This window comes from Vidua macroura, chromosome 6 (genome assembly GCF_024509145.1).
Source record: "Vidua macroura isolate BioBank_ID:100142 chromosome 6, ASM2450914v1, whole genome shotgun sequence".
Classification (NCBI taxonomy): Eukaryota; Metazoa; Chordata; class Aves; order Passeriformes; family Viduidae; genus Vidua; species Vidua macroura.
The window spans coordinates 25,376,776-25,493,217 of record NC_071576.1 but is presented as its reverse complement, the minus strand read 5'-3'; the positions used below and the strand labels follow the sequence as shown (position 1 = coordinate 25,493,217).

General features: G+C 39.7%; 2 protein-coding genes across 6 annotated transcripts; both read right to left on the bottom strand.

Moving 5' to 3' along the window:
- Positions 1–16,328: 16,328 nt before the first annotated feature.
- CFL2 (cofilin 2) lies at positions 16,329–22,032 on the bottom strand. 2 transcript variants are annotated; one of them, XM_053980923.1, is made up of 4 exons: positions 21,901–22,032; positions 20,149–20,456; positions 19,976–20,052; positions 16,329–19,884 (listed from the first exon to the last, which is right to left on the bottom strand). In XM_053980923.1, the coding sequence occupies exons 1-4, from the start codon at positions 21,901–21,903 to the stop codon at positions 19,772–19,774; spliced, it is 501 nt and encodes a 166-aa protein (XP_053836898.1). In that variant the 5' UTR covers positions 21,904–22,032; the 3' UTR covers positions 16,329–19,771. The 2 variants fall into 2 exon arrangements, with proteins under 2 accessions (XP_053836898.1, XP_053836899.1); XM_053980924.1 differs by lacking the exon at positions 21,901–22,032 and adding an exon at positions 21,605–21,624.
- A 12,454-nt stretch (positions 22,033–34,486) lies between these two features.
- Positions 34,487–98,825, bottom strand: BAZ1A (bromodomain adjacent to zinc finger domain 1A). Of its 4 annotated transcripts, XM_053979780.1 has the most exons (28): positions 98,562–98,825; positions 97,740–97,889; positions 90,567–90,845; positions 77,915–78,058; positions 71,297–71,398; positions 69,318–69,405; positions 67,679–67,813; positions 67,090–67,192; positions 64,906–65,072; positions 64,016–64,111; positions 61,448–61,586; positions 60,868–61,014; positions 58,359–58,454; positions 58,006–58,230; positions 57,180–57,345; positions 56,799–56,912; positions 56,062–56,186; positions 53,855–54,463; positions 51,111–51,274; positions 50,779–50,933; positions 48,126–48,274; positions 43,358–43,438; positions 40,649–40,896; positions 40,315–40,538; positions 38,574–39,043; positions 37,401–37,543; positions 35,256–35,343; positions 34,487–34,742 (listed from the first exon to the last, which is right to left on the bottom strand). In XM_053979780.1, exons 2-28 carry the CDS (start codon positions 97,850–97,852, stop codon positions 34,552–34,554), a joined length of 4,761 nt encoding a protein of 1,586 aa, XP_053835755.1. In that variant the 5' UTR covers positions 97,853–97,889; positions 98,562–98,825; the 3' UTR covers positions 34,487–34,551. The 4 variants fall into 4 exon arrangements, with proteins under 4 accessions (XP_053835755.1, XP_053835756.1, XP_053835757.1 ...); XM_053979781.1 differs by lacking the exon at positions 43,358–43,438 and having other exon boundaries at positions 97,740–98,825; XM_053979782.1 differs by lacking the exon at positions 58,359–58,454 and having other exon boundaries at positions 97,740–98,825.
- Between the last annotated feature and the right edge of the window lie 17,617 nt (positions 98,826–116,442).

Genomic DNA, 116,442 nt, shown 5'->3' with positions numbered 1-116,442 from the left:
TTTAAGAGAAAGCCAAAATTTCCTGCCTCACCTTTGTTCCATACTAAGGGTTTTACTTGTACCAAGTACAGCACAAAATTCTTCAATTTTTGATTGTAACAAAATTCATTATTATAACAGAAAAAGAAAAACCATTTTGGTGACATGACAGCTGAAAACAGGGAGATTGTTTTCCCATGTCAGATACCAGGTTTTTAATTTTAGAACTGCCTGGTTTAATCGATGCACTGTGGAGGGCAATAAGAATGCTTTGGGTATCAGCCTCACAGCAGTCTTAACTCTGTCAGTCAGTAACTGCAGTGGTAAGAGCATCATGGGAGACTTCTACAAAGCAGTGTTATTGCTCTTTTTGTGTCATATGTTGAGATGAGTCTGAGGTAAAAATACCAGAAGACCTTTTACAGTACTGCTTGTCACAGCTAGGGAATAGTAAAATTGGCAAGAACTCCTCAGTGTAAATAAGGCCTTGTTGATGAAAGTGCGACCAAGAAGGATAAAAAGCAGATTTGCTATGACTGACCTCATACACGTCATTCCTCAAAGGCCAGCTCTGCCCCAGCAGGGCAGCACGAGGCAGGGAAGACAAAGCAGCTCTTGTCATGTCTTGTCACTGGTACAATAGTGGGTATCAGGAAGGACTGCACAGTGCTGCTTATGTTGTCAGAACAGACTGAATAACACTTTCTGCCTAATTCAGTATATATCAGTATTGTTGGGGACTACTCCTCTTTTGTTCCCTGTTATCTTATTGACTTTTATCCTTTTTTTGTTGTTGTTGTTGTTTGTTTTTATTTTTTATTATTTTCCCCTATTTTTTAATAGTTACCATTTTTCCTTCCTGTTATCTTATTCTCCTTCCAATCTGTCACTTCCTTTCTCTTTGTTGGACTACCCCATTCCTTTGGTCTTGACTGAGGGCAGCTGTCTGTTCTCTCCAGCTTATTGCAAAATTGCTACTTTCCCCTCACTCCCAAACCTTTAGGTCCTCTATGTAATCAGCTCATTCCATTTTTGTCTCTTCTTAATCTCGGTCTTAGATTCAGTCTTCTGTTCTCCTGTTCTGTTCCTCACTGGCTTCTTGGTCACTGTTTTTTGCTGTAGTACTCTTAAAAGAGACACTCTTCTGACTTCTCCTCTGAAAACCTTAGATGTCTCCCAGTGCTTACTCTGAATGCCAGTAGCAGGGTATCACTTGCAGTGTGAGAGGATGTGATGACCATTAACATGTTCTGCTTGAGGCAACATTCACATGCCAGCCAAACATAACTGTGTGCTGTTTGTCTTCCTGCATGTATCAGGTGAGCCTTACCTGACCAGCATTCTAACAATTTTTCTGACCAAAGTGGTCTCATTTAAAAATGATCAAAGATAAGAAAAAAACCCAGACATGTTACTTCTGACATGTTTACCAGAGAAAAAGCTTTGTTTGAGGGATGCCATCAAGCAGCATTAAACCAATGAGTCATTATTTTATGGCCAGGAACAGCTCTTCAAATGTGATGATATCTGACTCAAAAGCAAAACTGCTTCCATCTCCAGGTAAATCTGTTCTGACATTCAAATTACAGCACAGGTGCATGGGAGTAGCCACCCTAAGATACATCCTATGTTTCATTTCTGGTCTCAAACTCCTGCTTGCTCAGAGGACCAGTAAAAAAAATAATTCTACCTTACATACAAATGTGTTCCTTTCTATATAGTAACTGCAGAGCCAGAGGCATTAGGACTTGAGGGGTAGTCAGAAAAGAAAAAATTGGGCCATGGAGATATTGGCTGGCCAACCAATCACCTTCTTGGCTCTCTTTTTCTGACTTAACATCTATGGAGATGCAGATGCTTTTTAATTTTAAATTGTGTTGGACAGCTAGTTGCAATAAGAGACATGGGTTAAAGTGCAGCCACAGAAAGCACTCACTGTTTAGTTTCACTGCATTTTTACTTCCAGCTGTCTGCTTTTGAGTTAACATCTCCTGAGACAGCTTAACTCAACTGATGGTGCTCACTGCAAGCAGCCAAGATGTGCAGGTTTATCATAATAGCTGCACTGAGTAACTGATTCCCACAGTGTGACCACCAGCACTTGAGCTGCAGCCCATGCTTCCAGACAGGCGAGTTCTCTTGATCTGGAGATGATGAATGTAAAACAACCAAGGCTGCAGTTTGGATTAAGCTTATTGTCATCACTGAACTCCAGCTGGCAACTAAGTACCACTCAGCTGCTCACCCACTCCCCCACTCCCCACCCCAGTGGGGTCAGGAGGAGAACCAGAACAAGGTAAAACCACAGGGTTGAGATAAGAGCAGTTTAATACTTGAAATTAAGTAAAATATAAATAGAACTCAAATTAAAAAAAAAAAAAAAAGTGATGCACAATATAATTGCTCACTACCCAGTGGCTGATGCCCAACCCATCACCAAGCAGCACTCAGTGCCCTTCCAAGTAACTCCTCCACTTTATATACTGGGCTTTCTGTGGTATGGAACATCCCTTTGGCCAGTTTGGTCAGTTGTACTGACTATACTCCCTCCCAGCTTTTTGTGTACCTCCTCACTGGCAGGGCATGAAACAGTGAAAAGTCCTTGACTTGGGGCAAGCACCACTTAGCAACACCTAAAATATCGGTGTGTAACCAACATTATTCTCATACCGGATCTGAAACACAGTATTGTACCAGCTACGAGGAAGGAAATTTACCTATCTCAGCTGAAACCAGGGCACACATCAAAGGCCATGCTCTTGCTGAGGGAGAAGTCATGTCTCTCCATGTCATGCCCCTACGCTCTCTGTTGTCCCAGTGCTCCCTCAGTGCAGCCCCAGGGGCAGAGATGAGGGAGCTGATACAATTTACCTGTTTTTGTTGCAAGATCAGTTTCACTTAGGCCAGCATAATAAGAACATAGGGAGAGTATTAAGGGTAGCACAATGCTTTTTAGCAGCAGTGCAGTTTTAGGTTGGCTCAAAACAATCAGGAAACCACTTGTGGCATTGCTAGTACATTACTTCATCCTGCACTTCAGGTACATTACAGTAAAGCACCCTACTGTGAAAATCCAGTAAGCACACCAGGAAAAAACTCCTGGCTTCTGCTGGGATGTTTTAGAGTAGTGCAGTGGCTTTCACTGATGGACAGGACATGCCAACAGGCAAACACACTGAGCCCATCTAAGCACAAATTCAGCTGGGATAGCTTGTATGACAAGGGAGGTCTGCACAAAGCATAAAGATAACAAAAGATAACTAAAGCACTTGTCCATCAGCCTCTAGTCAGCACACCTTTGTGATGTTGTCCAGGCCAGGCTGTAATCTGGAATGAAAGTTAATGAAACAACATTTGGGTTTCCATTAGCACTTTATTCAGTTGCAATAATCCCACAGTCAAGGCAAAGATAATATGATACTATGAGAGGTTATCTATTTGTATGTAGAAATCAAAACTGTAATTGTGTACTTGAGCAAAAGCAAGCCTTGTGTTGCAATGTGGGAAACTGAAATGTTTGGTATTTAAGCCCCTGACCTGTACTGCATATGGTCAGACAGAGGGATACTCATAATGTTCATGAACAAGTCCAGGATCAACTCTTCAGTGAAGAACGAAGCAGTGTTAAAGATGTTTTTGTCACAGCTGGACAATGCGTATGGGAGGGAAGGAAAGAAAGCACTGGTGCTTTGAGTTTCTTTTGTTCTTTTTCCACATTAATGCCTTTTGACTTATGGATTTGCATCTGAGTGGGTGGATTTGATGGCGAACAGGTGAACCAGCCTAAGTGAGAATTTTACATGTAGTCAAAGCCACATGGGTCTGCAAACAGAAACTGAACCAGCCTAGGAAATGTTGCCAGTCCTTGCACTTTGATGAAAGTTTCTCATTCCCAAGCTACAAAACCAAATCCAGAACATTAGTTTGGGTTTGGGAATTTCAGCTGTGTTATCCTAACTGCCATGTCCAGATCTGTCCACAATTATCACAGTAACTGTGACATGTAGGGCCAAATCCTGCTGATACATGGAATAACATGGACTCCAAAAAAATCTTCAATCAGGGTAATGCTTGACTCTATGCAAAATGCAGGAAGTTGAGTGTCCTGTTCATTGCTGCTGAATTCTCAGGTACCTCATTCTGCCTCCATGGTAGACACTGTATAAGTGCAGAAAGTAATGCATACCAGCAGTTGGAGAGAGGAGCTGTGCCTCAGGACTGGTGAAGGATCATCCAAATCAGGGGGGAAAAAAGACAATAAATTCAGGCTCTCCTCTGGAATGTGTTCCTTGCACTTTGTGCAGTAGTACTGTTACAGCTTTGGCACTGAAAGTGTAAGGACCTGCAGAATGGAGCTACAAAAGAAACAAAAGAAAACCTTAATCTCTATTTTTGAGTATTATTTCAGGAAAATTACCCACATTAACAAGACAATCAGTAATGCACCTCCTTCCACTCAGCTCTTCTGCTAGTGCAAATCAATGTTTTTCCATTAGAGTCAATGGAGCTTTGCTGATTACATGAAGTCAAAATCATTATGTACAGTTTATTGGCTCTAGCCATTTTATAATACTCTACAGTAGGAAATCTTTTACCTCTGCTTCTATTATAAGATACAAAGGACCCATGCAGTTTCAGGTCATTATATTTGTTCTAGACCTACCTTCTCAAAAAAAATATCCTTTTGCTATCTCTTGCTTGAGGGGGCAGCTATGACTAAGTGGCTGAACAAAACCTTCAGATTTACCAAACCTGCAATGCCGCTTATTTCCCAGCATTTAAGGCAACGCTATTTTTGGAATTCAAACTTTGAAATCTCCCCACTCAGAGAATCAGTGCTTAAGACAAAGGTAGGCCTATACAAAAGAGTGTAAAGTTCAATTGCAAATGCACCTAATAAAGTTCTTTGCTAAATTTTGCCTTTCACTTCTCACAAAAACTCTTTATTTGCTGTATTTCTTGTTTTAAATCTCAAATAATCACCTAGGTGTAGCACTGAAGACTGAGGAGTTACGATAATATGTCCTGGCAATGGATTCCTCCTCCAGTCTGGGCTGATTTTTCTTAGCTCTGGACTTAATGTAATCCTGTGTCCCAGGCATATAGTCACAAAATCAGCTCTGAGCCACCAACAGCTAAGAATTTTACTTAATCGTGATTACTTTATCTCAATGTGTACATTAATTTCTGTCCATAAAACACACCAGTGTTCTGTAGTGGTACAAGATTGTATCGAATCCTGAAGACAAACCAAAACTGAGTTACAGCATGTCAGTACCTGTGGGACAAGCTCGTGGGAAAGAGCACTAACATGTGCCATAGTGGTGATTCATGAGGTGACACTTCCCTCTGCAATGCCTCTGAACCAATGGCCTAAGGTACACAGCCTGACTCATTTTACATGAATCATAAAATGCTTTTTTGGCTGCTTCAGATTGTGTCTGACCTGTAAACTTCGTGATGAACTAAATCAAAATGGAAGAGCAAGTAAGGTTCAATTAGATTCAGTAAGGCTCTTTGTTAAATCTACACATCCTCAGCTTACATCCCATCCCAATGTTCTGCCAATTCTTCTAACCCCTTCCTCTTTGGGTCACCTGCTGTTTACATCTGGTTCTGAATCTAAAACGCATCAATGCTGAAATTTATTTTAAGGATGTGCAATGTCACAGCTGAGTCTGATTGATTCATATTGAGGGACAAGGAAGTCATGTAGGGCTCCACAGTGAGATAACAGCATGGTCCTTAATTGAAATTTGGCTATATGATGTTTACAGAATTTATGAATGCCATCCACAATAACATTTATATCTGTTTCATTGTTTTCATATTTCCCCTCTTTAAACATTTCTGAGACTCTTTAATAATTATTAACAAAATATTAGAAAATAGCTTAATTTTTTCTCATTTTAGCATTTTAATTTTGAATGAAGTATCAAATATTTGGGGCTTAATTTATTAACAATAAAATTGAGATATCAATCTCTTAATATTAGTTTTTAGATTTAACCAAGAAAGAGAATAAATTAACCAGGTAGCTGCCAAAGTATGTATCCCCGAGCTGAATAATGATCAGGATTTTATGACACATTATCATAAAAGATAAAGAAGGCTCAGAAGTAGCATAAAAGTACACCACTTATCGTGGTTAAATTATTCTAGACCTGTTTGATATATTTATTTGATAAAATGATTTTGTGTTCTTTACAGAGATAGATTCTAGACCTAATCTTGCTGGACTCCTGAAGGTATTTTGTATAATATTAATTAAGATGAAAATCAAGACTGAAGAAAATCAACATATGAACTGAAAAGCATATAAGAAACTGACTGAAGAGAAGTCTTCTGTCAGGAGAAAGGGAATTATTAATGGAATTTCCTAGATTCAATTTGGGAACAATCTTATTTAATCTTCTCATAAATGATCTTGGCACAAAAAATAGGAGGTAAATGAGCAAGAAAAATCTGCTAAAACAAAAAATGGAGGGTACTTCTGATACAGAAGAGGATTGGAGTGTCACGCAGGAGTACCTTCACGACCTCAACGACTGCAGTAACAGAAATAGGATGGAATTTTTAGCAAATAATGTAAAGAGATGATCTTAATGAGCCAAAAAAATTCTATAAGAGCAGAGGAGCAAAAATAATTAGATATACTAGTCATGTGATATAATCAGACTTCTGTGCAAGAAGGCAGAGGATCCTGTGATGCAGAGAAAGCAATGCAATAATATCTTCATAATCTGTAGTGGTAAATCATGGTCAAATGTGTCTGGAAAAGAATTATTCAGACTACACCAGGTACCAAGAGGTACTGCTAGAACAATGAAGGGGATGAAGAAGACTATCTTACTGGAAATATCTTGGTGTAAACATATTAAATAAGGGAATATAAGGGAAATAAAAGGGAATATAAAGGAATATATATTTATCAGAGGATAAAAAAGTGGGGGAGGGAAGGCTATTCTAAAAAAAGAACAATACAGATACAAAATAAAATGCCCAAGAATATATTTAGGCTAGTATTAAAATAAGGCTTCAAGGCATCAATGCAGGATTCTGACATATCATCCCCATCACAGTACTAGGAAAAAAATTAAGTTTCACTTGTTGTATTTGAGGGAGGGAGGAGGAAGAGGGGCAATATGGCTTGATTGCAGGCAATTAAGCAATGACTGGAGTGAAAGCTCCATTGGATGGGGTCAGGTTCTCTATTCTCTGTCAGGCAGATTTGCATAGAAAAACAACATGCAAGCTTTCACATGTGCTGCATGGAGTCCTGACCTGTACCACATCTGCAGGTGTGGGGCTCTGTGGTCAGACTTGCAGACATTGGGGGTGCTGTGGAACACCATACAGCTGGAATGTGGGTACCTTGGTGAGCCTGGGTACCTTTGGCTGTGGCAGCCCTATCCTTCAGCAATGCACAAAACCAAGCAATTCCTGTGTGAGAAGAAGTGAACCACGCAGCTTTGACCTGTTCAGTGAGTCCACCCTGGCAACATGTGGAGTGCTGAATTTACAGCAGTAACTGATTTTTATAGCAATAACTTACAGGGATGCCTATCTCACTTCCCAGATTGTGAGTGCATGGAAATATTTCTTGGCATCTCAGCATTGGAGCTTAGGCTGAGAAAAACAAGTTTACTTACCTCTGATCAAAGACAGTGATCAGGAGATGATTCCTGAAGGAATTAAATTAAACTCATGGTGATGTTAAGCCATCAAAACAAATAAAGAATTCTTCTGACAACTGAATCTGATTTTTCAAAAAAGCTCACCCGGCTTATTAAAGAGAAGTACTAAACAGACAAATAACACGAGTAAGGCATGTGTTAGATGTGGAAGTGTTCATGTTATGATCTCTAAGAGCTGAATCTGTGAAGTGCAAAGTGAGCTAGATAGGATGATATATTATCACCACAATGATACAGACATCACTGTATCTGATTTCTACATGTCTGCTCCCTAATCACTAAGAAACATAGAATATTTGTACAGTTCTGGAGGCAGAAACCAGGCAAACAAGTTCCTGACCAGTAACCAGTGTCCTTCAAGATGCAAAGTTATGCTGCAGTCAGTGTGAAGGTGTGTTAAAACACTGATTTGTGCCTTGGTAGTATCAAAGGGTAAGTCTTGCCCATAAGACCTCACAGGAGCACCAGTGAAACCCCTAACCTGCAGTGCAAAGAGAGACTGGAGTTCTCACACCTAGTTAGGGCACTAACATGTGAATTAGAACTATAACTAGTCACAAGACAGATTAATTCAGGTTTCCTCCATAATGGGTAATCATGCCTTTCTTGTATATATTGAGACCCATCACTTTTCAGTCTGGACTCTTTGTTGCCTAAAACTGCAAATCTGTGTTGCGTGCTCTGAAATATGCATACTGCTGGCAAAATGTTTGGCTTCATCTATTGTACACCCAGTGCACTTCCCTGCTGCCATTAACATTGCACCATACTGTTTTAATGATTCCAGAGAGTAAGGAACTTCTAATAAACATTTCTAACTTCTGCTGATTTTAATGGAACTACACCTAATAGTGCTTAGATCACATCAATCCTGACAAAAACCCCCTCCAACTTCATTTATTTTTACCATATACATGCACTGCTTGAATTCCAGATGCACATCAGGTGAACTATTTTGCCTATTATTTTTGGTTTTTTAACTAGTCTAAAGTAAATTCCTAATTTACTTTCCCACTTTAAACACCACTAGATACAATTCACCTGGAATGCTAACAGGAAAGTGAAGCTGAAAAAACAAAGTTTTTCTCACTAATTAAGTGAACAAAGCAAAACCCAAACTCTCTAGAAGTGCTGGCCCTTAGATATTCAAAGCTGTACATGGAGCATGCTTGCCTACACCCTTCAGAATACTATGGCATGGCAGGATTCCCAGACTCTGAAAGCTTGCAGTCAGAACTTCAGAATCTGAGGAATTCAGTTAATTCATATCACAGATTTCATGGGGGAAGGGTGGTTGGAACACTGTTAAAAGGAGTGAAGGGAGAAAGCAAGAGCTGGGGTCAGGCATGCACATGTCTGATGTAGTGTAACTCCCAATTTCACCTTAAACACCAAAATGCCTTTATGTGTCTTGTGATGCATGATTAGCAGCTGAGTGTTGATGGACTGAATTTCTCCATTGCTCCACAGGAGTCAGAGTGCTGAAGAATATACAGTTTAAAGTAGGTGCATAAGAAGAAGCTGAGATGCCAGTGATCATTGGGCTTTCCAGATTTTTGCCCCAGGTTTGCCAGCTAAGACACAAGATGATGTCAGAATCATTCATTACCTACCAGAGACCCAAATATCTGATTGTTCTGATCTTTGTTAAATACATTATGAGTATACACATCATCTGTGTGATATATGGACAGAGAATGTCCAATTCTTCCTGGAAGTGCTGGATTTACTGTACAACATATATGTAAGACAGGAGCCCGGCATCACCTGGAAATACACTGAGCAACATGCAGGAGCATGGTGGCTGTCATGAATCATAAAATCCTTTATAAAACCATAGAATCATAGAATGTGCTGAGTTGGAAGGGATTAAAATCATTGATTCCAGCTGTTAACCCAGCAATGTCAAGTCTACCACTAAACGACTAAACCACATCCCCAAGTACCAAATCTACACATCTTTCAAATACCTGCAGGGATGGTGACCCCACTACTTTCCTAGGCAGTGTGTTCAAATGCTTGACAACCCTTTTGGTGAAGAAAGTTTTCATAATATCCAATCTACACCTTCCCTGGTGCAACCTGAGGTCATTTCCTCTAGCCCTGTTAGTTGGAGAAGAGACCGACCCCCACCTGGCTACCAACTCCTCCTTCAGGCAGCTGGAGAGAGTGATAAGATCTCCCCTGAGCCTCCTTTTCCCCAGGGTGAACAACCTCAGCTCCCTCAGCAGCTCCTCATCAGACCTGTGCTCCAGACCCTTCACCAGCTCCGTGTCCCTTCTCTGGACACACTCCAGCCCCTCAATGGACACTCAGTTTAGCTCCCCTAGGGACACCCTGCATACCAGATGCTGACCAAGGCAATTCTCAGAAACATCTGAAACATTTCAGGCATCGTGCCTCCCTAAGCAAGCAAAAAAAAAAACAACTTTTCCAAAGCAAGTGAGAAGTGTAGATTCACGAATTCACTGCCTGATAGGCAGATAAAAGCACCAGAAATGAGAGGGGGCATTCAGCCCATTCTGCAGGAATCTCCCTCTTATCCCACTCGTGTCATTAGCATGCCTTCATTAGGTTGTCAAATAGCACCCTCAGATGGCTCTACTTCATATATCTCTTCATCAGATTTTTTTTTTCTTTTCTTTTTAAAATCAGGAAAAGGACATATATCCTTAATGCAATGCTGTCAATTTCTAGTGCTTCTGACTGCAGAGAAAAGCCCAAGGAGATGAATAAGCCTAATACAAGGTTCCAAAAAAGGAAGCAGATGAAAACACTTAAAAGGTATTGTATTAACATAATTTCTGATTATACAAAAGGTTACTTCAAGATTTATTGAATCTCTTTTAGCATGCAATATTGTAATATGGCCTCTAATTCTTGTAGCAGTTTTCTATGCATTTTATAATATTGAGATTTTCTTGATTTTACTAGGAACCAGTGCATTTGGCAATGAACCAGTAAGCTGTGCAATTAACTTCGAGCTTCTGTGTTGATGCACAGTTTATTTCACACTATTTCTACAGCTTCAGTTTTCAATATATCATAAATTCATGCATCTGTAGCATTTCCTCACACTATAAGTACTTAACCACTTTCATGGAAGTTAACAGCTCAAATCAGATGCTTTAATGATTGCAAAAAAAGGAGAGTTCATGCTTCTGGCACTGAGGACAGCATAAAATAACCCAATATGGCAATTTCCCATCTAAATGGTGGAGTCTGGATTTCTGAGTTAAACCCTGTGGACAGAATGGAACTGTTCAAACATCTCAAGAGATTATTTCAAACTGTTTGACACTTCAGTAAACTTTGATAGTCAGGTTTACTATTTGAATAATTTCTTCATAAGCATTCATATTTTTTTAAAATAAAACAGTAAGTAGATCAAAAGAGGTTTGGTTTGTGGGGATTTTTTTTCCTTGTTTGCTCTCTGTTTATGAGGAAGACTAAAGGACACTTCTAATATGAAGGAACAGGACCAGAGGAAAATCAGAACTAGCAGGGAGCTAAAAAGTAATGAAAGGTAGTGAAACTGAGGTAAGTGAGGTAAATAAGAGGATTAGTGGAAGCAGGTGAGCAATATCTCAGGGATAAGGCTTTGGAGGAAGGGGAAAATGCTTTGGAGGAGATAGGACACAGAGAAAATCAAAGGCAGGGAAAGGCTTGGGTTTGTCATTTTCATCTTCAGGGAAACACAGACACAGCAGGACACTTACACCTGTTCAAAGGGAACTAAATGTTACTGTCTATGAAAATGACAAATTCTAATCTGAGAATATTTTTTATTCCCTTTGCATACACCATGACTTGTAACTTCACTACCACAAAATGAATTTGAAGTCGGTGATAACAGATACTATGTTACCATAACAGCCTTTCTGTGCATTCTTTCATACCTGCCCAACAGATGGAAAATCAAGCCTAATAACATTATAGGAATTCCCCAAAAATGATTAAGGGAAGTGGTTGCTTCTATAAGCTTCACTTTAGTTTTCAGACAAAATAAAAGATATATTTCTTCAGAAGTACATTTCCACTACTTTGAAATCATCTTTTAAAAGACACAGCAGATGTTTGTGAAAAATCAAAACATTGATCACAGGTTGAAATATTCTATATTTATCTGGAGAGTTCAAAGTTTATAATAATAGAAAATTATCTTGGACTAATATCACAAAGTAGCTAGAATATTTATGTCTCTCAGATGCTGATGGAACGTTGATGAGATGGTGTATGATTATTTCAGGATTAAGCACTACAGTAATAATCTCATTCCCACTGAGTGCTCCTAAATACTCTCAGCAAACCCATTTGTCCTTCTTCCTTGACTGAATCCCATCTCTGTAGAAAGAAATAGCTCCATAAAACTGGGTCAAGCACACAGTTTACTCTTTCCTACAGAAAGTGTATATGTCATATACATAATACCTTCTTCCTTCAATAACAGTTTTATCCAGTCCATATTAAGCTGAAACATGATGCAGTGTGGGGAAAGTGAGAACATCAAAACCAAAAAACTAACAAAAAGGAAAGAACAGATCCTAATGGGTAACTTCAGGAATAAAAAGTAAAGTGCTAGCAGAGGAAAATATAAGCTTTAAAAAGTTATTAATTTTTTCTCCCAAAATATGCCCTTTTGTAATTAAAAGGTTTTTTTCTCACAGCTCAAAAAACATGTGCATGTTCACATTAATACTGTAAAATGTGACTTACAAAAATCCTATATTCTTGTCCGTTAACCACTGAATGTGATCCAAGCACTATTTTAAGAAGAAACTGAGAGGATCTGTATTTGCACACAATGTAAGATGCTGATGTGAAGAGAAATAACTCTTCTCCCATTTCCATAGTTTGCTGTTACAGCAGAAATACTGGTTATTAACACCACTGCTAGGAAAAATAAAAAAAAGAAAAGAAAAAAAAAAGAAAACCAACAACAAAAACACCACCAAGGTAAAATCTTACCCTCACTGTCTTCCATAGAAGATAGCTGTTAAATTAACATAAGATTCTGAATTACTATTAGTGTTAAATATATATTTATGCGTCATTATTACTTTGTGCACAAAATAACTGCAGATGAACACAGAGACAGCCACATGTTTCTTGAATCTGGTGTGCACAAAGCAATTACTACAAGTATCTCAACTTTGTATTTTCTCTTACCACAATTCTTTCCTGGAGTTTTCCAAGACCATGCACAACTCATTTGACAAGATCACATTTTGTACCTGCAGGTACAATAGCTACAAACAGGTACAAATAGCTGAAAACAGTTATGATGCCTGCATGTAATTGCAGTGCTGCGTTTTGGCCTTATGCTGCACAGTGGGATGAGACACATTCTTTTCTCCCTTCTGGTAATCAGGAAAAAAATGAAATTCATAGCTGAGATCCTTGACTGTATTATCCTAAGCTGTAATTGCAGCCTGTCCATTCTATTCAGAAACAGAAGGTGAAATACTTTAAATATTGATACCACAGTGACCTCAACATCTTCCAGGAGAGGAAATGCATCCAGCTATGCAAGAAAGCAAAGCAAACTGCTCTGATATGAATGCTCCAACACTTCTTCCACCTTATCACACAGATCTATACCAGGTGTTCAGTCAGGAACTCCCTGGAAGACCACCTAACTTTAAGAGAGTTGTCATTGTCCTTGCAAAACTGAGCTCAATAAAAGAAATAAATAAAATTGATTTCTATTATTACTAATTTTGATGATGGCTACTTTTAAATGCTCCTCAAGCTGTGTTGCGAGATTGCTTTGGCAGTGCTGAACACTAGGCAGTTAAAATTGTAATGGAGTTGAAGTGAGTGAATTAAAATAATGAGATCAAAGCATCTGCCAGAATTATCAAAAGGTTATATATCTAAATATAGCTTGTCCTGAAGATACTTCCAACCAGTGCACCTGTCGAACTAAATCGATAAAACTGGCTAGAATCAAAGGCAGGTGTTTTTGTCAGGACAGGTAAAAATAAAAAATTTAAAAATTGTTATCACACGCAGCTTGCAAAGTCTTTATCTGAGCAAAATTAAAACATTATTTCCTGTTTCCACAAATGTTCTGTGTTGGGCTATTCCACACAAACCTGAATGAGCTGACCTTTCATCAGAATAACCCAACAGTCAGAGATGGCACGCAGGGCCAAACATGTTCAGTGGCCACACAGGCTAATACCATGCATTTGTTTCCTATGGGTGTTCTACAAGATGCCTTTCTACTTTAGTCACACAGAATAAATATTGTTTAGGAATTCTGGTTACTTGGAAGGAGAGTTCTGGGAACTGAATTTGAAGTGCAGATGCAGAGAAATAATGCAGCACTACAAAAGGAATTTGTCAAGCAGACGACTAAAAACCCTCAGGTGACACATTGTGCATCAGTATATTCAGTGAAGAGCTAAAATTATGCCACTGCTGCTTAAAAGAATTTATGCAGGCAATGAATTCTGTGGACTGGGAAGTGTTTAATCTTTAAGTCATGCTTAAATAACAGGGCTAAGATTCAAAAATATGACCATGAATTATATTTGTCACTTGCAGTCACCTAATTAAGAACTACACTCATTCATCCTCAGTGCCCGTGTAATAGCATAATTACTGTATTTAGTGTAATCAAACCCCACACATTTTTAAAGGATTGTTCAAATGCAGCTTAGGTACATCTCTCCATATGACATGGCTAACCAAGAGCACTGTTGTAGCAAGGCTTCACTTTTGTAGGAGTAAACCACATTTCACTGATAAAGAGCTGTGTGTTCACATTTCACTGCATGAAAGCATTGAGACAGTTGAGACTGTGGAATCAGTATGTTCAGGGAGAGCAAAAGATAATATAAGCCCAGTCATTACAGCTGCATGCTCCTACTGAAATTAAAAGGAAACAAATCCTCTGCTGTAACCCTTTCTTCCCCACCAGATGTACAGGTCTCTATGAAAAACTGCTGCCTCTAAACCTCCTCTGCTTCTCTGCACCTTGTTTGCTGCAAGCACATTCCATTTTCTGTTGAAACAGCCAAAATGGATGAAAAGCTTAGCTCTCACATCAGCTTTAATGGAAGGTCACAGATGAAAGCAGTGCTGCCACTACGAGGAAGCAGACACAAATAAGGCTCTCTAAACTGTTCTCAAAATCACATCTCTTTTTCCAAGCCAATGTACACCCTGCAGCTGTGCTTACCAGAGATTAACTGATGCTTTTAACTTTCTGCATAATAGAAAAAGTTTCGAGGAGCACAATATTACAGCAGTTAGTTTTTCTAAACCAAACTCCTACAATCACAAACAAGAGAGGGGGAAAATAGATACTGAAAGGTACAAGTGGAGATTGTCTGTAAACCTTTATAGAAGACAGTAGGCAGATGGTAGGGATTTGCAGTGACACAGCTGTTTTTAAAAATAAAGAGGTGGAAGAGGAGAGGCATGATTACACATATGTTTCTAAGCCTGTACACACAAGAATAAAAATGAGGCGAGCAGTGGGAAATTGAAGTTTGTATATTATTTTATAGTCCAAATTGACATTTAGAAACTTCTAAAAATAATCAGCAGCACCTTCAAGTTTCTTTTCCAATCATTAGTTTTCTAAATAACTATGAAGCAAAGCTGACAACAGGAACATTAACCTACAATGAGTTATTAAAAAGACAATCACAGAATCTTAGGAATGTCAAAATTACTTTCAGTACCTCCAATTAGCACATTTTTTTCTCTAAGCTTTACAATGTAAAAAGACAATTCTATGAAATCACTAAATGAACAGAAATTATGTCACCTGTTTGAACTTCCTATGAAAATATTTAATTTTTACTGCTGTATTTATTTTTCAGAGGTTACTAGTAGAATGCATAGGTAAATAATGCAAGAAAGAGTAAGATGTATGGGGAATATTGCAGATTCAACAGCATGGGAGGTGAGGCAGGAAAATGTCCAAATTCAGTAGGGTCAAGCACTGGATAAGAATTTCATCAAAACAGAACATTTTTAAACTAAACAGTAATTTTTATTTAAAAACTTCAGAGACCTTTCATTCTTTTTTAATGCACATTCTTGTCTATGTTCCCCACAGTCATAGAGAAGGCTTATGTTAGAGAAACAGTAAAGGGTTTTTTAGTGCACATTGTTAAAGTCTGCCTTCTCCAGAGAATCCAATGAAGCTGTTTCTTCACAGCTTTGTTTACAAAATTAACTCTTCCAGATCAAAGAAATCTTGTATTAACAAGAGAGAAGTCACTGATACCAAAACAATATTTTGATCTTTCTTCATGGAGCCAGTTTTTTCACACTACACCAGTTCACCTCCTTCCCTGTATTAGAAATGACTCGCCAGTGTAAACATATTTTTTTACATTTGCTATATAAAAGCCATCTATTTTTCTGAACACACGAGCTGGGATCCAACAAAAGAAAAAGGTTATCTAGAACCAACCCACTAAAAATTTCTTTATATCCACCTCCAGAGCCACCAGTTCTGGCTTTTGCTATAGTTGGATGTCGAACTGAATGGGCAGCAGATGAAACCTGTTACAAAAAATCCAGGTATTCCACAGCTTCTCTTACAGTATCTGGGCTGCTCCCAGTCCAAAGACAACAAAGTGATTAGCATAGGTGCTGTCTAGCACACAAACAAACTCAACAACTGAAGACATTTAAATTAATTTTATTTATACCAGGTTTTCAAAATCAGAAATATTTCAAAGAAGTTCAATAGACAGGTGCTACATTGATGATCTTTGATCCACCATTAGTGCCGTGTTTTCACTCTACAATCATTAACTCGCCACCACAAACTAAAGGGGACTTACAGAAGTTTATAAAAAATAGGCAGACATGAAAATTTGGTTTATACTGGAATTGGCATAAGAGAGTAAAGCTTAACAAATTGTGGCAATTGCTGTATTCCATCACTTGTTCTGAGGGAATGGCAGAGAAGGAAAAGTCTTCCACTTAGCAAAACACTTTGGGTTTAATGGAGTATACTCAAAACTCCCCTTCATGATCTGATGGGGAGTGCTTTTCACACTCAAGTCCATATAAATTTAAGCTTTGCACTTCTAAAATCGCCACAAGCATAAACCTCTACACACTCTAGTCTTGGATTGATTTCCCTTTTCAGAGAAATCAAACCCGTCTATCTATACCTCTTCCAGGATTTACCAAATCAAACAAAACTGTTGGCTTTGAAATTTTTTAGAAGAAAAATGCCATTTCTGCACAAGCTACTCTCATGAAAAATTTATTTAACATTTCTTTATCAATAAAATAACTGAAGCCAAGATATCCAAAAGTCACGTCTACACAGAGATACACAGAAGATACTCAACTTGAGAGGATTCTCCTCCACTCCTCGATCACAATGAGGCCCTCACCATTTTGCATAATGACAGAAAACAACAGCTGACAAACCATTTTGGAACAGATGCCAGCTGTCTCTCATTTGTTTTATAATTCAAACAGTAACAGTTCTGTAGCACTTTATAGGTTTTTGTTTTTTTGTTTTTGTTTTTTTTAAAAGCAAGCCATCTGAATTGGACCTCATATCAGTCAGTCATTCATTTCAAGAACAAACTGAAGGCAGGCTGATCCTTTTGGATCCAAAACTTTAATTTGGTAGGAATCTTACATAAAGACAGTTTGTGCTTCAATTTCATAGCTAGTTGGACTGAGTGAATATACATCTAAGCTAGTTTAAAAAAAAAAAAAAAAAAAGGAACCTATAATATTCAACTAAGAAGCCACAGACATTTTTCCAGACTGCAGCAGAGACAAACAATAAATTTAAACACTATACTCCTTAAAAAAAGTTTACTGTCTAAAATGAAAATTCAAATGGTTTATTAAAATTTAATATTTTCCATTTTGGCTTTTTCTAAAGAAACAATTTATTCCTTGTGAAAAATCAGTTAAAAGATAATTTCATTTTACTGTACTGAACTCAAGTTAAACATAAAGCACAAGTATCTTTACACTAAACTGGGCTTTGCATACAACATGAATGATCAGAAATAGACTGTTTTGAGGAATAAAAAGTTGTGGTTTTTTTTTTTTTTTTCATCTAGACAACATGCATACCATCAGTTACTTTGCAATATTAAAAGGTACCTGAAAGGAGAGTTTTGTAGAACAAAACCAAGACTCATTAATACACTTAGTAAGTCAGTGGTCATCATGCCTTTTTACTTAAATTCTAGTAAAGTTTAGTCTACATAGAACAGCAAACACAATGGAGTGTGCAAGTCATAGGGATAGCCAGAAGCCTGAAATGAAGTCTTAAAGTTCTACAGGACAAGAAAGCCTAAACACAGTACCACTAGGTTGCTTAAACTATTGGGGGAGAAAAAAAAGAGAAAGTATTTGGATTAGTATCTGCTTCCTTGTTGAAAATGGACTGAACATAAAGAGCCTGCATTTAAAAGCTCCACAGTTCTACTCTACCACTTTTTAAAATAAGGTAATGATAAAAGAGCATTCCTTCTAGCAGCATGTACAGTTCAGCTGCCAGTGGCTGCCTAACAGCGCTCCTTTATGCATACCAGGAGAATCATGTCCAGTTTTGCCATTTGTGGATAACGATGACAAGATACAAAAGCATGTGTTTGCCATAAATAGCTCTGGCTAACGGAGGATTGCTCACACAGAGCAGATCAAATTCTCTATAAGGAGAGCATAATTTGGCTCCCAGCCAAAACACGTCCCCTATGCAAGCCTCAGTAGTGGCAAACACTTTCCAGTTCTATTTACATAGAAGCTAACAAGGAGAACAGTTCATTTAGGCTAATTCTTGTACTGAGTCGGTCTAACTATAACACTCAAGAAACAAAAATTATTTCCCCGCTTCATACTCTGCATGTAACCGTCATTACACATCATCTTACCCAGAAAAACGGCAAGCTGTAAAAACTCGTGCAAGGTTTTACTCTGGCATGTAGAACTTTAAGAACATTCAGGTACAAAACACACTGCATGGTTAATTACTTTGTATTTTTCAGTTTCTGACACAAGTGTTTCATGGAACTAATGGTCTCCAGTAGTGGTAGCTTCTTTACTTTACGGTAAACTAGGAGCAGGTCCTTTATTGAACGGCCAGAACAGAGCCACAAAGTATTGTAAAGCAGTGCCTAAATCAGTATTAAAAACTTGCATTATTCAAGATGAGATTAATGATTGTTTACCTTTACAATACTTTCCACAGAAGTTATTTGAAATATGCTTAAACACTTAAAAACTATATTTTCCAATGAAAACAAGGCAACGTTCTGTAATAAGCCACAAGTTTTATTGCAACGTGGCCAGTTTTTGATCTCAAAGAACAATGTTCCATTTAAGGCTCTTTTTAATACAGAAATTGCCACCATGACTGATGTTTTACAAAACTTTAGTGTTTGAAGACTCATATGGTAAACAGATAACTTCTACTCCTGTTCAGTAGTGTACATTCAATGGAAAACGAAAGGCATCGTAACAGCTACTTCATTTATAAAGATATGCATGTAATAGGAATGAAACTGAGGTACTACAATAATTTGATGACACAGTTACAGCAACTTAATTGGCATTCCTTGGGGGGGGGCGGGTCAAACATATTACAAAAAAGTGCTTTAAATGCATAGTGTTGTGTGCTGCCATGTCACAAAAATAGGCTTGTCAAGGCAGGTGAGGTGTATGAATGCACAAGAGCCTCATGGAACTGCAATCAAGTGCAACTGTAAGTAATACTGTAGAGAGTCTACCATCCGACCAGTGGACAATACTTTCAAGGCATTCGATTAGCTTACCCTTTGCTGTCTGCTAGACTATTTACATTAACTATCACATTCATTGAACATGTTGCAAGGAATGCCTGCAACGTCAGTTTTGGCCAAGAGTATGACGTGAAAGCATTCCTTGAATCCTACATAAAACTACCAGGATTAAACAGTCTAATGGCAATCACTGGTAGACTGCTTAACAATGACATCTCCTTCAGGGCGGTGGGGAAGGGACTTATTTTTTGAGGAGGGGAGGGGATGGGGAGACTAATACTATTCCAATTGAACGAGCTGCAGAAATGGAAGCTCCTTAGATCCAGATGGCACTTGTCTGTCTTTTTATAAGGGTTTTCCTTCAAGTGAAACTACCACGTTGCCTCCCAATTTCTCTCCAAGTGTTGAACGGTCCTTAATATCATCCAAACCATTTACTTGCCACTCATGTTTAATACCTGAAAGACAGATGGACAACAATGTACTTGTGAGAACCTCAACATCTAAATGGCATGGTGGTTAACGAGAAAAACATTTTTAGGTCCATACCTGTAAATTTCTTTTTAATGGCATCTTTAGAGCTTGCGTAGATCATCTTGCTTTTTAAAGGTGCACTTTCAGGAGCCCTTTAAAGAAAAAAGCCAACAACAAAACAGTTACGAAGTCATCCACTGGTAGCTCCAGAATATTCAATTTTAACAGCAAGCTTTGCTTTCACACACCAGAATATAAATACCAGATCTTCTTTCTTAGATTCCTTTGTCTCGTATGTGGCATCATACAAAGCGTATCGGCAATCATTCAAAGGTAGCAACTTCACAAAGGCTGTATAGGGGTCCTCCACAGTATCACCAATGTCACCAACCAGTATCTGCTTTGCCTCCTCTACAATTATTTGTTTTTTGTCATCACTTAAGCAGAAGAGAACAGCTTTCTTTCTTTTTTTAATCTCTTCTGGGGTTGAAGATTTCCTTACTTTCATGTCATTAAAAACCTTTATGACTTCATCATTCACTGTTACTCCAGAAGCCTGTAAAATGAGATCAAAGGAATGATTTAAAAAGCAAAAATTAACACTTACTAGAAAAATACGATAGCCCACAGTGCTAGATAAAGAAGTCTGCCTGCCCCCGTAAGAATAAAAATACGATACTCAACCTGAACGCACTATGAATTTAGTAATATTTGCAGGACTGGAGCAGAGGATATAAAGGTGTGAATTCAGTAGTTTCTTGTTGTAGCTCTCAGCATTTTCAGCTGCAGTTCTGGATAGCAGTTTCATACAACTAGTCATACAACTGTACCACTCAAACAGTTTTACTTTACCTTATCATGCTTTTGGCTTATTTGGGGGGAGGGGAAGAGGGAGCGATGAGGGGGTAGGATCAGAACATAGGAGAGCAGTTTGAAATTTTTGGTTGGGATAGGAGGGGGTGGGGTTTTGGTGGGTAGATTTTTGTTGGCTTTTTTTTTTCAGTAGAGCAAACACTAGAGCATCAGCTCACATCCAGCACTGTCATGACTCTCATTTTGTTGAGTGAGGTAAGGCTCTACAAGCAGCAGAAATGTTTTCTGCATTGTGTCAGCTTCAACACCGCGCCTTAAGAACTCCCGAATTTTACTTCATACTGCTGCAGGACTATTGTTTGACTGCTCTTCGTTCATATAAAAATACCGATTACAACTGTACAGCTCCCCATATAGCTCGCAAGCCACTCAAAGAGAGAGCCTAAACCAAGGAAACAAAACACCGGCAGGACAAACGGGGAGCTCCAGGCAAAATGAAAATAATTTAGCAGACCCTGCTGCGAGTGAGCAAGCGAGCTCAGCCCATCTGCAGCGCCCTTGCTCTCGCTCCAGCAATTACATCTGCCGAGGCAGGCGCTGCCAGCGCAGGCTGCCCGGGGAGGGAAGGCAGGTGCGCGGCTCGCAGGGAGCCGCCGGCTTTGTCCCCGGGGGCGCCGCCGGCCCCTCTCCCCGCTTTGTTCGCGGGCACGGAGGGAACCCCGCCGCCCCGCGCCCTCCGGCCCTGCGCGCCGACACCCCCGCCCCGGCCCCAGCGCTCCCACACGGCCGCTCCCGGCCGCCCCTCGGGCCTGGGCAGCAGGCGGCCGCGGCGGCGGCTCCGAGGGAGGAGTGCGGAACCCCTCTCTCCGCGCCCACCGACCCTCACCGCACCGTCGGTACTCGCACGCCCGGGCGGTGCCGCAGGGAGCGCTGCGCCGCCCGCCCGGCCGGCCCAGGCCCCGGCACCGGCTCCGGCTCCGGCCCCGGCCCCAGCCCCAGCAGCTGCCCCGCGGCCGCTCCCGCGTCCCCTTCCCCCCGCACCCGGCTAAAATTAGACTAAAATGGCCGCCGGAGGCCGCGGGGCCGCGCCGGGCCGGGCCTGCTCTGCTCAGCCTCGCTCGGCTCCGCCGGGCCGCGCCAGCCGCCCGCACCGCCCTCCCCGCCCGTCCGCGCCGCACCGCCCTTACCATGGCGCCGGGTCCCGGGGCGGCGGCGGCTGCCTGCGGTGCGGGGCTGCTGCACGCAGAGAGCGCTGCGCTGCGCTGGGGGCGAGGCGGGCGGGGACTCGGCCAGGCGGGGGATGAGCCGCAGCGGCCGGGGAGGGCCGGTCACATGGGCCGCGCCGCCACCACGTGCCGCCGCCGGGCCGCGCTGGGCCGGCCCCCGCGGGGTAGGGCCCGCAGGCGGCGGGGCTCGGCGGCCCGCCCGGCGGAGGCAGCGTGGACGCCGGACTGCGGGTGTCTGTGCCGGGCCCCGCAGCCCCGGGCGGCTCCTTCAGCGGGCCCCGGCAGCGGCCGGCTGGCTGCTGAGGGGGCGATGCGGCCCCTCCGCTGGGCTCGGAGCACCAGCGTTAGGCCGGGGCACGATGGCGGCGCGGCTGCTCTGAGCCAGCCGCCGCTGCCCGCCCTGCCCCGCACCGCCCGGCGCTGCTGCCCTGGCCGAGGCGCTTTCTGCTGCTCTGAGGGGTTTGCCCCCTGTTCACGGTTCGTGGCCGGGCGCTGTCAGGCTGCCCGCTGACGCCCCAGCAGTCGGCACAGGCGGCATCGTGCCGCTCCCGTGTGCCACGCCGCCTTGTCCCCGCCCGAAGAGGATCTGTGCTGCTGCCGCGGCTGCCCCGGGCTGGGCAGGGAAAGGCCCTGGGCACAAAGGGGCCTGGCACAAAGATGCTCTTTCTGCGGTCTTGGCAGAGCTGCTCAGACAGTGGGGCGGGACACAGCACGTAGGGCGGAAGGTGCATTAAAAGATGAGAAAATGACTTACAGGAAAACAAGGAAGGACAGCTCTTCCCAGCAGTGTTTTACTGTTCCATACTGAGCTGTACAGGGCTTCAGGCACAGGGCAACAAACACAGAGCATTTTATCTCTAGCCCATCCAAGTGGACAAGAGGATTCTCAGTCCTGTGACTGCACCCTGAACTGGTGTGTCTGAAAACCAAGAAATCCTAAACATTGAGGACCTCAAGGAGCTGTACCTGTGAGTCTCCAGACTGCATTGTGACCAGCCAGCTCTCTCTCCCCCAAACACTTGAACTGCTACCAGCAGGGTGGTAGAAACCGACAAGCCAGCGTTTGTCAGCATGTGTGTATGTGTATTAGATTCCTCTATGTGTTTTAGATACATATATATTCGTATATTCATATGTTGACATTCCCCCCCCCCCCCCCAATTCTCATTACTATACATTACCGTGTTGCTAGCTGAGACACTATGTTTCCAATGTTTCCAATACCTTTTTTAGTTACACGTGGCCCTCTGGGTATATCCTGCCCTCTGGATGCAGAATTCAAAGCTGATTTGCATCATCAATAGTCAAAATTTGATCCATCAGCCTTGGAATCACTAATCCAGAGCTATATTTACCTCTCAGCTCCTTACAGCCACACATTCAGGACTTCCTGCTGCAACTGAGCTCTGTTCAAAAAGACTCGAGTATTTTTTTTTTTCCAGATGATGGCCACTCAGTTACTTTTACTGCCTGTGCAAGTGCCAGCAATGTGGGACTCAGGAAGGAGTACCATAATTGTATATTTGGCAAGCAGATGTAGCTGTGCCCATGTGCAGTACATCCTCTGGTGCTACTGACCACAGTTGCTGCCATGGGCTCAGCAAGCTTCTTCTAACATGTGCACAAGACCAGGAATCTGCTGTGTGTGAGTGCCCTAATCTCATGCCCTTGCAGAGCACCCTCAGCCAGCCACATGGAGCCTCTGCACTGCATATCCCAGGCTCCTAAAATGAAAGGTGTGGAGTTACCAGCTCCAGAGTTGCGTGGCTGGATAGGTGCTCCAGGGATGACAACTGCAAAACTGTGCATGACTCACCCTCTGTTTTTAACACCATGGAAACTGAATAATGAATCAGAAGTGCTTGCTACTCTCTTCATCTCACAAGGTGCATACTTGAGGTACCCAGGCACTAAGAGCTGCTGCTGCTGCTGCTGATCACTGACTGATACTTGGCAGTCATCAGAGTACAGAAGCAGCACAAGCTGAAGGAGGAGTATTTTCTGACTTTACAGAAATCTCTGACACAGAAATGAGTTTACTAGAATATGAGAGCATTTCTTAGAGGTGAAAAACAGGTCACAGGTAAACAGAAAAGGGCTTCATATTTTCAAGGAAATTAATTTTTTACTCCTGGTGACTGCAGTGATAAAGAGAAGGAATTTGTGACAGAGGCCAGTGGTGAACTTTGGAGGCCACAGAAATTGCCAGTACCCAGCCAAAAGCAGTAATGACCAAGCAAATCTTATTGCTGAAGCACACTCAGACAAAGCTGGTTCCTCACTTTGGCATCTCACTGCACTTGGGAAGCATCAGGTTTCACTACCCCAATGCCACAAGACCTGCATCCCACCCGGCACCACCGAAATAGCCCAATGATTCACAGAGCCCAGCAGCAGCAGCACTAAAAGCTTTGTGAATGATACCCTCTGTGGAGCACATGCCTCTGAGGAAGCCCTCCAAGGCTCCCTTCGCCCTCTGTGGATGGAAGCAATGACTCACTGTGAAGCAGGAGGCACTCTTTGTTTGGATTCAGCTCCTGGGTGCTCATTACTGAGAAATTATTATAATCGACTAAGCTGCCTTATGCATTGAAGCTCTTTAGTATCACAGTCCTTCCTTGCTGTGCATCCTATTTGCTTTTCTGTCATCCTCACTGAGCCATTTCAGCCTCATTTCCCATGGAAGCCAGGCCTCTGCTTGGCCTCCTCAGGCATCCCTCTCTCACTTGGGCTAGTCCTTGTCTCAGCGACTTTTTAACTTGTTAGCTTGTTTGAGTTAAATCTGACAGAAGAATAGAGGTCACAAAAGTAATTAAGATCCTTAATTAAGTAATTAAATTTTATAAAATAATCCATTTGAGACAGAAGAAAGTGGGGCTATATGTCTACCAGTCCGATTCAGGAACCTGTTGGTTCTGCTAGGGGACATTGGAGCTCTTACGGTGTAGCCAGATTACCTTCAAGAGGACTAAGCAGAGATAAAGGGAAACCAGAGAAATTTGCATAGATGCACACTGAAATAACAAAGAGTCTTCATACCATTCAGTTAAAAAAATCAACCTGTCAAGGGAGAGAAATCCATAGGAAATTGCATTTGATGAGATCTCTTGCTCAGGATACTTCTTTTTCCCCTTTGCTGTCCTGCAAAATATCAAGTTTCCCTCTAACAATTCTGTATTTTCAGTGGGAGTGCAAAGAATGCCAGACAAAGTCTCACTTTTGGTAATGTAAGAGAGTATTAGAGAAAAGCTGTGAAATGCTAACATTGAGTTTTACATTGCAGATACATTCCTAAAAAAATACCCAAAAAACAACCCCCCCAAAAAAACCAAACAAAAAAACCCCAAACAAACAAACAAACAAACAAACAAACCCACCCACACCACCAAAACCAACCACAAAAAAAACCCACAAGCAAAAAACCAACAATATATTTGACTCTTAAGTTGTGGATCCTAGCACGATTTTGCTGCAAGTTAGGAAGACTTGCGGTGCCTCCCTGTGAGCTAATTCCAGGAGCCTGAAGCGAGGGCCAGTGTGCGTGTGCTAGTGTGAGGCACGGATCCCCAGCAAGCCCCATAAGGGCAGCTCCAGACTCCACTGTCCCTTTTCCACGGGTCACTTCTGGTTTGAGGAGCCTCGTCCACCGGTGCGGTCCCAAACTCGCTCTGGGGCTCCGAGCTCTCGCTGCCCCTGGCAGTGGCTCGGGCAGGGCTGCGGGCGAGCGAGGCGCTGGCTCCCGCGGAGTCGGTCACGCCCGGTGGGCTCTGCCCGCGGCGGGGCCGGGCGAGCCGAGCGCGTTGCGTCACCTTCAGCGGGAGCCGCGGCCGCCCGTGCCAGGACATTCCTGCGGTGAGTCACGGCCCGGCTGCTCCCGCTACCGCCACCTCGCAGCCCCGGCCTGCCAGCTGCCGCCCCAGGGGTGGGAGCGCTGCCTGCCTTCCCGCCGCCTTGCCCAGACACCGCCCGGGGCTCCGGGAGCTTCCCCTCCGCCCCGCTGGCTGCGGCGAGGGGATGCGCTGGGAGAGGCGGCGTGCGCGGTCTCCGGGCGGCGATGCCGGCCTGAGCGCTGTGGTGCTTCACTTGGGTTAAGCGGCTTCTTCCTCTGCCAAGTGGGGAAGGCCCTTTTCAGCCCGCGCAGGGACACGGCTGAGGAAAAGCTCCTTTCCCCCCGCCCGCTTGCAAAGCTCGTCAACCATCCGCGTTCCTTGGACGAGCTGACCTGATGGCCGTATGCCCGAAGAGCGGGCAGAAGGAGGCAGCAGGGAGCGGCACCAGCATAAGCCCGGCAGGGATGCTCGAGGAGCAGCAGGCACAAGTTTTTCGGGGCAGGTTTCGTGAAATTCCTCCTCTCCCGCCGTGCTGGTAACTCACACGTGTCACTGAATCACAACGCCGGGCAGCCACGGGCCTGTCAATTGACAGCAAAAGAGAGATTTAATTAAAATGTTATGTCTTGTAATGACATCATGTTAGGGATGGTATTTAAACACAGCAGAAAAAAAGGAAATAAAAATTTGTCCTGTGAGAGAAACATGAAAAATAATGGCAGAACAGGACAAAAAATTCCCCTACAGTTTAAAATACGGGGAAACTTCACTCAGTCTTATTAATAAAAACAGATAAAAATTACCTTTACATAATTAGCGCATATTTGACTCTTACAAGGGTTTACACATTTGTAGCTCTAGAAGAAATAACTACTGTTTATCCTGATAGCCTTTGTGATTCCTGTATGCCCTACAAAATGTGTCTCCAACTGTTGCAGTGTGCTTTTGCTATGCACACGCATAAACAGCACTCAGCAATTTTTACACTTTCCCCATGTCTTACAAAATGAGCTATAGTCCATATGCTGGCAGTCTCCAAGTTTCTATCCTCAAGCTTAGAAAGTCAAATTCTGCTGCCTCTTATGCTAGGATTTTAGTAGACTTAGCACAACACAGAAGTGGAAGTTTTTGTTTCATTTTAAAATCAGAACAGAGATAAAAGTGTGGTTTCTTTCCTTACTCTGTGTTGTGGCTCAACAGCTGGTTCTTTGCTCACAGTATTACATTAATTCTATTCTATTCTATTCTATTCTATTCTATTCTATTCTATTCTATTCTATTCTATTCTGTTCTATTTAGTATCTAAATATAATGGATCTTACAAAAAGAAAGAGTAAGGACAACAGTAGTGTTACTGAAGTGCACATCTACAATTCTCTTAGCAGTGAGTTCATCTTGTTTATGTTTCTGAAAACCTGTTGAGCCACAGAGCAGTGACTCCTCTCAGCAGACGAGCATGACAGCTGGAAAGGGTCCTTTCTTGAACAGCCTCAGCCTGGTTTGCAGGACAACTGCCAAAAGTTAGGATACAGCCAGCCATCTCAGCAGATGGCACAGTTTAAACTGGTGCACCTCCAGGAAAAGGTGGTGATGGTTTCCGAAAGCTCTTTTCCTTTAGGATATGTGTGTGCAGACCTTTGAGTTGCTGGGCCTGGCTGACACATAACGTGTATAATGATTCAACTTTGTTACATTCTTTTTTTACAGAAAAGCCCCACCCTGAGACAGCCAGGGTTCCTGGTGGGACAAGGAGTCCTTGCTTTTCTGTGCTTGGACAAGTGCAAAGCAGTACTGTATACAGATTGTACAGATACTTCAGGCATTAATCCCAAGTCTTCCAGGCTTAGCCTGATTCTGCTACTAACCTTTTCCTGCTGGGGTTGTGTCATCATGTTGGAATAAGGTCCTTGGAAAATGGACTGTTTCTAATCATGATCAGCACTTCTATGGTATTGCAGGTCTGACTTAAGGAGCCATCCTTTAAATACAAAAAAGAATCACCAGTAAAGGATCAAGTACTCTCCGGGAGATAGACGAAGCCATGACTAAAGTGCAAAGATGGCAGAGATTAATGCATATGGCCTGTTTAGATTGGAAGTTGTAAAAGTCGGACAAAAAGGAGGACAGTCACTTTTGGTTCTGAAGTTTTAATACTCTTAAAATTGCTCCAGACCGATCTCGGACTCAGTTTGCAGCATTGCATCTGAATGAAAGGAAATTCTGTTTGATGAAGGTTGACCCCAAGGATTGGTTCTAAGAAACCTCTTAAAAGCAACAACTATGGAAACAAAAGATGCACCATCTAAACCTGTTCAAGCATTTCAAAGCCCCCTCACAAGATACGGTGCTTAAAAAGTTGATAGTATCTTTTAAAACCACGAAGTTGTTCTTTTTCAGACAGCAATCTAAAAATAAAACTTTAGCTAAGCCTAACATGCTAAATACATGAGTTGAGATCACTTTCTGGTGGTTGAGGATGGGCTTTAGGACGACTGAAGCCCAGGAATATTTATAACCATTGCTGGATCGTGGGGCCTGTCGGTCAGTGTAGAAGTGTCCTCTGGTGACAGCAGTACTCACGAGCTGTGCCAGGACTGCAGAGCCCAGCATGTGACTGATGGTGGGATCTGCACAGGAATGCTCATGAAAAGCAGCTATGAAGCCCCATGCTGCCCAGAGTCAAATGCAGAACTGCCATCCAAACCCCAAACATTTTAGCATCCTGGCTCCCATTTCTGCCACTTTGAACACAGAATTCACAGCAGCTGAGCCACAGCACTGCCTGTCTCTTCAAAGTCCTTTCCTCTCCAAGCTAATTTTATCTATAGGGTGCTTGAAGAAGAAAAATTGGAAAGCACGTAGATTATAATACACATTCTTATAGGACTGTTAACCTAGGAACTATCAATATAAATCCTAAATATATTGGTAAGACAAGGCTAGCAAATTGACAAATCTGAAGTTGGACTGTGTGCTATTCTAGCAGAGCAAGGTAATCCTTGTAGAGGATTCCTTCTAACCTTGTTACAGGGAAATTGTGGGACAAGCATGCCATTTTCAGTCTCTCCACATGGCATGGTTAAACCAGGTAGCACAAGCACCAGAATAACTCCAGACCATGATGCTGTGACGCAGTGCTATTGCAGCAGCTCTATGTTAGTCAAATAAAGACCCTTTCTTTCATGGTTCTTTGAAATCAATCTAAGGAAAGAGATGAACAACAGCAGAGAAGACAGAAGTGAAAGCTGATCTTCCATGGCCACCGGCCAGCGTTTTGGAGAGTATGCTGTCATGTAACATCCTTGTAGGAAACTTGGCCCAATCAAACATTTCTCTCATCAAAAGCGAGTGACCTGAACAGCTGGATAAACGTTGTGAGCAAGCAGGGAGGCGCTGGCAGAATGCTGGGGCTTGCTGCCTTCTCCTCCCTCTGGCAAAGGCTGTGGGACATCGTGTAGGCTGAGCACCTCCAGCCTGGCCGGCTGCTGCGTACCCAGAGCCACTCGCAGGGCAGCTGCTGATAAAGCCCTGTCTGTGGAGACCCAGGAAATACTTTTCTCCTTCTTTCACCCCTAAAAAAAAATTAAAGATTGAGTTGCATCTAAAAAATATATTTAAAATTAATCTCAGCAGTTTTCCAGGAAAGAAGCACTACAAATCCAGGTAACTGATATATTACGGTGTCAGTGCACTTTTTGGAAAACACATGCAGTCTGTGGCTTTCTGCCCCAAGAACGTTTCAGGTGTAGCTTGTATTGATGTGCATTTTAATGCACTGCAAGGAAGCCTACAAGACAGCTGGAGAGGGTCTTTAAATTTACAAGGGCATGGAGTGATAGGACAAGGGAGAATGGCTTCCCACTACCAGAGAGCAGGTTTAGGTTACGTAAGAGGAAGAAATTCGTCACTGTGAGGTTAGTGAGGCACTGGAACAGGTTGTCCAGAAAAGTTGTGGCAGTGTTCCCTGGCAGTGTTCAAGGCCATGTTGGATGGGTCTCTGAGCATCCTGGTCTAGTAGAAGGTGTCCCTGCCCATGGCAGCAGGGTTGGAACAAGATGATTTTTTCAGGTCCCTTCTAACCCAAGCCATTCTCTAAGTTCTAGGATTCATTAATGATAATCATTGTTTTAATAGTCAGTGACTTAGAGCAGTTAAAAATCCCAAATTTTGCCTAAGTATATACACATACATCCACAAATACACAAACGTATTTTAGGGATGGTGCTATGTCAGCATCCCTATTGGGAAACAAGGTAATCAGTTTACTTACCTGTCTTTATAACTCTTCTGATTTGCAGCACAAAGTTATTTTACCTTTTGCATCAGTCTTCATCCAGACATCATCTTCAAACCTGAGTGCCCTGAAATGGGAAGCTTTCTTATTGGTGGTAATTGGAGATTCTCTGAGGAGTTTTTACACAGGCCTAATACTGGACATATACACAACTGAGCACTTCAAAGGCAAGGTTTTAATAGCACTGTCTAAGGAAGCACCAAATTAAGGGAAGTGGGTAGCTGATGGAGGGCAGGAGGAAGAATACATCACTTGGTAGCAGGCTGAGAAATCTCAGAATATCCCCTTGCAGCAAGGGGATAAAATCACCTGGTAAAGCACCAGGAGCAGCCCTGCGGAACTAGACTATGCCACTGTTGTGAAGATCAAGGCACTTTAGCAGTGCAAGGGAAAGATCTCTCAGAGTTACAGCCAAATGCTGTACAAAAAACTTCTTGCAGTCATCTGGACACTGACAACTTCTTTAGAGTGAGAAGGTTCTTGGAGGGTAGAAATAGTCCTTAGAAATAGTCCTTGCTAGCCTCAAGAAGTGTTATCTAGAACCGCTGTGATCAGTTACAACAGTGATCACCAATAGGCAATGTGACCAGTGGGAGATGTTATTTATTGAATACAAACAGATAAAACTTGAAAGAGTCAAGATTGCTGCAGGGTAAGGGTTAACTCAGTGGTTACATCAATGATTCATAAACCACAAGTGTAATCTCCTAAATCCTGATTACCAGAGCACCACAAACATGGTGTTGGGTAGGACTCCGGCACGGTCAGCTGTCCCCAGAGACCTGCTCCCTGCACGTGTCCATGGAAGCTCTTCACTTCTGCACTGTGACAAATGCAGGGACAGCTGCTTGTGGGGCAGCTGGTGACTGCAGTGAGTGGAGTGGGGCTGTTCAGGGTCTGCCTCCCTATAACTATATATTCAGGCTGGTTTTCAGGTGCTACATACTGGTTTATAATGCCCATATTTGCTAAGATTATGCAAGATCATCTTTTTTTTTTTTTATTGTTAATACTAATATTTAAGTGCTCTGTGCTAAGTGCTTAAAACCTCACCCCTCCAGAAAAGAGCCATCCAGAGTGCGTGCTGGGGCACCGGCCCCAGCTCAAACCCCTCACAAAGAGGGCTAGCTCACATCTGTCACGTGGGCTGCCAGACCAAAGCAACAAAAGCTTTCCAGCATTGTTACAGGCTTCCAGAAATCAGACTTCCTTCCAGGAGGAAGGAATCTTGACACTGGATATGCCAGTCAAGGTGATCACCTGCCTCCTAATACAGGTGAAGGCACTTGATACAAGTCCTAGCTACACTGGTGTTGATGCCTAAACATGAACAGCCAGTATCAGCTTGACAGCAACCACCACAGAAGGCTTCAGCCAGCATTTGAAGTGGCCTTCTCCTTGTGACCTCATCCTGCTTGGGTAGGAACGGCTGCTTCTAGTACCAGCAGTCACTGTAGGAATTGGTCTTCTGCATGTTTGTAGCCTGTGGTGGCCAGGAGGTGAGCAAGTTGTCTTTGAGGAAATGCTGGTGTTTCCTGGACAAGAGAATCCTTTGGGTTGGGAGCCCAAAGGGACCAGTCCCATGGCTGTTGAAGAGTTACGTACAAAAAAAAAATCAGAAGAAATTGCCTAGGGCAGTTACTCAGCTCTGACATGAATGAAAGGGGCAGAATTTGCACATCAGGAAAAGCAGCTGGTGTTGCAGTAATCTGGATACATGCCAGGGCTAAGATCTATGGGAGCAACCAAGAAGGCAAGACTTTCACTGTTGCATCTTGTTAAAATGCTTAGAGGACAGGTGCTACACTTGAAGCTCAATGAAGCCTACTGCCTGTTTTCTGTAAGAGTCTGGTACAACCTGATTAGTCTGAATCCAAGATGAAGCTGTTCACCCTATCCATTTTGATGCCTTCGTGAAAAACTTTTGCTTGGAGACCCTGACAGATACTGTACAGATCTTATTCTGATGGTAACGTCAGGTAGGATGGCTGATCAGGGGGAAAAGATGGATGAGGAGCATGAGTATTTCAGCCCCTAAGACAAGGAGGGAGATAGAAGTAACTCCTTTTCCCAAAGGCCATAAGAAAGATATCCTAACATAGCTCAGAAAAAGCATCACTAAAGTTTGAAAAAGCTTCAAAGAAAGTACCAAATCAGGCAGCCTGTTCTAAGGAACTTGGTTCATGCTCCATGAGCACCACTAAAGCCAAGGACAATCAGATCTGAACTGCACATACAGCAGACAGGAGTATTTTAAGCACAGCTGTCCAAAGCAGAATAGTACCTCCTGTATTTCACCTTCAGCGTATGTAAGTGAGGCCTCAGGCTTGCAAACTTAAAGGGAAATTTGTAACTTTACTGAGCACAAGCAGACAAACACCATTGTCATAAGCAGAGATTTGGGCTGGACTGTTCCCACTTGCTCTATCCAAACCCAAAATTATAGCTGTGTTGTTGAGGGGATGCTATTGAAGGAAATAACCCTGGAAAAAGAGTGATAGGAATGGACAGCTGGGAGCAGGTTTGGGACAGAAATTATTTAAATTACATCTGCCACAGACAGACTTATTCAGCTCACTGTGCCCCCTCCTCAAAATGTATTCACATTCAAGTCAATGGGGATTCTTCATGTGAACAAGCACAACTGTTTGTGCAACCTACCAGTCAAGACTTTCACAGCCTCTCGGGACTGGACAGATGCAAGGGTATCAAGTACAATTTAAACCCTGCAACCAAGTCTTCTGCTGCTCATATTCCTTGCAGAATTTAGCATTCTTCTGCTGCTCATATTCCTTGCAGAATTTAGCATTCTTTACTGGGAGCATTTCTTTTCTGGGAACAAAAAATGTCTCATAAACCTAGACAGAGACATCAGCTCTGAACTGACAGCTTTCTGTGGAAAGCTTCCACAGAAACTTTTAAGTATTAGCAAACATTTCTGAACAACATCCCTCCCCCTTCTCCCTCTTATGATTTTAAAAAAATTATTAAAAAAAAAACCCAGCCCACAACTGCAACACTTTGAACTGATCAGTCTCCTATCCACTGCCATCCATTTCCTAAACTCAAGAGAATGCCCATTCTCACCAGCTCTAAGGCAAGGTAAGCACTACAGCAGCCAAAGAAAGCCCACAACTACACAGCAAGTAATTGTTAGGAGCATATTCAGGTTTTAACCCTTTAATACAAGCTGCATAAACACAGGGGGAAAAAATGCTGCAGCAGCAAGCCTCTTGTTTCAGTTTTCCCTACCATTCCATACTTATTTCTCCGAGTATGGCATATCTCCATGAGGGCAGGACTGATTTAAACCTATTAACTCAAACTGAGCTTAATAAATTTAAATTAATAAATACTGAAAATAAAACTATCAAGCATATTAAGGATACTTTAAAGAAGCTGCTGGTCAACTGAACAAATCTGTGAGGTTTTACATAGTAGAGATCCAAATTAAAGATCCATACAACTTACACTACTCACGTTACGCTGTACATACTGATGGACACTTGCATCCCTCAGAGACCAGGTATGACAGTGGCTGCAGCTGCCCAGAGTGCTGGCTGGGATACCCATATTGGCACCAGATTCTGCTGTGTTGCCTCCAGCAAATTGTCCTCGTAAGTTAATGGGAAGGTGGTGTAACAACTCAAGAGGAAGTCCAAGCTCAACATACTTTGAAAAAATGTGTCATTTTATTTGTACACTTCCAAAGTTGAATGTAGAAATTTAAGAGTACAGTCCTGCAAATTTACTCATTGCTAGAAGAACTGCCAGGGACACGAGAAGGTATTTATTGATTGATCATCAAGTCAGAGGGGAATAAACAAACAAACAAACAAAACCCCACCCTCCAAAATTTAAAAAGTTATGGGACTTTTTTTTTTGCCCCAAGTACAAATTTTATAAATACAAAACAAATTCACAAATTACTTTGAATGCTAAATAAATATCTACTTAATAAACTCAGACCGAATACCTCCAGCCAGCACTGGTACAGTACTTGAAAAGATATGCAGTTGTAATCATTAGTGTTGAGAAGATATGCTCAAACAAGTTTTAACAACACACACAGTTTCTTCAACTGTGCTACAGCAGAAGATTTTCTCTGAGTTGATAAAGCCCTCAATACCACAGCTCCTACAAAATCTAGAGGATGAAACAACGTTATTTTGTGCAGGAAAAAACAAAGTACTTCTGGAAGATATCTGGACACATGAATGTATTAAAAATGTACAAAACCTCTGTAAACCAGTACTGTATCCAGTACATCTATCAAAATTATTAGACACTGAATAAAACTGTAGCAAAGGTAATCTTTCCTACATTCTCCTGAGTGCTTAATATTATATTGAGAATATAGTGCAGGCCACACTTCAAGGTGGTTAAACAGTTGTTATTGCTTTAAATAGACATGACGACTGCGTAATTTAACAATCCATTTTAATGAATGTAATAAATTCCCTCAAAAAATCCTTTGGAAGGCAGAGGTTAGATTCGTGACTTCTTCGCCGCGGGAGCGGTGTGGTCCACGTTACCAGATGTGATTGGAAGTCCAAGCTTTTGAGCCTGAATGTGGAAGAAAGCTTGAAGTCTAGTTCCAGCTTTTGCTTCACTTGTGTTACGAGGGTTGTATTCAAAGCAGTTCGAAAACATCAGCTCAATATCTTCAATGAATTCAGCTAGGGAATAAAATCAATTAATTTAGCATGTTTCAAGTCATCAGACAGCAGTCTGACAAACCATATAAATTAGTACAGTGATCCTATGCAGAGCTGCAACACAAAGATGTCTTTACGTCTATCAAGTTTCTATCACTATCAGTGCTGTTCCGTGTCAACATTCTTCAGTTTCTCTGATTATCAATACAGGAAATACAAATCAGAGACAGGAACAACAGTACCTTTTCTAATTATTCCATCAGTGTCATTCATTGATATTAAAGGTTTGAGAATTACCAGAAGTTTTATAGCTGCCTATTTCTTATCTATGTATGTTAGTAGGAAAGGAACTATGTTCAACAGATTTTATTTTAAAAATATTATTAACAGCTCTTTTAAAAAACCCAAAACCACAAAACCCCAAAGCAAACACCATTTCAGCTTTCTAAACATCCAACACAGTTCTATTTTAGGAAACACATTAAAAGTGAGAGAACATGGTACAATATAACCCTTTCAATAAATAATACTTACATGCTAACTTATATTCACATTTATTCACTTTTTCACGGATTATATTTAAGGCAATAGGTTTTTTGATTATATCATAGTAGTCTGGTACCTAAAAAAAAAATCCAAACAAGATTCATGGACAAACAAATGGAAGCTTAAATTCTGACTATATAAAACATTGAAGCAAATAATGTATCAGCAAAAAGCATTTATGTTTTGCTTTTAAATAAACAGAGGAGTCCTACACAATTACCTTCATTCCCTGAACTGAACGCTAGTTTTCAGGTACTGCTTTTTTTTTCCCATCATTCAAGTAGCAGATTACAACAAACATTAGCCAGCAATTTAATAACTAAATCTACTCCTAAATGCCCTGTGAACAACTGTAAGAAAATTGCATGAGCAGATAAGCATTATGCTGTCCCAGCTATTCCCATATGTCAAGTACAAAAATTATTTTCAATATTTTAGATTTTTTATTTTTCCTGTAATATATTACAATGTTAAAAGCTCTTTAATCATGAGTAATAACCATTTTGACTCCACCACTATTCATTGAGAATTCAGAGATTCCATTTGCTTGTGTTGAGGAGCAGCAAGCAGGAGACTGTACACAAGTACCAGAGAAAAACTGCCACTCCAGAACAACGTCCATGGGATCAAGAGTCAGGGGAGGAAAAGGATGGCCTAACCTGTAAGTGTACTCATCATTTGGATCCAATTTTGAATCCCAGTAAGCACCAAGTCTAGGGTGACTGTCTCACAAAGTGGGGTGGGAGAAGCAACAGAAAAGGTATCTGATCCAAACATGACTTCCCCTCCTCCAAGGAGAGATACCCACATGCACTATCATGTATGTTTTAAAACCAAGTTTTTGGTTATGGCCTGTAATTTTACTCTAGATCAAGTGCAACCTGCAAACAAACCTGAAGGAAGAATTAGTAGAGAAACATAATTAAATTGACATGTTTTTCATTTCTTTCCCTTTAGGAGTGCTGTTTGTGTAATTACCAAAAAGAAAAGTATATTGCTCTTTCTGGCTTGCTGTACACTGCTCATTCAATGTATTCTTTACATTGTCTTAAAGGCAGCTAAAAGTTTAAACCAAAATATCTATTATGATGAAGAAAATCTGGGTCAGGTATGGATTTCTCCTTCCATCTATATAGAGACTATCCCTTAGTGATTGATTCAGGCAAACCAGAATGCACTGAATTCTAGCAGTTTAGTTTCGGCATCAAAATTAAGTTGAATTCTCCATGTTTCCCTGCATTCACCAGATTCTTGCCCTTCCCAACATAATTCCAATACTCTAGTAGGCAGTCACTAATCTCCATTTCATTCAAAATTCCTCTCCTCCTCTACGCTTACTTTGTTCATCCACATTTGTACATCATTCTCTTTGTCCAGCTAGATTAATCCTTCCAACTATTTGTGACTCTGAACTCACTGTTTCAGGTCTTCATTAAACATCTATCATTGCTGATTTTAGCAGAGCTCTTAAACACCAAATGCTAGATCCTCAAGAATGCCTGTGCAGAGTTGCCCCAGAGGGCTTGGAAAGGACAGGCACTTTGGCAGGGTCAGATAGCTCCAGAAGTGCCTTACAATGGACAAGCCAGTGCAGCCTGCAGAAAGCAGCTTTGGGAAGTTTTGCTGTAGTAAAAACCTCTTTGGGTACCCACATTATCATCCAGTATTTTGAAATTTAAACAAGAGGGAAATTAAGAATGAAGCTACAGAATCATCTTTTTACTACATTATAGTTAAGATCAGCGTGAAGTTGTTTCTGTCTTATTATTTATTGCAGGTCTCTTCTCAGAAGATCTTTGCATAAATTAAAGATTAATTCAACTAATTAATTAATAACCACAAGTTTACCTTTAGCAGTCGGGTGCTCTACTTATTTGGTTGGGTTTTTTCAAACCAAAGCATTTCACGTTTTAAAATGCCCAATGAAAAGTGTATTTAAAATTTTGCCAGTACTACATCAATTTTAGAAGTTATTTCTGGCACCAAATATCTGAGCTGAAATGGAAGAGTTCTCCTGAATCCCACTGGTTGGCTCTATCCCCCTGTTTGCAGCATGCTGTAAATTCCCAAGGTTTACCAGCAACAAGCTGAACTCTCAGCCATTACTGTTCCCTCTACAGCTCTGTCAGTTACCTGGATTTTGGAAACCAGTTTCATGAAAGGCCAGCTGTCATCATGCCGCACCAGTTCCACTATGAGCTGTTCAAAAGCTGAGAGTTCATGGACTCCACCCTGACGTCCTGAACTTCTTCTGTTCAATACTGGAGGAGATGATTCTGGAAAAAAAGCCAACCCAACACCCCACCAGATAAAAATTAAAGCCTGACAAGTAAAATAAAATTAAAAAAAAAAATTTAAAAAAATTTGAAACACCATTATTTTGGGACACTAAAACTGTAGTTTAAAAGCACAAGGCATGTAGTTTGGCCTAAAGTATTAACTATACTTCAGTCTCATAATTTACTACTAAAATGTCTCTCTTGTCATACAAAATGCTAAGTACCAGGCCTTAGCTGGGTGCCTCCTCCATTGTATTACTTTTGGACATGATTTTTTTTTTCACTGATTTCAATCTTAAAACAATTTGTTAAAAACTTGAAGAAAAGCCCTGTTAGAGAAAAACCAGAATAAGCTGCCTGCTCCTAACTTTTACTCTCACAAAACCTCTATTCAGACTGATTTTATCTGCTTTCAAGAGTAGTCAGCAGGGTAGTTGAAGGAAAAGCTCAGAAATTCTGAATAGTGACAGACAGAAACAGTGAAGAATACAAGGCTGCTACACTGGAGTGCAAGCTCTTTTACACTCTTCAGTCTCACACTGGGTCCTTTTTGTTTTTAAAAGGTATTGTATCGTTCCAAGTATTTCCTTACCATCCAAGTATTACCTTAACAAGCAAGGACACTGTTAGCCCTATACCAGGCAGACAACATTTTTCTTCTGGTAGCAGTTTCTTGTTCTGTGTGTATATTCCCAATTTCGCTACCTTCCCTCTATCTGTGTTCTTCACTGTTTAATTCTTTAATAAAATAAAATCATAAAAGCTACAAGTAAACATTTGCATTTGCATGGGTTAAGGCACTTCCAAATTTTCTATCCACTTATTATAGAGCATATTGTGTGCAAATATGATATTTCAAATATAGATACAATAAATCTCAGATGGCTGAAAATTTTAAGGTTCACTTTTGTCACTGTGGAAGAAAAACTGTCTTCAACCACTACTTATAGTCTCCATGCTCTACCACACCAATATTTTAGCAAGGAACAGAATGTGGATTTTGCTGTGATAAACATATTTCTCTAACCTGTAGATTGTCGTTTTCTGCCTCTTCTCTTGGGTTCGGCAACAGGAAGAGAAACCTTTGAAGCAGAAACTGGAAATTTCCTAAGCTGTTCACCAGGGTCTGCAGTATCAACAATTCTAAACCCAAGAGAGTTGGAAGGGCTGTTTCCCAGCGTGTTATCAGCACACTTTCTTCCTCTTCGTCTTCTTCGAGGACTGATTAACTCCACAAAAACATCTGCTTGTAATGAACTTTGGCTCTGACGAGTGGTCCGGCTATTAAGTCTTAAAGTGGGCTTTGTCACTGCTGAAGAGGCTGATTTTATGTTTCTTAAACCCCTTCTGGTAATTTTTGATGAAGATTCAATTTGCTGGCTCCGAGAAGTGTATCTTGCCTGACGTTGGCTGTTTTGACTTGAGAATGGATTGTTGAGCTTGGCTGCTCTCATTTTTAATGGAAACTTGACCTGAGATCTTCCTTGCTTTGATGGGCTACAAAGTGAACAGTTATGTTTATTTATTCCAAAATTCCATTCGTCTCTTTTCCCTCAGTTTTTTAATTCAGCATTTAAAAACCCCAGCCATTCAAGGTTGAACTGGTAAGCAGCTGCCTTGCAACCTGATGCAGTCACCCATAATTACTGTTATCTTAAATACTCCTCTGGGGTCACTTAATGAAATATTATGTAGAGTACATACCTTAAAGAAATGCTCAGAATTCCAATCACCTTTTTAGCTTATGCAACAGAAATTCATTCATTGGAGCACAAGCTATCAATTTCTTTAAATCACTTATTTCTCACAGCAAGTGTTAACTACTAGGATTTCTGAACATTATTATCAGCCACGTAAATAAAATGCAGTTGTACAATGCTACTTGTAAGAATTATGCTCTGGTCAGGGTTTGTAACTAATACTCAAGACTCCCTTTACAGGAGAGAGACAAGATCCCAAAGATAAATTTATTTCCTGAGGAGATGCATATTCTCTTCAACTACTGAATCTCAACTGTCAGAGTTGCAAATAACCTTGCTTTAGTCAATTCAAAAGACTGTACAAAAAAGAGAAGAAAAATACTCTGAGACCAGAAAAGTTTCCTTCAATTTTTATGTTGCTGGCATGCGTATCAAACCACATTTTTATTGAAATGATCACTTTGTATTATTTTGTTGATTGTGTAGTGTTTTTTTGGTTGATTGTTTCTCAAGGAGGTTTTCCTGGGTTGTTTGTTTGGGTTTTGTTTGTTTTGGTGGTGTTATTGTTTTGGGGGCTTTTTCAGTGGGTAAGAGTGGTTTGGTTTGTTTGTCGGCCTTTTTTAAACAGCTACTGCATTAGTCCTCAAGCCTTCCCAATGTCACATGGCCTCTGATAGATTGCTTTCTCTAATGTTCTAATACTATATGCATCTAGTCCTCCAAAATTCAAAAGTGGACAAAAGTAACTCCCGGTTTTCTCCAGAAAACCTTTACTGTTTGAAACTCTCTTCACTTCACATTCAAACAGTATTTGTACAGAACTGCAGCTCTGATGGCCTTCTCTCACCCATACATTCAAAGCTGGAATTTTTATCCTGAAAAGTGAACCCAAGACCAGTAGCCCTAGCTTTTGTCAGTATTAGATCTTTTGGTAAGAGCCAAATTCACAACAAGGTACCATTTTTCTAAAAATGAACATCTTTTTCAAACTAGAGTTACAAGATACATGTTTATGTGAACAATTACTCCAAATAATGATCAAGATGATATTTTAACAAGTCTACTTACCTTATCTCTTCCTCCTCTTGAGATTCATCCTCCTCATCTTGCTCTTCTTCATAATGCTCCTCCTCACTTTGTCCCATCTCATCATAGTTTGCTTCTTCTTCCCCTTCTAGTTGTTCAGCAGTCTCTTCATCACTTTCCACAGAAGGTCTCTGTCTGGAGGAGAGGCGTCTAGAGCGCTGTTTTGGTCGGCACTCTGGGCAAAACCAATCTCCTTCAGGAATGACCTAGAAACAGAAGGGGAAATTAAGAGAAAAAGCATTAGCAATATGCAAGTACGTTGTAAGAACGATTCAAGTTCTGTATGCAAAGGAAGCAATTCTTTCTTCTGAGGTACCTTCAGCTTGGGCCTGATGCAGTAAGTGTGATATCCTCGGTCGCAGCCATCACACAGCACCATGCTTTCTGCATCGCCTTTCTTCCGACACACTTTGCAGCGAGCATTGAGGATGGACTTGGACCAGATGACACTTCGATCCAATGTCGACAGGTGAAGGAAGACTTGGGACAAGCTAGTAGAAGAAACAAGTGACTCTCTCCAGCGATCCAGAACTGTTTTATAGGACCGTCCACCATCACTGGCATCTTCCATTGAAGAAGGGGATTTAAAAAAAATAAGAAAAATGACAAACTCCCACAGAATTATCAAACTTCTTTTTCAAATATCCAGGTTAATCTAGAATAAGAGGTAATACTCTTGACTGTCAGACAGCAAGTAGCAAACTGGGATAGTAATTCAACCTTTGTCTTATCTCTTCAGTACTGGAATATTTTCTCCATAGTTTCCAAGATGCTGGAGGCTTTAAGATTTTACTCTTCAATAACTTAGAACTTGCATATACATAGGTCATTAATAAGACAGTAAACTCAGATATCAACCTGGAAATCTAATTTGATTCAATTTATAAAGTATAAAACATTACTTAAGATCATGAAAAAATGATCACACATCCAATTTACCTTCCTTTGTATTTACATCTGGAAATCCCAAAATGTTTAAAGAAAGTACCTGAAACTTCACTGGCAAAGAACAGCTTGAAGGGCGCTTTTCACCCACACTTGCTCCAGTACAGTCTACCAGAGAGCCTTTCAGCCCTCTGCCCATGCCTCACTGCCTTCCTTCCTGCCCTGCACTCTGCTTTCACAAGCATCTGCATCTCTCTGTGGCTGACCAGATTGGGGGACTGACCCGGATGAAATATAACTGTTTCCTTAATACCTTTTACGCAATGTAGCACACAGGAGGGACCTGTGGTGCACATCAAGTGTCAAGCCGAGTTCCTAATTAAGTTTAAAACAAACAGGGGAGGGAACAGGGGTGAGAAATTAGATGGTATTTTCAAATAGTTTTGGTTTGCAATCCAGGCCATAGAAGCAGCCACACAAAGACATACACTGAATAGCGAGGGGGCAGTACTGAATTGGAATGGGCAGCTGGGAACTAAAGAAGCAAACAGGGTGTTTGAGAACCTGAGAGAAAATAGAAGATATAACTGACACCCTGCACTGCTGCTGCTGAGAAGAAAGCTAATTTCTCTATTGAAGCCAAAAGTTATTTTTTGCATTTTAAAGTAAGAGAGTTTGAGGACAGGAAGAGACAATACAACAGTGCTTTTGGTTATGGAGATGTCTGCAGACTTCCCTTCTAAAAGTGATAGTCCAGCTACTACTGCGTGATCTCAGTTGATTAATGATGCACTCCAGTACATAATACCACCCTGCCTGCTGGACTACTGACAGTGGGCACATGAATGGCCTGTGATGCACCTGTCTGCCAAATGATTTATTCTCAGGAATAGGAAGAGAAAATATCTAATAACAAATAAAATGAAAGAACAAAAATGAGACTAATTGCCCTCCTGGCAAGACCATTCTGCCTTCTCATCAACTGGCTGCCAGGATTTGTCGAATTTTGCATACATTTGCATTAGCAGCAAGCAGCACAAGAGAAGTGATGGGAGAAGGCAGAGGATAAACAGGCAACACAGCTTCATAAATAAAATACAGCCACTTCTGAACTGCAAACCTGTATTTCCTAACATTTCCTATTACTTAGAAATTAGGCTTCCTGTGTTAAGTTCAGTTTTCTGAAGACAGTAGAAAAGGTACTTTTCACAGCACTGCAATGTATGTCCATGATTTTTTTTTTTAATTTAGTAGGAAAATTAAAATTACTTAAATCGTATTTTTACTGTAACTCTTAAAAGACACTTTATCTTAAGCATATATATAGTCTGGTAAGCATTTCTTTGGCTAACAATGACAGCTTGAGCATTATTACTTTTATTTGGAGGTTATTTTCAGCCTGGATTGGCTCACCAATATAGTTCATCACACAACACAACAAATATATTGGAACTGTGAATTTGCAGAGTAAGAAGAGATGAAAATTACTGATCACAACCTGCTTCAGCATGTCCTGCTGCTGAAACAAAGAAGCCAAACAATACCCACTGTTTCAGATCCCAATTTGTAAAATAAGAATAACACTTTTTTCTTCCATCCATCATCTTTCTCATTTATATTGTTAACTCGGAGGGAGAAATGGCCTCTTTCTTTGTATCTGAGCAGCTCTACACTGCGCAGTGGGATACCCTTCTGTCAGCTAAGTCCTCCAAGCCTTGCTACAATGCAAATGAAGTCATTTGACAGATCTATGCACTCATCTATCAATAGCTAATTGAGTTCAGCAAAGGGTTTTCCATTTTAGTTTTTCTAGAAAGGATATGCAGTTGCACAATGCTGTGAAGTTTCAGAAAAAATGGGGACATTAAAAGAAAGGGGGAAAAAAAACCCAGGATTATGTGAACAGGCAGATTTTGATCCCGAAGTGAAAAAAAAAAATACAGTTCTTTATTCCTGGTTGCAGAAACCTTTTTCTTAGTTTTAAATATTTGAGCTGTATTTGTTTCATGTTTAAACCTTTGGCTTCAATACCTTCAATGTAAGGAACTGGCTACAAAATTAATTAAAAAACAATAAAAAAGAAAACCTGATATTCAATGCTTTCTAATTCTTAGCAATACAAGTAACATTGAAAATTTACCATCTCTCTGACTAGTCTTGTCTTTCACTCTCTTCCTCCTTTTATACCCCCAGTGGTGCCTTTCATCATCTTCTGCATTACCTAACATTAAATTCATAGAGTTATTTCAAATACCTTTTTGAAGCATGGGAGATTATTTTTTAATTAATTTTTATATTCCATAAATGTGTAGTCTAAAAACATGACTGGAACAGTGGTTCTCAATATGTGCAGACAGAGAAGGCAGACAGTGAAGGGTAAGGGAGTACCGTGCATGGATGAATTGCACATCCCAGTGTTTACTTTGACTCCCTACTACAAACAGAATGCTTGAACTAAAAGCTCTGAATCCTACCCTGCCTTACCTTTCTGTCCATCTCTGGTGCAAATGGCCATAGGAGCAGATACTAACCACAGGTTTCTCTCTCAGCAAACAATTTGTTTGGTCTGTGCTACCACAAACCTCCTCACAGCTCAAAAAATGTAGCCAGGTTATGGGCACAGTTCTCAAGGACCAAAAGAATTAGTTCCTCTGTCCACTTGAAACAATGTATTTTGGATGTTTTTGTGCAGGTGTGTTCTCAAGTATTAAAATGATTAAATTAACCTCTCAGGAAGGAAGAGCCATGGTCAACCTCCTCTGCTCCAATTACAAGGCACCTTCTTTGACTGTCTTCTCTGAAGAGTAAACAAAAATTCTTTATCATAAAAAAGCCCATTTCCACCATTGCTGCCTCTGCTCATGCAATTCTGCAGGGAAGTAATGAAAGCATAAGAAAAAAGTATGTGCATATACCTATCATATCCCAGGATACTTTTGGAAAATGTCTGATGTTATTATGAGGACAATTATAAATAGGAAAGGAAACAGCTTTGGGAGTACAGGAAACAAAGATAAAATCTAAAAAGAAAGGAATTGAATAAAGACAAGCAAAAAGGAACAACAAAAAAAAGTTGGTTTGGTTTTTGTTTTTTTTTTTTTTTTTTTTGTCATGCAAGAAGTGCATGGAATGAGTTACAAAGCAGGTAAATGGTTCTGTCAGTCTCAAAGGTGCTCCCATGAGTTAGAATCCAACCTTTTGCATGGAAATCTGAAGGATGCTTAAATGACTGAAGTCCTGAACTAGTGCAGAAGGCAGACTTTTTTTGTGGATGCCTCACTGAACTCCAGGGCAACCAAATCACTTCACCATTTTATACCTCAACTTTCACATCTCTGTAAAAGGAATGATGAGACCTATTACTGCAGTGCAAAGTATTTTGAAATGTAAGGAAGAGTAAATTTATATCAAAAGAGAAGCAAAATTCATAATAAAAACTGCTTGTATTGCTTCCTTCTCAGACAGTTTTTTTCTGAGAAGCAGCACTTCAGAGTTTCCTTCAAACAACTATTGAAAAAAGAAAAAGGCTTTTTTACATCTTAACTCTGAAATTTTGGCAGGAAAACAATGTACGCAACTGCACTCCCTCCTTTCCATGAGTCTCCTGTAACATAACCTTGGGCTGCACTGAAGGAAGAAAAGCCAAATTTTTCTAGTAATATTTAATGAAAGGATTTCAAAAAGACAATTCATAATTAAGAAATGCATACAATTTAAATCATGTTAAATTTGATCACCAGACAACAGAAGATCAGTGGGCATCAAGCAGTTTTGTGAGGCTGAAGGGGCCATTTCTGGGGTTTCCAGATCTCCTTTCACATCGCTATCTTCTCTGTCAGTCTTTTCTTGCTCTTCCACTTGAACATTTGGTATGCACCTCAACTCTAAACCTATCAGAATCACCAGCAAGGCTCTTGGCAGCCTGATAGAGCCTCAAACAAAAACGGAGCTGAGAGGAGCAGCTGGTCCTTTTATTGCTGTGCTGGGTCCCTTTGTCTGCTCTGCACCCTGGAGGCCACCAGCATAAACCTGCCAGTGACTGCAGGGAATTTCAGTGTGCTTGGCTTTAGGACTAGCAGCCATAATGAAAACTAAAAATTGTTAAGTATGGCTCCATTCCCTAATAGGAACAGAGCAGAGTAAAGGGAGGGATAGAGAGGGCAAAGAAACTTTGCAGTGAAAACAAGAACTGAAATACTGACAAAGGCAGCATTTTCAGTGTGGTTTAAAGCAGAAATGCAGGGGCACTCTTTTTACTGCAAGTGTTCCCCTGTACTGCTACCAAAATGTAACTCCCAGCACTTGCTTGACTTCCAATATTTTTACTTAAATGGTCACTCAATCAGCCAAAAAAGATGGGATTATCAGATTTCACAGGAGAAACAGATATGCAAGGCATTTTGTCTAGGGGAAGTTCCCTTACATAACTGGAACAACTATTACAAAAAATCCCTCCCATTAGAAAAAAAAACCCCAAACGAGTGCAGAGACACAGTAATCTATATAAGAACAGTTAAACAAAACCAAAAATTCCTCAAACTAAACCCCAGTGGTTACAAACTTGAGAGTTAATTTTTATCCTCAGAAAGCTGTTGGTCACACTCTAGAGGGGCCAGGGAAAAAGATACATCACAGCTTTGAGCACACAGCAGTCCTGAAAAACAAGTGTCCACTTTTCATTAAAAGGTTTAGTTGCACTACAAACACCTCCTTGTCAAGTTCAGTAGAGAACTTTTCTATGTCTGTTGTACATATACAATCTTGCCTTCATTCAGATTCACCTCCTGCTAAAAGCAGCCCATTACGCAACTGAAAACATGAGACATTTGGCACCAAAAAGCAAGAGGGAACCTGACACTGTCACTTAATGATTTGGGCAGCAAGCCAGACCAGAGGACACCTGGGATCCTTCCCGCTCCTCAGCGATGTAGATTATTCTATACATTACTGTAATCTTAGAGCAGTAGCATTTTTCACAGCAGAAGAGATGCACGGGCACATTACAGTAAACAAACATCAGAGATTTAAGACATGCAAAACACATGTATTTGCTTTCCTTATATACTCCCTTTGTCACTCAGTACAAAACATCTAAGAGAACAGGATTTCCAAGTTAAAAAAAAGTCAACACACCATCATTCCAAAGGTAAGGTAAAAACATGAACCAACATAAGATTATGGCAGAGTTGAAACCACCAAAAAGAAGACAGAAGACTGCTAAAAAACTTTTTTTCCAGTATTTCTAGGGCATTTTTCTTCTTTCAGTCTTTTTCCTCTAACTCAGGATGCACGATCAATGGCCACAGCCTGCCAATAACTATGTTTTTCCCCTTAGGGGAATAGTAAACTTACAACTGTCAGCAAGGGGCTGCCAGCAAAGTACTCTCAGACCTCGTATGGAAATGGAGGCATATAATGCACAATGTATTTACAACTTCTACATGAAAAGTAGGACAAATGCTAGAAACACTGTCAATTAACTGTTGCACAGGTTGCAATCTAGTCATATAGCAGGAAATAAGCTGTATCATGCCTGGCTTGGAAAGTGCAGACGTATTTGAGTTGACCAAACACTCAGCCAAGTAAAGCTTTTAAACAGCTGCAGTTTCAACTATTCCTGTGCTCTCCCCTTTCATCTCAATCATTTGCTGCACTTCCCTCTTCTAGAGGTCATCACACCGATATCAAAAGCTTGTGGAAGGGAACCCATGGCCACATGTCAGTCTCTGGCACAAATCTAGCTCAAAGCCATCTTCAGTGGCAACCGATACCCAGACAGCAGGCTCCATGCAGGAGCAGCCAAGATGCAGAAACAACTTCAGGTCAACTGCACCAACAGGACATTAACATCTTGTGTTAACACACCAAAACCTGCATTTTTGTCTTCAACTACTACAGTAGAGTCTGCCAGAGCAGAAGGATTTTATACACAGTGATTATCAGAGGAGAGTATCAGGGTGCGTAGTAGTTGCTGCTCTTGAGGACCCTGGAATGCACTGTGCTGGCAAACCAGAGGTGAGAGGTAAAGCAGCCCAGCAAGCACAGAGCACAGCTCATGCCCAGTGTGCCACCAAGACAGGAAGTCTGACCAAGACAGCCACCTTGGGAAGGAGAAACCATCTTTACACATTTCTCTAAGATCAGAGTCCACTTCTGAATTGCAAAAGGAATCCAGACCTGAGGGATCATGGGAAAACAAACTGACTTTATGCACTTTGGATCCTCTCTCTCACCTCTGGAGCCTCATCACAGGAAGCCAAGTAAGAAATATGTGTCAAAGTCAAGCTATAATCCTGCTTTGGTTTAAATTTTTCTTGCAACCTTTTATTTCCAAGTTTTACAGCACAAACACAAAACCTGAGAATTGTAATGTTTGCAATGTAAGTATTTCCTATACTTTACTGTAAGTATTCTGTTGCTGCTGAACAGGGTGATCCAGGCAAACTAGGTCTATATTGCTTCCACAGAAACAGTATAAAAAGAAGCAAACATTTTTGCAACCTAGAATTGCATGATATACTGGCCTCAACAGTAATTCTGAATTATAGAGTTCCCCCAGAAAGTTTGAACATTTCTGACTAAGGGTACAATTTGTCTCCCAATGCATCAGTATAACTGCAGCACCACATAAACAAAGTCACTGAAAAAAAATCTGTGTTAAATAAACATGCATTTAAGAATTTGCTTGTTAGTTAATACCTTTTTTATATATATAAAAATATATATGTGAGTGTGTTAACTTTTTGTTCTTTTCCCCAAGATGTCCTTCCAAAGCATCCAGTCTTACAAATAAAGCAAGTGGGTTTGGGGTCAGGGGTCTTACTGCAGTGTTGGGGTGGATGTGTTTGGTTTGTAAGTCACAAAATCTTACACAAGACTAGAGACATAGTTTCAATTCTGAGACTTACCAAGAGGTGCTTTGAGAAACCTGCGTTCAATTCCTTGCTCTATCTGAAGCAGTGCAGATGCCAAGTAGTGGACCACATTACTGACTGGCTGAGGAGTACTTGTGCTTGTTGATGCAGCACTTGGAGCTTCGGTTTTTAACCCAAGGAGTCTAGAAGAGAAATGTTTTAAATTATCTTTGAAGTCTCTGAACTTAATACCAGAGATACTTGCAAATGTATCTACAGAAGCTTCTTATTTTAACTTCATGTACATGCATGGATTACTGACATGAACAGATACTACACAGTGTGATGAGCTATCCTAGTGCTTATGTTTGCTCAGCTAGCCTAGTTGATCTAGACAAATTAACTTTACATAAGAGTTATATAAATTACAAGAAATGTGAATGACAAATTTCAAAAGTTAAGATTTCCAGAAAATCTAATGTGTCATCCATCAGCTAGTTTATGACAGATTTCTGTGAAGAATAGAGTCCCAATAACTCTTCAGTGAAAACACTTCCAATGGCAAAGTGTAGCCTTTTAGAACACATCCACCTGCAGTTCAACTACATCTTCAAAAAGACTTTTGAAAAGAAAATAAAAACCAAAGTAATTGTTAAATGTAAATCAAGAATTGTTAACTTGTACGTCCTCATCCTTGAAGGATCTTTATAAAATACTTCCATGCAAGGGTGGTTAAAAAACCTCCCAAACAATAAAAAAACCCCTAAAAAAACCCTGAAACCAATCAAACAAACCCCACAAACAAACAAGCAGACCACCAAAGAGGTAGTTTTCCAACAAAACAGGACCAAAAGACTAAGTAATAATTTCAAAATGTAGCCAATCTTTCTGAACCAAAACATTAAGTAATGTGTAGGAGAGCAGCTCACACCACTTAAAATAAAATTCCATTTCTACTTGGGATTTATAAAAAATTAACTAATTAAAACTGTCTGGATTCTGCCTTATTCTTGTGAATAAGCAATGCTTTTGGTTGTCCCTGTTCTTTTTTCACACTTAAAAGCTGTTCATTATATTTTGCAGTCACACACATTTTGAGAGCCTGAAAGCAAACAGAAAGAAAGCTGCGTAGTTATTTACATTTCACTAGTCAAACTCCAAGGTCTTAATGAGATGTCACTTGCTCTGAGGTGGATAAAAAGCCCCACATCAAAAACAATCTGTCACATGATTTCAGAATCCCATAGTCTGATTTAATATGCAAGACTTTATTAGAATAGACTTTATTCAGAAACTCTGATGGAGTCAGTATCAAATGGAAAAAAAATAAGCTACAAAGTTCTTCAGTTGAATTGAAAGTTGGCAATGGAACAAGTAGCTAATGTTTAAGTGGAAACAGATACATTTTAGCTTCTTAGTTAAAACAGTGGAATACTTCTACATTGTGGTTTTCAGGAACCAAATGTCTGTAAATTGTGCGATTAATATAAAGGATGACCCCATCCATTTTGCATGAAACTAGAGAACTCTGACTCAAAGGACAGTCTTACAGGAAAATTCTAATTCACAGTGATGAATGAGAACTGAAATAAATCGGGAAGAAAACCTGAAGAACTTCAAATTTGTAACATCCAACACAGCACTCATTAGTCCACTCAGAAATACAGCTTTTATAGAAGTCTAACAGCAGAAATGTCACAAAATACATAAGGCAAACAGTATGTTAGTACAATGACTGTCTCAAATGAATCTTTTTTCCTGAAGTATTTCAATATTCACACCCTATCAAGAGATACAATTTTATATGCATTAACTATATTAAGCTAGACCTTTATTTCTGACAAGTATGCAACTTGTGAGAATTAAGAATTTGGACATCTTCACCATTTCTGTGATTTCTGAAGTTTGATTTACAACAAGAACTGCTATCACAGAGCTGTCTTAAATGTTTAAAAACCAAACACTACAAAATACTTTACAGCTACAACACTGTAGGATTTGAGGTCTCCTTCCTTTCACTATATTGCAGTTTGCTCCACAGAAGTATTATCATTCCTGAAGTTGTAAAATCACATCTCAGTTTTGCTGCTATGCTTAAAGTTAATCCAGACCATGGCCTGCTGCCCTGGTGGTTCTTACTGTGACTCACGAGTTAAGTGAACCGCCCAGTTCAACCAGAGATTAGTTACTATGACCATTTTTCCTTTTCAACACCCCTACTCTTTTCAGAAATTGAAGTGTTTTTGATTTTGTTATTGTGTTTGGTGGTTTTTGGTTTTGTCTCTTGTTGGAGGTTTTTTTGTTTGTGTGAGGTTTCTTTGGTTTGGATTTTTTGGGGGGGAGGTTCTTCTGGAAAACACATCATCAGTTGCCAGTATAATTTTTCCCTGCATTTAAAATTACTTCAAAATGAATCCACATGTTCCTTCTTTGATAATTAATGTTTACTTTGAGCAGTGTAGTTTCTGAACACTGAAAGATGTAAAAACTGATGCCTTAGTCCTATATGGCAATAGAACAGCATCATTTACAGACTATAAACCAAAGTAAAATCCTGCATTTTAAAATTTACAGTCTTAAAAATCACGACGTGGAAGAATTTGAGGGTAAAAATAATTTGAAGGTCAAAAAGTCCCCAGCCAAACAAAGCCAGAGCACTGCTATAAAACTCAGAGAGAAGAACCATTATTTAAACTATAGCTCTTACCTGTCTTTCACAATAAACTTATCGTGATCATCAGTTTCCATTTCTTCAGATTCTTCATTCACAGTTTTAATAATGCCATTTTCTTTGTTTTCATCATTCAGAAACTCATATCTCCCATGTTCCAGGGCTGCTCTCCAAGCCTGTCTGTCTGTAACCTGAAGCAAACATACAAATTTGAGGTTTCTAAAGAATCAAAGAACACAAGCTTTTAGTACCCATTACTATCTACATTTAATTATGCTTTTAGTAAAACCACTGCATGCAAGAGTTCTCATTTAAGTTATAGACTTGATGGCACCACTATGTTCCTACATTCTACCATTTACAAATACCTTAATAGCCCCCAAAGTTCCTTGGTAGATCCTGTCCTCAATGTCCAAAAGAAAGTCCCTAAGTCTCAGTTCAAGCTGCTTCTCTGCAGATAGGTGAGATCCATCATGGACATTCTGCATCCTTCCCCGTCCTATAGGAGGTCTGACATCACTTTGAGGTTTTTCTGCAAGAAGAGCAAGTAATTTGGTGTTAGTAGATCTTGTTCCTTTAAAGCAGCAGTTGGCAGAGGGAACAATAGTACAAGACAGAACAAGCTGAATATATGGGTTCAAAATTCCCTTCTCGTAGCTAGGTGCCAACACCAACATCTGTGCCAACTAAGGAATCTGATTCAACCAAGCAGGGTAATGATGACCAATAGATGATTGGCATCCACTCAGAACAACTCATGAGAGAAATCCTTGCTAATTTAAAAGTAGCTCTTTTGTCTTAAAATTCTTTTGAAAGTAGTAGATAAGTAACACCAGCCTTGCTATAAGTGCAAGGAGGAAAAAAAGAGAGAATAAAGTTGCATTTCTATTATTTGATTTTTCTTACTTTACAAGCGAACTCTTCAACTGTCTTTCCTGCATGTATCTTTATCATAAAAACACTTAAAATAAGCCTGTGCAACTGAAAATCATAAACCCTAACAGAACTAGACAAGATAAAATCTTTTTTAAAAAACTAACCTTAAAACAAAACGATAAGATGATACAGGCACAGACAAGACTGACTGTGTCCTCTAATTAAAGGCAAGGAAAAAAGGATCAAGACAAGAAGATAATTTATGAAAACAAGGTGAGAGCTGATGATGATGGGCTTTCAAGTGAAACCCTACTCCCAAGAGAACTCAAAGTTCATGCAAAAACTCAAAAGCCACAGGAAAGAGCTGAAAGTCTGCCCAAATCCAAAGTTAGTGCTTGCAAGTCTGCATCAGTGGTGAACATTTTTGTTCACAGGATTGACCTTAAAATCTTTGAGTGCAGTGATAAGAAGGTACATGCAACAACTTAAGAGGTATTTAATAAATAATATAAATAAAGCTGTTGCTAAGAAAGCACAGGATGAATTTCTAGGGTGCTCTCAATTGCTGAAACGATTCCCTGTAACTGAAAGCAATCATGCAAGCACTTTCAAAATGTAGACTAGCAACTCTAATGCCTGGATGTGGGAAAGGTCCTTTTTGGTTTAAAAGCAAAGAAGAAACGCAGTATTTTTTCTTGAGCAGAACTAGAAAAACAGCAACTGCTTTTCAAATAACTGACAAGGAGAATTTAGTGGATACTGGAATGAAATCAAGTAATAGCACATACCAATTTTATTTCCATGCTCTTTTGAGCAGGAACTGGAAAAGGCAGAAACACAGCCTACAGTGCAGGAGAATCCCTCTTGTCCTACAAGTCATTTGAGTGAAGGCAATAGGGCAGCATCTGGAGTCCACAGCAGAAAAGCTCCCAACACAGTACATCTACATGTGGCTATTTATCCCTGCTTATCACACAGTGGTGTGGCACCACTGGTATTGGACCACGGCATTTGAATTTTCTTGATCTCTAGTCAAGTGAAGTTCAAAGCTGCTTCTCTTTTTTTTAATGAAAGTCAATGCTATTCTAACATTAAAAGAGAAGAAAAATCTGTGACTGTGGACATCAAGTTGCTTCAGAGCAGAAAGCAACACACAAAATACAGATAAAGGCTCAGCGATTAAGAAAATAAGGAACCTTCTGATATGTTTGTGTACAAACACAAACATATAAGAAGATGACGGAGATTTTTGCACCAAAAAATCCCAATATAGAAAAAAGGCCTCAAAAAAAGGTTAATTATGATGCAAAAACTCTGTCCTGTGCTAGTTTCCACCAAAAGAAATGTTAGATCAGTTATAAATTTAGCAGTATCTGATGTGCTCACAGCATGTCCTAGCATACCCACTCCAGGAAAACAGAATTTGTGGCTGCTGTGAATAATATTCCCTTACCCCAATACAGATAACCCTAAATCCTCAAGGTAATTTGTCATAATTAAAAACAAAATGCAATTTCTTAAATGTTACCCTAGGGAGTCTCACTTTGGTAACATTGTCTGACCATCAACATGCTATAAGCAAGCCAGCTGTAAGCCTGTATGTGCAGAATTTTATCAGTGATTGGAGCCAATGCCTTGCTAATAAATGGCAAAATACTTGGCTAGGAGAAAAAGGAAACAGCCCTAAATCCTAGGTCTAGGATGGTGTTCAGTACACTCCTATGTTTAAAAACCCATAAAAACATCTGCTATCCTGCTGCTTCCTTCTGCACTGAGTGTCTGCCAAAGGAAGAAAAGGAAAAACCCAGAAAATAATAATATCACAAAATGCCACTGCACTAATGTTAATCCATGTAACAACGAACACAGCTACATGGCTTTTGAGCACGTATTAACTTTTATTCCCTAGTTAATCTTTTTTCCAAAGCTAAAATTACTTCCTGAAGTTGTCTGTTTAAAAGCCAGTCCTGGTTTACTAAGCAGTAAGATCACAGAGAAATTACTTTTTTTTACCATGAAACACCAGATAATACACAAAGGTCTGTTAAGCAGGGAGAAAAAAAATATGCAAAGCAGGAAAAAAACCAAATGTGTTTTTTTCCATCAAGTGAAAAAGTGCTTAAGAGTAATTCTTAGATCTTAGAAATTACCATTAAATTAGAACTAGAAGTTTCTGTAATATCATATAGAAGTTTTATCTGTAGAAGCAAATTAAGACCAAGAACCTTTCATTTACCTGGAATATGGAATTTCTCCACAGGAAAACTGCTTAGTTGTTCATATATTCTACTTTTCTCTTGTAAAAGAGTTTCTTTTAAGGCACTCTCCCTATGTCCTCGGGAATTGAGAGCCTCTAGGAGTTGGTCCAGTTGTTCCCGAGAACTGTAAAAGCACCAACGGTTTGGTTTGTATACTGGCCTTGGCACCTCTACGACAACACTGGTATGTGAATCTTGGTCAATATTGGAGGTAGATTCAGAGGATTTCAAAGACTCTCCAGTTTTACTGAATACCTGAGGTTCATTTGTGCAAGACTGTCCACTATTCTGAAAGGAAGAGGTTCGAGGCAACAACATGTCTTCTGTGAGACCAGAATAGTCCTCCTCTACGAACAATCCAGGAACAGAAGGGAAAATCCAGTAGCGTCGGTACAGGCGGTCACGACCTAAGGGGGTGATATTTGTGCAGGCTGTTGCATTCTGAATCTTTTCTAACAGATCCTTCTCTTTCTTTTGTTGCTCCTGTTTTAAAGCTTCTTCATCTTCAGCAGTAAAAGGTTCACTCTTTTCACAAGTGGTCTCTTCTTGTCTTGTAAATTCTTTAAATCCATTTTGCCCTCTCCTTCCTAAAGTTAAAAGAAGTATAATAGCAATTAATTTATTATTTTTTTTAACCAAAAACTCAAGTAAAGGGCAGATTTTAGTTCTGCCCCTTTCTGGTTATCCAAACTTATACTGTCAAAGACCACCAGCTCAGTCAAGAGACAATATTGGTTTTATTAAAGGAAAAACTCAAGTGATTAATCCCCATTCCCTAGAAGAATGGGTAACCATTTTAAATACACCTTCACTTCGCAGAAACTAGACTAAGATTCATTTACTGACACTGTCATCTTCAATATCATATAAAAAGAACCAGAATTTTAAAAAAGTAAAAATGTATAATAGAAACATCTTATAAGGATAAAATAAAATTCTAGCAATTTCACTACTGAATACAAACTATGATCCAGGCTTATTTATCATACTCAAAATTATCATCTTAAACCGCCAAAGGTCTCAAGAAAGACCAAAATCCCTCCATAGCAGCTTTTATGGCAAACTCAGGTATCTTGCATTTAAAAATTAAAGGAATCAAGTATCTACTATTATTTTCACCCCTCAATTTGTACCAGCTGAAAACATTTAGGTTCACATCTTTAGTTTACCAAAGTATTAAGTCCTGGTAGTCATCTAGACCAGTACTATGTCTCATAAGTGATGCATGCAACCTGAAAGGTGCAGTCAACATTCAAGCTCTACGTCTTTCCAGTGTGACCTTCAGTTCCCTAGTTGTATGAATGAAATAATAACACTTGTTTGTCATCCAGTCACAATGTTTCAAACATGAGTATTTGAGAAACCTGAAATTCTGTTTAAGAGCTCATTGCTTTTTCACGGCAAAGCTGTAACAAACAAATCTGTATTACTGAATGACTCAGAATTTCCATTCCAGGTACTGTTAGGAACTGTACAAGTTTGCAACTTAAGTCCAGTCATCCAGGATTTTCACTGGCACAGACACCAGCATGAAGCCATCCCAGCAGAAAGACACAGATGAGCTAGCAACCCAAAGCCATCAACCATTCTTCCTCCTGTGGTGACATCTATGTTTATTTAGGAACAGCAAGCAGCACCATTTACTGCACTGCAGTTCCTACAAGCACACTGCTGAGGAAATTAAATCTAGGCATAAGTCTGGTTTTATTCTTGTATAGGAGGCATGCTGCTTCATTAACACAGGAAAACTACACCCAAATGCTTGATCTAATGTTTTCTTTTGAAATACCAGTTGGTTTTGCACTTTACTAAAAAATAAAAAAAAAATCAAAAATATCAAACCCACACCATCTCCTATTAGATGAAGCTCCTACAACTCTCTCTCTGAGGGCAAGTACTTATAATGGCAACACCATAATGTTTTTTAGACAAAAGAAGAATCCACACAGCATGTATGGAAGACAAGAAGAAACAGAAGTATGAAAGAACATACAGCTGACCATAAGAACTACACCAGGCTGGCTCAATATACTTAATAGCCCATTATGATCATGTTCAAGTTTGGGTTTGTTTCCTTAAAAGAAAATTACAGCACAGATTGATGCTTTTACTATAAAACACAAGAGCTTGCCAGGTGCATGCATGCAGGTGCACAGGTACACAAACAAATTCATTATAGCATTACCTCTCCGTCGTTTTTTGTTTGGTCCCAGCTCTTCTTCATCCTCTGTGAGTGTGTCCATGTCTTGCTCTTTACGTTCCATCTCTTTGCTCTCTGTACTAGTATCAAGGTCCTCCCGTTCCTCCTCCCTGACACAGCAAAATAAACAAACAGTGTCTAACCAAGCATGCAATATAAGCTGAATGATAAAATATACACAATAAAATATGGCATCTTTCACACAAAGAGTACTTTTATCTCCCAAGTACTTAAGTAGTAAAATACCTATAATGCTCTTAAAAAAACCCAAAAGAAACCCACTGAACTGTGAATGTGAAGTTCTATATTAAGGACTAAAACTTGCTCTTTGATACCAACACTTTCATTTGAAGAGTAGTATTATTATAATCAGATCATTTTTGGAGACATCTTAGTGTAGTTCTATTGCTGTAAATTTTTTTTCACCCATAAGAAAAGTCTCCTTCCCAAAATGTGCATAACATTCTGTAAAATGCTTGTTACACATTTTTGCCTCATCTAGCAAATATAATTAATACTCTACAGAAAACCAGGCAGTTTTTACAAGGTAACTTTTTAACCAATTTACACCAGTATGAAGAAAAATAAATCAACATTAAGGACAATATACTTAAAATACAGCTTTGTATATGATCTAGTCAATGAAACTACACATGTGAGGTCCGGCCAGGAAGCTGAAAAGCGCTCTATGTTATACAACACAGTAATACTATGTATCATACCCAACAGATATTTCTACAGCAGGAATTCTTTGTTCCTCTTCTTTCAGCTTTTCTTGTTTCTCTTTCATTTTTAACTCTTGTTCTTTTAACCTTTCTTCTCTTTTTTTACGTATCCTAATAGTAAGAAGGATATAGAAAATCATCTGCAATTAATCTATCTGGTCTAGCCACATCTTTTTTCTTTTATACTAAAACATCATCCAAAAATAGCAGCAACATAGGAAAACACAACATTTAGCACAACTAAGTTTCACTCCCGTCTCCTGTCCCAGGAAACCAGCACAGAACAGAAACATTACTACTGTTTCTCACGTGCCTTCTGCAACCGAGATTAATCTCATTTGTAGCACCAAAATTTAGTTTTCCACATCCTAGTTCTACCTTGCTGCTGCTGCCTCTCGTTCTTTGCGATGCTGTTCTGCTTTTAATTCCCGGAACTCCTGTTTTGCTTGTCGTAGCACATCAACAGAATCCTCAATGAAATCTCGAGTGGAGACGAGAGTCAGAAGTTTCCCACAGAGAGCATGAAGGATCTTCATCTTTTCTCCTAAAACAATTCAGACCAATGTTTATATTTCACTATGTAATTGATAATAAGCTTAACTCTTACAGACTCCAAACTGGATTTGTTCTCACTTAAGAACAAGTGAACAAACACTTGCAGTGCACTAAGTGCACTCGCAGAGACATTTCCTGAAAGCATATCTGCTTTGCTCAGAGACACAAGGCTGTGTTTTTAATTTATTAACTTTTACCACCAAAATAAGTAGTAAAATGCAGTATTATCTCCAAAGAAGAGATAAAGGAACAGTTGATAGAAATTCTTCTCCATTTCCAAATAATGAACAAGAGAACCAAATACAAACAGGAAAAAAAAAGCAGGGGCTGAATCAATCATGCCAATGCTTTTTCCAGAGAGATTCCCTTATTCAAGTAACACTGATATTCTTTAAATGGGATGAAAGAAAAGCTACTCAGAAGTAATGAGACTGCCCAGCTCTGCAATCTCTGATGTGGTGGGATGTGCTTGTGGGGACTGAAGCATAAGGGGATGAGTGTTGGTCTACATATGACCCCCAGAGATCCTTTCCAAACTTAATTATTCTATGATACAGTAAATGTTGACCATTATGGGTCTGAAGCAGTTGCAAAATTGACCACTTACTGAGCAATCTAATAATCTCTAACATGTATTGTCTTTTATTACCTGGCAACAAATCATATACTGAGGTACTTGAAAGTTTCTTCAAGAGACCAGGATTACTTAATCTCAGCTCCATGCAAGCATCATCAGTAGTATCAAACCCTCCTCGTTTCTGGTAACGGTATTTTGCATTGGCTGATGTTATATCAGCACCTGATGCTAGAATGTGCAGTCTGAGAATCTCAGAAAGAGTGCAGCTATCAAGATCCAAGTTTTTCAAATTGCAGCCTACAGTTGAGAAGAATGAACAGTTATTTCATACAGACATTTAAATGTACATAAATATAAAAATAGTTATTTAAAATACAGAGCAAAATAATAATAAGAACAAAACAAAAAGTGAAACCCACACATACCCTGATGTAACTGGGGCCATGCAGCTGCCAAAGTTGCAACTGCAGACAGTGCAGATTTTGTGGGGTCTGCATCTTCATCCAAAGCCTCTGTTAAATCTTTAAGGAAATAAACACTTTATTCTAGTGCAAATTAAAACTTGTACTGTGGAGGGGAGGAAAGGAAGCTGTGTTTTGAGAGTTGCAGACAAAGCGAAAAGAGGGATGATATTTACAGATGCATCACTGTGTTCAAAACTCAATTCAACATCCAAACAAAAATTTACAGATCTTGAAATGCAACTAAAAAAAAGCCAACTAAAAGCTAAGGACATGCACCACATGCTATATATAGGGAGAACACCATATAAGCTGTTAAAGCAACCGCAACACGCAGAACATGCACAATGGCAACATAAAAGGCAGCAAGAACAAATCCAGGTACACACTTGAAAGCGCAGACAAGTAGCAATGCAGGAACACCTGTATTTCCTTTCCTCAAACAAACTGTTTTTCTTATAATAATTTTGTATTTAGGAAGCATAACTCAAACCAATAGTGTATTTTGATACTGGCTATCACCATTCACTTTATACTTTCTATCTGTAACTCAGATACAGCCTGTTCTGCACAAGCACAATTACTAAGACATTACAAATAAATTGTATTTCACCAAATCAAATACCTGCACTTAATGACCATCATACATAAGCAAACTGACCAGGAAAACAGGGAAGTGAAAGAGAGAAACAACAAATTCCTGTTTCTTAAACAAAGGTTTCCTCAGCACTTACATTTCTCCAGAGGGTTGGCAGAGTACTTTCAGCAGTGTATGCTGTTTCAACAATTTCACTTTATTCAAATCCGAATTATTAAGCAGTTAAAGTCATCAAGTCAAAATAAAACCACAAATACAATCTATACAAACAATACATAAAATGCAAACCCACAACAGTCCTCTAGGATGATTAATGTTGTTTGAAAACTGTCACCCAGACACAGCAAAATTAATCTCTGCACCTCCTCTCTCACTTTAATTATATAACACACTTTGAGAAAGTACTGTACACCCCAATACCACACACTGCAACAGTGGTGTTCCCTGTTGCAGAAACTCTGCCTGTACAGAATTTAACTGAGCAAACATGCTGACTACTGCTAGTTTGGTTAGCCAGAATTACAAAGCCAAGACAGTGTAATTCTTTTACGGGAAAGAAGATGTCTAAACAAGAGTGACAAGAAATGAAAGTTCTGAGGCAAGTAAAACACGATAAATGAAGTGCCTTACCCACAACTCTGTTGAATTAGAAACAAAATGGCAGACTTTTGCAATTGTCAGCCCCATTATGTCAAATTAAAATATGAAAGTTACATTATGTTTTTTCTGATCAGCCATATGAATAATATAGAATCTAATCAACTATTCTATGATTACCTGATAATCCTTGTTTGTATTGCCAAGGCAATACTCTCCGCAGTTAACAAATACAGTTTAATAGTTAAATTAAACAGTAATTAAAATAGTCTCAATTAAAATACCATCTCAAATCTCTATTCAATTAACAAGAGCAGACACTGATACTGAAGATAGTGCCCATGCCTTATATTAAGATAATTTATAGAGAGATAATTTATAGAGAGATAATTTATACTGGACATTAATCTTAAGCTTGAAAAGAAGCAATCTTCAAGGGAGGAATTAAAGGAACTTTTGTTTAACTCACACACCTGGCTTGCAGGGGCACCACAGAATTCACTTGACCTCAAATAGGGAGTGCTCTTATGTACCTACCTCTAATGAAATAAAGGCTAGTAGGATGGGTCAAAGCTTCTCCTTTAATCAGCAAATTTGGCAGTCCATAAACACAGGACCACAAATTTGTAACAAAGCCTGCACTTCCTTCTGATCAGTGGTTAGTATACACTTAATGCCTCTGAAAATGGGGGCAACATCAGCTTTAGAGCAAAGTCAGAGTGACTGTCAAAGTCAGACTGAGAGTCTTTAGTGAAAGAACACACATGGTAGTATCAAGGAGCTGTGGATGCATAACTTCAGGACTTGAAGGACAATGGATATTCAATTCTCCATTACAGCTGTGCTGGTGAGTTTTAGTTTTTAATCTAGTTAGGTACAGATTTTTTTATAGATACAGACGTCTTTGAGAAGACTTAGGAAAATTATTTGTTTCCTGACCCTCAGGAGAAACATGTAACAGTGCTGGAGGAAGAGGAGGAAGGTAAAGATGCTTCCTGCACCTCCAAAACACAAGCAATGCTGTTAAAAGCTTATTATGCTTTGCTGGATATAATCCTAGTAACGAGGAGCTTCCTTTTTCTCTATTTCCTCCAGACCCTGTGGTCCATGCCCAGTTTAAGGCTTTAATTTCAGATAAAAGAGAAAAAACAAGCCCATTTACATACAATATCCATGCATAATAAGACAAGGTTAAACAAAGGAGTGCCATAAATCATGCAGCTTAAAGTTAATTCCAGTGCAATCTCAGCTTTTCAGCAGTAAAATTAAAGATCTGACCTTTGGTCTCAGCATCAGCTATTTGATCTTTGGCCACTTCCTCTTCCTCTTCGGCCATTGCCTGAAAGATGGCAGTCAGGAAGAAAAACAGCAATTCACATAGTGGGCCTTCAGTGTCATTTCCTACAAGAGCTTCCTCTAAAACCTCTGTGAATAAAGTTTAAGAAGCGTCACTTTTGCCGCAAAGTTGGAAAAAAAATTATGTACTGAAGAATGAAAACATTTTTTTTTCCTTCAGGTATGATAATTAAATTATGTTTCCATAATTTACTGCATATACTCCTAGAGCAATGGTGCCAGAAAGAGTGCTGACCAAACATTATTTTCTTAATACATAATTGCAAGAAAAAAGTACAAGTAGGTATTTTGATAAGCAGAATAACAACTTGTACATCAAAACTAATTTTGATTTTACAAATCCCTTGGAGTTGACTGTGAACTAAAAACAGGCATGCGCTAGCATTGACAGATTAAAGCCACATAGGAAGTTCTGTAGCAGTGGTACTTGTGTCCACTTAAGAGGTTTGGTAGAAGGGAAACCACCAAAGTGGGGGACCTTGCCACATAAGCCACAACTTGCCTAAAGTCACTCCTTCAGGAAATTCATCTTGAAGATCAAAAAGTTCCCCAAAAGCATGTAAAAACTCCAAAACCATCAGAGCATCACCAAAGATCTCAGGAGGAAGTCTCGTCTTCACTGGCAATGGAATGGGAAGATCCTGCAAACCAAATGGGACCACTTAATACAGTATTTGGTTTGTGCAAAGTACACAAGTCATTAATCCAAAGAGACTATTATTCTAAGGAATGTATTTGTTGAGTTTCTCTGCATTTTATTCAAACAAATCCCACAGGATACATGACCAGTTATCATGGTAACACTGGTGACAGCACTAACTTTAGAGACTGAAGAGCATGCAACTTGAATGTAAAATTTTTGAGAAAGAAGTTTACTCATGTCCATGAAGTTTGCATCTTTATTAAATGAAGTTAATCCCACTACAATTGGGTGTCAAGCATTTTCCTTTATACCTGTATTATTTCACAAGAATTTCAGTTTCCTGAACTGTCTAGACAAGCAAAAATAAACATACTCTTAAAAGTTACTTATGATTGCTTGCAAAGACAAGCAAACCAAAACCCTACCATGTTCACATAAAACACACCCTTCTAATACTAGGATATGCAAGATCATGTCTAACAACTGTGTGTTCTGGTACTGTTTTTTGCATTTGTAAGGCACTTATGGTAGCTGAAGACATTAAAGGGAGCTGATGCAACCATTTAAGAAGATCACTTAACAGCGACACCACCTCCAAATCACAGATTACAGTGCCTAACATCAAGTTTGATTTTGAAATTACTATCTTCATGTAATCCTTCAAGATTTGTCTTCATTTCCTGTTTCTTAGCACAGATAGTTGAATAATTTTCAGAATTATGTCTCTTTTCCACAAATGTGGTAGTTTACAAATATTAAAAAGAAGAACGCCAAATAGTATGCTTTGAAAGAACACAGTAAGATATTTCATAAATTTTCAGAGAAAGGAATCTTTTCAAAAGCAGTCCTCACCTAAACTCATCTTTATTTATGTTCTTGTCAATTCACAGAATCACAAAATAACAGATTATTTTGAGTTGTAAGGAAACCACAAGGACCTTCAATTCCAACTCTTGGCCCTGCACAGAACCATCCATGTGAACCATCCTGTGCCTGAGAGCATTGTCCAAATGGTTCTTGAACTCTGTCAGACTTGGTGCTTCGACCACTCCCCTTGGAAGCCTGTTCCAACCAGCCTCTGGGTGAAGAAGTTTTTTCCAATATCCAACCTAACCCTCCCCTGGCACAGCTTCAGGCCGTTCCCTTGGATCCTGTCACTGTCACCACAGACAAGACATCAGTGCCTGCCCCTCCTCTTCCCCTCACGAGGATGTTGTAGGCTGCGATGAGGTGGCCCCTCAGTCTCCTCCAGGCTGAACAGACCAAGTGATTTCAGCCACTCCTCATACAGCTTTTCCTCCAGGCCCTTCACAATCCTTTTTTCCCTCCTTTGAACACTAATAGCTTTATGCCTTTCTTGTATTGCAGTACCCAAAAACTCACACAGTACTCCAGGTGAGGCTGTACCAGGCACAGAGAGGGGTGAGGAGAGCAGCAGAGTCTCAGTGTAGTGATGACACTGAGTTTCCACTCCTCCTTTTTTCTTTCCAGTAGAAATACAGCAGCACTGTTTTCACAGCTCTCCTTTCAGCAATGGCTTTCCCTTTCTTCAAGTCTTTTTCCCCTTTCTACATAGCTAGGAGTTTTCGTTCCCATTTCAATGACCATACAGCTCTCCTTGCAAGTATGTTCAGCTCTCATATTCCTCCCAATCAGTGCTTTCACTTGAATTCATTTAACACTCTCCTTTATTTCCACTTGCCCTCCTTGCACTTGTTATGATTCCCTGGGTACCTCAAACTCTTATCCTTGTGTTTCTGACTATTTGTCCCCTTTCACTATCCCTTGCTAAAATGAATCCCAAAGTATAACACAAAAAAATAAAAAATATAACACTAAAAAATCTTCTGTTATGTACAGCCACACTATACTCTTGTGTGAAACCTAAGTTCTTTGAGAAGCAAATTCTTGTTACTTTCTACAGGTTTCCAGTATCATCATGAAAGATGCTCATTAAACATGATATATACAGTATATTATAGTATATATATAGTATATTGCTACAGTTTAAATCAAAACAATGCCACAGGAAGTAACAAGCCAATGTCTTTTCTAACTTCCACAGCCAAAATTTTAGTTTTTTCGTTACTCAAATCTTTTATGTAATTCATGTTTTTGTAAGTGACCTCATTTTATATACTTCACAGAAAAATCAGGTATACTTAATACCCATCACTCAGTAATGCCAGCACATCGAAAATATTCCATTGTAGACCAAGCACAGCCTGTAAAGGTTTTCTGGAAGTTGAAAATGCAGATGCAGATGATCCCATTAGCATTGCCACTGGGAAATATGTATTACACACTGCAGGTGACTCACAGACTCTAGCATTCCCATCAGATCTAGATTTGCCTCTGCATTAGGGAATCTAATCCCTCTGGGGACCCTGCAAACTACAATCTTCAGCTCTTCCAATTCAATCATACCTTAAGGTCATCACACTCCATATCTTCTCTAGGCTTACTCCACTGTTTCAGGTATTCCACATATTTTCTTTTTTCCTCACGCAGCTTCTCTCTTTCCTGAAAAAAACAGCCACAATCATATATAAATATTGTTACATGGCATTACTGCAATTTCTAAAACTGCACCACTTCTTATTCAATCACACTGAAAAGTAAATAATCACCTTTAATTAGAATGGAGTAATCTATTAATTTTTATTTTGTATAAAATGATATTGGCAAAAATATTTAAATGAAGTGATATGTTATTGGATTAGTTGTTGCTTTTGTTGGGGGGGTGTTTTGGGTTTTGTTTTCTTTTTAATGGAAGTGGCTAAAGAAAGCATATCAAAAATTAGACAGCATTTATGAAAGTTGTCCCAAAAAAGACCATCAAAATAAGATAGTGAATGTTGCTGTGGCAAAAAATAGTGGAATATATAATTTCTTCATATTCAAGTTGACAAAAGTCATTTAGCAATTTACATCCAAAGAGAATCCACACAGAAACCCACAACCATTAGATATGCTGTCAATCTGATGCAGAACAGATTCTTCAAAGAGAAGGTAACCATCAAAGCAAATAGTTTTATGCATCGTTGGCAAAAAAAAATAAAAAACCAAATCCACCACATTACTTCAGAAGTAAATTCAAATTCAAAATAAACTTTTGGTAAATTAAAATTATAGAGAATGTTAACCAGAAATACAACCCAACATCAAATCTTGTAACTGCCTATTCTTCTAAAGTGCATTTCTAGAAACTGAAAATGATTAATGGAAAATAACTTTAAACAGAGACTAAGAAACAAGGAAATTAGAAAGCCATTACACTGTTCCTATATGAAACACATATACTTCAAAAGCATTACTTTTTCCTTTTCTATTTTGAGTCTCTCTTTCTCTTCTTTCTTTTTCATCCTTTCTTCTTCCACAATTTTCTTTAATTCTTCTCTCTTCTTTTCCTTATCTTCTTTCTCCTTTTTCCTAGCTTCTATAGCATTCGCCTTCTCTTGTTTTAACTTAGCTTTTTCAAAAGCTATAAAGGAAAATGACAAACCTAAGTTATTTTTTCTTTTGTAAAATGTTAGTTTTAACTGATAAATAGACTGGGGTTTTATAATTACCATATGAAAAAGGTATGGTTACGAAGACTGAATTGTTTCCACACCAACCAGAAATTCAAACACTGGAAGTTTTTTACAAAATCAGAGTTTCAAGCCTATGTATTAGACATGTTTTACGAGGTTGTCAACAGGTAATAAAGTTAAATATATCTGGTTTTATGAGTATACAGAAGGTTATTACTTGTTTATTGGTTTCTATCAATTGACATATGAAGATGAGAACTGATTCCAACATATAATTACAACAACATATTTAGTAATAACTGGCTAATAAAAGCATGTCACAACCAGGTGTGGCACACAGCCATGAAGTATCTGTGATAATAAAAACCTTTAAATAAGTGATCTTTAAATATTTAGTTCTGAATTAGAATTACTGAAGTCAATACATTTGAAACCGATGTAATATTTCAGTGTGTTTTGTTCAAATTTTACTTCAGTTACATAGTTTAAGCTGAACTTTAAATGATAATAAATGCTACTGCCTAAAGAGATGCAGATTTCTTTGCAGTCATGTGTAGAAGAACAGCAGGATACACATTTCCACTTTCTGTGGACAGACAGTGCCTGTCAGCTCACACGCAGGCTAACAAATAAAAGGGGGTCTTACTGTTTTAACTGAAGAAACAGGAAAGCTAGAAATCATACATGAATGAAATGAAAAAAAGATCCTTTTTTTATCCACCTACAAGTGGATAGTACTAACAAGAAAAACTTTTATTATATTTTCCTATAACATTCTGAAAATGGGCTAGGTTTCTTCTACAGATAGCTACTGCACATACCAGCAATGCATGCATTTGGCTAACAAATGCAGTGAAGCTGATCCTCAGGGTCTTCAACACATTGAGAAGGTTAATTTTTCAAGGTACTTGTGTTTTGTTACCTTTTCACATTGTGAAAATGTGCCTTAATTACCCTTCTGGAAGCTGCAGTTTCCATCCACACAAGAGAGGAAGCAGATTTAACACTGATCAGCTGTTATCTCTCTCTTGTGCTGTCATTCCCAGCACATGAACAAATAGATGCTTGTTGTGCAAGAATGTGGACACACAAGTTTAATAGAACCCATGAAATTCTAGTATCCCCATCTCCTATAAAGGAGAGGCCCACATCTGTGTCAGACAACTTTGCTGTTATTTAAGCAGATGTTGGACTAGGTGATTTCTTAATACTCTTGCCATCTTAAAAAATTCTGTCTTTAAGAAGATGAAAGGTAAGAACCAGAAGTTCACTGAAATACTTCCACTGATGAAAGCCTTTCCTCAGGAAGGACAATCCTTACAATTCAGAAGAATATCTCCTTGTCTGACCTTTGTCCTCAAGAAGACATATCAATTTATCTAGTTAAACCCAAACAAAAGGCATATGGCCCATTACTTCATTTGAAGTCAAATTTTAATTGATCAGGAACAGGTTAAAACTAAGCCAAAAAAATTCAATCAATCCAAAACAAAAATCTCTGAATCTTTTAAACCACAGAAATTCAGAATATATTTCAGTTCTTCTGAATTTTGAGATTATTGTATGAGGAAAATGCATAAATGGAAAAACTAATGGATTTGTGTTACACATTTGTGCTTTGATATACCTTCAGCTGGTAAAATTAACACATGACTTCACCATCCAAGCTTCTACAAAAAATTATTTAGCTATTTATTTATCTGAGAGAGAAATCAACACAGCTGGACCACAAGCTTCCTACAGTTCCCCAATTTAGACAACTAACATGGAACAAAGAAAAACAAAAACAAACAAGAAACAAGCATGCTAACTATTGAAAGGAGCACTTGACCATAGTGGTGTGGCAGTACACTCTTAATACATTTTCCCTTTGAAAGGCACAACCCCAAAAATACTCTAACTATGGCCTACTCTCAAATCTGCAAAAACTAGTTCTACTGGTCATGTAAATAAACTTCAACTTACCTATGGCCTGCACATCTTCCTTTTGCTTCTGGAACCTTGCCTTTTCCCTTGACACTTTACTTTTGTTTCCTGGGGTGTTTTGTTTAGGTTTAATATTGTCCTCCTGATAGAGAATTTGGAGGTGGAGAGGAAAAAAAAGAGCATACAGTGAAATGACCAGCAAAAGATATTCCCAATTTTTCAACTGTTCTCTAGAACACAATGAAGTAGTATAGTGACTAAGAGTCTCAGTGTTTAAACACAGGCAAGTGACATAATTTTGTCTGAGAGTCCAAGTTAAAGCTTTTTAGTAAATTATTTATTAATCCCAGAATGGACAAGTACTCTGTTTATCATGATAATACACTGAGAAACTAGTTTCTTGATGGGATCCCAGAAATAATAACAAAAATAAGAAGATAACATATCAATTATGATCCCTTTTACCAGCTTAACTATAAAGAAATTATGGAATATATCCCAATTGCCCTCAAAATAAAAAAAAACCACAATGTGGACCCTGTATTTCAAATTATGTGAAAACTCAGACAAATAGAAGAACTTCATAGACTATGCTGATTGTCTTCATCTGGGAGTAAAAATTACTTACAAGACATGCAGATGCCCTCTTTGGAGGTCGCCCTCGGCGCCTGCTTGCAGGACTGAAGATAAATGTGGGTGGTTCATCAGGGAAGAAATAGGAGAAGTTTTGCTCTGCTAGATTATATTTTTCAATTGAGGTTGCCTTAGTAAGAGAGATGAAAATAGATATTCACGGTGAAATTTATAAATATAAGCTAAATAATCTAAATATAAGCAAATTAATCAATCATTAATTCACAAAAGAAGACAATAAGAGTAACCATATCTACAACTGCTTAATTGAGGATAAGAAATTAACTCTTCACTTACACTATTTCAGAGCTTTATCTACCAAGTGGACAATGATAATAATGTATGCAGCACACATCTGAAACTAGAATTTGGCTTCATTTGGTAAGATGTTTCTTTATAGCAAACACAGCTTGTCAGTGTCTTCCTAGCATATTACTGAAGCGTGTCAAGAATAAATTTTGACAGATAAAACCAGAAACTTAACTTATTGAAGAGTTACGTAATTCTCTACTACACAGATACTTATTTCTGGAGGAAGATTTTTCCAAATTGTCAAAGTTTCTTTTCGAGTCTACTTTCTCAACCTGGTGACTTCAGGAAATCTGCCCTTATTGGACAATACAGATGAGGATACAAAGGAGACATTCCAAATATGACATGTTTCATAACTGAAATGCAAGGCAATCAGCAAGAGGACAAGATGACAAATAACACATATACAGAACATAACAATTTTCCTGAGGCTCCAGAAAGCATCACTAATAGATGATCACTAGTCCTTAATGTGGTACAGTGAGCTGGGTCAAAATGACCACTAACAAGCCCAAGGAATGGGGTGGTTTATCCCTTTCAGTTCTATTTTATTCTATTTCAATTTCTTCAGAAGAGACAGACTCTTAGAGGTACAAATTTATTTAGAAATTCATCGCCTTTGTTTTTTTCCACAACTTTTAGAGGCAAGACAATCACTGATTCTCATCTCTCTGAGCCTTCCTGTGCAGAATGAGCAGTTACACAGCTATATCAGAAAATAACAGACATAATAAAAACCCCTGCAACTTTCTAAAACCAAGAAGATAGCAAGGCTTTCAGGGTCAAGGCTGCAATATACAGTGAAGGAGTCCAGGATCTCTTGTGATACAGTAAGCAAGGCAAGGGAAAAGCTGCTCAAATTCTCAGTCATCTGGTGCCCACTAAGATGTGAACTTTAGTCTGAATTGTTCTAAGTATCACCATATAGCTAAGATTACAAACACATGCACAGTCAAAATCCAAGGCCTTATCAAAAACCCATTCCAGCCACCTAAACTCTGGTACATGTCTCACTGAAGATCTAGAGACTGAATTCAATCTATTATAAAACATTTTCCAGCGAAAAGAATTAGAACAGAATAATACTAGTTTACTGTACCAACACAGAAACAGTTCACTTTTATTTGACTTAGAAATACCAGCTGCATACCTTGAAGAATGAAAACAATTCATGTGCTAGACTAATCAAAAGTATATTATACTTACAAAAAGCTAAATTTGATGTAATATTTAAAAGGAGCTCTGAGCAGCTAGTAGAGAAGAGCAAAAATGTACTAAATAGTGTCAATATTCTATCCCATAAATTAATTCTTCTTGCTTACCTTAGCTTTAATTACTCCATCATGTGGTTCACAGTGCTGTTTCAGAAAAAGTTTAAGTCTATCACGAGAAAAGAGATGTTTCCTCCGGCTGTATTAGGAAAGAAAGGTAGTATTATCAACTAACATCTTTAATTAGTATTTAAGTACAGCCAAAAGTATGTGCAAGAATACATGTGATAGACCATATGACTGATCTTTTTCTTATTTTCTTAATTATAAATAACACCCGTACTATTGCAATTAACAACCATTCTTTGAAAGCCCAACTGAATTAAAATTTTCCTTATGAATAAAACAAAACACAAGTAGTACATAAACAGTTGTTTATGCATCTGCAATTTTTATTTTGAAGATTCTCTTATGTCCTCTTTTATAAACACCTTTTTGATCCATGGTAGATCCTCCAAATACTTCTTAAAAGTCCTAAATAAAAATCAAGTCTGATTGTTTCAGAAGAGAGGGAGGACAAACAAACAAACAGGGACAGCAAGAAAGCAGCATTCACATCTCTCAAGCAGAGAGGCAAACCAACAAATGACAAGGTAAATTCACACACTTCTCAGTCAAGCTATGCCTCTTCTTTCTACAGGACAGTGTGCACTCTGTTGACTCCTGGCATGCCAGGGAACCTGCATTACTTCATGGGAAGGAAAAGGTTTCACTACACAGGAGTAGTTAATGGAAAAAGAAACCCTGATTTGTGCTGGAACTAAATGACTTGTAATCACACAAAAGTTTGTTTACAGCATCCAGTTTATATAAAGTTTTGATGCACAATCTACTCTAAACATGTATTTCAACTAAATTTGAGACAAATTTAAGAAGCAAAACCTCTACACCTTTCTATTTTAAATCAATCTGATTACCAGTGTCTGCTCCAGCATTTCAAACCAGCAATGCTACCAGAGTGCTCACAACACCAATAGTTCATTGTTATTGTTATTAAGAGTTCTCACACTCTTTTCTACCTACTCCAAGAATCACAACAGTAGCCAAGGCATCAGAAGTCACTGTGCTGAAAAATGTGGAATTTATAAAAAATTTCTTAAGAAAGGATATTCTTTGATGTTTGATCTTCATATACTTTCAAGCCTAATCACAAAGGGAAATTTAATGCATGAAACAGACACCTTGGCTTGTTCCCTACTATAAGTGATGTCCAGGTGTTAGAAGAATAAATTATTTGTTGGTAGAATTGTCTTGTTAAGGTTTAGGGCTGGACATGCTTCAGTGGTCTCAGACCAGGAGGGAGGTTAACAAAGCTTGGTAATAAGAATGCCCACTGACAGTGGACACAAAGAATGCAGAATTTAGGGCTCACAAAGACATCTAGCAGAATTCCCAAGGTATGGAAACCCATCCAAGCAACTGTACCGAACCAGCTCCAACTGGGTAAAAGCTAATTCTGGAGGGGGAAATCTGTGGCCACAGACTCAGGACCACTAACACAAGAAACTCACTGACTCAAAAGAGAAAGACTGAGCATGTAGACTAGTAAGATGCAGTAATTAATCAATTAATTGGAATCATTAACCAATAGAAAATAAATATAGTAATTATCAAGAGAACTTACATAACTTGTAGCCAGTGAACACTCATTCTTTTGCTTGCTAAAACGCGCTTGATTTATGGAATACCACTGATCACCTAGGCTTGTGCATCCCTGAAATAAATAACCCCTGTCTCTCTTGAGTGTGTAATTATTGGCTTGTTCCACTGGGTAACTAATCAGATTTTTTGCAAACAACAGCAGGTCTCATTTGTGTGCCAATGAAAGCAGAGACTTGCAAGGAGTTGGTACCTGTGTCAATGCTAGCAAAGCTAGGAATCCTTCATACAGAAGGTCTGTATTACAGTATTTTGTTCCAGTGCTTTTAATTAACAGGTCTACCATTGTATAAATGTTATTTTATATCAAAAAATCTTACACAATTCATAGTTACAAAGTACAATTTTAACTTCCACATACTAATTTTTACCTTAGTTGAGATGCTTTAACAATAACAGCTTCATATAGGTGTTTTTTAATAGGTTGGACTTTGTATTTGAACAAAGAAGGATCAATTATGGCTTTCTTCTCCCTAGGAAAAAAAAAATTAAAATTAAAAGTTTACATTCACGTATCATCAGCCTCATATTTTGCACATTTAATATATTTATATGCCTATACAATGGACCTCATGAAAATACCCAGCTTGTAACTTCCACCAGTACCGAAGAGGGCCTATTAATTTATGTCAACTTTTCTGCTACTATTTTTAAATCTGCATTAAAACCAGTTCCTGCAATGAACAGGAAGAACAATGAGGAATGTTTTCTTAGCAAGGAAATGGAAGGTAAGAAGGGAAGGAAGAAAAAAAGATACAAGTAATGATACATCCCTACACTTCAGAAAATTGTCTCCTTAATACTCTCAGTACTCATGATGGCAACAGGAAGACAGGAAAAATGAGAAAAGGATGATGAGAAAGGAGTCCAAAAGACAGAAATAAAATTAATAAAAACAATAGCCCTTGATCTACCAATTGCATTGCAGAACAAATAAAAACCACCTAAAATATTTTTCCAAAATAGTACTTTAGGAAAAAAACCCACAAACCTAACACTTTACCAACAGCATAAAATAGCAGAAAGCAACAGAAATCATAAGGCAACATATCTACACTTCAAAATAAATGCTTATCATGTTACATTCTTTATTAGCCAAAGTGCACTTCCCTTCTACAGGTATTCCTACAGAGACCTAGATGCATTCCCCCATCATGGCAAATATTTCTTCACTTTTAACATAACACTAACTGTTTTGGTACACCTCTTCATAGGTGGATAACACCCAGGTCTGGTGTGCTACCAAAATTCCCTCCTTTACAAGAAAGAGGGGTTTTGCCATGGACAATATACTTTAAGAAGAGTAGTATTTATGAACAGACTTCATGAACAGAGCTAAACTAATAAGACTTTATTTAAGTGATGTTGCATTTTGGCATTAAACAACAGAACTAACTTCTCCCAGGGTGACAATTTGTAATCAAGACTTGTAATGCTTTATCAGGAAGAATTCAGTCATCATCTTATCAAGAAGGAAAGATGAAGCAGCTATGTAGATGAACTAAGAGACTTAAAAACTATGCATTTCATCATCGTCAGTCCTTCCAGCATTTACAAAATGCTTTCAGGTGGAGTTTGACAAAATTAACCAGTACATCACTTGCTGTTCTTTAGCCTTGTGAAAAACATGCACAAGATGTTGAGAACTGTGCTTTGCAATGCTGCTGAAAATAAAATTTGCTACAATTCTTGTTTTTCCCCGCTAACTATGTGAAAGAGAAATACAAGAAATGTTAACATTCCAATGTCTAATAAATACATTAATTAATACAAATTAAATGAAACAGTTCTTATTCACCATTAGTGTCATTTCAGATGAGAAGAATTTGCAAAGTTCTCAAGAAAAATAGTTTATAATGACTAAATTATCAGCATAGTTAATAATAAATGGACTGACAAAAAAAAAAAACAGACTTGGAAACAGCAACATATCTACTAGACCTACAGGTAAGTGCTGTGATACGCATGCAGTGTCTTGCATTATACTCCATGCACATCACAGGTGAAGTCTAAAGTTGAGTCACTCAGACCAAACACAGTTTAAGAAATGTAACAGAAAAAAATCCCACCCAGCTATTCACATTAGCAAAACAGAGATCAACTGTAATCCAGTACATCCACTGGCAAGATTTTAACATCTCTACATAAGTTTGTTAAAAGGGCCTTCATATTCTGGTCCTATCATGACTTGGTCTTCCATGACCATCTTCAGTCTCAAGACAGAAAAACTAAAGTAATGAAGGCTGTTCCTAGGAATTTTTGGATAGTATGAAAAACAAACTTGCACCTCATCACACACCACTGCCCTTCCAGGCCTTTGGTCTAGTAAGCTGAAGAATTGCCCAAACAGATAATGTTCAGATACAAAATAAAAGGCATGAGAGTACCAATATTAAAACAAAAGTATATCAGCTTATTTAGACATTTTTAAAATAGATTCTAAGCTTCAATACCGTCTGCAATCAAATCCAGGACCCAAAGAATAATCAAATTTTCAACTCTTCATCATTAATCTTTTCTTCTTAGTTTGTGTAAATCTCTCTCTTTCTCAACTTCAGTGGATCATATATAATAACCCAAATGTAATTTCAAAACAGAGTACATTTTTTCTGCTCAGTTTCTGAGTTTCCAGTTATTATCCCGAGAAGTAAAAATATTCCTGATATGCTCCTCCAAATTTATAGCAAAAATTTTGCTTAGTACAAAATAGGAAGAAAAAGGTCATTCAATACACAAAGAAAGCTTAAAAAATTACATAGATTATCTAGGAGCTTTAGCATAAAAATATTAATATTGTCGATTATATTTTATTTTGTAAAGCATTATATAAAACACATTAGAGTTAGCAAGGGTTAGATCAATTTCACAGCAGAGATCCCTTACAAAAAATCACAGCTCTGCTCTGACACGCAACCAAACCCAGAGTTTGAAAAAATACAGAGTAATTTTGTAATTTAGTAAGTAAAAACTGCAACTGACTCACCCATATTACACTAGTTTCTACTGCACTCAAGTGAATGTGGTTAGTACTTGTGTCAGAATCTTGCATTTTTAATAAGGTTATACTGAACCACTGACAGGTAATAATCTCATCAAGCCTTCAATTACTTTGGCATGGTGACCACATGACCTGAACATAAATTTCTTCTTGCACTACAGCTATGCTACATTCTGACAGCACAGTACTAAGGGAGCAGTACCAAGTAACCTCTGAGACCTTAGAACCATAGAGTTGTTAATGTTGGAAAAGACCTCTAAGATTGAGTCCAACTACCAACCTGGCACCACCGTGCTCATCACTAAATCACATAGTCAAGTCCCACATCCACATGGCCTTCTGAACACTTCCAGGGATGGCAATTTCATGACATCACTGGGCAGCCTATTCCTAATGCCTGATGTTTCAGTGGAGAAATTTTTCCTATTATCCAATATAAACCTTCCCTGGCACAATTTGAGGCCACTCCCTCTCATCCTGTCACTCACTACCTGGGAGAAGAGACCAACCTCCACCTCACTACACCCTTGTTTCAGGTGGTTGTAGGGAGTGCTAAGGTCCCCCCTGAGCCTCCTTTGCTCCAGGCTCAACAAACCCTGCTCCTTCAACCTTATCCTTCTGAATTACCTTGTCCAGGACACCTATCTACACCATCTGGTCTGAGTCTTGCCACAGCTACCTGTACCTTACTATATTTAACAGAAATAGAAAAATGGCACCGAAAAATACTGAGAGTTGGAGGATCCGGAATGCCGTCCGAAGTGCCAAAATGACTGCTGTCCCACTTTTTCAGAAAAAGGCAGTGGCATTTCTTCTTCTCTTTGACTAAACTTGGAAATGGAAAAAAGTCCCTTGAAGAATGCTAGCTAAATAACACAATCCTTTATGGTCTCGTCATGCTGCAGTGCAAGCCTTACACAGAGGTAGCCTGTCAGTAAACTGATCCCCATAGCAAGGCTGCCTCTGCATACCTTTGAAGGTTGCCACTGACAAGGAACTCTCTACTGAGCAATAGCAACAACATTCCCTTTTGGAATTGCAAATATTTTCTGCAACGTAAATAAAATTTCAACAACAAAACAGAGCAACCTGAAGACTGTTAAGAACAACATTCTAGGGACAAGACAACAGCACTTTGCAACAAAATTCTGACTTTTAAGTTTTTGGTGAAGATTTTAAGGTGCCTTTGATCCAAGTACTTTGGTCTTTCCTTATAACATAAATCATTATCATTATTCTTGGATTCAAGTGATGGAGGAATGAGAGGGGAAGAAAGGAAAGATAAGAATTAAAGATGAAGAAAGATTTACTGTACTGAGGATATTATAGAGCTTTAATGACAAGCTATGCCCACATTTTGACATACCCAGTTCATAATTTTTTTCTCTAAATAGAGTTTAAAAACTCATTTGAAGACTGTAAAAGGCCTGGATGGTAAAGTTCCACTGACATTATTTCCAAAAACTGTTACCTCTTATATCCCAAAATTTGCAGAAACAATTAGCCCTTCCTCAAAATTAATCTTAAATTCAAACTGAACAAACACCCAAATTTACTGCCATAAACCAGCCAGGAAACCAACAGTATTTTTTTTTTCTATTATTTCTGATGATGCTTGATGATTCACACTACTCATAGCCTCAGCAAAAGGAATGACATGAATAATTAAGTTGCAGCTGAATTGTATACATTTGGCAGCAAAAGCCCCTCAAACCTCCAGGCTGTTGCCGAGTGCTAAAGCCAATGCAAGAGTTCAACCTTACATTTAAAAGTCTAGCAGTTCAAGGTGTGAATACTGCTATTCCATGTGACCATTATCCTGTGGTACAGAGGCTCCCAGGGCATAGCAGAAATGTTTTCAGAACTCAGAAGATTGCTACCTTTTGCTATGTAACCCAGACCTTAGAAAGCAGCATGTTTTTCTGAGGGGAAAGTAAGAGCATCATAGCTTCTTCCCCCCTGTACCACTCCAACTTTTACTGAACAACAACAATAAAGGTCAACAGGAACATTTGTACAGACTACACAGCTATTTCTGCCCCACACAGACAGAAAGAGTAGGGTCACAAAAAGGCTGGGATCTCTAATGACATCTATTTTCAGTTAAGATTCTCTAGCCTTACAGATTCTTTAGGAAAAATATTTGCAGATGGCCCATCAATCTGTGCTGTGCTCCCCTCCCCCTCCCTCACAAACACCCTGAGCATCTGCTGTACCATTGTTTAACAGCACTGCAGCTCTGCACAAAGGCTGGGTCTCAAAACCTGGAGATTTGTGTGCAGGCTGAGGCAGAACTGTTCTGCACATATCAACTTGTCATTGGTCCCAAGGTGACTAACATCCATACTCTCCACATGCAAGTCTCTCCATAAACAGCAAAATATAGTCTCTGAAATATTAGGGCTGCAAAACAGTATCATTCAGTTCAGTGGGATTTCATTGTTATGAGCAATGGTATAAAGAATCTCATATGCCAGCATACAAAAATTCACAACAATGCTTTACTACAGATAATACTACACTGCAAATAATACTTTTCAAGTCTGCATATATCCAGAATATATCTAGAAAATGACTGTTACTACACTCTCACATTTGTTATAAACAGACTCGCTTAAAACTTACAGTAAGCATTTAAAGACACAAGAGGTTTGCAATTTAACTTGCAGCATAAATGTTATTAGACATGTCACAGAACACCGCTTCAAAAGCCTGTATATTCTCACAAGAACTCTCCTTCTAAGAGAAAGAAATTATTTTCCCTCCCTTCTCTGCACTGTCAAAATAACTAATCAGCTGGGGAGAAGCACAGACTGACTGGGAGTGCAAGACTTAGTCTTACCACCAGCTCTGCATGCATGGAAGTGACAGCACTATAATGGATCAATCCTACAGTCAGCTCCATGCACGCTTGCCTAATTCCAAGAATAACCTCCTTTCAAATGCCACATGCCTTTTGGAATACTGAAAATGCATTTATTTCTTCAAATACGTAGGACATCTTCATGAACAACTTAGACACTGCCTTCAAGAGACAGCAAAGAAATTTAAAAATGATTTATCCCATGTTATTTTCTTAACCAAGTGAGGAACTCCACCCTAGTTATTCTAGGCATGTCAGGACACGACTTCATCATAAAGCAATCAGTTAGATTAACTTCTGCATCCATGTGACATCTTCAAGTCAATAACAGTTCATGCAAAGCCTGTATGTTGCTAGATCCTAGATTAGGGCCCACTTCAAACACTCCTCTTTCATCATCATGCCTATGAAGCATAGAAGTCTTTCTTCTCATTATACTGCTAGGATAGGCTCAATTACTGCTCAGTAAAGGAACATTCCAACACAATAAACAACACAGTTACAGCCAAGAAGCTCTCCTAGTCAATGTTATTAGGCTATAGAAAGTTCCTCAAGACAAGACATATGGTTTCACTGCACCTAACATCCTAACCAAATCTATCAAATACAATGATATATTTATATGGACACATGCACAATGCAGAAAGCTTGGTATGTTTTTGGTTTTTTGGACACAAACACAAGAAGTCTCTGGGAAGACTTTTCAGAGAGAGTTCCAGTAAAAGCGTGTCCTCCTGTCATCTCAGCTCTGAGCCCCATGATGGAAGTGAAGTGATACCAACTGCAGAAATGCAGAACACGCTGCACTTTCTGCTACAGCAGCACAGATTTCCCAGCACAGAGAACTACCAAGAGGTACACACAGCTCTTCCACCATCGCTCAGCAAAAACACTGTCATTGCAAAGAGATAAACAATGATTATCCTGTAGGTATTCCACTTCTCATAATGCAGTTTTCTGGTGCGTTAGCATAACCAGCACCTCTGAAGGTTCAGCTTGTCACCTTCAGCTGTCTGAACTCTCACAATCCATACAGATCAAGTGATTTGTTTCAGTCAGACTCTGACACATCTGGCTTTAATCTCATTTCCACCAGTCAGAATGACATACAGTAAAAGCATCATGTACCCATTTTGTGCAGAGCTATTGTGCGTTTCTGAGTCGTCACTGTCGCTGATGACAATGGTGTCCCCATCAGCGCTGCTGGTGTGGCCATTCGCCATTCCATTGTGATGGGCTGGAGCTATGACTTCCAAAACCTTACACTGCAACCTGCAATAAAACAGACATTTATTAATGTCAAAAGTCTTTCACCAGTACAAGGAGCCTAAAATTTTAGCAGATGTTATTTTAAGAATACATACATAACTGAACATTGTGGTGTCTACTAAGTAAGTAACTAAGAGCCTTCAACTGAAATACTAGGTAAAATATTCATTTCGTAAGTACCATCTAATAAATGGACAAATTCATCTGCTTACATAGCAATCAACTTCACTTCTCAGGAAAACAAATCAAGTTACTTGTGGTTGTGAGGGTTTTTTTCAGTTCTCATTTAAGTAAACTGAAAAGTTAATATGTTACTTTAAAACTAGACAACAAAATTTCTACATTATTTTCATAGCAGTCTAAGAAAAGCAAAAGATTTTAAGATCCCAAAGTATTTTTACTTGTAAGAGATCATCTTCTACTACTGTTGATGACCTAAATAAACAAGGCTGAAATGATCATTATGCATCTAATCTTAATAATGGCCCATTTATCTGCTGACACATATTAAGGCTCCATCTGGCATACACACAATTGACAAAACAAGCCTATTCCTTTGCCATCCTGAATGCCAGTTATAAAAGGGAAAATTAACTACATATCAAAAAGTGTAATTAATCAACACTTCATGCTGGGTAACTGTACTATAGCTGCTTCTTAACCACTAACTTTCACCCTTTTCTAGAATTCCATGGTTCCTATTATTTAGCTTAACATCCAAAAGCCTTGTCTAATTCATAAAAATTAACGGCTGTAGTCAATGGATGTTATAACAGTCTACCACTAAAAAAGCATGGAGGAGAAGAACACATAATAATTTTCCTCTCAGGGCACCAAGCAGTCCCACTTGAAATATATAAAATGAAGAATACATGAAGTCCTGGGCTTGAACTAGTGGTGTCACACTTAGGCTAAAAACAAATAAACCTCATGAAATCCATGACAAATTCTAAATGTTCTTCTATCTGAACTAAACATTGGCAAAATGGAAGCAATGTCAAAATATTTCTTGAACACATCTTTCTGAAAGCAGACAGTACTACCCAAAACTTGCACACATGGAAAAGACTGGGGACGGAGAAAGGGAAAGAAAAGATGGCAGTAGCCAGAAAAAACCCCAAAGAATTAAAATAATGTAATAACATTAAAATATCCTAGGTAGTATTCTTGTGACATTATCAAGGATCACTAATGCAGTTAGACCGTGTAGCTGCTCCCTCCAATAGGAAGGGAGGTCCAGGATGCTCCAGCACGTTATTAAAAAAAAATGAAAATAATTTAATTTTTAAAGAACAACAAAACTATTAACATCCTTATCTACCCCTAAAGACAGCAATATGACCAATGCTTACAGTATCCATGGCGACTCGAGAGCTGCTTGCATGCAGAGGCAGCCCGAGCCCACTCAGACTTGCTGGCCACAGGCACACTGCCATTCCAATGCAGCCTATCTTGTTTCCAAAGATGATTAGTCTGGCGCTGGAAGACACGTCTTCCCAGACAGTGAGACCAAGCTTATTAACTGTAAAAAGTCTAAATGGCCTCTGTATAAAGAACTGAGAGCGTCCAAGTATAGTGGAGGTGGAACCTGGTGACTCTTCACGAAGTCAATCCAAGTCCAACAAGTCTTATTAAGGCCTGATCCAGCACCAGACTCTGAGTCCTCTAAGTAAAGTCTATTATTAGTAACTTGGTTTTCCAAGATTTGGAACATCACAATTACCTCTTCCATATACTAAATACTGAACTAACTGCATAACAGAATGTGTATTATTAGGTAGGGTTTTTTTTAAAATCAAACAAAGATCATCTCCTAAAAAAGACTTCTTAGTAGAATTAATTTTGTTTCAGATTATAAAATATATTTCCTAATGAGTCCAACTCAGGTGAAGACACACATTTAATTTCTAATGGAAAACCAGCGGAAACTCCCGACACGCTCCTGCTGTTACCGCGCTCACCGCTAGAGGGGGCGGCACACGCCGCGCCCAGTGACAAAGAGGCGTCAGCGCACACACGCCCCAGGCCGTCCTCCTGCACAAAAACACTTCAATATTCGAGTCACCGAGGAGCTTTCCGACACTGATTTTACCTGCTCATCCATCCAGCAGCCCCGTAATTTACAGGGCATCACATCTCCTTATCCAAAGATGGAAATTACATATTCTATATGCTTGATTCAATAAGCAGCAAAATCCCCAATACAGCTGCATTCCACTCCCGCCCCCTTCCCCTTTATTTTTCAGCAGGAAGAATGACTAACAGATTAAGCTATCTCAGAAAGGAAGTGATACTCCATCTTCTATGCCACTCAAATCATTACCAGAAACCTTTAGGGAAGGAATCAAGTGAAACACGCATAACCTGGTGCAATAAAAGCACAATCCTGTGCAATTTAATGCTTACTGATGGACAGGAGATTAAAGACAGTGATGCAACAATTCCTTCTGGCATTAAATAAATAATCTATGAATTATTTTTTAGCCTGTAGTCAAGTCATTGTTAATAGCACCAATTCCCTGGACTAAGTGGCAAAAACACTGTTTCTAGTGCAAGTGGTCTACTCTTCTTGATAACCTAATAATTCCCTGAGTTCACTCACTACAACTCTTATTTTATAAGGCACATTAAACAACATAGCTGAAAGCTGAAGCATGACATTTAAATGAAGCATACTACTTGAATTACTTCCTAAAAAATTTCTTCAAGATTTTTACACAGCTTATGTCAAACCATGCTCACTATTCCCCATAAAGTAAGATTTGGGGGCAATTCAATCTAAAAAGCAGCATCAACGTACATAAATATGTACCCTAAATATCCCCATCCATCAGGAAGCACTTTCTTCAAATTACAATAAAGATTACAGTCACACTGAGTGAATCCCAAAGGCTTTCAAAATAGACTGAGAATAGAACCAGTAGGAACTTGCACACAACAGTCCCAGCAACTTTAGCTCAGACACTACTTAAAACAATTTTGCTTACCTATTTCTGCACTACAGACTGTTATCAACAGTGGGGTCTTCTGGCTCATTGAAAAGATGGCCTCATGCTTACAGATCTATTTTTTGTTAGGCTCAGAAACTAAGGTCTTTGAGGTCTCTCATGGTAAGGGCTCCAACAAATGGCCTTATGGTTTTATCTTTATTCTTTTAAAAAAACCAAAACAACAGAGAACAATACATGAGTCCAAAGGTTTTCAACACAAAGCCAGAGTTTGGTATCACGAACATAATTTATTTTTAAAACATATCTTCTCTCTCAAATGAAGACGTCTGAGAAGTTCCATTGATTTCCATAAATGTTGGGTAGGGCTGGTCAGCTGCACAAGCAAAAGAAGAGAACTAACTCCAGCAATCCAAGGGCAAGGGACTACAGACTGTGGCATAGGACAGTTTCACAGGAAACCAAACTCCGTCTCCTTCTGCAGAAACTATTCTGGGCTGTGCTTAGAAGAGCCTACAACTAACAGAAAACTGAAGTCTGACCAAACCTTGGCACTCCCAGAACTCTAAGGAAGAAGCAGGTTGAAGGTATACAGAAGCAAACTGCACTTGCAGCCTAGGCTGCTGCTCCACAAGATGCAGAGATGACTTGACAGTTCCTGTCAAATGGGGAGATCTTCCTTTGCCACTCCTCTTTCCAGCCACATACATGGTGCTTGCTTTTTGCAGCTCTGGCAATCACTTTCATTTATTAATTGCCATGAAACTGGATTCAGCTACCTAACAAAACAACTAAACAAAAGAATGTACATGAAAAAAACCCAAAAATCCCTAACCCAGTGTGAAACGCTGGGTAAGCTTGTGTCATTATCACCTACTTTAAGCAGCTCACTGAGGGGATGAGAACTGGACTGATGAGAACTGGGGCATATGCAAGATACAAACACTGATCAGGCATAAATGCAGAGGAGGATGGAGAGCTGTCCATCTACTCAAGAGGTGGGGGAAGAGGGGCTCCCATTGAAGACCAAGGCAAAGAAGTTTTTGATTACCTCAGCCGTCTACTCATCCATTGTTACCAGTTTTCCAGCACTGTTTATCAGGGGGTTACACCCTCTTTGACCTTCCTTTTCTGGTTAACGCACGTGTTAAAGCTCTTCCTGTTATTCTTTGCATCCCTTACAAGGTTCAATTCCAGCTCTGTCTTGCTCTTCCCGGGTCACCTGTCACTCCTATCTTCAACTGTCTGTGTATTTGCTTCTTTCTCTTTAGTTTGAACATCAGGTGCCTACTCAGCCAGGCCGCTGTGCTATTTTCCAGCAGATGTCAGGATGGCTGAAGGCCCCAAGAAGGACAAGAGCCTATGAATGCAATGGTTCCTGTAGTCAGCAATAGTTCCTGACAAAGCAATAAGGCTTTGTCAACAGGCTCCCCTTGATCAGGATGCCTGTAGCAGTCACTAACCACTTGCTTCCTTTTGTTACCTTGGTGTCTGATTTTTACCCACAGGCTTTCAACCTGCTCATGGCTGTTCTTCAGAGAAAATCCACTCAATTTACTCAATCCACCTCCTGATGTAAGGGGCAACCCCTCTGGCTCTCTTCCTCCCATCTCTTCTGAACAGCCTGTAGCCATCAATGGTCACAGTCCAGTCATGGGATTTGTCCCACCATGTTTCAGTAGTGGCAACAAGGTCACAGCTTTCTAGCAGCCAAGTGGTTTCCAACTACTGTGTGTTGCTGATGCTGTGTGCTTTGATGCAAAGGCACCCTCAGCTGGGCTGTCAGCTGCGTCACCTTCCTAGAGGAACACACCCCTGAATTCCTTAGAGATAATTCTCTGGTGGTTTCCCTTTTGGCTTATAATACCTTAGGAGTCCCTCGCTCATTTCCATAAGACTGCACGTTCCATCATGGCTCACGCATTTCCGAGTCAGTATAATATAGATGCACTTCAGCTGGGCTACTGATTTCACCCCCAACACTGGCAAGCTGCACCCAGGCTCATCTCTGCCAAGCCTGGTCTTACCCCCTTCCTCCTTCAAACCTAATTTTAAGCTTTCTCAATCACCCCTGCCAACTCATGGACTTTTAGACAGGGAAACCCCATTTGTCTCCAGCAGGCCTGGTACCATAGAAATCCCATCCCATGATTGCAAAAGCCAAAACACCACTGATGGTCATTAAGCCACATGGTGATCAGGTGAGTTCTCCCATTCCCTTCAGCATTTTCCTCCCTGCTACCAAAGGGTTTGAGGAAAACACCACTTGTGTTCCTGCTCCTTCAATCTGTTGCCCTAGTGCCCTGAAGTTCTTTTTGACTGCCAGAAGACTTCTGTCATCAACCTTGTCACTGCCAACCTGGACAACAACTAGAAGTGGGTAATAATCAGAGGGCTCAATTAGTCCTGGGAGTCTCCAAATAACATCTCTTACCCAGGTCCCAAGGATGCAGCAGACTTGCCTGTGCAATGGGTCTAGCTGGCATATGGGGCCCTCAGTTTCCCTGCAAAGGGAGTCACCTACAATCACCTTTCTTAACACTCAAAGTTGTGATCCATCTGGCTGACTTGTTCTGGGCAAGCTCCAAGAGAGAACTTCATCCCCACTATTATCTGCCTGACCCTGATATTGCAGAGCTTCATACATATAGGTGCAAGTGCCCTTCATACAAGGGCACTTGGAAAGGAAAGGGAGGCCAGGGGAAATTGTCCCATCTCCCTGGGCAGGGACCTGTTTCCATTCACCCTCACATTTTAGGTCCCCCCCCTTCTACCTGATGGTGAGAGGGTCAGGGTTTCTCTAAGCTTCCACCCACTGCATTTCTCTCAGGGACTAAAGGATGTGACTACAGCAGTCTGTTTTCTCTCACACTCCCTAATACTCCTTAGCCTTTTCCCTTCCTCTTTAGAATGAAACAAACCAGAACAAATTCTTTCATTCATCTCAACAACTCAAAGACACGTACAGAAGCTATTAAGAGTTGCAAAACAGGCCAGGTATCTCCATCTACTGCTGCTGGAGAAGTAGAAGAACACAATTTAAACAAGAGAAGAGGATCTCCACTTTACTATGTAACAGGCCAAAACCGTTACAGGATACCAACTGAAAAACCTGGACCCTGCAATTATTGGCACTTTCACTTCCCAGAAAAGTTCTTCCCAAATGCCAAGCAGGCCTTTACATCCAACCAAGGCTGGCATTACAGAGGCTCTCAGAGGAGAGACGACTTCTCACAGCTCCTCAATTGAGCATTCTGCACACCAGCTTTTGATCTGGCTGGCACTAATTACTCTGACAAAAATAATAGTCTGGTATTCAGCTATGTCCCTATTTCAAGTAAAAAAAAAAACCAAGATACCCTGAAGGCTCAGATGAGTTGTAAATGTGTCTCTTTATGCTTTATGATAAGCAGACAAAAACTATCCCTTGGATGGCACATGGCTGTTTCAAATGAGACAGTGGGGGAACATTGCAACACTTTGAAGCCAACTTTTAAAATAAAACCCACAATGATCAGTGAGTCAGAAGCAAATTCACTTTTTAAGACACACAAATGAAAGTAAAGCTTTTCAAATGCCAAAATTAAAAAAGCACACTTTTTCAAACAGTATGTAAAGTTAGTTGAATACAGAAACCCCCAGAAGAGTAATACAAGAAGCTGTAGTATCAAGTGCTAAAAAGTACCAAAAAGCTATAGCATCATTCTGTTTTGTCAGTTTTAGTAAGTTTTTAAGAAGCAAATATCAAGTACAAGCAGTCACTCATATCCTCGTCCTAACAGTTCTCATATGCTTGAGAGTAATTAAAGAGGTAAAAGAGAGACAAGATCTGAAGGAGTAAGTGACATCTTTTACTAAGCTAACTGATACTGTTTAATGCACACACAAAACAAAAGCACACAACAAGGAGCCAGGTTTTATGCACATAATAGCTTCCTAAAGCACAGAAAAAGCTGCTGCTTTCAGATTTTAGCATCTGCATTTGTCTGTCAAGTTACAGTTAAGATTGTATGTTTCAAAGAAACTAGTAAGAAACACGGTTTTGCTTAGGACAAGAGCAAGTACAGACTAGCTGTATCAGCTGTCTCTGGCACAATTAGGACAGTACTACACTGGTATATCTATAATTTTGACTGCCCAGCCTTTGGTTCGTAACATTGTACTGATTAAAAACAAGTAAGTAATAAAATAAACTAAAACCCTTACCTTTAAATTTATAGTTATAAAATAGAGAGTGTGAGAATGACAGCTAACAGAGACTGGCAGTGCCAATTGTTCTGACAGCTATTTAACAACCTATAAGAAAGGAGTTGCAGGTTCTTTCCCATATATCATCATCTTCCACTAGTCAATACAAATATATTTATTAGTCAACAAATTTACATTTGCATCCCAAAGGATTTAAGCACAGTGGAAAGTAAATTCTTTAAACATAATTTTTCCAGGCCAGAAGTTGACTGATCCTTAAACAGCTATGCTGAAAAAATGCATACTTTATTTGTTTTATGAACAGGTAAGCTGCTGTCCAGTACTATCAGAGATGCTGCTTCACAGACGCCACACTAGTTTTAATAGTTTCTGGAATTCAAATTCACCTTTCAAAATAAAGTAGCAAGTTTCCTTTGTATACAGGAACTTACGTTTAAGCATTACCACTAAAAAGCCATACAATTAGCAATCATAATTTAAGTAATTTTAATTCTCTGTAACTCATTAGTCTAAACATGCAAGACATTTTGTCACTTACTTCCTAGTGGTCTTATTACATAATAACTCATCCTAGCGCTCAGAAGACCACTACAAATATATATATAGACAGATAGATATAAGCAACTTGCCAGTTTGAATAAAAAAGTTGGAAAATTAGCTATAACTTTATCTCTTGCAAGGAATATCTTCTATCATCCTAACTCCTTATCAGCTATAGTCTTGACCAGCAACATGCTTCCTGTGCCCCAGTTAAGACTTACAGAGATGAAAACAGTATACAAATCTTTTAATTGGCCTAATGCAATGGTTAATCCACTCCTAAATGAACACTTCTAATGCACTGGGACACCAGTCAAGCAATTGATGAGTCAAAAGAAGTTTGATCTCTGATCATGTTTCCTGTAGCCTGACAACTGTCAACATCAGATCATTCAAAGCAGAGAAAGGATCTTAACCGATTCAAATGTATGATCACATGCAGCAATCTTCCTAACAGAACATCATCTACTACTTCTCTAAGTAGGCTCATTTTTAAAAGCATTCTCGTGTTCCTTGTTCACAGACATTAGGCAAGTGTTCTTTTGCAGTGGTGTCATCTAGTGGTCAAATTCAATGGAAAAAAGATATTCCTTTCTGTATTATTTTCTTCCTTCTTACACACTGACCTTAAAGCAATCTATTTCAGTCTGTAAGGAGTTGACTTTTTAATTTAATTAACTGATGGACAAGAATCGGTTGTGCCCCAACTGCCACATGGGGAAGGGAAAACATCACCACATAAGCTATTTTTAAGAGTGGGAGTAGAGTTGTCAGATCTCCTCACTGCTCAAGTCAGACCAAAAGCTTATAGTTTAATTAACTAATTATCAAACTGCTCACCTATATATCCTGATAAAGAAGGACATTACTTCTTGTGACAGCACCCAGACTCAGAATACTGACAATAAATCACAACAGGTGGTTTACATGGGCTTTAAATGTAGCTTTTCCTCCAACAAATTAAAATAGTTGTAAAATCCAAAAAGCATGCTGCTGACTTAAAGCAGAAAAGAACAAATCTTACTGCTGAGCAAGTTAAGCTGTTGAAGGTTTTTTTTTTTTTTTTAGTATGTCTAAGGCATTAGCTGAGGTTATTATTTTCAGATAGGTCTTCCATACCACATAGTTTCAGCTTTCAGGTAACTGTCTTCAGATGTCAAAATGTTGAAAATCAGTTTCACAAGTTTCAATTACCAATAATAAAACACAGTACTAAGACAGCAACAAATGGACAGGTTACTGCAAGAGACACTATTCCTTGTGGAAAATCAAAAGACCAACAAGTACATGATGGGTCTTGAACTTCCAGTTCTGAATGTCAAATATAAGGAGCAATTCCAGTAATGGGATCAACATATTTCCTCTCCTTCAATGAAGTGTGAGCTAAAACATTAGCTGCTTATTTTACATCTTAATTGACCATGGCTAACATGAAATATTGCTCTAATCCTCCCCCCCAGCAAAATCTCAAATAATTTCCATGCCTTTTTCAATACTTTCCATAAACTGCAATGTGACATTCTAATGGACAATATTTACAGTGTCATTCTTTAGCAACTCAAACTTTATTTTAGATTAAGTGTTCTCTTTTTATTCTATAACATATTTCAAATAGTAATTTTGTCTTTTGTGTAGGCAGTACTAGTAAAATGTTGTTACACAATTCCTATGTTTCTTTAACTGGAAGTCTGAGCACCTTGTGTCTGAAAGCATAGCGCAGCTGCCACTTTGGAGAAAAGTCAGCCCCAGTTCAGCCAAAAAAGTCAGACACATACAAACCAAGAAACATGGCCATTTTTAATCAATACGTCATTTGAAAGGGTTAAAGAGCAAGCAGAATTATCTCCTTGTTGCTTCTAACAGATTACCAAAAGGCACCCATAATTTTTAGAGACCACCTGAACGAGGCACATGATAGGATTGGCGGGGGCTTTCTCTGCAATTTGTTTCTGGTTGACAACGGTTGTTGGAGACACGAGACATACCAAAACAAGAGGAGGACAGTATACCCCAAACTCTCCCAAGTTCCCCTTACCAGACCTCAGTAACAAGGCAGCATTAGCTGAATTCAAAACTGAGCAGCATAGCAAAAGGCTCTAAACCAGAAAAGATGTTAAGAACAGAAAAAGTGATGGAGCATTAGACACTGCAAAAAACAGAACACACAGGTTTCATACAACCAAAAAACCCAACATATTCCTAGACTCTGAACAAAGCACTTGTCTTCTCTTTGCAAATCAGCTGTCATCTCTTGCAGTATTATAGACAACTTCATATGCTCAAGGATAAAAACATTTATATTAAGCCAAAATGCTAAGCCTTCTAGTGTTTGGGTTCCCTAACACGTATTTTGTTCAAAATCTAGAAAGCTGCAATCTATCTTACAAGACTATTACACATGCAAAGTCAGGAGTTATAAAATAAAATATCAATATTTAAAATGTTTGAGCAAGCCTTGGTTACATGCATTATGCAGTACGCTTGGCATTAAATGATGCACAGAGCTCAGAAAACCAAAAAATCCTGCTGACATTACACATGCAAAAAACTTCAAAAGCAGCGGAAGAATTTACAACACCACAAAACAACTGGGTTTTCATGATCTGCCAAATTCTGTTACTCTCATAGGACACTATTACAATATAGATGGACTGTGATAATATTTTTCTAGAAAAGATCACAAAAACGTAGCTGCAAATGACAAATGCATGCAAACAGCTCTGCTGAAAAGCCGTATTATGTACAAGTAACGTGAGTTGGTACACTTAATCCCCAATGCAGTACTTCAAAATACAGGTCAAAGTCAACTGTTAATTGGCAGACAAATAACTACACCTCACCTCCTCCCACTCTGTATTTTTTAATTATGTATCCCTGAGCACAGAAGTCCCTCTGCATTACCATGCTATTTGCAGCATTTCCTGGATTTAGTATTAAAGGTCAGAATTAGCTCCCTGCTATACCTTCATCTAGAATATCAGTGGCATACTATCAGCTAACGCAAGTTTTTTGTTCTTCATTTTACACCAACTTACAATGATGTCGTTTAAAAATACCATCTCTAGCAGGCTAATTTCTGATGGAAATAAATTTTATTTGAAACTTTAAATATTTTGAATGGTATCCAACCCATATCAGAGGCTTAAGAAATTTAGCTTACATCCTATACATGTACTAATCAGTGAAAGTAGAACATACACATCTAACAATTTTGTGTTCATCTCAACACAAGTTCAAGTAACCCAGAAGGCTGAATTAAAGGCTGGTAAAAAAACTGCAGCACTCTCTTAAGTTGATGTCACAACTTTACCTTTGGAAACATCTTTGGAAAGCTACAATGCACCAATGCAAATATTTCAGAAAATCAATAGAAAGAGTCATTTTTGAAGGAAAAAACTTTTAGAAGAACAGTAATTTTTTGCTATTATTTCAGAAACTGTTTTCTACCTCTTAAGATACTAAGGCATTTCACTGAGCAAAAGAAAAAGAACACCTGAACAATACTGACAATTCATAATATTCATGTTTCTAAATAAGCAAATGAAACCAACAAACACCTTATTCTCTAAGCAAAATAACTGCAATACCAGTGGTAACCTGAGTCTAGTCATTTGACAAGTATAAAGGAAAGCTTTTCTAGTAAGTACTGACTTTATGTACATAACCATACCAATTTCCTTACAACTTATCTCCTGCAGTGCATCGAGATTTTTCTTCCTGGTGCAGTACAAAATTTGCCATAAATAGTACCTGGATCAGCCACTACGAAAACTCACACAGAATAACTATTCTCCAATGATCATTTTGAACCAGCCCACTCCTATCACCCAACAAACACTAGACTATGCACTAAGTATTAGGCTACCCACAGGAGTCCCTTCTACTCTGAAGTGTAAGCTGTCACCTACCTCCTGAAAAGAAAGCAAAATAAAATGACCCTACAAACAACAAAAACCACAGCAGCAACAGCTGAACCCACAAAGGCTTTAGCACCCATTCTGCAGGTATGTCCAAGCTGAGCATGTTTTTTCACATCTTAAACCTCAATTTGGTGAAACTGTAAACTCATTTAGACAAAATATGGACCTTTTCTAGACCTCTCCTAGAAGATGCTTTAAAAAAAGACTCAAGTTTATTTATACCATAGAGCATGTGTACCAATGACATCAGAAAGAATGCGTCTGAAGCTTTAAATTCTTTCAAGGTTTTAATGAGTCTAAGACAACAATAAAAACATTTGCAGTAAATACACCAGTATAACAGTAAGTATAACACTGAGAGGGAAGAAACCCCTATCTACCTAAATTCCAGATAATCAACTATTATAGACATTATACAGTTAATTCCCAACTTCACTGATAATGCAATCACAATTTTTGCACTACCTAAGAAGTAAAAATCCAACATTTATCAATTATTTTAAGTTTTCAGTAGTTTGGCCATTAATTCTGAATGAGTCATCAAAACTTTTGTGTGTTTTTTTAATTCATAGCTTCCCCTAATTTCTCATTAAATCTTATTCTACAAACAACCCACCTTTCTTACACCAAAAAAAAAACAACATTCCTTTGTATATCCACCACACAGACCAAAAAACATGCAGTGTCAAGACCTGAGAGCACTGTCATAGCTCCACAGCTGCTTCAAAGCTAAGGGAAGGTATCAAGCATAGCAACACAATCCTGCTCTTAATTAAAGTAGGGAAGCACAGTAATAGTATCCCCAGCTAAAGCATCACACCTCACTTCGATGTATTTGTTTGATGAAGTTTATTACCTTGGGTATTCGGTTCAAAAAATTTTAAATATACTTACCTTGCACCATTATTTCTAAGTACTTCCACTGTTTCATCAACAAAATACCGATCCTTAACATAAGCAAAGATTTCATCACAGATCTCATGAAGTCGGGTGCGATGGGTAAGGGTGGCCAAGTAGAGAACTGGAATGATGAGTGCCTCTGGAAAACTTTGAAGATTATGTCTGGCTTTCTTCTCTGATTCCAGAGCTTCCTGATATGTGAGTCCTGGTTTGCCTGTGACAGCACAGCTCCACACAAGGCTGTTGCACAGAATGGTGCGTTCAAAAAAATCACTGGAAAGGAAGAAAGGTTGGAGGGGGAAGAAAGAAAGAAAACAGTTCAGTTCTGACTAACATTTTAAACTTGCTCACAGTTAATACAGCAGCAAATTGCAAATATCTTTTACAAGCATGAAATGCAAAAGCAGCTCTGCTCCTCTAGAGTTTGTAGATATCAAGGGGTATTTGCCATTTTTCAGCCATGGCATGGTAAATTGCTATTGTACAACCAATGTCTCCTCTCATTACAGACTACAGTAAGAGAACCAAGACCTAGAAATGCTGCAAACAAATACTCATTTATAGGAAGCCTTTTGCATAATAATAATCACACTGAGTTTAACAGGTGTCATATTGTACTCGCATCTCTCCCATTTCCACAAATATTTGCAAGATGAGCGCCTAAAACTGTACAAACACGAAATAACTATAAGATCACAGAAACATGTTGCAACTTGAATAAGTTCCAGATTTTGAGTGCCTTAACTCACAAACTAAAAGATGGGAGAGGTAAAAGATTAATGTCAAGTAGTTCTCTAAATAGTTTTTATTCCTTCACTGTTTGCACAGCTCTTACGAAAAAGCACTGAAATATTTTTTCCTACAGATTCTTTTCCTCCCTTGTTCCGTTAGTAAATATTGGTTCTCCTTCTTCCACACATTTCCAATTAAGGTTAAAATTGCATTGTTGTTACTGCTTGCTTACTAGCTATTATATTGGAATCAAGACTGAAGAGCTTTCATTAGTCAAAATCTGTCCATTTTTGATAGGTGTCAGAAGAACAGCAGTTTATTAAAACATTTCCTAAATGAAGTAGATGACATATCTATTCACAAAGCCATGTTAAAACATATAATATACTATGGATCAGTGATCAGACAGCAACGCAATCTTTCAGTATGCCCCAGTTCAGACAATGCTTTTACTTGCCTTAACAAATATTAATGGACTAGTATAGGTAACTGCTGAATACACATGATAAACCAAGGTTTATCAGTCCAACATAGCTATTTCAAAGCACACAGTATTCGGTCAACTGCTTGCATGAGATAACTATACTGAAGTTTCATTTAATTCCTTTTACAAAAAAAACCCCAAAACTAAACCATTTTTAAAAGGATAGACCTGTTCAAATAATTTCTAGTAATGAGGTTAAGAGAATTGGACAGTTCACAATGAGTTTTTTCTTGCAGTCTCCCTGCAAACCCAAGCTGGCAAACATTCATCGGTGACACTGATGCAGATGACAGTGTTCACTGCAGATGGACAGATGAACCATAACATTTTGTAAATGAAAATGGAAATTTCAGATTGAGGACAATGAAGGGTCTTGGCTCAGATAATCCTTTCTGTATGAGCACAGGATTCCTCTGAGTGAGATACGCTTTAGGAAGAACCATCAGCTGCAAGAAGGGGAAAAGGACAGAAGAGGAAGGGATAGATAAATATTATTCAGATAATTTAATAGCTACAGAATTTCAGATTTTTATATCATCTGCTATCCTGCTATTCACTTAATATATTTGACAGTACACGGATAATGTGGGCATGCTTACTTTAAAGACAAAAAGGAGAAGAACAAAGGAGAGAAAATTAGATAAACTATTCTTCAAGATATGAAGAACAGATGCCTGTCAGTCATTCTTTGTGCATCTTTATTGTGTATTATACTTATTTAAACATATTAAAGAACAGGTTAGACAATAATCTGTTTTGTGAGTTTGGGTTTTTTTGTGAGGTGATAGAATAGATAAAATGTGATCTCTTCAGGTCTTGTCTTGCCCTACATTTCAGTATTTCTGTATTAGAGTAAGTAATTTGTATGGATGGATATTCAATGGATAAAGTAGCACTTACTAAAATCTTCATTCAGCTGTGTTTCTACATATATTTTTGTGTCTCAGTTACCCAAGAGGCTCTTGATAACTATCTTTAGCCAGGAAATAGAAAAACACTCTAAAGAGTCACTAAAAAATGCACCAGAATATAATTTTTTTAAAAATTATGAAAGTAAAGTTAAAAAAAAAAAGTCAAGGAGGTACCAGAAGGCAAGGGAGAGACAGAGGTTCACACTGACAGTGTCCCTTTAAGAGCTGCTGTTATTCTTTGTGAGGGGACACCGGGCAGTCACGCTATTTAAAGCAGCAGCATTGAACTTAGAGGAGAAAAAAAAATTTAAAAACAACGAAAAAAATAATTAAAAAATCCCAATCAACAAACTTCTTCCTAAAAATTCCTAATCATGATTATTACAAGTACAAAATGCTAAGATTACTTTAACTGAAACATATTTGAAGAAAATATGTTCCATTTGCATACGAGCATATTTTGTGTATCTAGTTTCATTCTCCCTCATTTCCTCTTTTGTTTTGTGTGGCTTTTTCCCCTGTGAATTTACAGGGAAGAAAAAAAGAGTGTGAAAAAAAGCTACATTCCATTTTGAAAGCATTATTTAGCTATCTTTACCTATAGTGCATCAAAACCATCTGTGGCTTAGTCTGTTAGCAGAGTTTCACTGCAGTGTTTTAAGGATCTCACTTTAACTTGGTTTGAGAGAAAACAAAATCCCACAGTATACTACTAAATATACTCTTTCTGTCCCTGTCTCTCTCCAGGGCACATTAGTTATCACAAAATGCTTGACAAAGAAGACACAACAGCTACCAAATCCAGGGAATGGAAGCAGCAGCAGTGCTACCCTTTCCCTTTACTTGAAGGGTAATAATGCCCTTGATCATATTCTACATTCAACTTAACTTCACAACAGTAAGAGCATCTGCTCCTACATCACATCTCAAGCATTACCTATGTCTTTATCTAGGGAACTATGGTTTCTGGGGCTTCCTTGCTGTTTCAAGATCTCTGTGACTCTTGGCAACATGGAGAAAGAAGTTCATGCAAAACACATCCACAAAGGTCACGTGCATTCGGGAAGTCAAATGCAACTGCAGCACCCTGGCGATGCCCACATCAGCTCAACTACTCGAGGAGCATGGACTAAAAACTAATTTGTCTTTGTAGTTGTAATTAACACCAACTTCTCAGCTGGATGCCTCTTTTCATTTAATTAGTTAGTTTTCTATGCAAGGTAAGGCAAACTGTAAAATTACCAGCAAATCATTGAGTAGTAGTTTAATGCCACTACTCGGTAGGTATTTGATAGGAGGCAGGTCATTAGCAGAAGCAAGAAATAAATTACGTGCAATCTCTGTGCTGACTGCATTTGCAATGGATATAAAAATCAGCCTAGAAATTATGGCTGTCTTTTGCTTGAACTAACCAAATATTCCTCTTGATTTTAAAATCGACTATATTTTTAGTGTGCTTCAAGAGCATTTACTGCAAATATTTACTTCCATTCATTTTCTTAGCATATGTTAAAAACAAGTAATTAAGTGTACCACAGGAGGGTAATCAGAGAAGACTAACTCTGCCATTCTGGATCAGAGTTTTCTTATACTCTTGGTCTACAGACGTAGTCAAGAATTTGCATTACAAATAATGCACAAAACAAACAAAAAACCATGATAAATACATTTATTCCTTAATATTTGTAGGTTAATTATGCATTAAGGAATACATTTAGAGTGATGAGTTTCTCTTCAAGAAAACAGTAAAATTCCCCTAATTTAACTAAGGACACTTAAAAAGCCTTTTGAAAGATCTCTATTTGACTGTAACCAAAAACTCTATAGGCCTGTAAAGAAGTTTCACTAAGTTCTGAAGATGAAGAGAAACAGCTCCTCCTCCCCCCCTTCACGTTCTAGAATGAGAAACATTCCTATCACTGCACCTATACTACTCATCATTGACTTTTTCGAACTGTCTTCATATACAAGACATCCCACACTTTAATAGTAGCTTTCTCTGCACATCTGTATCAGCTATTAACTTTCACAGACGAGGTGTCAAAGACTGGTGGTAATATCCCACTGGGTCAATACGTTTTTCATGCATTCCATATATGTCGTGCACATCCATACTTGATCTTCCTGCTTTGACCCCACAGACTCTCCTTGCAGGTCTGTCCCTCTAACCAGGAATATAACCAAGCATGAAAAACATCAGCTCTCCCAGTTTCTGTTACTAAGGATAAATGTAACTGGACATGCCCCCCCCGCCCCTTCTGAAAGGGTTACAAAATTATGTGACTGTATTTCGAATTAAAGAGGAAATACATTCTTAACAGTAAAGTCACTTTACAAAATACTAGTCTTGCCAAATTTTTCTCATATTAGTATAACCATTTCTTATATAGAAAAGAGTAATACTAATGTTTGATTTCTAATCAACTCTACTACAGCTGACACATGCATAAAAGCAGTTTTGCACCACTAAGTTTGTGCTCTGCCAAAAAACCCACCAAACAACCCAACAAAAAAACAAACACAAAACCAGCTTGCGTCTGAACTGTATTAGTTAAAAGCATTTATATAGTTTATGTAGGGGGTGAATTCAGATTATCATATATGTATGTACAGCCCTCTTGATCTAGCCAGAGTGTAATTTTTAAATTCTCCCCCCAAATAGTAGATTCAGAGAAGCTCAACTTAGACAATGGCTTTCTTTCATGAAATAGCTAATAAAATTTTTAAGAAGTGGGCCCTCCCTATCCCTATTAATCTAACTGTCCTTGCTTAGGCAAAGAAATAGGTAATGTTGTTTTCAGAAGACATTATCAATCAGCAACCAGCAGAGACAAGGATCACCATCTTTAAAACTGTCAAAAGATGACCAACCTTATCTTCTCCAGCAGATTATGCCACAACTAACAGTAACCTAAACTTACTACCCATGTGTGCCAGAACATTTTCTAGGTAAAGAAAGTACTACATTTTCCAATCCAATGCACCAATTTTACCCAACCTAACAAAAAGGGCCAAACAAAACAACAAAAACAAACCCATTACCAAAAAACAAACACATCCCCATACACAAAAAACAAGCATAGCAGAATTTTCTGTAGTCTTCCCACATACCACATTCTAAGGCCTGACCTCTCAGCTAACCACCTACTGACATTTCTAGGGATTGCTTGTGTGAACACATCTAAATTTACTCCTTAACTCATCAACTTTGGTTAAGTAAGGAATTTGGTCTTTCGTACTTATTGACAACACCTCTGCAGTATAAATAAGCCTGTCAGAATACTTCAAATAGTCACCAAACATTTTGAGAACAGACATTTTAAAAGGATTCTTTTCATACTGAAATTTTAGTAAAACTACATGTACCTGAAACAAATTTCCCTGTGTCAACAAATTTTCCCAGTGTCAACAAATATATTAGAGTCATCTGATGATGTGATAATGATTGTAACCGGAAAAAGCAATTCAATATCAATAAGCAAAGCAGTATCAGAAGCTGGGGGAGGGGGACTTAATTCCTACAGAAACAGGAGGCTGTCACCTCTCCCTTGTTAGGTTCTTACACGCCCTATAAGGAAAATACTTCTTACAGAACTCCCAACAACACAATCAGCACTCCTAGAGTATATAGTTCAAGGAACAGTAAGGCATTACCCTTCAACGTTACCTAATCCAGCTTCTTTAAAATTTTATTAAGTGTATTTGAACAACAAAAACAAGTCTAAACATGAAAAAGACTTACGTGTGCTCTTATTTCGTATGTTGAAAATAAAAAACATTCTAGATTTAGCCTCGTTAGTCTGCACATCTTTAAAAAATTATAGTTTGGATGTGGGGGCCTTTTGTAGGTGGGAACGTTGCTGGATCAGACCGGTGATGAAAACCCGTAATTTATCGGCTTTTGAAAAACGTCTTGCTAAATACTTTCTGTCCATTGTTCTGACAAATGGTGAAGTGAATGGCTGCAAGTTCGGGACTACCCGTGCCATTCGCCTTCACCGTTAACGGGAATTTCACCTATCCTGTTCAGCTTCGTACACGCGGAAAAAATAAAAATAAAAAGGATAGGAAGAGCGATAAAAGCTTCACTAGAAAAAAAAGCTCCTAAGGGGACAGGTGCGCTCGCTGAGCTTCAGGCGGGGTTTAACCCCCGGCTGTGCCGCCCGGCCGGCCGGCACGGGAGGGCTCCGGCGGCGGGACCCCTACCCCGCCGGACAGGTGCAGCGACCCCGCGCCCGCGCCGCGCTCCCCCGCCGGCCATTTCCAACCGGATCAGCCGGCAGCTCCCCGCGGAGGCGGGGCGAGCGCGGCCCTGGGCGGCGCGGCGAGGGCCGGCAGCAAGGGGTTAACCGCAGGAGCCGGCCGGGGAGCCCAGCCCGGAGGAGCCCAGCGGGCCCGGCAGCCTGTGCCCCCCGCCCGGCCGTCACCACAACAATAGGGCACCGGCACATGCCGGGCGACCGGCCACCACTGCGCCGGCTGAACGCGGGCCCGGCGCGGCTCATTCCGCGGAGCGGCCTAGCGCCGCCGACACGCGGCTGCTGGCGGGGGCGGACGGGAGGGAGAGCCCGAGCCCGGCAGACGCTCGTTGCCGCCCGCCGCCTCCCCACACGCGCAACTTTCACTTCCCCGGCGGGGGCAGGGGCGACACTGCGGAAGGAGCCTGAGAAGGACAGGGGAAGGAACTGGCTGTCTTCCTTCCCCGAGGGGAAGGGGGCTGCGGAGTACCCCCGCCGAGGAGGGGCAGGGGGAATCCCTGCCCCAGGCGAGAGATCCGCCCTCTCTTCCCCCATCCTCCTCGGAAGGGCACAGGCTCGGCGCCAGCCGCGGTCCCCCCACTCACACCCCCTCCCCCCCCCCGGCCAGGCTCCCCGCAGCGATCCGGGGAATCCCCTTTCCTCCCTCCCTGCCCGCCCAGGTGTCAGAGTCGTTGGGGGCTCCAGCCGCTCCCTGCCCGCCGCCGCCGGAGGGCGGGGGGGTTGGCGGGTGAGTGCAGGACGGACACGGGGACGCGGACACCGACACGGGGCTGTTTCTTACTCGTAGTTCCTGAAGATCTCGTTAGTGACCCTGCAGTAGAAAACACGCTCGTCCGGCCGGAGGTCGGCGGGGGGCTTCACCCTCACGAAGGGCTTTCGGTGCAGCAGCGGCATCGCCCCGCTCCCGGCTCTCTTCCTGCCCCAGGATCAGCTTCAGGAGGTACGGAGGAAAATAAAAAACACGGAAGAATTAAGCGAGGCAGCGGCGCCCACCAGCCCGGGGAGGAGGGAGCGGGCCCGGCGTGTCCCTCCTCCCGGGGGAGCCAGGGCAGGAGCGAGCGAGAGCGGCTGTGGCGGCTCGGCGGAGCCTTTTGTGTGCCCGACACGCCGTTGCCTGCCTGGGACTGCGCGCGGACCAACGGCGGCACCTTCCTCCGCCTCCGCCCGCCTCACAATGGGGCCATGACGCCGAGCGGCGGGCGGAGGCGGCAACCCCCGCGCCAGCCGCGCAACGTGCTCGGCTCGGGGATACCCCGGCCGCGCTTTGTCTCCTGCGGCGCCCCTGCCTTTGGGTCACCCCCTTTCCCCCGCCTCTGACCCACACACGCCGGGCCGGACACCAACTTCCACTCCCCCGCCGCCTCCGCCTCCTCCTCCTCTCCGCAAAGCAAACACCCAGGAGGGGCAGCGCCGACCACTTATCTCCCTCCTTCCCTTCCTGCCGGGTCGCTGCCTAACTGGGGTCCTCGCCCTTCCCACCCCGCGCTTCGTCCCGGCCCAGCAGCTGCCGGGCTCCGCCGCCGCGGGACGCCGCGGCGCGGGGGGCAGCCCGGCCTCCGGCCTGTCCAGCGGGGGCTGCGGGGTTCCCTCCCCTCCTGCCCACCTGGTGCGGCCGCAGGCTCTGCTCACTGCTAGGTCGGTGCGGAGCGCGGTCCCCCTCGCCGCGTTTCTTCCTTTTCCTCAGCCCCCCCCCCCCCGCCGGCTCCTGGGAAGTTTTTGATCTACTTCTTCAAGCCCTCAATCAGGAAGAGCTGCGGGGAGGAGCCTTCCCCTGCTCTCCCCTACATCTTTATTGGCCGCTCGGTGCCTTCCAGCGTGTGTCACACAGGAAGACAGCGAGCTACATTATTAATTAATGGCTGAGAGAGCGCATCCTCCATTTTTGAATTATCAGCCGGAGACCTCCGGTGCGGGGGGTGCGCCCAGCCCGGCTGCCGGGAGGGGAAGGCGGCTCTCCGCGCGGCGCTGCGGTCGGGCCGGGCTGCGGGCGGCTTAAGCGCGGCGACCCTGGCACGGCGGTCACGGCTCGGCGGGGCGGCCGAGCCTGCGGCGTGCGGTGCTGCCCGCCCGCGCCTCCGCCAGCGGCGTCAGCAGCCGGTGCCGAGGGGCTGCCGAGCAGCTGTGAGACCGCCGGCCCCGGCGAGACCCACCGCTCGGCCCCGGAGCCACCCACTCTCTGCCCTTCGTACCTGCCCTGCGAGCAGGGGCCCCGGCGCGTCTCCTGTGAGGCTGATTCCCAGCGGATTTCGGCGTTTGACAGTGCAGGGCCGGGCACGTTGCTCTCTCAGTTACAGCCCCCGAGCCACAGTGCTATCGGCGCGGGCGGGGGCGTACGGGTGTATTTGGCAGAAAGTGCGATTGTATATAATTAAGATGAGCATGAGGGTTGTACGTGGGCCCCCTAACATTGCTTTTCCTTCCAGTTCACCGAAAATGTCATTAAATGGTTTCATTAATGCATTCATTTTTTATTACCTTTTTTTTTAACGCTAATGCATTTGCAGCGTCATTGGTAATTAAAACTGGAGTATTAAATTAATTGTGTTCCTAAGAGTGCTAGCCAGGTTGGAAGACAAAAACCACAGAAAGTTCACATCCATTGTAATTCATCAGAACTAAGTGCAGTGTTTATATAAAAAATCTACAGAGTAACTGTAGAAAGTCCTTAGAACTATTGAGGTGATTAATATCTGAAGGCTGATACCCAAATAATTAAACAACTGAAAATGCCGATCCTGCAAATAAAGGTCCGGTGCTGTTTCCTGCACCTGTGCATGGTTTGCTTTCTTCTGCAAGTAAAGGTAGCAATTGGCACTGCTGTAGCATGTGTGACTAAAACAATAAATGCATATAATCCATTAATTACTTTATTTTAAAATAAGATCAGGTTTTAATCAAAAGCCCTTGAGAAATGTTTATAATCACTTCTTCAAATTAAGTTTACAAAGCTTGTACTGCAAATCAGGTTAATTCCTGAGTCCTACCAGTTTATTTTCATTTACCAGCTGGCTTCCCTTTCAGTTTTTATTTTCTTTCTAGCAAAGGGCACAAACACTACTTGAATTAATGCACTTGTATCTAACATCTGGTAATTTTTAGTCTATTTTGCTTCAAAACTGTATAGTACGCCATGCTTATGACATTTAGTCTTGCCAGCTCTTAGAGTTGCAGCGATTTTGCAACACTTAGCTTTGTTTTAAGCTATTCAGCAGATGCAATTAAATTGGGTCCTCAGGTCACCTTAAAAATAATAAATCTCAAGTTTGAGAGAAATGCTGGAATATACAGCCCCAAAAGGCTTACAAATTAGAAGGGGAAAAAAAGCTTTGAGTTACAAATTTTTATAAATCTTATTATTTTTAAGCCAGTATCATGATGTTTGGGAACCTGGCTGCTTTTTTCATGCTTGTATTGTCAGCACAGCATTATTTTAGCACTAGTTGGTATCCATGAAAAATGCATGAGCTGATAGAACTGTGACATCAAAAGCAAATTCCCTTTTCCTCTTCGCTCTCTCTTGCCCTCTTTCTCTTTTCTTCTCACCTTTTCCTCCTCCTCGTGTTCTTCCCCCCTCATTATTCCCTTGGTGATTTTCCAGTGAACAGATCCTCACTGAGTGATAGGGTTGCACTGTGTTTTCATGTTCTTAGGACAGAGAGGAGCAGTTCATTTAGTTTTCACCTTTGTTCTTTAAAATCTACAAATCCAGGCTCTGGTGGTTCTTCCAGTAAGGTCAGCAGGACCTAGAACAAGTTTTTATGATGCCAGCTAAATGTCTACTAAGTGGGCATTGAGAAATTAACATAAAATAATTCTGAAACATCAGGAAAAGCTTACTTTCCTTCCACAGGAATATTTCTTCTATTTTAACACAATAGTTAGTCTTTACAATAATTTGGGGCTTTTTTACAAATTACTGGAAGTAGTTTTAATTCAAGATGCAGGAATGGGATGATTGGTAACATTCAGTGGGGTTGTTGGTGTGGATTTTACCACAAACAGTGAAAATGAAGCTGCTTTCTTTGTAGAAGATGATTTATACACTAACAGATATATTAAACATAGTTCCCTAGTCAGGGAGATTGCAGTTCACACTCACAGAGCTTTAAATAGTTGTATTTGGAACACAAAATCTTATAAAACACTTGGTCTCTATGCTTTACAAGGGTAGAACAATTTCCTAGGGACAGAGTCAGCCCAGGCTTGGGGCAGCCTCCCCCACCCCTGCCCAGCTGCTCTTCAAAGCTCCCCATAATTTGAAAATTTTTTTAAAATTTATTTTCACTGGATCCTTCCACTATTACAGATTAATTTCTTAATCCTGTTTCTTCCCCTCTTTAAACTACCAGGAGCTGCTTTACACAAAGATGCTCCAAAATTTTTATTCAACTATGTCCATTACAAAATAATTCCATATGTGATTGTTGTTATTCTGGAAAAAGTAGAGCACATCTTTTACTAAAGGATTGTCAGTTTAAAAATCACACTTGAATTAATGTTGGAATAACTAATACTTGTCCAAATCATATACTTGGAACAGTGCAAAAGGAGAATTTTTACTCAGTTTTACCTGTATTATCGTGCAACTGGGAGAGTATTTTCTGTAATATGTTTAGCCACTCGCTCTCTTGCTTTTTTTGTTCTTTTTCTTTTTTTTTTCCCCAAAGTTGCCACTTTGTTCTCTCAAGGTTTTGCTGAAGTTAGAGAAAAAAATAATTGGATTTCTTCATGAAGAACATCCTTGGACCTTGAATGGTATGCTAGGTTCTCAACTCTAATTTTTGTAAAAAAACATATGGTTGAAAAGATAAATGTGAAAATGTGTAAATGATAGATTGCTTTTAAGTTCTTCTGTCAAATGACATGATAGCAATGACACCTACCTTTTTCCCAGTTTCCTGGATCATATGTAAAGGGAGAACATATATATAACATATATGCAAGCATTGACTCATTTTAATGCACTGAGTAGATTTTGGGGGACTAGTATCATCCCTTTCCATTCCAAATGCTGTTTTGAAAATCCTCAATTTCTGGAATGTAAACATTAACCATAGATCACTTTTTTAAAGCTTAGGGCACCCAGCAAAATATTTATCCATTTATGCATTTTATAACTTACTGATACAATTTTTTTTCACCTTTTGCCCTTTCTCTGTCACCTTGCTAAGTCAATTCACTCTTTTGATCATATATCTTTATTTAGACTTTTAACTATGTGAGCAGAGACAATGTGCTAGTTTTATCAATCCACTCCAGCTGTGGGTAACAGTAACATTTGGTCTATTGTCTTTTACTGGCTGTAAAGCACCATGTTCAGTGTTTAAGAACATACTTATAAATAACATTCTTCAGTCAAAAAAAGAGACCATGGAAGAAGTACACATGATTTTTCACAACACATTTAATCTTTCATTCTGGTGCAGTTATATTTCAACATACTTTTAAAGTAGTTCTGTAATCACAAGAACAGGAGGTTCCTTTTTCTGCTGCTGCTGGATGCATTCATTACTTTGTTGCTTTCATGAGTCACAAATAAAGGTAAAGAATCCCTGTTGACAGTGAATTTTTGGTGTGGTCACAGTTTTTGGTAGTTTCTTAATAACCTTAAGCATTCCACAGTTGCAAAAGCAGGCATAATTGTTGGGTCTGTTGCTATCATAGAGGACATTAAGTCATGGCCAGGTTCTGCTTTGGCTCTGGTTGAACTTAAAGAACACCCAGTACAGCAGAGCCCATCCCTCAACAAAGCCCTCGGGGAGCACTGGGATGTTTCTTATATTATTGGGTTCATTCTGTGGAAAGGCATTCCACGTTCTTAATTTTTTTTCACAGTTTAATAGGATTTAGACATATGGTTCTCACTGCTTTTAACAGATATTGCATGTTTAATATCTGTGCAACTCTAGAAATTAAGAGATACGTTCCTTTAAAGTTTAATCATATCCTATTTTTTCTCTCTCAGAAAATGCTATTAAAGGTATTCAAGCTGATAACTTTATACTAGTGGGGAGGAACTCTGACCTTATCTACTTTACAGCAATGACCATGTATGATTGGCCTCTAACCTGGTTACAAAATGATAAAATGATGTTGCGAAACCACTATTCATTTCCTAATAGTGTCTCTGAAACCAGCTTAAACTCTGAGAGGATTGCTACTGCGTTTTCTCTCTTACAGTTGTAGTGCACAGGATACAGAGTATTGACACTACTGTAATTTTCTTATACTAAAATATGCTGAATTTCTGTTGCTAACTAATATTTAGAATGAATGATGGCTGATTAAGGATTTTGAATGAATGAGTGAATGATGGGCAGATTTGCTAATTTTTGCTACATATGCACATTGTCACTACTGGAGCAATATATGACATTTTACAATAAACTTAAATATTCTAAATCAGCGTGCTTGAAACCTGGATCTGTATGATTAAGATATTCTTTGTACAGTCAAATTTAAGATTGGAAACTCTCAAGCTGAATAATACTAACCTACCATTTACTAAGTTTGCATTCATCTTATTTGAATTGCTTACATTGAACACCTCTCTGTCTAGTTGATGAGTAGAACAAATAATTTCAAGGATGTTGCTTTATTATTTTATTATATGACTGTACAGTCCCAACTTGTTTGTTTGTTTTTGGTTTTTGTGGGGTTTTATGTCACTAATACTGAGATTAGACTAAACCTGCTTACACACTGAAATGATCCCATGCAGTGCAATTTCTGTTGAGGAGCACATGAAGAGAAGCTGGCCCAGTAGCTGATCTGGGTTATTCAGTCAGAGTTTACAGTGATGAGTCAATCTGAAGCATATACATCTGCTCAATCAAATACAGACCATGCTGGATTTTCTTTGAGTCATTCACTTGACAAATGTGATGACTCACATCTCAACTGTGACCAGTATTCTGACTTATCCCTTTAATATGATACCTTTGGCCTCCACCTTATTTTCTTCTGTCCTGCTACTCATCTCTAACAGAAGACCTTAAAAGCTAAGGCAAAGAGATTAACTATCCAGGCACTTTTCTGATGGTAGATCCCAGATAAGAGCAGAATTGGAAGGAGAGTAGAGAGTAGCTGAAAAAGACTTTGGATGTCTCCCCACTTGACAACACATGGGTGAGTCATGGTGTGCACAGGTGGAACAGCCCCACCATGATGCTTCTGCTCATGCTCAGACCATTTCAGCCAAGGCAGACAAGGACTGGAGTTAGCTGGTAGCTTGCTCTGCGTACAAAGCAAGCTTCAGTTTTGATTTTGAGCTTTTACAGGATGCTCCAAGCCTGCTGAGTCCTACATCTGGAGGGGAGCCAACCATACTACATCACAGCTACAGAATATAGACCTTGGGGAATGCTATACTCCAGGGAAATCCTCCAAAAGGAGAGCTGCTCAGGCTTAAGCCCAAATGATCATTCTCCTTTCTTCCACAGATCCAGGGACAGACATGATTTAGGTGGACACCACTGCCCATGCTGGTGGCTCACACCCAGGGGAAAGTGAGATACTGACAGAATTTCTACATTTCTTAAAAGTCAGGCACTCATAAATGTCTGTTTTTTATAAAGCATGCATGTAGAGCAGAACTAAAGGAAACAAACTTTAAAGGTTGTAAATCCAGTGCATACTGGATTTGGAAGTCTTTGGAAGACTTAGGACAGCTGGAAAGTTATTTGGATTGTTACCACAGAGTTCCTAAGCATTCATAGCAATGAGGAAAATGTAAACATCAATAGAATGAAATTGCTCGTTTCAGAAACTTATGAATTAAGAAGCAACAATTATTTCAATTGTAATTTCCAGTCATTCAAAAGTTCTTAGCCAAAAAGCAAAGGCAAAGGCAATCCTAAGACTACCTTCACACATAGAATTTATAGACTACAGTGTGGACACAGATAGAAAGTTGCAAAAATGCTTATATCCACATAGTTTATTGTTCTAAAGGAACACTTTCTAGTGATTCAATGTATCATCATATATCTCTAAATGTACCCATGTTTAAGGTTGAATTGGCATAAATATCTCAGCCTAAAATACAGTTTAAAAGTTTGCATCCTTATTTATAGTTACAGGATGTTGTAAAACATTGCATGTAAACCCAGATTTACAGAGACAGGAACACTTAAACCGGCATACCAACCATTGTGTTGCCCCCAGAAATCAGAAAGTTACTTATAACTGCAAGCTTCCTTTAGTGCAAAAAGAAACAGTTCTCTACAGCTCTGCCTAGTCCTTATTGGATGCAATGGATAAGGCCCCTCCTTAAAAATAACTTTCAGTTACACGCCATACCACTGACTCATTTGAGGCACAGTGAAATAAATGCAGCTGATAATGAGAAAAAAGGAGAAAATGTGCAGGGTATTTCTTTTATACCTTATACCGGTAAGTATCCCCACTTAATCAGTACCAAGAGGAAAGGTTTAAAAGGTCAGATCAAGTTTAAAAATGCCCATGCCTTCCCATTACAGCCCTGAATTGCCTTGATTTTTATTTTCTAATGTTTGTGAGTGGATGTGTTGTGCCTCTGTGACAAAAGTGAAGTTCAGTGAAAGAATTTCCTGCTTCACAGATAGGTTTTTAACCATGCAAGACATATGGATGACCTCAATTCTCCATTTCTTGCCTGTTGTGCAACTGAGAGTTTAGCAGCAAAAGGAGGTACAACCTCAGCATTATGTAATACTTGTGCATATTGCATGTGCACATGCTTGGAAAAAATGTTTAGCAGCTGACAGAAGTTGAAATAAAACACTTCCTCCCCCCTGCCCCCAATAATAATTCTTTCACACCATCTAAAACAATCTCCTTGGCAGGAGGACAGTTTGTCAAAAAATCAGGAGGAGGAAAGGTAAAGGTCTGCCAGGAAACACAGCTCCTGTCTGTGCCAATGGTGGGATTTTCAATGAGTTCCACAACAGGCTGTAAATACAGCCCATCTCTGAGTCCAACACATACGGATTCTTCTTAATGTTCACATAAAACCTGGTTACAAAAAGTGACGACTTTCCAAACAACTTTGCAGAACCAAATAGAAGCAGCGCTCTTCATCTGGCAGAGCTCAGTCCGACTGTGTGAATGAGGAAATGCTGCCAGAGGAGTTTTTTTGCTGCCATTAATTTGTTTCTGTTAGGCTGATGTTGCCACCCTGGTGGGCACCACTTTGCAGGCTGGCCTGTCAGCGGGATTTCGATGGACTTTGGCACTAATGGTGGGATCTGGAAAAAAACCACTTTCAGGAACTATACATTTTCTGCCTAAACCATGAGCAGTTATGGGGTCTCTAGTGGGCCATGGCATCCATATGGGGGGCTGTAGTGGGCCATGGCAGCCGTAGGGGGAGGACCCTCACAGCTGCCCATTAGGGTTGGCCTGGTCGCAGGTGGAGCGTCCACCCGCTCGCCTCTGGAAAAGGAGGATCATTAAAGCTTAACCTGAGCGGGCTGAGGAGCAGGGACAGCCCTCACAGCTCACCTGACCATCTTGCAGGGGTGTGCCACCATTGCCCAGGCCTGCTGCCTGAGGAGGCAGGCTCGGCGCTGCGGCTGCCACAGAAGGTCCATCCCCTCGGCCTCCTGCGCACGTCCGTCCGGCATGGCCCCAGACATGCGCCGGGAGCCTGGGCAGCGCTGGGGCTGCTGCTGGCCCCTGCACGGCAGGCGTGCACCGCTGGCACACCATGGAGCACGTCACCACCTGCTCCAGGGAGGCCCACGGCCCTCCCCACCTTTATGGCCTTTGCCAAAATTGGGTAGGAAGCATCTCTTAGCTCCAAGCCAGACTTTGAAGCCTCTGGGTGATGGGTGCTGGGTTTGGCCACCCCTTTAGCCGACAGCGCAAGAAACAGCACTGGGGTCAGCACTGCAAGCTGTGCTGCTCCTCCTGCACCAGCCAGAACACGTCCAGCGCTAGCATCGGTGCGTGGTATGTATAAAACCTCACGGAAATTAAGAGGTCCTTCTGCTGAGAGTCATAAAATGTAATCAGTTCCAGTGGGGGTCAAACAACAAAATGCTCCTGGGAATAATTTGGACTTTGTTTCTTCAGTTAAACCAGAATGAACCTACTAGTGATTCATATTTCAATGGTGTATAGACCTTGTGCATGTGACCATCCTTTGTTCTAAAATTAAGTCTGTCCCTTCTCTCTTTTTATTTTGTAAACTATCAGTTCATAAGGATTTAGGGAAAGATAAAAGCTCCTGTAAATTGTTATGGTTTCACAGTGTTAGGGAATGCAGAACAGAACTTTCTTGATTTTTTTTTTAACACATTCTACTCCTAAATCCTATTCTTAGATGTATCATAAGCTTTGCATGCAGACCAGACCATGAACTAGTTTAACTAGAGTTATTTTGGCATCAGTTTAGTGGCTGAGTTCTGAACTGTCAGGTGGACACATTGAGAAACAAGGTGTAAACACTACATTAGCACATTAACACAGAGTTTTAAAGGTATTTAGTTAAGTAGGAGTAAAAAGGGGTCTGGATGAGCCAGCGAAAGCTTTTTGCATAGACTAGTTTTTCCTTTTGTCTGGATTTGGCTTCTGTAGGAACTTTGCTTAATTCCATATCAGACAACTGGTGTAAGTATATGCTTGTCCCACCAAAGGGAGATTTGCCTTGAAGTATCTGAAATATGTGTCCTAGTATGTTTCCCTCCTATGGTAGTAGTAAAGATAAAAATCCATCTCTGTCAGCTGACTTACACACTGTTTCCTAGCTGACTCACATGCTGTTTCCTTTACACTTAGGTGTAATGTATTAATTCCTTTGATGATCAATAACTATATATTTCAAGAGATAATTCTTTTCCCCAGATGAGTATGTTTTAAAGCCTTTACAAAATCCCTGCAAGGGGAAAAGCTTGTTAGTGTGTTTGAACTTCTAAAGAAATTGAATGAAGAGTCCACAGTAAGATGAAAAAGTATTCAGAAGGATGGAATGTTACCCACACAAGGTCAATCATACTAAAATTACCCTTGTGTTTATTATGAAACCTGGTTATTTTTTCCTAATAAAAATAATATGGATAAGTAAGATCTGCAATTTTTCTGAAGGAATATGGACAGAATCTTTAAAGATTCAGTGGTGCTCAGTATGTCAAAACACTGGAGCAGCTGTAAGATTAGAACTCAAAGGCCAACGAGCAAGGATACAGCACCCAGGAAGATGATTAAGGTAAAATAAAAGGTGGTTATATGGGTTCCATTGTAGTTGCTATTTAAATAATCCTATCTGAACTTCACTACTGTACAAAAAAAAATAATCGAGTCTTGCAGGTTTGTGCTTATGCAACTTGAAAACAAAATCTATCAGTTGAGCCAGGTCCTTGGCACTACTCCAAGAGTTCAAAACAGGTCTAGAGCCAGCTTAACTGCCCCAGCCATAAGTATTTTCACTTCTCCAGAAACAGCTCTGCCAGGCATAGGCCTGATGAGACAGTGTACACTTCCCTACTTCTGAACTCTGACGCCCAGAACATAGAAACAAAAGAAATGGGAAGCATGGACCTGCTCTGCAGTGCATCTCTGCCTCCAAAATGCTCCCCCTGGGCTAGGAACAGCTGATTCTTTAAACAACAAAACAACCTCCAAGATAATTAAACAAAAATGTTTGTCATATCTTTCTTCTCCTATCCTCCTTTTTTTTTTGTGGGTTTGTTTTTTTTTGGGGGGGGGGCATGTTTGCTTTTCCTTGGTCTTTAGTGAATCATCCAAGGTATCATTTTAGAATTCCTGTTGCTTGTTTTATACAAACATGCTCTCAAGCTTCTGTCTGATGAGGGAGTAATGACAATTTGTGGAGTAATAAAAAGGAGTCAACATTTTACAATGCTGAAAATTGTTAATAATCAATATCAAAAAGTTTTGATCTGTTGACAGTCATCTACTTGATTTATACGTCTGGCTGCCCTACTGTCTCTTCTTTCAGGCTAACTGGAGTCTGCTCTGAGCTATGTGTCTTTGTACAGTGGTTACTCTGGAAATATGGAGTTAGCAGCTCTCCGAAGCAAGAGGTTGAACCATTGCTGAAGGCCTGAACAAGAAGTAGTCCAGGCAGTACATGTGATTTTCCCAGGTTGATGCGAATGAATTAAGAGTGAAGACACTGCCTCTAGGAGCAAAAAACCCCACCAGCCCCAGAACAAAAACTCCAACCCTCTGTCTGGAGTTGCCTAGAGCAAGGGGATGGAAATTTTGGTTTTGTGTTCTTGTTGCCTAGAGTGATGTAAAACCTTTGCCCATTATAACTAGTAACAAATCCTGGGGCTGTCTGGGTATTACACTGTGTGAGAAGGAAGAAGGAAAAGAGAGAAGGAGTCATTTGGGGCACTGAATGGACCTGAGGACCAAGCACAGGGTTTGAGAAGAAGAAATTTATTACTGTCTGTTTATTTTAAAAACTTGAAATGAAGGGATAGAGTTCATACTGCCCTGCTATCCTCCTGATAGACAAATTAATTCAAACACTCAAATAATAACTTCTTATGCCAGGAAGAAAATGTTATTTTTCCTTTTATGACAATCAGATGTTTAGTGGGAGGAATCCTCAATGTGCATCTAAGAGATAGGTGATGCCAGTTATGAGAAAAAGAGGACTTCACACCCTCAAACTAAACCTGTTTGGTTGCCAGTACAGTAAGCAGCCTGAACAGTACAGGGACAGGATTATAATAATTTAAAATGTAGTAGGTAACACATGAAACCCCTTATGCAGAGACACCATAAACTTGTATGGCTCACTTAGCAAAATGAAATGATAGCTAATGTTCTCCAGACTCAGGCTTGTGTCTTTCTTGGTTTGACTGAGAAAGGAGCAGGTCAAGGACACCTGAGGAAGATGCTGATTTCAGCCTGTTTAAAGCTGCTTCACTGGTGTAAATGATCACATTCTGTCCTCTTTTTCTGCAGGTGCATGAAACCCTGGGTCAAAGAAAGATTTCATCTGTATCCTGTTTTGGAAGGTTAGGTAGTGACAGGGATGAACACGTGACAACCAAAAAATTAAAAGGCAACACAGGTTTCACAGGTTACTCTTTTCATCATTTCAACATTCACCTTCTCATTTGCTCCATCTCCTTATCACTTTATGTGCACCTTGTCTCAGAAGAAGATAAGAAAAATGTTATGCACTAGATGATTCAGATGACTCCCTATTCTGACACTTCGCAAAGAAAGTGGTGTATAGATGTTATGTGTACAAGGTGAACGTCACCTTGCCTTTCATCACGCAATTTCAAAAATAATAGATTTATAACATTTATGTTAATGTCACCCTTTTCAGCTTGGTTTTTGTTTCATTTTGTTTTGTTTTTTCTCTGAACTTGTTACAGTTGCTAGAACTTATAGTTCCAGAATAGTTTAGATCATGAGGAAAAATCAATTGTTAATGTTACTTTTAACTGCATCCCTATCAATCAGAAACACAGTTTGGCATTGAACTGTCATATCCAGCTTCACAGCAGTAGTGTACATCAAAAGTTAGCTTGCTCTGATGTTATAAAAAGTTTTTGTGGGAGAAAGAATTCACAATTCCTTGGGATATTTATAGTATTTAAGAATGCTTTTAAGTCAGCTGTAATGGCAGATGCCATTGGGTACTCTGTCATAAATGGTTTCCTTATTCATAACAAGTAATGCATTTTGTAGTACATTTCAAACCAGGCCCACATTAAACTATGTAGAAAAAATAAAGACCATGTCTGTATTACTGTATGAATTCCATTTGGATCTTGTTAATGCCATGTTGTGTTTTTTGTTTTGAATACAACTCCTAAGAGGGATTTTTAGCCATCAATTTGATTGTATGGACTTCATGATGGATTTCACTGGATTACATCTAAAGGTCCAACACAGGTACCAATGGCACAAGCTACATGGTGTTACCATCAGGTAGATAATGGGCTTGTTACAACAGAACCAACCTTTGAATGGCTTGGGCAGCAGGCCTGCAGAGTAAGAGCCCTGCTCTTCCCAGTGCTGGCTCCCTTCTCCCTTCTACAGGTACCTCCTCCTATCTCTAGTACACAGCCTCTCCCCGGGAGTGCATTCTCTTCCCCAGGGTATGTGGCTGTGGATTGCTGCCCCTGCAAACATTGAGAGGGCTACAAGTGCATCCTGGCTTGGATTAGAAAAGCAAGAGGGACTTGACGGACCACTGGGAACTCAGAAGGGCTGGGATACCAGTTCTGGAATCTAAACAAGCTCCAGTCACTGGTCCAGAAGGATCCCAGTCATGGAGTTAACAGTTCTCAATGTGCTGGAAAGATAAAATCAGAAATTACTAACCTGTAAGTGATAGGATCAACTCACAACACCACAACTCTTCCTAGAACAGGAGCAGGACACATTCTAACAGAAATTGCCAAGTTTGGTGAGATTTGACATTTCATTCCAGCTTCTCCAGATTGGAAAGCCCAGCTCCTTTGGAAATTACAGTGGCTTCTCACACAGTATGTGTGAGGCTCCTACCACTACTACAAGGGTTTTCACCTTCTTTCACACAACACACTTTTGTCCTGTATGCACCAGTCCCACTTGCTGTCCCCAGCCTTACCTTTGCTTCTAGCCCTGATCCCTTCCAACTTCTGCTCCTCACCATCCAGTCATAATCATGCCTTTAAATACATATGCTCAGTGGCCAGCTTTTCTTCTAGAATGTCTCTGGTCATTCATTATTCTAAGTTACACTGTAATTGGCAGGTAACAAGTGATTTCACAGCTGTTGAAAAACTTCCAAGAAAATAAATTTGGAACTTCAGGGGCATGTAGATTGAACTATTTACAGTCATTGTTAAATACGTTAAAAAATAAGTCAGTCCTCTTTCATTTCTACTCCTTCCTCAGCCATTTAACATCACATGTGAAGATTTTAATTTTGTAAGTTACACAGATCCCTTAATCAGCAGCTTTCCCGCATCTCATAAAAATCAAAGAGTCTGGACTGGGAGCTTCCCACATGTTGAGGCCTCTAGTCCAAACTCCATCTTAAGCACTGTTAGTATGATCCACACTGGGAAGATGTAGGTCTGCTGACTTCTGAGCGGGTTTTTCCTCCTTTTTTTTTTTTTTTTTTTTCATTTTAATACATTTATGTAGAACTAAGCAGATAAGACTTTGTGTGGTTGCCTCAACATGCCACTTGAGTCAGTCTGGCTTCATCAAGCACTGAATTGAAACCCATCTTAATTTACAGTTCCACTTGTAGCTGCTGAGTCCTCCCTACTGCAGTCATTCCACAGCCTCATAACTCAACAACCTGTCCTTTCTCCTGTCAACACAGCTTTTGTCTCAAAAATGCTGTTGACCAAAAAAAAGCCTTGAAAGAGGATGAGACTGCTATTGCATGTGTAGCTTTTTTTAAAAGTCAGTCATCTGCTGAGGTGATGAGAATTTGGGGAATTCTGTGTTATAAATACACCAATGTTTACAGTACATGTATGGCTTGCTTGTAGACAAAGTCAGCACTCAGGAGACTTCAGCATATAGATAGAAAGAAACAGGTGATTTTAAGTTCTATCCTAGTGAATTATGTACCAGACACAGTGACTGGAGGTTCTAATTTTGAACAGTCAGGTGTTTGAATTCTACACCATTTTAAATGCTCTAAATGAAGCAGGGGCTGGGAAAGGCAGATTCTGGTGGCAAAGGGAACCTTTATATTGCTGCAAACCTACAGTTTTCACTTGTTGCCTTTGATTATTCTTGAATTGTATATTAGGTGTGGCTTATTCATGTGTTTCTCAAGGGCAATGAGTGTTTTGTTTCAGCAAAGTGTAAAGGTTACCAAAAGAGTGACTCCTAGAAAGTAACAATTAAGTTCAGGAACATAGATTTCATTTACAGGAAACTATTTTTGAGATGTAACATCACTCAGAGAACAGACTTGGATTGGTATAAGCTAGTTATTAATGGCTTCTCATGTTGGGCATGGTATAGATCTGAATGTGATTAAGTTAGCAGGAATTCTGCCACTCTTTGGTGACAGTAACCTTGAGTCCTGAACTGAAAAATAGGAACATCTTAGGAAGAGAGTAGCTACTCTGAATAATTGAAGTAAAGTATTAGAAAATTTCAGGATAAATGGGAAGAGCAGACCTCAGGATGAGGAGTTAAAAAGAACTACAGTTTTCAAGATCTAATTATTATGCAAAAACTGAGAGGCTTAAAAAATCCTTAATGTTACAGTTACATTTTCAATCTTCTGGCCACTTTATTTCTAGGTGATGGCATGATTAACGTAACTATGGAGGCAGCTCAAGTTTCTTTTAATACTGCTTTACTGTTAGCAATACTATCAGTCCTAGCAGAATCTCTAAACCTAGTTTTCAGCCTATTAGTACAGCAATAATTTGTTTCTCAACTGTTACTTTGAAACATATTGATTTTTCAGCCTATACATGCTTTTACTTGTTTGTGATCTTATCTTACTCAAATTTCAGAACCACACAATTGACTGCTAAGATAAAGAATGCAAAATTATTCACGCAGTTTGGCTTCAGACAAACAAATGGAACTCAACACAAACAAAGGGAGTTGTATCCAAGCATTATTTTCCTGAGTTCTTAGTATTTCAATACTTTGTGGAAAAAGCAAGTTGGGTAACAAGCTGTTTTGACTTCACTTCCAGTACACTTTCTGGTTTCTCTAGTCTCCAAAGCCAAGAATCCAGTCTAAAGATGCCACAAAGCTTCAGCATGCTTAAGGCAAGACAGTGCTGTGTTCTTTTTCAATCTTTGTTGCTACACTTTGGAATAAAATAAAGGTTTTGCCATAGTGTATAAAATAAAAGCAGTCTAAGATGTTACCTAAATCCCCTACACTTATTTCATATGTGATTTATGCTTAGAGGAAAGAACCTTGAGGTGGAACTGGTTACATTTGCGTTTTCTGCTGAAACAAGTTCTGAACTTGAAGCATGTCATTGGAAGCACCCTGTTTTGACAAATTTTCAGCAATCAGAGCTGAAGTCTGATTGAAGTCTCCACAAAATGGGGCACCACACCCACCAGGTCTCTGGTCCTCAACCTGCTGGCAAATGGCCTGTGCATAGAGCATCCAGATCATCCATCTCAGTATCAGCTGACACAACTTCCTCAAAGAACAATTGTGATTTTTCTAGGAAAAACTCAGCCCTTGCAAGTGTCTGTATTAGCATGAGACTGTTGCTCCACTGTTACATAGGAAATGGAACCAGCTTTGTAGAAAGCAGCCTCTTACCTGCTCTGGGTTATTGAACCAGCAGCTTGAAAGCCAAGCTCCTGCAGCCCCAGAAATGTCCTGACAGTCTGCAAGCCTGAACTGTGGCCCTGTGAACGACTGCACTTTCCAGCTAAGTAAAATATTTTTGATTTATTGTCTTCATTTTGTAGCAGCTTCTTTGTCTACATCAGTACCAGGGAGCACAGGACCTGACTTTTTGAACAACTTTTGTTTGTCCTCAGCAGGCCTTGATACTCCTTGCCCATGTTATGCAAGGCTGGCCTACTCTGCATGTGACAGAATTGTCTGGCAAGAACTACCACCACCTTTCTTTACAGACAGGCTCACTCTTTCAATGCCAACTGAATGGAAAGTGTCAGTTTCTGTTTTCTTTTAACTTCCTCTGCACGGATCTGGAAAGTACCTGCCTATAAATACTTGCTTATAGGGTATGTGGGAAACTACTGTCTTCTACAGGGATCATGTTTTCAAGTTATATTTTACAGAGGGATAATAAAGGACCTGAATTTAATTTTTCTGCATCAGCATGTCAGTCATTCATTCATTTGACCAGGTGGAAAAGCCTCATCACAAAATAAAGGCTGCAGTCTAAAGTGATGGTTTCAGAGAAAGCAGGATCCCAAAGCTAAAGGGTTCAGTGTAATGGAGATAAGCAATCTTTTGCAAATCAAAATAAGTAGTGTAGTGATATCCACCAAATATGATATGCAAATTTTTAAGTCTTACTATAAAAACCTTTGCAGTCAATTCTGAATGTGTTTCAGACTGGTCTGTGAATCAAAAAATATGTATTAAAACAGAGACTAGAATGTGTGACTGAATTCCAATTCAGTCTTTGCAAGTGAATTCCAGGCATCACAGAATGATTTTCAAGATGTTATTCAAAGCAATGGAATATGTATTTAAAAGCAAGCCTAATCTTGACTGCATTTTGAATGAAAACATTTGGAATGAAACATTCATGCTAATGCATTTTTTATTACACTTTTTTACAGTATTCAAAAAAGCAATTGGAAATTAAAGGCTGCAATCCTACAAATATCACCATTAACTTTAATAAAACTACCAGCATGCTGTTAGAGGCTGCTAAATACCAAGAATTAATAAGTGTACATTTTCTTAAAACTCTTTGCTGAACCAGTACAGAACTATATCAGCAGTAACAAGGAAATCATTCCAATTTTTCAAGATGTTGTTGAAATTATCATGAGTTTCTGAATATACACATCAATAAAAACAACCAGCCAAAAAAATGAAGGTTTTGGGAAAGGCCAGACCTTCATTCGATAATATACTGCACAGAAATGCTTAGAACTCCCTGAAATGGATGTAAAAGATTTGCTGTGAACAGCTCACTGTGCTTTTGAGAAGTACAAGAGACAAAGAGTATTCCCCAAAAAATCACCATGTGTTTCACAGCCCCTAGAGAACACCGATAAAATACTTTAGACATGTTTGTCCAGAGAGAGCACATAGAGTTTCTATCAGCTTCAGTAAACCTTGAAATAAGTCTCATTGTACTATTTTAAAGATTATTTAAGAAACCTAATCTATAATAGTAGTTTACAGTACTGTCATTCCTGAGTAAGAATTACTAATTTCTTGGTGCTGTTAATACACATTTGTTAACTGGAGAATGGTGATCAGAGAGAATGTCAGAAACAATTTTTTTATTTTGTGCTTTGCTTAACCATCTTTCCTCTTTTGGGTGAAAGAGTAGTGGTAGCATTTCATTCTTTGTCCTCATTACTCCATGAAATTATTATTTTGTGTGTGATTATCTTTCAGTCCAGTGTGTACCTCACTCATTACACAAGGGTGGTAGGAGCATTCTGCCAGACGGCAAAGGGAAAAAAAGCTATAGAAGGACTATCTAAGTGAAAATGTTTGCAAGTCAAAGGGAGGGCACATTTAACTTCACAAAAGAAAATGCTGGTTTCTGTTGTAATGTTGGTTACACAATCACATAAGGTTTTATTTTTAAAAGCAAGTAAAAAAATTATAGTGCATCAGCTCTTTGACTGGTGCAAATCAAGATGGTTTTATTGACTTTGATGGAGCTATGTCGATTTATACCAGATGAGGATTTGGCCTACTGTATGGAGATATTTTTATTTCTCTTCTCACTCTATCAGTTAAAGAAAGGGTAATAATCAGCAAGCTGGAAGCAATTATGTGTGTGTGAGGAGGGGGTAGTTTCATAATAGCTAACTTGATATTATTTCCTGTAAAATGCATCAGGAGACTAAAAC

Excerpts from the sequence above, each read along its gene's own strand:
- CFL2 (XM_053980923.1), bottom strand. Across the intron at positions 20,053-20,148 it reads GATCTGGTATTTATATTCTG|GGCTCCTGAAAGTGCACCTT; the intron begins GTGTGTGAAAGC and ends TTTTCTTTAAAG. Across the intron at positions 19,885-19,975 it reads CATTAAAAAGAAATTTACAG|GTATTAAACATGAGTGGCAA; the intron begins GTATGGACCTAA and ends TCTGTCTTTCAG.
- BAZ1A (XM_053979780.1), bottom strand. The coding sequence starts at position 97,852 with ATGCCGCTGCTGCACCGAAAGCCCTTCGTGAGGGTGAAGCCCCCCGCC. Across the intron at positions 90,846-97,739 it reads GAGATCTTCAGGAACTACGA|TGATTTTTTTGAACGCACCA; the intron begins GTAAGAAACAGC and ends CTTCCTTTCCAG. Across the intron at positions 71,399-77,914 it reads AATAGCTCTGCACAAAATGG|GGAGAAGAAAGCCATAATTG; the intron begins GTACATGATGCT and ends TTTTTTTCCTAG.